A 144,179-nucleotide genomic window follows, 5' to 3' on the forward strand; every position below is an offset into this window, starting at 1 on the left:
TGTTTAACACAGGTTTCACAAAATATAACTGAATACAAAGAGACCAACTAGTGTTAATAATTCCCTTTGTTTTCTTTTTCAGCATTTTGCATACAAATGAAGAGGCTTCTTGGAAAACGAAGACAGGGTCTACGTTACTGAGCCTTATGATATGCTAATTTCCTTGGTTTTAAAGATGCTAAGGGAATCCTTTCAAGGTACTGATGCTAAGATATATCAAAAATAATAAGCTAAGACAATACTTAAACCCATATTTTACTAGCTTTATTCACCTTAATATTTTCAAAGTTAAATTTTAATTGAGAAGTTTCTATTGTGTTACTGGTTTGTTTTTTTTAAAATAACTACACTCTGACTTAAGTAGTCCTACAACAAATACAGGTCATTAACTGAGTTTCTGTATGACTGCATTAGGAAACAGGCAGTACTCTGTGTTACGACAAAACAGTTTATTTGTGATCAGTGTTTTATATTCTATACATCCTTCACAAATTTAATTTTACATAATCGGATACTTCATTTAAAACGTAAGGTTTAAGCTTCTAGTTCTTCCCTATAACAGAAGGCTGGTATAAGTTATTTGAAAATGAGGTAACATTTCACAGAACATTTTTTTTTCAAGTTTTAGAGAACTAAATTTGCATTTTGTTAAAATCAAAAAGTAGGAAAAGATGTTTCTTTACAAATGACTTTGCTCAAGTATGTGTTCAAAGAAAACAGGATAAAAAGGCTTTTTTTCTTCTAACATTCTGTACTGTACTGTGTTGTTCAATCAATAGGAATTAGCTTCTGCCATTTGCTAAAAGAATGAGTAGTGGGGAACAGGATATGTTGGGAATTTCATAACTGGTAACAGAACCATTCTCTTGGGTATACCTACAGAGAGAAGAAACGGAGAGGACTCCAAATAAGTTCAATGATCCAATAAAGTCAAGTAAAAGCTTACAGTAATGTTCTCATTAACCCTTTCCAGATGAGTCAGTCAATGAGTTTTGAGGACATTGAACCCCATAAGCAAGACATTTCAACATTTTGTAATGCTTTAAACAGGAGTTTTAATAGAACATATTAGATTTTATTATCGTTCTGATGTTTATTAATTTAGCATGAGCAATATGTTCCAGAAGTAGTCAGTACTATGTTACACTGAACCAGACTGGATTTGGAAAGTTAATTTACATTCTTGTGACGATAGTGGGGATAATCTATCTTGTTCAGTGTCCTGAAGTAATTCGACAGGCCAGCTACAACTGCAAAGATTTGAGACAGTAAATGCTGCTGTGCATAACCGGACGTTCTTTAATAAGTGGCACAGCACAGGTTTGACAAACCTCCCTTTGTATCTGTCCAACCCAGGCACTGATAACTCAATCAAGTTCTATATCCATTTAGACTTTCTGCATTTATTCATATTGTACTGAAGTGGCAAATCTGGAAAGATTAATATCTGCCTAATCTCAGAATTATTATAGCGTTCTTGTGGCCTCACAAACTTCTGCATACTTAAATACTTTTTTTAAATGGTTCCTATTTAAATTCTAATATTTAACCTACATATCCATTTAGAAATCACAAAGCAGCAACAGCAGGTATTCCAGAGCACCAGATGATCAGAGTGAAACTTCCCAACATGCAACAGCTTACAAAGGCAAAGAGACATATTTACCTTACAGCCAGAAAAGCATTATTTCAGTACTTTGCATCACAATAAGACATTAAAACAGAAAAACTCTTTATGCGAAAAATGGGGGCAGCAGATTTCACAAGACTTTGAAGTCAGCGATATGCCACACGTAAATATCTAAGCGATTACAATTCAGGCTCCAACACAGATGTCATTTGAAGATGGAGGGGAAGGAAAAAACAAACCAAGAGGAAAAAAGGATTGTAGGTAAAACTCCCAGCCCCGCTGAAGTCAATGAGAGTTTTACCACTTACTTCACTGGGGCCAGGACTTCACCCCATAATCTTATACATAACCTATCCGCCAATGAGAGATGCCGATAGTCAAGTATCAGCCATCTTAGACCATCCCAGGGTCATATTCAATACCCACTTCTTAATGTTTCATACAAAGTTGAAAGGTGCAAAAGGGATTGTTAAAAAAAAGCCACTGATGAAACAGGTCCTAAACTAAATATGTTAATTTCCTGCTGGGTGAGCGGGTAGAGGTTCCCTTTGTTATTAGTAACAGTGCAAGAAAGATAATCAAGAATACAGAATATGCTTTATGGGAAATGCTAGTATCACCTGCTGCACTGTGAAAACAGATGGCCAATTCGTATCTTTCTACGAAGGTAATAAAAGCTGCTTTAAATCAGAGGAAATTCCTTATCTGAGTAAAGGCACCTCACTGGCCAAGTCCCTTGCCCTGCTCCACAGAAGGAAGCACAGAATAGCAGCAGCTAGTCCTGCGTGGCAGATACTCCTAGACACCACCCATACTAGAGCCGGAGCATTGTCATCATCAGGGCACAGCAGAGGAGGCTATAGCTGTATTTATAGCGTGCATCATGGAATGGCAACAGTTCCTTCCCAAGGTGTAGAAATCAAGTGACCCAGTTCCACAATATTTCCCTGGTCAGATAAGGTTTCTACACCTGTCGTGTTATCAGGTGGAGTTACTGTTAGCCACCAATTTCATTCAGATTCGATATGGAAGCAAGCATTAGGAAAATAACGCAGCACAGGAATGGTTGGTTCAGTGAGGATTAGGTTTCCCCTTTGAAAAATAAAAAAAGGCTGCTGGAGCTTACTCAGGTGGTTTTGCCATTTGAGAGCTACAGAATTTTACCAAGGTATAGAAGACGGGTTCTGTACATACAGAAGATCAGAACTGGTTCTGAGAGACAGCGCCTTGCTTTACTCTCGCGTGTCGGAACATATCACTGACTCCAAACTGTTTTGCCCCCATTGCCACATAAACCTCATTCAAAGTAACCAAAAGGCCAGTTGGAGATAAATAGGCTTTATTCATCTAGTATTTAAAAAAGCTGGGGGGTGGGCAGGAGAAAGTACTCTAGAGCTATGAGAGAGGCCCTACGTTTATTTTAGTTCATATGAAATATATTGCACTGCCGTCTTAGATTTCACTGGGTTTCTTAGCAGAAAGGGGCAGTGCAAGTTATGGTGCCTTAGCAGGCTGGAAAAAAGAAAAGGAGTACTTGTGGCATCTTAGAGACTAACCAATTTATTAGAGCATAAGCTTTCGTGAGCTACAGCTCTCTAAGTAACCTACAGAAACTCAGTTGGCTTGACCCAAACAGCAGTATTTAGCCTGCAACTACATAAAATGTGTCTGGACTGGTTATGAGATGTCTGTGGCAGTGGGCATTTCAAACAACTGATTGCAATAAGAGGAAATGCCCACAAGTCTAACTTACGGACTATCATTTTACCAGTGTTTAGCCAAGGGGCATTAGAGTAATATTCAAGGATGTTAGATTTGGCCCTTAGGTATTCTTTGAATGGAGCACAAGTTGGCTGTAAAAAGTAGGAGAACTACTTTAAAATATTCAATTTCACTATGAAAGGGAACAGGCAGTTAGAACAAGCAGTCCTTCCACAATCAGGCAAAGCATAGGCAAAAAGCTACTCCAACCAAAACAAGAACCACAAGGTTATGGCATCAATTTAAAATGTCCTCATTGTCATATTTAAAGTGAGCTCTGATTTTCTTGGATCACACTTGCAAACTCTAGGGCAATCTCTATTTTTGGACTGCCATGATAGTTTCAATACTGTTTCTAGTGCAGTTAATTAATAGTTCATACATACCATAGGCTGGCGCAGCTGGGCTGTACCCATAAGGTGCCCCATAGCCTACAATACAAACAGAACAAGCATTTGGCTTTATTCCCCCCAACATATGAAGAATCATCAAAGGTCGCAAACTTAATACACGAGCCATACACAAAACAGAAAATCCATTCCCAGTTACGTTAAAATACTTAAGCCACATTTGGATGTAATCATTCCAGATTCTGGCTGCAAAAAAACAAACAAGCCATCTTCCGCGTTTTTTGGAAGCTTCAGCATAGAAGAGTGAAGCTCCACCTTTCTTTCTATTTTCCTTAATATTTTCTCTTGGTTGAAACTTTCCAGTCAATACGGTCGCACTGCAAGAGTTGGCAAGGCCCAGTTTACAGACTCTCTTAATAAAATACTGATATGACTTAATGCATAAAATAGTCATTGTCCTCAATCCCCCAGTTAGGAAAAGGGAAACCTGGAGGCCTGTGGTAAAGGTCCAAATCAGCAGCAGATATTTTTGGTGACTAAGAACACTGGCATTTGGTTTCCGCAGAGTCCAAACTTATTCCACAAAAGACATCTGAATGGCTGGATAGTAAGTAGGCACTGATGGCAGCTTAAAAAAATAAACCAAACCATCATGGGGATAGGAGGCATGCAAAGTTAGAGGATACATTCAGTTGCTGAATAAAAAGGAATGGTGACAGCATTGTTCTTGGTTATTACTGCTTGTTATTTCATTAAGACTTAGTACCATTCATGTCTGGTAAAGCTTTTTTTGAGGGAGGTTAGGTTGGGGTGGGGAAGGCTGAAGAGGAAAAAGGTACGTAGGCCAAGAGAAATAAATGCTTAACAAGTATGATGGCTGGGAAATTAAACCGATTTCTGGAAGAATTCCATGCTGGCAAGGACTGTGCCTCTAACAGGTTACAATGTCTCAAACGACTCCTCAGGCAGAAAAGCAGTTTCAGAAACAATGTTCAAGGCCATTAAAAATGAATTACTGGTTTTTAATATTTATGGTTACATCAATATACAGGAACAATGAAGGCACCACATTGCTGATGGTGCCGGGAGGTAAATATATCCAACTACAGGCTGCACTATTAACGTCTGGGAACTGATGAAGGGTGCAAATTAGAATCTATACTATATCCTAAAGAACCTTGAGCACTAACGATCAGGGGTTTACTCTTTGGAAGCTAAGTGAACGTTGGCCATGGAACTTTGGAGGCATAGAGACCAAAGAATAAAATAAAATACACAGAAAAATGGAGGCGATTCCCCCTCCCACCCCCAACTCCTGCACATTATCTTCTACACCAGTGTGGTTCAACCTCTTCAGATTGGCAACCCCTTATTCAAACTCAAATTTTCGTGATTCCACGCCATAAAATGAATAGACAATGATAACCCTACGTAATTGGTTTGTGTAGCAGAAGAGGTTCACAGAGAATACCTGACCTTGAAGGATAACAGTATGCAGGGAATGTGGGAGCAAGATTTTCTTTGTTTTAGATTGTAGTATGATTTTCAGTGCCTCACGACCACCTGCTCCCCGGGTGTTGACACCCATCAGGTGAGATACAGTGTTTTAGGTGAAGCGAAATATAGAGGAAACCCAGAAGTTGCTATGCACTTCATTGTCTCTGTAGCTACAGTTTTGTTTATTGGGGCTGCTAACCTGCCAATGGGAATCAACCCTAAAACAGCCTGACCAGCTATGTGAATTCTGCGTGAAGGGGCCCAAGTATAAATGGGAACCAAAAAGCCTTTTAATTTGGACCTGCAGTTTTGCTGCTCAAAGCAACGCAGCCAACATTACACAGCATCATCAGTCAGAATATGAATGTGAATTTCCTTCTTTCATTTCTCCCAACATGACAGCTGTTAATAGACATCTCTGCTCACAGCCCCAGATTGTGCAGGGTGCTCCCGAGAGCACAATGACTTCCAAATCTGCCAGCATAATCCCCACAGTTTGCGACTCTGGAACGCATTCCAGTACGGCAGCAAGTTCCATTCCAATAACCGTTCCCCAAGAGGGCTGAAGGGTCTCTCTTACTGTGACTCAGACTGCTCCTAGAGGAGATTCATCAGGTGGCAAAGCACTCCTCATGGGAAGCAACGCGCACAGGACAGTACTTTCATTTTGCATGCACAAACAATACCCCTCTGCTCTTATTAAGGATAATCCTGTAGCATTATCTAGAATGAGAAACCCTTGGTAAGGCCAATCGTAATACTAACAGGCATCTTCCAGGAGACTTTACAACCAGGCACAGAGTTGTGGGAATCATGCCATGGTGAGAGTTATGAGAAAGGCAGATATCAGAATTACAAAGCCCCAGGGAAAGAGCTGGATAGCGATGTGCTCATCTTCCATGCACAATAAACCGCAAGCGAGATACATTTCCAGCTTTACAGACTCTCTGACTTTTCCCTTTATTTAAACCCCTATGCATTTCCCCCTATGGCTCTTCTCAAATGCTACAAAACTAAACAGGTCACCAGCATGGATGAGTCTGACCCATAGAGAGGTGAACATCAGCAGCCAGAGTTCATCCACGGACAGTTGGGCTCGACAGACCCTTAGCTGTTAGTGCTATGACGTACCTGGTGTTATGTATCCAGTAGCAGCGGCTGCCCCAACAAATGCCCCTCGTGTTAAAGCGCCTCGACCTCTGCCTCGAGCAACCTGGACTGCTGCAGACACAGCTGTATTTACAACTCCTTTAGCCTGTGCGGAATAATAAAAATGGCATGATTCAGAACATGATACACAAGGCAATCCATGTTAAATCCAGCTAAATGATCTGTATGAATTACCTCTAATGCTATATTCAACCTGCCAGGCTTCTTAAAGGCAATACACACTCACTCATTCCATTCTGAAGCGTAGCTGTGCAGAGTTGGGGACTGTGGAACAGACCTATACGTGAGCTCACTAGTTCTCCATTTACAGAATCCCCTTCCCTGGACAGAATGAACGGAACATTGGCAGCTGTGCCAACGGGCATCTTTGTTTCATTCCAACGCCACAGTAATCAGCTCTCTTACTTAGCCGGAAAGCTCTTTGGGGCAGGGATGGGCTATCTTTTTCTCACATGTGCGATGTGACTCTGATAGGGCACCAATGTGCCCCTACACTCTGCTACTGATCTCCACCTCACTTGCCTATAGGGAGCTGCAGGGATGTGGGGTCCCTGCTGCAAAGCTGGATTTGTTACATCGTCAGAAATCCTGGACGCTTTTTGAGAGAGTGACGTGGCCCAGAGGAGAGGGGGAGGATATTGACCCTATTTCTTCCCACCTCTCCTCTCTGGCTTGCTCTGGCTTGCCTCCCCCACAAAGTGCTGAGCTAAGAGCTGGAGCAGTCAAGTTGGGGCGAGCCAGGCGGGGGGGAGCGGGAGGGAAGGAGGAGAGAGGGGAGAGAGAGAGAGAGAGGACAGAAGCATTGGCATTTTTATTGTAATATTTCCCTGTAACACATCAAAGGTGAAATCTCAGCCTTATTAACTTCAAGAGGACCAGGATTCTACCCCAAATGAAGCAAAAAAGCCTGGGTAAGATTTTTCAAAAATACCAACCTATCCTTATGCTCCTAAAGTCACGCTTAGGGCTTCTACACAACGTTTAGTTCACGGCAAGCAGGGCTGTAAATCTACCCTGCAACAGCTTGCCATGCACTAAGTGTCCGTGTGGACCCCCTGCTGATGCACATTAACAGCTAATACATGCTGATCTGGTCCCATTTCAAAAAGGACTAGGCTAACAATGTATGAGAGTTAGTCTGTGGCCAGCTAGTTCAGGGTAGATTCACACCTCAGCTTGCCACTAATTGTTTGTGTAGACGAGCCCTTAGGCATCATTAAACTGGGTTGCCAGATTTTCAGAAGTGTTGGCCACTCAGCTCCTGTAGGTTGGGTTGGCAACTGTCAGATGACTGGCACATTTCAAAATTTGGTCACTGATTTTGACTTTTAGGAATCTTGGCTGCTTACAGTTAGACTCGTTCGATAGGAATTAAACTTGAAACACAGAGTTACACTTCCTTTGGGCTAGTATGAGCAGTATCCATTCAATCTGATAGATCTTTTCCCATGTCCTCACATGGAGATAGATTTGCATAGAATCATAGGACTGGAAGTGACCTCGAGAGGTCATCTGCTCCAATACCCTGCACTCATCCCTGACAGGTGTTTGTCTAACCTGTTCTTACAAATCTCCAGTGATGGAGATTCCACAATCTCCCTCAACACTGGGATTAATTGCTTTACTACCCTGACAGGAAGTTTTTCCTAATGTCCAACCTAAACCGCCCTTGCTGCAATTGAAGCCCGTTGCTTCTTGTATCCTCACAGGTTAAGGAGAACAATTTTTCTCCACCCATCTTGTAACAACCTTTTATGTACTTAATGTAATGGGCCATTTTCATACCTGGCTATTAGGATCCTATCCTTTTTAAATGCTGAGTGTCTAGTGTTAAGAATACATCCTTCCTACTTAATTTTTATTTTCTGGCCCACTGTAAGATCTATTCCCCTCTTACATGTCTGAATAAATCCCTTGCCTTCTCTCTTTTCATTTTGTTATAATTATCTTATTCCTTAATTACCTTCTGGCTCCGGCTGCTTATCCTACTCAGTAAACGCCATTTCTTAATTTTTTCTTCTCAAAGTGCACAATAGCTACACTTGTGTAGACAGCTCTGTTGTTCTAACCCTAGACTGCGCTGGCCAAATCTCCTTTAGACACTCTGATTTTTCCTTCTTTTTAAATAAAGGGAGAGAGTCTACATGTGTGCATCAAACCGCATCGTTCCCCAAGCATACTCAGCAGCTGCAGGCTAACCGGCAACCGCATGTAGCGGATCAGAGAGCTTTAGAAGAGCAGTATTAACATGGCTTATTGCAAAGAAATAAGAGCAGAATATGACTAAAAATCAGAGTCATATTCTTAACTGCCATCTGTGTGTGGAATAACATTCTTCAGGAACTGGATTTTAAAATAATAATGGAAGCTGAAGAACTTCCATGATGCAGGAACTAGAGGTCTCAGTGCGCCCAGGAGAATTCTATAAACATAATTGTTAGGTACAGAACTTAACGAATACACGTGGCTGATAATTTCTCTGACTATATTTTATGCTGCAGCAGGATGGAACAAAATTCATTTTTGCAAAGACTGGAAAAGAAATCCTAATTCTAGTTAATCTGCACAATGCAGATCAAAGCTGTAACTGTTAGGACTTTTTCTGTGTGGGGCTCTCTGGAAGAAGTACACTGATAACAGAATGGACAGATCACTGTGGCTCTCAGTAACCTTTTTAATTATTTGAATTATCAGCATCTAATATAAAAAGAAGATTGAAGTGAAGTTTTTATAAAACAAATCCTCCTCATCCAGTGAAATGCTGCATTTGAAAAGGGATACCCCTCAAACAGTTTAGGCTCAAAATTCAACTTAGTCTAGAAGCTGGCGGTTGTGTCTATCACCAGGCTATAAACAAGATATTCTTTAAGTCTGCCTCTGTTACGATCAGAGACGTAGTGCAGCCTGGGCTATTGCACTGGACTTGAACTCAGGAGACCTGAGTTCTATAACCGACTCCAGCCCTGACCAACTGTGTGACCTTGGGCAAAGTCACTTCCCCTCTCTCTGTCTTCTTTATGTAAGACGGTAAGCACTTTGGGGCATAGACTGTTCTGTGTCTTTGTACAGCCCTAACACACCGAGGCCCTCACATCAGCTCAGGCCTCTCAGTCCAATTAACAAATTAACAACAACAGAGTAATAAAACCAAAAGACAATGCTTCCAATGGACCTGCTGAAAAACAGACTGAAGTCATGTGCCCCTCTGCAGCCACCATTATCTAATGCTACCCCAGGGCGGTGCTGACATAGGTAATGGTGCTAACTATACAAGGCAACTGGGGATTCTTACCTGAGGGAGAATCTTCTTTTTCTTATTGTTGGCTGCATTAGGCCCAGAAAAGAGTTTCTCAAGTGCTGCTAAAGCAGCGCTCGCTTTTGCCACCTTCTTATTTGGACCTGCGCCTCTGAACTTCTGCCCATCTACTTCTACCTAAAGCCAAGAGGTTAATTTAGAGCCAGTACTTTTCCTGGTGGGAACGACAACTCATATTTACAACCAGATCCCAGCTAGAATCATGAGTCATTTATAAAAAAAACTTCAACAACAAGTAAGTCCAGTTATGGGTGAAACTAACTTGTATTTCCTCCAGTGAGTTCAAAGCACTCCACAATCGAGAGCTAATTAAACCCAGTAGCTCCATGTGATAGGTAGTGACCACTTGAGCCACTAACCACTTCTGAAATACAGCTGATTAACAGGACAGAAGTTAGGAATCCCATATCAACTTGAAACTGAACGGGGAATTTAAAGAGGTAAAATACATTTACTTGGGATGGAATTTGGCAGGGATTAACTCGCTGGTATTTGGGAAGGTTGCCATGAAGTCTTTGGTGAGCAGGACCTTAGCTTTATATCTCACCCAAAATTATACTTTTAAATGATCCCCAAACCCCACAACATTTTTGGGGCACCTACAACCCTAATCAATCAGCTTTGCACCTCCATCATCTTCAAGAACCTGCATTATGGCTACCCTTTGGCTAAAGAGAGCTACCTTGTACTCTCTTTAGAGACCATCAATGCTGATTCTATGTCAGCCCAAGAACCTGCTGCTGCAGAGTAAAATGAGCCAGAGACTGAATGGGCTCTCTCTGTTACATCATTCCTAACTCCTGCTAGGCTGGCAACAAGAGGATCAAATCAGGGCACCCATACAGGGCTGCCAGGACCCATCCATGACACACAGTGGGTAGTGGTTTTCGTTACTCAGCTGCCCTCTCCCCATGGCAGGGCAGGGATGTGATGTGTTTAGGGGCTTTCATAACCAAATCCTCCTTGCTGAATTACCTAGGGCAAAGAGAACATTCCCCTGCCATCTCCACAGTCATCCTGGCACTGGGAGATACAGGAACCTGAAAAGGTTACCATCCCTCTTGTGGAAGAGAACGAACAGTAAGGCTCTGGAATAACATTAAGTGGCAAATGAAAGCTACCAAGAGGACTGAAGCACGGTCAGCAAAACCACCTGCAGATTTCCGAGCACTGCTTCACTCACCTCCATTACAAAGCGCTTATCATGGCTCCCACCTGTCTCAGAGATGAGCTCATACTTAAGACCTCTTCTTTTTTCATTTAGCTCCATCACTGGGTTTTTGCCACTTGCTGTGAGGATAGGGCCCTGAGTTCTTACCTACAGAGACAAGATATATTATAACCGTAACAACTCTGAATGGCAGACACACATCTACAGCATGTCTGCCTATAACAGCTGCCCACCTGGACAGTCTGGCTGCCCACCTGGAAAACGCCAGTATTAATCATCTTCCTTTTGTGTTTCTGCAACAGCCAGTTCTTCCTGATACATCCGCCTTAGCAGGCTCTCTAGGGACGGACCAGCAACAGAGACACAGCGTTGTCAGAGCTTCAGCACAACCTGCTGCACCAGAACAGCAGATATGAAGCCCCGCCCCCAAGGAAAGCGGAGGGATGAACCATTTAAAAAATAAAATAAAATAAAATACTGCCACCCGCTCATTTTCAAGCGCAGCAGGCAGCTAGCCAGGCAGTCGGTGTCTCCATGACCAATTGCGATTACCTTCACATCGCAGCACGGAGCGTCATGCTGCTGGCTGCCCCGGGAGCCTAGACTCAAAGGGCACCCAGGCTGAAGGACAGACCGTCAAGGTGTCAAGTTTCTTGAAAGCAACTCTCTGCTACTAAACAGAAGGGGACTGGCTTTCCCAGCTCCACACATCTCTACTGCCTCATCTAACCATCCCTTTGGCACTTCCAATCTCTGACTGGGGAAACCACAGAGTGTAGGTCACACATCACAGTAGATATAGCTGGTTTCAGAGTAACAGCCGTGTTAGTCTGTATTCGCAAAAAGAAAAGGAGGACTTGTTGCACCTTAGAGATTAATTGATTTATTTGAGCATGAGCTTTCGTGAGCTACAGCTCACTTCATCGGATGTAGATGTAGCTCACGAAAGCTTATGCTCAAATAAATCGGTTAGTCTCTAAGGTGCCTCAAGTCCTCCTTTTCTTTTAGTAGATATAGCTGTTATCTTGGGTTAGAAATACAGACACAAAGAGCCAGTACACCAGCATAGCAGACTGCATTATAGTCTGCTGTGCTGGAGGCACCAAAGCAGATACTGAAAAGTGAGAAGAACAAAGAAAATTAGAAGAGCCAGGCCAAGATTTTCAGAAGTGTCAAGTACCCAACTCGAGGCACCTGCCCTCTGAAAATAAGGTCCCTTTAAGGCATCTCAATTTAGGCACCCAAAATCCTGAGTCACTTTTGAAAACCTTAGCCCTTGCAAACATTTCTAACTTTTTACATGAAAAACAGTTACGATTTGCCTTTAGTTAAAAACCATCTAAATGATTCTAGTTCTTTTTAAAACAGGGTTAAAAAGGCTTATATGATTGTGATGCTGTATGGAATATGGGAGACATTTTATAATATTGTTGATACCAATATTATAAAAGTGCAATGAACCTTACTAGATATACCATGTAAGGTATCATCGGAAAAGTTATAATTCACTAGATACGGTAATCTTGTTTATATGTTTGTATTATCTTTGTGTTGTAAGTTATAGATATTTAGGGTATATCCGTATTTCCGAACTTGTGCTGTGCATCAGGGTGACATCCCCAGACAGATTGGCATCAACACTGCCCAGCCTGCTTGATGGCTCATCCAGGGACATCAACTATACACTGAACTCATTGAAAGGGTCAGGGCTACATCTTATGACTCAGCAAGGCATGCAGGGGCATGCCTATGGACAGAACTCTAAGGCACTCCAGGGGATGTGCTGGGCAGCTTGTGTTTGAAACAAAGGAAAGACAAGCCGCATGGCAAAAGACTATAAAAGGCAGCTGCATCTTCTCCATTTTTTCTTCATTCCTGCTTCTTACTTCTGGAGTAACTTTTCTACAAACTGAAGCTCTGAACAAAGGACTGAATGACCCATCCAAGCTGTGGATGTATTCCAGAGGGACTTTCAAGCCAGCAAACTCACCAACACTGCTAAGAACCTGATACAAAGACTTCAGAGTCCATGTATGTATGTAATTGTTTTATCATTTAACAACTCTTCTTGTCCTTTTTTCTTCATAGTAAACCTGTAGTTTTAGATGCCAAAGGATTGGCTGGCAGCATGGGATTTTGGGAAAGATCCAACCTAATACTGACCTGGGAATAAGAAAAGGAGGACTTGTGGCACCTTAGAGACTAACAAATTTATTTATATTTAATGCTCCAATAAATTTGTTAGTCTCTAAGGTGCCACAAGTCCTCCTTTTCTTTTTGCGGATACAGACTAACACGGCTGCTACTCTATGACCTGTCAATGTGGCTGGCCCTTTGGGGTCAGAAGAACATTTTGTATAGTGAGCAGAATTTTTAAAATAACTTCTCACCTTACTGCACCTAGGTGCTGATTGGGAGTCTGAAACTGGAATGCAATAAAGGGGCTGTGTGGTTTTTCCCCCCCCCCCCTTCTTCTTCTTGGTAACCAGGGTGGGGATCAGAAGCAGTTTGTGACTGGTTGGGGAGTAGAACTTCAGTGTTACCTACAGTCTTGGGAGTATCTGCTCTCCTTTTTGCAACCTGCCCTGACCTTGGCATTTCCAGTGAGGGCTACGCTAGGCACCTTGGCTCACAATGATTATTAAGGCTATGAGTTGGTCACAGAAGTCCGGGATTTTACATGTCCTCCAAGACTTCATCACCTGGGAGGGGCACCTCGGGCTTTTGCGATTTATTGTTTATTGCCCATGACCTGTCCGTGACTTTCACTAAAAATAACTGACAAAATCTCAGCCTTAGTGATTATACATAGTCTGGCTCTAAGTTTGAAGTCACATTATCTAAATTGGTTAAGTTATGAAGAAATCCACATTTCAATGTACTGAAAAGCATCTATAGAGCAGGCAGATTACTTAAATTTATATGTATAGCAAAAAAGCACTTACATTTGAAAGGAGCATTATATCTAAAAATAAGGCAAAATTCTATATCTATTTATCTGCACAACCTCCTGAGTGCATCACAAAGGTATCAGCTACAGCAATGAAAATTCAAATTAAAGCTCTCGCTTCCACGCTTAACACAAACACGCTTCTAGAATTCCTCGGGATGATTATGAAGAATGGTGGTACAAATGGAGATGGGGAGAATAGAGTCTAAGAGTATGTCTACACTGCAATAAAAGGCCCACGGCATGGCTGCGGCTGGCCAGGGACAGTGGACTTAGTTTACGGGGCTATAAAATTGCAGTGTAGACACTTGGGCCCGGGCTCATTGGGTCTCAGAGCGTGGGCTCCAGCCTGAGCCCAAATATCTACACTGAGGCCCAAGCCCCACAAGCCTGAGTCAACTGACCCGAGACTCTGCGCCCGTAGGTTTTTAATCGCAGTACAGACACACCCTAAGAGAGAACTCTGAATTGCTTGGTTTGTCAGCTCATGACAACTATGTAAATATTGGAAATGGTTTAAGAAAATATTTAATTAATAACATACTGCAGACCCCTTTCAACTGGACTCTTGGAAACATTCAGCATAGAGTGGTCAAGTTAAGGCATTTGGTCCTTCAGGGAATACTACATTTCCCACAAATTCAGTGGGAAAATAGAAGCACAATTTGCTCTTTAGAGTTCCTTAATTAAGCTACAAGTCCCAAAATTAAGCTAGCGTAACTTTAGACTGTAGCATTTTTCTAGTCAATTCATAAATACACATTTAAAGACATGATAATGCCTTTCACATTATTTAAATGCATCCCTATTCAGTTTGTTACTTTTCTGCACTTCTACCAATCTATAGGTACTTTTAATATAAAAACAGCTCCAAACAATGAATTATGTTATAAAATAGAAAAACATTACACTTGTTACTTATTTGTCTTACAAGTGTGCCAAGATTGAGGCCTCAGCGTCCTAGGTGCATAGTAAGACTGTCTTACCCTAAAGAGCTCACAGTCTAAATATGACGAGAGAGAGAGAGAGAGAGAGAAAGATCCTCACGTTATGGCTCAGGAACAGAGGCACAGAGAGATGGAAGGGATTTGCCCATGGTCTCACTGGCAGTCTGTGGCAGAGATGGGAATTGAAACCTGCTCTCTTGATTCCCAATCCAGTGCCTTAACTACACAAGACCATTGTCCTCATGGAAAGCGCTCTGTCACTGTGTTTTCCAGTGAATACCCACCTCCAAGGTAGAGGAGGTGTCAATTGTAGAATTTCCAGTATTATTGCTCGAGTTTGAAGAGACAGTCTCATTTTTGCCTTCGGTATCTGATTTTTCATCAGAGCTCATGCACTCAATATCTGCATCAAAGCCAGTTGGGTAGCCCATTGCTTGTAATACCTATACCAAACGACATTAAACAAGATGTAAAACCAGTTTGGGGTTTGGAAGTGAATGCAAGGCTGATTGATTATACAGCAGTAAAAAGGCCACATACACTTCACGAGGTAACTCACTTTGAAGTTCATTTTTCACCCAGTTAAAAACAGCAAAAATCAAGTACTAATGGGAAAATGGGCCCCACCCTTCCTAAGCTGCAAAATATAATGGAGAGTTTCCAGTGTCAAATGCACCAGCAGTTCATAAATACCATTTTCCAAACGGAGGTTCCCATGTATAATATGGGATTAAAATTCAACCTATAAAATACAGGATCTATATGCAAAGTAGTTTACTATTTACAACTCCAGTTAGACCACATCCACTATGTAATACTACTTGACAGCGTGACCAAGACATTCTGTTTTGCATCTTAAGTTCCTTTGAGCTCAGCATATACAAGTTTGCAGAGCAAGGACAAAGCGTCTCATAGGAACTGAGGCACCAGGCCATCTGCAATATAGGATGCTACACATGTAGCATCAAGCCCAGATGTTAACTGTTTTCAGTTTCCAAGGTGGCAACAAATGCAGGAGTTACCGTATGCCTGGGTTTTCCCAGACAGAACCTCTTTTTTTTGAGCCTGCTTTCTTCTCTGTCCAGGTAGGGTTTTCAAACAACAGGCAACATTTGCAGAGCAGACAAGCTGCAGCTCAGAAAGACTCCCGATGGGACCATTCCCCTGCAAGTCAGAGCTGCCAGATCCTGCTCACCCAGGCCCCAGCTCTCAGCCTTGGGGAAGTGATCCTGCAGGGAGGCGCTGACCGATGACTGTCGCAGCATCCTGGGCTGGTGCCCTGGGCACTGACTTACGGCTGGGCCCTGCTTTTGTGACAGGGAACGACGCTGCCCCCCACCTCCAGTGAGTACCCCCTGCCACAAGTACGCCCTCCAGCACCCCCAACTGTATTTCCCTCCCCCTGCAGTGTTCAGGTTTTTGGGAACCTGAAATATGGTAACCCTAAGCAAATGGTAACGTGCAGCCTAAAGATAAAAATCTTGGCTCGAACACAGCACGGCTGGAATCTAGGACTGAAAAGGCTTCCCATCTGCAGCTGGTCCAAGAACATCAGCTGACAAACATAACCAAAGATGCACCTCCCTCTCAGTGCTGTAGGGGTGGCCTGATCTGAGGTGTGCCTGGCAGTGAATCAGTAAAGGAGACCCAGGATAATGGAGATGTAAGGGAGTAATTGGCTATTTTATCTGGACAGGAACATGAAGTACTTCAAACCTCCTGGGCTGTCCCCAGGCTGCTTTCAAATCAGCCACTTTGTAGGAGAGAAGCACAGAACCTGATTTTGTCACAGCCAAACACTTTCCCCAAGGGGTCTCCAGAAGAGAGGGGGCACTCTCCCCCATCACGCACACTGATGCGGCAGGTCAGGCAGTTCTGTGACTGACTCCCTGGTCTGCCTATGCAGATGTGTTCAGTGGGCACAAAAATGTAGGTGTGAACGGACTCTGAGGCCAAGCTGAGGCCCCCTCTGAAAGTTTGGTCTCAAAAGCAAAGCTTGCAGACATGCCTACGGATGCCAAACACTGAACATGGAACTGGAAACAGCATAAATAAATATTCCCCTCCAATCAAAGGGCCCAGGCAGCTCCAGCCCCCTTTTCCCTGCCCCAAAGGTTGGTCGGGGCAAGTACCGCAGTCACAGACAGCTCCAATCCTCCCCGCCCCGTTCGGGGGTGCAACACCATCACTTGCCTGTCAAAGACAGCTACAGATTTAGAGCTTTAAGTATATAAACAGTGAACCCTAAAAATGGAAACATCCTAATTTAGCCCTACAATCTCTTGGTGTGTGAGCAAGCAGGGTGTGGGCTGCCAGGGAGCAGCAATGCTGGGCTCTGCAGGGCCGGCCTGCCAGCTAGTCCTCAGCTTGAAAGAGGGTGGTTCCAAAGCATAACTCACAGGGTGGGTGGGTAAATTTGGGGAAAATAGGGCTATGGGATGCTCCAGCCAGGAACCACAGAGGGGCCCTGCGGGAGGAGGGCAGAGATAAGATCCTGATTTTCAAGGCAGAATTCTTAATGGTATTAAGAAAAGAGAATAATTATTGGGGCAAAATGTAGGTGTAAGGACGATGGGATGGGAGGACACATACAAAGCCACATCTCCTGCAGAATGATACATTCTGTCAAATACTTTTGGGCGCTTTGAGCATGAAAGCAAAGGCACAATGGGATTTTCAAACTCCTAAATCAAAGGAAAACTGAAAGTTGCCAGATGAACCTTCTGAAAAGGAAGTTCACTCAAAATACATGAAAGGAAGCACAGATAATGACAGATGGGTTTGTTCTTGTAATTGCAGCTCTGCGCACTCAGATTCTCATTTTGTTTTTGCAGTTTGCAGACAACTTTTCCTCCCTCCTCAGCAATGCACACAGGGAATGTCTAGTACAGCAGACCCTAATCTATCTACGAATTTATATGGGGATGACTATGGTGGCCTTTTTTATTTACTAGACACCAACTCAAGTCTCACTGTTTTACCAACTCCAGCTTTCTCCCACGGAGCCTCTGGAAAGGGGAACAATGGGGTATGGCTCAGGCTGCCTCATACTGATAGACTATTGTGATTCACCACCCTCTATTTACTGTAGCACCTAAGATGTGCTAGGTGATTTCCAAACACTCAAGATGAGAAGGTCCCTGCTCCAAGGAGCTCACAACCCAAGGATAGGGACAGGCAGAGGTGAGGGGAATGGGAACAACGGAAGGATGAGCCATCATACTAGTAACTAGCAAGGGCAACCAAAAAAACCAAAACACAGAACCCACTCATACTCACTCACCGACCTCTAGAGGCTTGGACAGCTCAGTTCACTTTTCCCCTCTTACCTGTTCACCATGGGATCTGGACGTGCCAGAGCACTTTGAAAAGTCTCAAGATAGCAGGTTTGATCCACACTGCCTCTCCTTAGAGGGTTTGCCCATTGATAGTTCTGATCATATTCGTTCTGTGTTTTCCAGGATCTGGGGCTGGAATTATCAACTTAATTCATATTCAAGTCTCTGCCTTACCTTCACTGCCACATGGAGCTTAGCTGTTTTCTTAGAAGGTCCTGATGCTTCATAGGTCGTACCATCAACATCTACAGACATTGTGAAGACTGGGGCATGGACTGGACCCGACTGCGACAGAAGCTTATACTGAAGCCCTGGCCTGATTTGGTTCAGTCTCATCAGAGCGTTCATGAGATCGATTGCTTTACTGTCTAGGACTATTATGGGAGAGGGTGGGAAGGAAAAAAAAGATTAACAAAAGAAATGGAGAAGGGAAACATTTTGCATTTCTAAAGCACCATCCACCTGAGCAGTTAAGTGCGCTATATAAACATGAATGAATGAAGCCTCCAGCCATTCACTCCCCCAGTGGATCATGACCATTACTACTCAATCCCTTTAGACCATTCCCCTGCATGTTCTTCCTGGCTGCCACAACTTGATATGGAATTTCATAGGTCATACGATACTGTGAGTGCTACCTGCAGCCGGATTCCACATGAAACTAGGCACCAGGAGTAATTTGTTCACAATAATCCAGAAAAAACTCCTGGTTCGTATATACAATACAGGCGATCTGTCAATGGAATCAGCACCTATCTCCTGTCCCAAATGTGGGATGTGAACAATCAGTTCTACATATTTGAGGTCTTGGTCTGAGGCTGTTTGAGAGACAGCTGCCAGACATTACAAATAAAATACCCGAATTCTTTGGACAACCTAAGTTTTAATATCACCTGCTGGAGTAACCTCATCAGTGACGTGAGTCAGTCAGTCAGTCAAATGTGTGCAAAGAAATTGAAACCCAATTTGAAGCAGAGGAGTTTGAAGTTCTGAGCACAGTGGGATTGAGAACACACACTTCATTCCACAATTTCACATGCCGTTCCACACAAACACCAAGAAGTTTTTGTCTCAGCTCCTACTATAACCAACAATGGCTCCTTGAAGTCAGAACAGATAAAAGCTGCACTTACTTTTCCTCAAGTTGCGCTTCATCTTTTTATTTGGATCTTTATCATCCCCTAATCCATCTTCAAATGGCCTTTTCAGAGCAGAGGAGCCAGCACCTAAAAGACAGTTCTTCTTGTAATATGGATTTAATAGATAGCGGAAAACAAGGCAACAATCCCATAGCACCTGTCTGATTAGTCCCATTACTTTCTGCTTTGACGTTAACCTTATAATAAATACAGACCCTGACAGGTGATTGTTAAAGAATTTATATTTCTACATAGAAGAAAGCGTTAGCTTATAACTGGCGGCAGAAGGTCATGTGGGGAGTCTTTAAGTTTCCACTGTTGCCTGCAGAGGTCCACAGTACTGAACTTGGCAACATTAGCCAATCAAATCACATTCAAACCTCCACTTCCTTACCAGCTCAAATATCAATAGTAAGGCCTATAGATAGTGTTACATTTATTCTAATCATCATCGCAAATATCTGGAAATCTCTGCAAGAGATTTCTTAAGTCCAACAGTTGAAGTTTTATTTTAAAAGTCAACATTCTTTAGGGGAGCTGAAGTCAGAGATCCAGGAAAAGCAAAATCCAACACTGACTTTGTATTTCAGCAAACTTCAAAAGTTTCTGTAATTGGAGGCAGCTTTGGTTCAGTAAATAAATCTTAACGCTCAGTGCCAGAGAAATCACTGTCTCTTTAGTATTGTATTTCATTTACATTATTTTATATCTCAAATGTGCCTGCCCACCAGACTGTAGGGCTGCTAACATTTTAGATATCAACAGTAGCGGGACCAAAAAACAAACAAACAAAACAAACCTGTCTTCCTCATTCAATCTCATTGTGTTTTTAAAGATAAGCTACCTCCAGCTGAAATACACAACAGATCTATCAGAATACAGTATGTCAATACTTCTCCTGAGCTCAGCATCCATCAGATGGGGAAAAAAAGCATCTCTACCTCCATCATTTGCCATAATAGAAATAAAGTCCCTGTAATAGTGTCACTGGATCAATGTTCTCATTTTAAAAATAAATGGCTAGAACTGGCCTCACCATTATCAAGTGACACGAAACTATTATTTCTGTGACAATGCTTCAACTCCAAAGACATGAGCTCTCAATTATAAAATGGCCTGGATTGAGCAAATGGTCTAACAGAATGCATTAATCAGATCCAACTAAAGGAACTATGCTAACATAACCAGTGAAACTGAAATGCCAAAGAGAGTGGAAAAGGGGAATAATTTTTAAAAATGCTTTAGAATTAATCTTTCATGTGGACTTTAGCAACTTTATGACAGGGAGCAAGTCCTTTGGCTTGTTCCACTCACCTTGATCCGAACTGCCTGTTCTAAAGTCTCTGATATCTAAACCTCTACAGCAGTGTTCTTCAGTTAGCAGCATATTGGCCACATCTGGCCCACAAGTCGTTCTGGTTATCCTGCTCGTCGTCAGCTGTTCCATCCTGCTCCCTGCTAGGGGCTCCACTCTAAGGGCAGTCCCACTACCTGGCTCCTGGGCTCCAGCCCCTGGGCTCCCCTGCCAGGAGATCCCTTTCCCTCTCCGGCTACACAGCATCCTCCACACCAGCAGGTGCCAGCCCAGGGGAGAGGCAGGTCAGCATGGGGACACTGCAGCTAGGATCAGGTAGGGAGAACTGGAGCCAGGTAGTAGGCCATCCCTACAGCAGGGATCTGGGAGCAAGAGGCAGGGATGGGACAGGCTCGGGGGCGGGGTCACTCCTTGCTCCCCAGGTTTCTCCCAGCTCCCCCACAGCCCCCCCTTTTTCCCAGCTCCCTACACTCAAGTAGCATTAAGGAGGCTCCTGTCTTCGGCAGCTACTCCCTTCTCCCTACCCTGGGGGAAACACTACTCATTCAGAGACTCAGGATTTTTGGTGAGCTGAAATTTGGATGAACAGATTTTACTTGTAAAATGGCATGATTGTAAAGGGAAAATGAACTGCCCCTAATTGGACTAGCACCCTGTGTGCCATTCAAAAAAATCAGCCAACATGCCATCTTCAGCGCATGCACCACAGGCTGCTAACCCCTTCCAGCCAGGCAAAGAATTGGCATGCTTTCACTAGAGAGCAAACACTGGAAGAGCCCTCCGAGGTTTGAGCAATGCCTGATTTGGCCTCCCAGAAAACCGAATTGAACATCACTGCACCATTTTAATTCTGGTTAGAAAATATCCTTAACATTCATTTCAGGGTCTAAGAGTGGGTGAGACAGATGGAGCTACGAGGATTGCCTGATGTATTGTTTGGATATTTGGACCACCACTGGTTCAGACTATGGAAATCTACTTTTTTTTTTAAAAATAATATAGTTCAAGATAAAAACTGTAACAATACTGTGCTTAGAGATAGTTTTTTAGGACAATTTTATTTTACTTTACCATTTTCTCTAAGGAATTCTTTGCAGTGAATCTGAGCAAGGACACTGACCTAATATTGCTCATTTTGGCTTGTCTAAAGGTTCTTGCTCCCCTAGCATAAGAGACATGCATTATTTTCACTCCCCAGGCCGCAAGGAGGACATACATCAGAAGAAAACCACATGCTACACTGCAGCGGTTATATTTTCCATGTTCTTTTGTAAGTTCTATTATTTAGTGACTAAAGACCGCGGATAGATTTTCCTCTAATATTATAACCATTTTTTTTTTTAAAAAGAAAAGTTCTTTGACACACACAGCACATAACCCAGAATTTCACCAAGCTATGTTCCAAAGACTCAGTTTAGCACCCAGGTTACATCCGGTTTGTGTTTTTAACAACATTTCCCCAAGAGACAGTCTGGACTCACCTTCTTTGTCAGTAACTGACCAGGAATATTTCTGAAAGGATTTATTTGATGGGAGAGGGTCCATTTCAAGCACCTTATAGATCTGACCAAAGGCTGATAGCCTGAGCGCGTGCTAGGGAAAAGCAGAAACGAGACACATCACTGCAATGCTCTGCCCAGGTGTCTGAACTTCTGATTAAAACTCTAGACACAGGATCAACATCTCTCCTATGAGGAAGGACTCAAATCTCTATGGAAAGGGTTAATTAGAGAGAGATAATAGAAACAGCCACTTCTAGGATACACTGTATGAAATTCACCCCTGTTCAGAGCACCAGCACAGGACCTATGCGCCACAGGTACTTAAAGTGGGACCTACACGAAGCACAGGCTTTCAGCTGGCCTTCTCAAGGAGAAGATTTCATTCATAACAGAACTCCTATATTCTCAAAACCTTTATTTAATCCCTCCCGTGCAGGGCATGAGAACAGCTGCCATGATTCTACTGCAAGAAAGAAGCCATCCTGAGCAAAGGGGTAAACTGAATGCTGTAAATCAGACGTTCTTCAGCAGAAATGACACTTAGATTCCTGGAAGCAGAGGTTTTCTACCTGAGCACTGTGTGTAATGGCTTCTTTTTGCTGCACGGTCATATAGGACAAAGCATCTGTTGGCTCCCGCTCACAGGGATCATGCAGGCCAGGGCCACCTACAAGGGGGAAAACAGACAGTTCAGAACATGTCAGAAACACCAACCAAATGACTGCTGGAGTCAAATGGAAGTCACAAGAGCTAAATTCTACTCTCCGATGAGTGTGCAGAGCCCCCCCTCTACCTCAACGGGGACTGAAACAGCCTTAGAAACAAGCAAATCCTAAGGTTTTACCCCCTAAATGAGAAGGGCCGTTTAAATTGTTGTTGTCAACACTGCACACACAAGACAGAGGCACCAACGGCTAAGAATTTGGCAGTGGCGTTTTAAAACCTGGGAGAACTACTGATTTCAAAACACTCCTATACACTAGCTGAGCGTCTGGCCCATCGTCTTCTCTCTAACTCCCCAATAGTCACTCTAATGTCAACACTCCACCCCCAGCAGGCATTGTAACATCATTAGTGCCACAGCGTAGGAACGCCACAACTATTAAGAGGGACAATATATTTTTACGTTAATCATGGAGCTTCTCAATGTCTTGCAAACAATCCACATGCTAAGCCTCCTGCTTGCTGCTCCTGAGAATAGGCATTTTAGAACATGCAGGAATTGAAAACATGTACATTTCAAAACGGAGGCACGATCCATCTTTGGTGTGTCTGAATTTATTGTGGGCCCTTACCAGGAAGCAGAATTCCAGACGCCAAACACTCCATCACTCGTCTTAAGGCCTCCCCAGCGCCCAAGGGTCTATTACAAGTACCTATAGATTTTTCACATATAAGCTCTAGTGGCTAAAAGACATTAAATTAGAATTAGTACAGGTGCTGGAGCGTGGCGGCAGTTAAACACAAGACGTCATTTCAAATGGGGATGAGGCGCTGCTCCTAGTGACCCCAGGGCGTTTGTTCACCTGGGGATTTCTGCAGTGTGCAGCTTTTCCCAGCAGGAGGGTCCCACCAACTCCACTGCGTCAGCTTACACTGAGCTCACGTTTCCAAGGTTACACCTGCGCCAGCCATGGCAGCGAGAGGCTTTTAAAAGTGTCAGATTTCTATGGCAAGGGGTGGATTCCGCAGCACACACGAGGCCCTGCTGACCCCGTCCATCACCATGGTTTCCAGGCACCATACAGAGTTACTGAAATGGACACATGCTGCCCTCTCCCTCCTCAGCTCCACAGGCAATTTTTTAAACCAAAGATTGTTTTAATGGGTGTGACGAGGGAAAGGGAAGCAGGGAACTGAGATCCACATGCCCACTCTATAGCCCTCATAAGACGCCCTGGCCATTTACTGAAGGTCTGACTTTTCAAACCTAGTTGCTATCTGACTCTTGTTCCACACTTACCCATCCCTTTAGCGGTGCCCACGTGGGGACTCTGTTGCACAAATCACGGAGAATACGTAGAACAATTACACATGATTTTAGTCCATTTGCCCTGGCCTAAAACAAACAAAATGGTTCCAATACACCTGCTGAAATCCAGCCTTCAATTTTGCTTTTTAAAATGTACAGAGTCCTGGCATAGGTTCTTTAACATGATTACTAATTAGCACTTAATCGGTTTCATGCAAAACAAATGAAGTTACATAAAAGCAAAATACTGCGTTTTATAGGAAGGCAGGCTTAACAGTAAAAAAGAAGCATAACGTTAAAATTGCTTTTGTAGCCTCATGACAACTCTAGACCAGTTGGCTAGCTACCTAGTGTCGCCGCTTTTACAGAACAGCGCTCAGAATTCTAAATTCTAGAGGGGCTAGACAGAAATTAAAAAAGGCATTAAACTTAGAAGTGTCTCAAATTAACCCTCATAAGGCTACAACAACAACAAGATAAGAACAAATAGCCAACCTGAAACCATTTGGCGTGCCGCAGAGAGGCCAAGGCCTCCAGGCATTTCTGCCTGTCCAATAAGTCCGGAGGATCTTTCATCGCAACATTGTCTACTGGTAAAATGGGATAAAAAGAGACAGATACAATTTGACCAAGGGGTTTCTGTCACAGTACATAACGAGCGGCAGCATCTCAATGAGCTAATAAGACTCCCAGAAAAAAATTAATTTTTTTTAAGTGCACGGTGTTATTTAATTCAAACAAGCCATTAAAAAGGTAGTAACTGTGCACATGTGCAACAGAAGCAAAAGGCATTCACTTCTTATACAGAATCGATGGCCACTCTACAGACAATCTGGGATCTTATTAAAAATGTAGAACACATTTCAGGGCAGAAAATAGCTATGTAGCACTTTTCCTTCTTTCGTTCCTCCCTCCCGTTTGTGGTTTTATTCCAGGTGCATAAAATCAGCACAGAATTACTAACTGACAGCAACCTTCTCAACAAGGGGAAGATTTTCTTGAAGGAGAAAGTTTGCCTCAGAGGCAGGAAGCATTAAGGAATGATTTTGAGGTGCCTTCTGAAAATTTGAAGATACTTCCAGTTTATCTTTATCAAAGCCACAGCAATTAACAGTGGAGAAGTGTATTTCTCTTCAATATTAACCCAATATAAATGAATTGGAGAAAAAAAGAACTTGTGTTAATGTGCACTTTACATTTTGATACACAAGTTCTTGCACTCCAACTGTAGTGTTGTGTGTAACCAGGTAACAAATGAAAGCAGCAAAGAAGTTGTAAAACTTCTAGATCCTGTTAACAATTTCAAGATTTTTTCTTTCATAAAAATCTTCTCTTCCCAACAGCAACAGAAGTTGTCTAACTAAAGTAGGAGTTGACACACAAAAGACTGAAATCTTCTGTTAAGTTTTACACTCCCCCCACCTTTTTAAATCCAACATGCTACCAAGTGCTTCTAGCAATCACATCTAGTTCTATAAGAAATTATTTTTCTCGTTTTTTAAAGGAACAAATTATTAAAACCCTGATTCTGTAAACTCATAAACCCCATGCCTAACTTCATTCATGTGATTATACTACCTCATGAGTAGAATTACACACATCTAAGTATCTCTGCAGGATCAAGGGCTAACTTCCTTAGTCAATAGCATTTAGCTGACATATGAGCACATACTGGGAACTAAACCAACCCACAGTTCAAAATGACCCTTGAATAAATACATGCTGTTCTTAGGAATCTATTCTATTGCTTCTCTTGAAATTGGCAGTAATGTAGAAAAATACTGTTTTTCATAATTCATAACAGCTAATTCATGTGCATTTGTACAGAGATAGCCGTTTGGGGCTGACTGAAATACAGAACCCAAACCAGCTTGTAGATGCATGCCAGGTCAGTATCTCGCAAAACATTAAATTTTACTTAGGAGAAGCAGGGGAAAAATTTATACCACTGTATACACTGCATACCCACCCACACCCCTACAGCTAATATTCCAGCTGCCATTTGTTTTTACAGGTTACGCTGCATGGTATTACTATTTTAATATTAAAACGGCCTCATTTCCTATGCAGTTGGCTAGGGAGACTGCTCTAGCAAAGCTGTAGCCATTACATCATGATGGATAAAAGGTAATGAAAAACAAGAGTGTAAAGCTCAACAGAAACAGAGACATCTTGTTTGATAGCTTGTGGGTTTAGTTTGTATCTGTTGGCTCTGCTCCCAGCGAAGGACTGAAGTGCGATATGCTTATTTTCTGACCCTGATGAACTTCGCAGCAGATATTTGCATTGTTTCTTGTTACCCTCATCAACATAATCGCATTGCTAAGATTCATCTCCACTCCTGTCCTCCCAATCAGAGCTGCAAAGTCTTCTACGGGATTAGCAGGTATTTGTTTACAAGCACAAAAGGTCACTTTGCATCATGACTTTGGAATTTAAGACTTTTACTTTCAAATTTCCTCTGCATCTTCGTTTACAAGAAGAAAATTGTGTTTTATGGATATGAAAGTGCAACATTTGTTACAAATCTTTAAATGTTTCTGTAACAAAACCCCTTACTGTGGACAATATAAACATCTGCTTAAAGCTTAAAACAGCTACTGTCAATGAGTGATTAGAATCTTCTTTAAAAATTAGAAATGGCAAAGGTTGACTGACTGCAAAATGTGTTCAATTTTAGTAATTACGGTGAATTTGCAAGTCCATTAAGTCCTATTTCTAACTAAGATTGTACAACATTTTGCTAGAGTATGTTACAACTGTTGATGAAGCAAACTAAATTTTACCACTAACTTATAAACCAGAACATGGTGTATTGTCTATTACTGTACAGGTGACTAAACAGGCTTCAGTGTAACTCAGCATAAATACAACCAACAGCCTACTTTTGCAGTGGCATGCTGACGCTCATTAGAGATTATTTAAAGAGGCCAGAGTCACGGATGCCTTTGAAAATAGTGTATTCATTACATTAACCCTTGAGTTTCCAGGGCAGCTTTTGCAGAAGTTGCAGGCAGTCAACATTTGGTGCAAGATTCTGTTAAACAGAAAGATGGAGAGAACAGGCAGTGAAGAGGGGTGAGCAACTTGCAGCAGACTCCCTTTTGACATCCTCATTAGAATGGCATGTTTCTTCATGCTCTGCTAGTCAGGAAAGTGAGACCCAATCAAAGTTTTCAACATGTATGAGGAGCTTTCTTCTTTTCCTTTTTTAGTTCTAAAAAATGACACTCAGCACTGAGGAGTTTGTTAAAAAAAACAAACAAAACAGCCATTAATTCAGAGCCTGCAACACATACAGAACGAGTCCTTCGATAATCTCCCCTGCCAACATTGTTAGTGTATAGCTACCATGGCTACTTTCTGGAGAGGAGGCAAATCTGTGGCTTGCGCTGCAGGTCCTTCAAGGGCACTTGTGGACTCTCTGCCCACTGAGGTCCTGGGTGTCAGACTGATTATGAAGCAGTTGCTCAGTTACTGAACTCAGTTGTTTTCAGCACCATCTTATTTGGGTAGCTGAAGTTACTTCTTATTTTGAACGTACATGTTCAGTAACTGCAACTATTTGCAGAGTGGCACTGAGAAAGCCTAATTCACAGAGATCCTGTTCTTTGGTGGACACGAGTGATATTAAAAACTTGCCGAGGCCATAAATTTCATTCTGACGCAGAATGCACCAGATTCAAACGTTTGACCTCTCCATTAACAAGGAGAAAACAGAGCTTGTACAATGGCTCCAAGGGGATCGCTTGGAAGGAATACTGAAATGCACACGCACTGGTCTAGTATTTGCTTTTACTACCGAGCAGCAAAAACAAATATAACACCCACCAGATTTTAAGCATTAACACTTCTCCAAAAAAAAGAGGGGGGGAGACTAAAGAGAAACCCAGGAATGTTTGTTCTCTGCATTCTGACATCAGGGCATGAAGGTACACACGACATTCCTACAGAACAAATGGAAGCACTGATAAAGAATTCCATTGCACCTAATCTTGCTTATTTGGTTAGAGGATAGATTAGTGACTATAATCAAACCATACTGCTGGAAATCTTGGTCAGTTTCGCCCAGCCTCTTAGCATACTAGTAGTCTGCTGCCAACTAAGGAACAAAGAGAAAAGCAGCAGCCGGAATAGAATGGCTCATCTTACTAGCAAGATGAAAAGCAAATTATGAAGAACTTGAAAAGCTTTTCTATCAGAAAAAAGTAAATAAGAAAAGCGAGGAATAGTTTTTAAAATGGCATATGAAATACACCTGTATTTAGCTGGCTTTGTCCAGGAGCATCAAAAGAAGGGTTGCAATATTTTCCCTTTATATTAAATTTTTTTTCCTGAATAGCTTTTCTAAATATTTCTCCTTGATATTAGATTTGAAACTTTATTCACTTAGTAAATCAAAAATGGCTCAAAGTGACTAGAAGTGGTTGTAGATAGCTGAAAAATTTTCACTTTTCCCCCTCTAGCTGGTTACTTAATACAATAAGAAAAAATGATTAACTTATGAAGGGGAATATTACAAGTTTTCTTTGTTCAGATAAACTAGAGAGTGAACGTCACAGAAACTGAAGCCAACTACAAAAGAATCTGGGACTTCAGAACCAGGTGTGTTAACCACTCTATCATCATCAGTTTTATGGTAAGGGTGGATCTAACAACAGCTCTATCACAAATTTGCAGAGACTATCTTTATACTTAAAAGTTGAACTGCAAGGTTTTTGAACAAAATTTTGAAAAATATTTTAAGATCCTAAATCAGTAACAAAACGACAAATATAGTAAAACAAGAAAGCATGAAAATTCATGTCCTCATTCATCTGAGCAGACAAGTCCCAAATTAATGAAGTCCAGGTTTCTATTCCAGCAGATGAAGGCACCATCCTTTCCTGTAAGGGATCACACAGGAAGAAACATTTGTGCAAAAGTGCATGCACATAGTGATGTTAAAAATACCTTGCCATAAATTTTTGTGCTCGGTCTCACGAGCGTGTATCTGTTGCAATGGAAACAAACCTCAACTCAGCACTTGCCGGGAAGTTGAAGAAAAAGTGCAGCAGTCTGCAAATATCTGGCTTTTGTTTTAAAGAAAAACAATTGTGTTTCTGCACAAGAGCCCCATTAGTGATTTGGGAATTCTGGGACATTTTTATTAATGAATCTTTGCTATTCATTTCTACTGCAAGATTCTTGCACTTCCAACTGCTGTCTAAGTTCTGTATTTCACTTGAAAATCAATCCTTCCTGCCCTCTCCCCACAAAATGAAGAGAAACTGACCAACATTTCTCAGTGTATTGGTATTTCATGTGGGAAGGGAAATAAGCAAAGGGACTTGTGGCAAGTCTAGAAATGGGAAAAGAGCAATAGGGAGTTCCCTAGCCCACATGGGCCCAGCTGCCTCAGGTGTCATGACAGAGAGTGGCCAGTTGGTCAAAGGTCTGACATCATCCAGTGGAAAGTTCTAAGCACAGGTTTGGGAAGCGGAAGCAGAAATTATTGACAAGAAGATTACAATAAAATAAAACACGGCTACATTCGCTCTGTGTTACTCTTGGTTTCTTTCCAGTCTCGTAGATGTTAAGAGTCAACGCTTCTTAAGAGTTTCTTGTGGCCAAGTTGCAAGTCCCCAGCAGAGAGGGAAGAATGGATGGGGAGGAATTAGGATGCATAATTTTCCAAATATATTTTTACATTCAGGACAGTAGGTACAACATTAACTTCAGAAGTGAAGTGCAGTATTTTAGCTTTAACTTCAACTGTATCCTAGTTAAGAAGTTCTTACCTTAAAGACAGAAATACACATACACAACAATAATTAGCAAAATCTGTGTGCCAGGAAGAGACACAGCTTTGTAGGAACTGCATTTTAAGAGAGCAGTTTTTATACAATAGGAATAATTTTATGAACCAGTCCAATTTGACTGATTTAATTTAAAAACAGGACTGTGCAGGCACTGCTTAATTATTAACTAATAACTAGTTCTGCTTTCTTTCAGATAAGATCTAATTGGTGTCTGAGTCAAGGCTATAATAATGCTGTCTGTGCACAGCAAATGGAATTTTACATACATTTATGTGAAAATTAAATGGTTGCTGACTGTTTAAAGAATAATCATTGTAACCTATCAAGGTGAGCCACGCTAATGATGACACACAGTATACAATAAAAATGAGACCTCACTCCCTAACGAACCCTATGCTACACGGTCAGAAAGCATTTAGGAGAAAACTCTGAGGGAAGCAGAAAAACGACTCTCTCTATATACCTCCGTCCTTCTTCTCCGTTTCCTCACGAATGAGAGGGGATGTAAGTATCACCTTCAGTGTTAGGGTGGGCTCCTTTGTGTGACGAATAATAATAGCTGCCTCGTTCACACACTGCTCCACCTGGTACTTCTCTTCTGTAAGTTTCTGAAAGGCATCAAGAAACACTTTCAAAAATCCCCACTCAACCATGGTAAAGGAAGCACCTCCTAAAGAAAGATTTGCCCCTTGCAGATGACCCCTGAACTTGCAATGCTGTAATACACAGGCTCTGCCAGGCACTGTCCCTCCACCCTCAGCTAAGAGTTGATGAAGTCGTAAATAATTTTTAAAAACGCAAACAGCTGTTCACCAGAAAAATGCTAAATGGTGGCCGCATAAATGCACTACAGTGTCCCACTCACTGTGCAGACAATGATCAGTCGTCTTTTGAAGCTGCCAAAGGGTGAATTACTTGCCAGCAATTGTAGCTCTTACAGTATCTAACTCTCAGCAGTGCTGCCTCTAAATGCAACCCCCCTGGCAGTCTCCCACCATCCTGACAATTAGCAGCGGATGCAAGCGAATAAATGGCTCCAATCCTACCAGCCAATCTGCCTGGACAAGACCTCGGCACCTACATGGAGCCGCACTGGCTTCAACGGGACTCTGTAGGAGATGGGGTCCATCCACATGGACCAGTTTAGAGAACTGGAACCACTGAGAGCATGTAAGAGTTACCCTTTCTAATCACCACGTCTTTACAAATGGGGAGATAAATCTAGGGCACTTACTTCCTCCAGAAAAAACACTGTTACAGGCAGGCAACATAACCTCTCCACTACCCCACATGTCCCCACCAGGCCCCAGCTCCGGAGATGGCTGTGTCTGCAGAGTAGGCCTCCATATAACCTGAACACTTGTGTGCAAACAAATGAACAATGGAAAGCATAGCTCCCAAGAATGGTAGAAACGTGTACGCTGTATGTGGAAATAAACATGAGACAAGAAAGCAAACCAGAAAGGAGGGAGAATGAGTTTCATCACCTACTTTAGAAAGAGCTACTTGCGACAGGTATTTGTTGGGGCACAGTCTCTAGGCAATAGCGCCCTGCCATGGGCTTCAGGCCGGACTAATTATTCAGGCCCAGGGATATGTCAAAGGAAGCTATAGCCCTGGGTTCCCTTAAAAAGAGGTGGTACTGGCTGCAGCTGTTCACAGGATGCTTTTTTACACACCAAAACAAAAAGGTACAAATTAATACTAACTACACATCAAGGATTCATTGTGATCCGGGACCACTGACCGCTCAGAATGGCCTCTTGTTAAGGGTATGATTCAGGATCCCGTGACTTTACCGGAGCTCCATGACTTCTTCGGTTTCAGCTGTCAGCAGCTGAAGCTGCGGCTAGAGCCAGAGCTGTGCACCCCTTCCCTGCAGCAGGAACTGAAGCCAGGGGTGTGCGTTCCCCACCCCCATGACTGTGGCCGGGGCACTGCGTTCCTCCCTCTGCCACCCCTGTGCCTGCAGCTGGAACGGGAGCTGTGCGTTCCCCCACCCCCCAACTGCCTCGGTAGCTGTGGCTGGGGTCAGAGTCAGGACCATGTGCCTGCCCCTGGCGGTGGTGGGGCTCCAGCTGTCATTCCTTCTCCACCAGCCCCTGCACCACCCAGTTATTTTTAGTCAAGTCACAGACAGATTACAGGCTCCCGTGAATTTCTGTTTATTGCCCACGACCCGTTGATGACTTTTACCAAAAATAACCATGACAAACTCTGAACCTTACCTATTGTCACTTAAGAATCACAGGGGAGTTTAGACTGAAACAGAGCTGAGGGACAAAGCTTCTGTAACGGGGAAGTTCAACACACTGGAAACACACAGGGCAGAGTGAGCCAGACTGACATGCTCAGGAGAAGGGAGATCTAAGATCCCATTTAGTTTCTGTGTTACGAGTGAGAGCAGGGAAGAGTACAGATGGGTGAATTCTCCAATAGGAAGGTTAGCTGGAGGGCGTAGCAGGACTGATGTCAAGAACAAGGACTAGGGAAGAGCGCTTTGAGGATAGCCTTTCTATCCATCTGGTTAAGGTATCGCAGGCTCTAGCCGCTGTCCTAGATTCTAAGTACAGTCTTTGCTCTCTGCACCTTTACCGCTTGTATTTTTCTTGGTATCAAATTAATTTCAGCTTTTACCCAGTGCAGCTTTTAGCTGAATATGTCTTGCAATACTATCAATCAGAGCTGGAGGACTTACCCAAAATTAACTTACCTGAACTTGGATTGGGAGATTGTCTTTGACTGTATATAACAAGGTCTTTGTGGGTTTTTCTTTGCACATGAGAACCAGCTCCAAATCCATGTCATCCTTTATCAGCAAGCCCTTTGCAACCAAACCAATTCTCATCACACCACATAAGGTCCGACCACCTTGCTTCCTGGAAATGACACATGTCTGAAAAATTACAGTGATATTTTCATGCCTAACCCACCACCACCCCCTACTGTAGCCAGGGAACAGAGACTGATGGAAACAATTCCAGCATTTCTGCAATGCATCAGTGACAGGATCATGAAAAGCACTGACAGCTTTTCTGCAAGTAGCCAACAGGAAAATGATGGAAACTAATGTGAACATGAATGAAACGCTTCTGTAGTCACCAAATTGTGAATCAAAGGTTTGGATTAAGTTATGAAGCTCCAAGCAGTTCACTCCCTAACTGCAGGAGAAGGAGAGTGCACACGAGCCTGGTGTCAAGTTTTCAGAAGCCTAAGACCCATTTTCAAAAGTGACTTGGACTCTTACAAGCCTAAGCCCCATTGTCTTTCAATGAGACTTATGCTCCTGAGGGCCCCAGCACGCCCGACAGCGGGGGCCTATACCTCCTTTTACGTGTATTTTTTGAAGCTTGTAACTTCAAAATATTGTGCAAACCATTTTTGTGAATCCTGCAAACACTAGATACTTTAGGAAGGCTCCCCATTTCAAGCAATCTTCCCTGTAGGAGCCCTTCAAAATTTTCACCACCGAAAGCTAGAAGAATCAGAGGTTGGGGAATCAGACTTAAATGTTCTCCTGGTTTTCTCTGGAGACTCAAGAGCCACAGTAAGTGTCATAGGTTTCAAAGCAAGATAAACGACACTTCAGCTTTGAGTGCTGACAACAGACAAAAACGTAACAAGCAATTGAGCAGCCCAAGAGTGCACAAACCAGCAGGAATCCACGGGAAACAGAAGAGGAACACTCACACATCTACTGACATTCACAGGCAGGCACTCCTCAGAGATGCCTCTTGGATGCTGCAGCACTAGCTAGTGGCATATCACTGTGCTGCATACCCCATGGAAAGGGTTGTAAGCATTGGAGTGGTGAAAACAGCCCCAGTTACAGAGGCAGCTGTGCAGTTAGAACTGACAGGATCTGATCAGACATGCTCTGAGATCCACGATCAGATAATGCACCCTGAGCCTCTCTCACATGTTTACCTTCACCTACATGGGCACAACTGGATATACTTAAAAGGGGTGGACAAAGACTGTCTCCTATTACCTAAACAGAGCAGAGACACACAGAGAGGGAAGGGAGGAGGCTGAGAGGAAAGTGACACTCTCAAGGTCACACCAGATGGTCGGTGGCAGAGCTGGGGACAGAGCTCAGGTCTCCTGACTCCCACTGCAGTGTCCCAGTCATTAGCCCATGCCACCATTCACATTCAGCAGTGAATCTGGCAGAGAAGCATACCGTATATACTCGTTCATAAACTGAATATTTTTGATAAAAAAGTGACGCATCAAAGAACGGGAGTCGGCTTATGAATGGGTCTACACCAAAATTTGATGATTTTAAACTCTATGAAATCATTGAATTGAATATCTAATACATTGTTGTTTTGTTTACCTGGAGTGTCTGCAGGCAGGGAGCCCCTCAGCTCCCATTGGCCGCGGTTTGCCGTTCCCAGCCAATGGAAGCTGCAGGAAGTGGCGCCACTTCCCGCAGCTTCCATTGGCTGGGAACGGCAAACCGCAGCCAATGGGAGCTGAGGGGCTCCATGCCTGTGAACATTCCAGGTAAACAAAACGTCCTGACCTGCCAGCAGCTTACCCTGATGGGCCGGGAGCCAAAATTTGCAAACCCCTAAAATATAGGATCGGCTTATGCAAGGGTCATACAGTTTTTACTATTTTTACCTATCCATCTAGGGGGATCGGCTTATAAACGAACGAGCTAATGAACGAGTACATACGGTAATTCTTTTTAAAATGGTTTGTGAATGGCCAACATACTATTTTGCAGAGCGTGATGGGGTTAGCTTTAATGGTTTCTTTTATTCTTGTCAACCTGAATGGGAATTTCTAAAATAATCCACCACATACTAAAAAAAAGTATTTCCACTGATGAGTTTCAAAGTTCACAGAAACATTTTTATGACTGCTAGACTTTGTTTGTTTTCACAAAGCCTAAACTGACCGGACAGCATTCATTTAATACGAGATGACAGGGCAAACACCTGCCTTTGTCTCTGGAGTGGGAGGAACTGTTTGGTAATGTTTTGCCCAGCATGGTGAAGATGCAAACTTCACTGTAAATGTTTACAATGAATAATAATCAGGTTCCTTGTTTTCATGTAAACTTTTCCCGCTGCAATCTGCTAAATTTTGCCAAGACGTCCCAGAGGCAGCATTATGTCACAGTTTGTTAAACCCCGACTAAAGGGTGGGTTTCAGAGCTACCCCTGGATTCTTGTGCCCAGACTAGTGGAAAAGAGACCTGCTACAGCTGTGATTTCTTTCTGTAAAGGAAAGGCATTCAGGCAAGCCCAATGGTCCTGACATTCCCACATTTCCCCCCACACAGTGCTAGTGTTGGCAGCCAGCTAGTCACCATGTCAGTTTCACTGGGGGCAGGCGGTATGAAGGAGAAATGACACCAGTCATAGCTAGAAGGGGAGATTCACGCAGCTAGCAGCCTGGATTATTCTTTGCCCTAGTTTCCATCACAGTTTTGTCCTGCTTTGCTGCTTGTAAGAATCCTTCCAATCACCACGTTCCCTCCTCTGCAGGAGCAGGGATGGATGTAAATTCTCCATTACTTTCTGGCCAGCAGGCAACACTCACTGATCTGTCCAAACGGCTGGCTTTGATACAAAGTTCTACAGAAAGTGATCTCGACTTTTTGATTTATAAAAACCAGCTGGAGAGAGGGGGAAGGAAGAGAAATAGCCCAAACCCCTCCATGTCTCTGCTTTGACACTTGACACCTGCTATTCTCCAGCCAGCTGACTTTTTGTCAGAACATCTGTAGACAGGAGATTTATTAGAGAGAGGACCTGGGCACTTACAAAAACGCACTCTAAATTTAGAACTCAGCAAGATCATAAAACATCCTGCACACAAAATCATGAAATTGAAGTCAGGCTGTTTGATTATGCCAACAGCACTTAATACAAGCCAAGACTTTCATCAAAGCCATTTAAAAAAAAAAATTCTGCACTTATTTTATCCATGGCAGAAAGAAAAGTAAAATGCTGCCAGTAACACTTGGAAATTACTGACACAATGTGCACTGCATCCCACCTAAAGAGTCAGAGAAGTCAAGAAAGTCCACCGCTCAGCAGAAACCTGACATTATTTATCTTCCACACAAGATGACACAGCTTAACTGCCCATCTCCAGGGAAGTAGCCTATCAATCTGCTGCTATTATTCCCTGGAGTCCACACAATCCTACGCCCTTAAACCAATTTATCAGTTAATTTATGTAAAAAAAGTCATGAAATTTAAATATTTTGCCATTTCTATTCTCTGCATACATTTTGCACCAAAAAGTGACAAGTACAAGAATGTTGAGAAGATCAGAAATGGATCTGAGAAATATGTATTAGTCAAAAAAGGGTGCTCAGAAAACAGGCAACTAAATTGCAGGCCCACTTGTGGAGAGTTTGCTTTGCCCAGAACATTATGCGCTGACCTGGACACTGGTGAATGCATCTCAGTTAGCTCACTGTAGTCTATTCATATGGTGCCCCTGTTAGCAGGGCTTCTCTTTAAAACTTCACTCTGAGTAAGCAGATTTCTTCCCAGAGACCCGAAGCCCTTTAAATGTGCATAGGACAGAATCAAGCAAATCCAGACAAAGGAGAAACTTTTGACTAGTAATGTTGGTGCAGGAGGGACTTTCTACCATTTCACCATATTTGTTGGGATTTTTAAGCAGATTGTGGGAGCTCTCGCATACAGAGCTTTCCTCAACTAATATGGACCATTTCTTGTTTCTAAACTGGAGCATGTCCAGCTAGTAGGGAAAACTGAGCTTTGTTTCCCAGTTCTCTCACTCTTACACTGACACTTAAATTGAGACCTGGAAATACTAAAGACTAAGTTACTGTTACCAGCATGATAGGGAATGGTCAGATTTAGGATTTGCCAATGCACATCAGGGTTTATTATGGCAATTTTTATGACAGACTGATAATCACTGCTTCCTTCACATTGAACCGGTAAATGAAATCTTCAGCCCAGATAAACAAATACAGCAGCACTTAAGGATACGGTCTTGCTGACTCAGAGCCAAATGTCTGCCACCTTCACCTCATAGTACCTTACTCCAGAATTAGTCCTCCTGGATTTCAATGAGCTTACTGACAGAGTAAAGTGATATTCACCACAAGGGCAGGTAGCAGAATTTGGCCATCAAAATATATTATCTAGTGTGGTGTACTAGCACTTGACCCTGTGGGCACTACCCAATATACCTTTCCACACCAATCTTAAAACCAGATCAGAACTCACAGCGCAAAACTCACCCAGTAGCAACCCACATTAATAATCCACCACTTGTAGCAAGGAAAGTTAGAGAAAAAATCCAGGAACTGGCTCTCAGACCATCTTATGTTAATGATCTAATCAGATTTTGTCTCAAGAAGGTTGTTATACTGGAGGAAGTATGGTTTGATGAGAGCGCAGGACTGGAAGTCAGGTCCTGTGGGTTCTGCCACTGATTTGCTATGTGGCTTTGGATAAATCAACCTCTCTGTGCCTCAGTTCCCTCATCTCTAAACTGGCCATAATACATACCTGGCTCAGGGTGTGAAGCTCAGTTATCTGTATGGCTCTAGAGAGCCAAGAATGCCTGAGTTAGAGATCTTTAACCATAAAAACCTGAAAAGGGGCCAGTTGTTCCAGTTGTTTCCTAAATTGCTGGAGTTAAACTAGAAGAGGAAAATCTGGCACCATGTCAGGGAATAGAGAGATGTGCAGTGACAGATGTTTGATGCAGTACAGAATGACACAATGTACCGTAATGGCTCCTTTGGAGCAGTTAGCCTGTTGAATAAACAATACACATTTATAAATCCATTGTTGCCTATTAAACTGAAACAGCTCCGACGCCACTTGGTTATGGTTTTGGATTTAGATTTGTGAGTTATAGGGAGATGCGTTTGTTTCTTAAATTTGTTAACTGCAAGTTTCAAACATTTTGTCTTAAAAGCGAGAACAGCCCCTGACCAGGTTCCTATTCATTACTCATTCCCTGCACTCACGCAGCGTGCTCGTATCTCAGAAGGAGTCCAGACACATCTACTTCCTGCTATGAACATTCATAACCAGCAAAGCCAAAGAACACTGTGGCCCTTATTTAGCAGGAGAGAAATCCATTCATAGTAGTACAGAGGCTCATTATGAGGCTTAACTAACTCACTTGGCATTACTTTCTGCAGCTTCCTCTTTTGCTTCCCCATCTCCCTCGATTTTCACAGACTTGTTCAATTCATCCATCCAATCGGAGACATGTTTAAGGGCACATTCAACTGTCGATACCATGTTCTGGACAGCTTCAAGTTCCTCTGGAGATGGATAAATGGTTGAATGTTTCACCATAACATGGCGGTCATCATTAGCAAAAGATCGGATAGATCTCTGTCACAGAGGTGGGAAAGAGTAGGGAAAAAAAGAACAGTTACTGGCTTATCAAGAGAAGGGCGTTATTTGAAAGGGAATCCTCCCCAATATAGACGGGGGAGTATTTTAGGATAACAAAGGTCTAGAATCACGGCAGAACGTATATCTCTTCTCTGCCTGAAGTAGAGAGACCCAGCCAATTAAATGTGAAGCACTGAAAAAAGCCAACCCGGAATAAACTGGTAGCAAAGTGCAACAGCACGTTGTGCCTGTGACTTGGCCATCAGGAATGTAGGTTGTAATGTTCTCTGTACCAACTCCCAAACTAGGGGCAGAAAAACTCGGGTCCAGAGCTAGAAAAATGCAAGGAGGAGAAATTTCTCGTCTCCTTTACTCCACAACTAGCCTTTTCACTCTCTTCTGCTATTCCCCATATTGTTTATCAGGTTCACCCAATAGCAGCTGTAAGCTCCTAAGGACAGGGACAATGCAGTCTCTTATCTGCATGAGAATACCAGTCAAGCACTGCCCTAGCTAATCCTACCTGCAATGGTTAATAAAGGTATTTTTGGGTGCTTGCCTTGCATAACTTTGCCAAGAAAGTTTCACTTTGGGGAAAAAAGCCATGGTTCTGATGAAGCATAAAGAGCCAGGGAGGCCTAGTGGGCAGGGGGATGAATGAGGCGGCAGGAAACCTGGGTTCTGTTCCTGTCTCTGCCACTGACCTGCTGTGTAACCTTGGGAAAGTCACTTTCCGCCTATGCCTGGTTCCTCCTCCCTCTTTTTGTCTAAGCTTTTCTAGGCAGGGACTGTGCCCATGTCTATGTCCATGCAGCACCTTGGACAGACAGGCCCTGAGCTTGGTTGGGGTCTCTAGTCCCCACTGAAATACAAACAGTAAATAGTAACTATGAAGGAAAGGGGCTCCTGGCTCTTCAATAAATTCACAGTGCATTCTGGAATACTCTGTCCCTTTGTTCAGACCCTCAGCAGCTGAGTGGCTCCAAGGGGTCAGCTGATCTGGTTCCAAAGAGGAAATTCAAGGGCTCCATGCACATCAAGGAAGTCATCTTGTTTTGGGGCAGGTAATCTGGAAAGAGGTGTCCTGGGGAGGAGGCTGAGAGAAGCTGCACTTTATACAGGGCTTTGACAATCTGGGAGAACAACTCTGCCTGGCAAGACATGCCAAGAGCTGCAGCTTTCCCCTTGTGCTCGGCTGGTACAGAGGCAGCCCACCAGCCTCTCACTTTATGCGTTTAGTGCTGCCAAGCCGGAGATATTGCATCTGGGTCTGCAGCAACTACAGATCACAAGGAAAATCCTGACCAACAGGAAGGAATTCGCAAAGAGCATGAAAAATGGCTAGAAAGGAGGCTGGAAGGGAAGGGTTAAGCTTGTGGGGAAAGATTAAAATCATCAAATAGAAAAAACAAGGGGTTAAAGGATCCCAAATAAAGAAGGGCTTGTAAGGAGGGCTCATGGAGTTCCATGATGGGGATAGGTAGCACAGAGACTTGTGACCTGATTGGAGATGTCTGGTTGCCATGCCATCCAGGCGAGACAAGTTAGTGAGCCAGCATGGGCAGCCACTCGTCTACCAGATGTTTCCCCTTCAGCCACATGTAACCCTGGTGCTCAAAGACCAATCTGATGCAGTGTCAGGGAACTCTTTACTCCATTCCCTACAAACGGGAGAGAATCAAAAATATTCCCAGTATGTGGATCACAGGGTTTTCCCCTGCCGCTGGGCAGACTGGTGCACTCTTGCTAATCATTTACTTCCATAAACTGCATTTATCCTGCAGTGATGGGGAATCTTTCCCCCTCCTTCACAGCTTGTAACCATGCCTGAGCTCAGAGACAGCACGGCCTGTAATGGATCCAAGCAGTCTCATTGCTGAATCTGCATTTAGTTCTCCTATCCCACAGGCAATGTACATGTTCAGGGAGAAGTGCATTGGTTCACAGGTAAGGAGTGCTCCCCCTACGCCCTGCCCAGTACTGTCACACTAGAATTCCATTCCCGAAGGTCCCTGCTGTCGTTCACCTCAGATACAAAACACAAAGATACAGGTAAAGGGTGCTGCAGCTCAGCAGTCAATCAGTGAGATAGATTTGTTAATTCACGTCCACCCAAAGAATGTCCCCTTCTCCCCAAATCTCCCTTCTTGTGAACACAGATTATAGAAAATACTCCAGCAGCGGCAAACTGATAAGCCTGTAACTTGTGTATTAGAAACACATGGTTACCTCACTAACAGGCAATGGCAAAATAAGTACTAAGCAAGAGAATCTGGGTCAAGAATTCATTGGATCCAGCAAGCTTCCCATTTAAAGTCCAATCTGTGCCCTGTGTTCCCTGATGTCCCCTTCCCCCCATAGCATTCTTCTCACCACAGAGAGTGAAATCTTAATTTGTGTTTGGCTGGGTTATCGTTTAATGGATTTCATTAGCAATCGTCTACTCAAATCTGAATACAGTACTTTACTGTAAATATAATGCTGTGCCTAGTCACTCCTCCGTCTCGCAGCAACAACATATAGAGGACTTACAAAAAAAAAATCAATAGGCTCAAATTACTCCTAACAGCTGGCTCTCAAGAATTAGTTAATTGGGCGGGTTTTTCCCCCTTCCTTGAATGCATTTTAGAAAAACTAACCATTCCAAGCCCTTCACATTTGCACAGCTTTGCAAATTCAATGCATCTCTGACTCTTGCGATTTGTAACAGATACAAGCAGGCAGATTGGAAGTGACTCCTCAGTTAGTCATCAAATATGCCCGGATGGGTACTGGTTACATATGCATCATATCTATGCTATTAATAGGTGAGCACAGAGCTCTGGCTTTTAATTTTTAACATTAAAATATAGAGAGCACCAACATCTGATCTTGTGGGGAAGGGGTGGGTGGGGAGTGTCAGTGTTTGTTATGCAATCCACAGTTCAAGGTCACACACACTCACTGCAAGAGCTTGCTAATGCCAGTTTTATTAGAAAAGGTTATTTATGAGCATCCCCTTCATTTGTGTTTAATAATGCATGTCCTGCAGGCTCACAAGGCTTCATTCTCCGGTTAGAAAAAGCCCCTCAATAAATCAAAGCTCATTTGCTTTGCTTAAACCATGTGGAGACATCTTTAATGCAGTCGAGTCAGAAAATCCTTCCACTCTTGTTTTAACAGATTCCACAACGGGCTAGGGGTGGATAATAATTTTAAAGCAGCCATATTAATGAAGACAGTTACCTACCATGGTTTGCTAGAGTCTCAGCTCCGCTCCCCCTCCCCCTTCTCCTTTTCCCTCCTCCTCGGTATCTTTGCTAGGCACTGTTTTTGCCTGACAGAACCTCCTCATAAGCCTCTCAATCCCCTGCCAGCTCAAGAGTTCATACAGGCGAGATGCTCCAGGAGTCGCTTTCTGCAATACAACACCTGCAAAGAGAAAGAGAGAGAGAGAAACAACTTGAAGAGAGAAGAAACCACATGCTAATTCTGATTGCTTTTCAAAGCAGCACATTAAACCAAGCCACTGATTAAAGCAGCAGGCTTCAAAAGAAGGGGGGGGGGGAAATCATCAATGCCGAACAAAAAGCAGATGTCTCTATAGAAAGTAATTTTTTTTTTTAAACATGCCCACATACATGTTACCGCTTTCCTGTGCCATCCTCATCCGGGATCATCAGCCGAGAAGCAACTGGCATTCAAAAGCTCTGATACCCGGGAGTTCAGAATTCCAGGGTATTTAGTACAGTTGATATGAAGCCAGCCACAAAACTGGTGTGCCACTTTTATCCATATATCATATTCTTGGGCACTGAATTTCTTTTCATTTATTATTTGTACTTCATTGGTGCCCCAAGACCCCGATCAGGATGATGGCCCCAAGTGTGCCAGGTGCTGTACAAATATAGTAAGAAAGAGTCCCTGCCACAAACAGCTACAGGTTGAGGTTTTCAAAGCAGGGCAGGGGATTTAGTCCAAATCGAATGGAAGATGAAATTCACAGGAGAATGCACGGCTGGGTCACCTGGCGCCACTCTGAAAACTTCACCCATGACCTCTGAGCCCCCAGCTGACACTGTGCATCTCTGTGCTGCTTTCCACAGCACCAGACAGGCAAGCGAACCCATGGACAGCAAGCCCTGGCAGAACTGGGGAATACCAGGCATTTCTCCTCTGAACCATGTTACAACAGAACAGTTATCCCTCTCTGCACCTGAAAAAAGCCTTCGCTTGTGTCTGCTATTTGTAGTGGAATGTGGTATTTCATGTCAGGGAAGACCAAAAGACAGGGAGTTTCTCTCTTTGGCGGGGGTGGGGTTGGGTGGTGGTATAAATGGAGAAATCAGTCTCCAAAAGTGCAGGGTTAGGAGCTGACAAGAAACAGCAGCCGGCTCAGAGAAGGGAAACACACAACAATCCAAGCTGGGCTCTGTTCTAGGCTATTTACATTTCCTGAAAACCCACTATACTACCCCAGCACCTAGCGTACTGGTGTCCCACTCACACACTTGAAGGCTAGGGCCTGTACACCCTCATTTTCTGTTCTGTGCATACTGGCAAAGCTAAAAAGAAAAACATTGAAATAAAAGCACAAAGCTCCTTCCCCTATCCCAGAGCAACAGGCACCATTACTGGGGGGCACCACGATGCAACTGCAAATAGGTGCCTGGCGAGAACAGGAGGACATAGTGATGGGGCGAGTACCATGTGACAAAGGAGAGGAAATGAGCTCAGTGAGCACTATGGAACCCCCGTCCTTGCAAAGAACTCCCGTTTCCCTCTCATTCCATATACCACCATGTGAACTTTTCAGACACATTTGCAGTGGGTTGAAAGCCAGTTGGTAAAATCCTGCTGGCTGACATGTGCTCTCTTTTTCTTGTATCTTTCAATCCTGCACATCAAACAATATGTTGCATATTGTCTATGGCACAATCCTGACATTGTTAAAGGTCAAAACCTGCTTTTTCCAACGGCATAGGGACTAGAGAAGTGACTTGAAAGCAAACTTTAACTACAGAGGTGTGACAAAATTATCAAAATGTTGCGTCCCGTACAGATTTGCACACATCTAGAAAGGGAGCAATACATTCCACTTCACTGTGCCCCTATCTGAGAACTGAAGCAGATTTACAGGACTAAATTGCTTTGGGAGCAATTTGTTGTCTATAAAGAGGTCTCTGCGAACTCCAGACTAATGTACTTGGGATACAGTACAGTATACCAACCAACCAACCTGCCAGTGAAAGGGTCTGGGACAGGGGCCCCCCTTATGGTTAAATATGGGGATGGGTTGAAGGAGAATATAAATAATGAAGGGGTCAGATGTGGTTACAGTAAATGCTTTTTGGGGGCAAGAAGGGTTGGACGGGACAAGTTCATAGGGAGAGAGATGGATTGAGATGGGCTTTCAGGGCCCTTTCTTGGCAGAGGCTCAACAGGGACAGAGCTTGGACAATAAACATAGGTATATTTGCCTTTAGAACCAAATTAGAGTGTCCTAGTTCCATGGCAGGGCCAACAGGGAGCACCAAATAACCAGGCTAAGACTCCCTCTCCACCAATGCAGCGCCCCCATAGCACACATTCAAGACCTGCTCAGCTCTTCAGCCTCAGAAAGTTCCAATCCTGCCCTCCCACTGCAGGCTGAAATGCCAAAGTTGCCATTAAAATACCAACTGGAACTGGGGTCCAAACCCTGGGGCAGCTTTTGAAGTCTCAGACTTACTTTGCACAGACCCAATCCTTGCAAATGCTCCCATACGCAGATAACTACTCGCTTGTGTAGCCCCACTGATGTCAATGATCACCTCACATGAGTAGAGTTATACACATTTAACAGGTTTCAGAGTAACAGCCATGTTAGTCTGTATTTGCAAAAAGAAAAGGAGTACTTGTGGCACCTTAGAGACTAACCAATTTATTTGAGCATGAGCTTTCGTGAGCTACAGCTCACTTCATTTAAGTGATTGCAGATTGGGACCCAAGGCAGCAAGCTCCCAGGCCTCACAAATGCCCTTGGACTTCCAGGCATTCGTACACCCCCCTCCCCGCGGTGAACAGCTACTGAGGCCCCAGGACACTGTCCCAGGTATGGAAACAGAGCCCATTGCAGCCGGGATTCTTGTTACTTTCTGAAAACGCCAAATTGTCCCTTGGTTACCAGGAAACATGTGAGTGCCACACCCTCCACCCAACATTTTCAGCTGCACAGGGGTGTCAGTCAGGGCCCAGTCTTCGGTTTTCCGCCACTTCTCAGCATGGCAACAGTGCATCAAACATTCCTCACCAGAGCAGCCGACGGGCTTAAAAACGCAGGAAGGCCTATTTCTGGATTTAGCGAATGTGTCCATCACCACAGACTTTAGACACCAAGCTACGCTCCAGCCTGGACTCCCTTCCAGGACTGCTATAAGCTGCAGGTTATAGGTGACAACACAATGAAAACAGATGGATGGAAATGGCTGACTGAGCAAATTCTGAAGCTTCACTAAATTGCTGGGCAGACAGTACTGTCTAGAGACCAAGCCTGCAATCCACCTCTTGAGCTCCGAGAACAAATGTACATCAGTGTGCAATTCCGCATGCACTGAGCTCTTTTCTGTATACTCTGAAAACCTGAAATAGCTTCAAAGCAAACGTTTACAGCGTGACTGGGGCTATTTTCTCTCTGCTGCACAGTGGACATGTTACGCAGCATCAACACCTTTCAATGCTATCCTTGAGAGGGGTAGAACAATGCAGCTTTTCAGAGAGGCTCCTAGTTGTATTAACAAGCAAAACAAGTTGGGCAAGAGTCACCATTAATCCAGTTCTACCTGCCCTTTTCCCCAAAAGTGAGCGATTGAGGTCTGGGGAAATGGCTGCACTGTGCTCCGATTAGGGAGGGAGTTACAGATGACAGCATCTTCATCAATATTATTCAGGAGGAAGAAGAAGAAAAATCACCACACACAATTCTAGCTGGAGCTGTCCTACAGTGTTCTTTCAAATTATTAATTGCCCAACAATACTCCTCAGAAGTGTCTGCACAAAGGAAAACTTGATGCAGTTCAGGCCCCAGGAGAGAATGTTTAATAAAACCACTAAACAGAACGGAGCCCGCTTTCTAAAAATTCAGATGCTACTTTAAGAACAAGGTACAGAGTGGAAAATAAACAGAAGCCAAGATTAGAGCAGCCCCAGCCATCTGGATTGAGCACTGTGCTTGTTACCAGGCCCATCAGAAGGGATAAAAACGGACTGCAATCCTTCTAATCCAGCAGCTTTGTTCTGCCATTAACTCACCACAGAGCATCTATGCTAGAACCAGCCCCTACCTGAGACAGCTCCATCCGGATGGTTGGCGTGCCTACGGGGTGGCCTAGGCCCTAGAGGACATGATGGTAAAAGCTGCTTGTTCCTGGGCTACACCACAGCTAGTGCCACCGCAGCTTGCAATGAATTTTCCAGGAAAAGCCTCTAGGGTAAACAAAGCCATGAGTGACCTCAGGAAAGTCACTTACCGTCTCTGTGCCTCACTCCCCACCTGTAAAATGGGCATAATACTTTCGCACCTCACCAGGGCCAGGAGAGGAGGATTGATGTGAGTTTTTAAATCCTCAGACAGAAGGCACTAGAGCAATGTGAAGTGTTATTACACACCAGCACTAAACGAGGTAACTCACGGTCTCTCTAAACTGTCTCCACAGCAGGTCTGGGAACAACCAGAACACTGATGTTTAAAAACACACAGTTTCTCAACAGAAGTAAAACACAACAGGAAATGGGCTCTTGAGACTCATCTTAATCCTAATGTAACCAATTTAGGAGTGGCTGCAGCATGCCTGGGCCTCCACGCCCAGTAGGATGGCCACAGAGGACCCAGAAACGTTTCCATTAAACACCCCAGCCTTCACAAGGAACTTTTGGCATGGGCATGAGATGAAGAGTTTGATATGTGGCCTTAATAATGGGGTTTATTCCTGCAGCTGTCAGTTGTGCCTCCTGGACTTAAAGATGCTCATTTAAATAGTTTTGGACATACTAACGTGCAGCCCTTTAGCTGTCTTTAGTTACTTCTGATTAGCAAGGTGGCAGGCAGGAGCAACAGGTCTGTGAACTCCACATGGCCTGAAACTAACAAGGCAGCTGAGACTCCATTTTACCCTTAGAAAAGGGCATCTTGGATACCTGTCACCAACCCAGCAGCCCAAAGCTGCGCTTTGCACAGAGAAATGCTGCTGGAATAACTGGGGAATGGAAACAGGGTCACAGTACATTGAACTCTTTAGTTATCTAAATGCCCACTTCTCTGCTGCTTGGGCATCTGGCCAGGCTGTCGGAAGAGTCCAGGGTCCATGACGACTACTTCAATGCTACAGCAAGACTCAACAAGCCAGCAATGCTTTTCTGGGGCACTAAAGCACCCTCTGCCCTTCTAATCTTTCCTTCGCTCCAGCATCAGCAGCTGAGGCACTTTAGCGTAAACAGCAGGTTGAAGGGCAACACAAATAATCCTGAGACTATCCGAGTTGACCTCAACAGTGTTGAGAGATAACTAATGCTGAGGAGAGCAGGAAGGGAGGTTCCCAAAGTAGGTTGGGGTTTGCAGGTAGGATCAGACCCAGCAGCAAAAATGCTGCAGTTTATGCAGCATACAAGGAAAAAAAAAAAGTTACGTTCAGTGAAATTAAGGGGGAGGATTAATATCAAAGTAAGAGTCCTGGAGCTTTAATTGTGAGTTAGTTTTAATTTCTGCTCTGCATGCAAAAGGCAGGTAATTTTTCATCACGACACACAACGCTGCTTGGACAAGGAAAGGAGTATAATTCTGCAGTATAATTTTATTTCTGGCTTTCTGCCAAGAGTCTTTCTGGCAGCATCTACCACAGTGGGAAACTGTGTATCTGGGTCAGGAAAGACAAGTTGCTTTTCAGAACAGCTCAATACATTTGGCAGAACTGCTGATATTATAATTGAACTCTTTCAGCAACTCTTTTTATGATGCATCAAGACACCAATCAAAACAAGATCCGCAGCACTGATTAGTGTCAAAATAACTGACTGAGAAACAGCAAAATAGTTTCTCCTGGTTTTAAAAGCATCAACATGCTGAGGGGAACAACAACAATTCAGGAGGTTTCACCATGGGAAAATCTTCTAACTCATTCTGACCCTTGTCTTCTGTGGATGTTTAAGATTTTAAGTCCTAATTCCTAAAAGAATGGCACAGAAACTCTGGTTTCTCCTTTCTACAACAGCATGCAAAAGCAGAAATACCTCCTACCCTGGGTATGTCTACACTGCATTAAAACCCTGTGGCTGGCTCATGCCCACTGACTCAGGATTGTGCTAAAGGGCTGTTTTATTGCAGTGTGGACATTCAGGCTTGGGCTGGAGTCTGGGCTATAGCACCTTGCGAGGTGGGAGGGTCCCAGATCTGGGAATGGGTGACAGCGGATGGATCACTTGATGATTACCTGCTCTGTTCATTCCCTCTGAAGCACCTGGCATTGGCCACTGTCAGAAGACAGGATACTGGGCTAGACGGACTTTTGGACGGACCCAGCTCCTTAGCCAGACCCCCATGAGCCTGAGTCTGCTGGCACGGGCCAGCTGTGGGTTTTTAGTTACAATGTAGACATACCCTCGGACACATGAGCATCCTGAAAGGGAACGCAATCGTAGCACTGGGATATACCACTGACTGGTAAAGCTCTTGCTGCTACCAATAATATGCCTGGAGTCAACTAAGTTAGTAAAGTCATGCAAGTTTATTTTCCAGGGATGCAATTGTCTCAGAAAAACCTGTGTTAACCCGGAGAAGCCTGGAATTTTCCGTCCAAGGGAACGCGTGCAGAACAGTGCTAGAGTTACGGCTAGGCAGGTACTTCCATTCCAAGTTCTTAAATTTAATAAAAAAAAAACCACACAAAAAAACTCTTTGAGTCTCACATTTCTCCTGCTCGCCTCCCGCCCAAAGGAGATTTTTTGGGGGGAAAGTAGTTAAATTCCATTTCTCTCTCGCCCCCTAGCCCCCAGCCCCATTTGTGTGAGCAGATTCTGATGAACAAAAAATTGCTTCTTTCTAATCTCCAAATCCCCAGTGCAGAATTGTGCCTTGTATCTGCACGAAGAAAATCTAAAGTTGGAGACTTTAGACGCTTCACAGAACATGCTCAGTACACAAGTTCCAAATAACTTTTTAACATATGAAAGTGCAGGTCATACCCAGTACTGAACGATGCACAGTGAATCAGCTGCATTTACACCAATGGTTATATGTTCAAACACAAAAGCAGTGCATTTAATTGACTCTCTGGATCTCTCCTTTCCCTTCTCATGACGAGGAACACTGCCTCAACGCTCACAAAATTTCATGTATCACTTTTTATTTTAAAACAATTTTACAGTTCAGATTTTAACATAAATGTGAGGAAATTCAAAGTTAAGGTTTGCATCTCAGCCACTGGTTAGCTACTTTGCATCTATAACCCAACTGAGGGATGAGTCGGCCCCAATTTGACAAGACAGGTTCTCTCAATAATCAGGGACATACAGATAAGCCAAATCCACCATACAAACAAGTGTACATTATACCAATGGGAAAAGCATTATAGATTTTAACAGGGCTGAAATAAACAGATTTCTATAGAAATGTAATAGGATTTCTACAGAAATTACTCTAAAGTCCATCAGAATTTAACAAGGGCAATATCCTTCCTGTAGGTTTCTAAGCATCCTAAAGAATTTTATGGAAGAAAAGTGCCTATCAAATCTGTAGGAGACCTTTAAAAACAAATGTATGAGAAAGTAATCTTTCTACAGACTCTGTTAGGCACTTACCTGGCCCGTTACCACAGTATCCAAGTGCCTCAGTCTAATGTATTTATCCTCAATAACACGCAAGTGAATTAGGGCTGTGCTATTATCCCCACTGTGCTGGTAGGAAACTGAGACGGAGAGACTAAGTGACTTGCCCAAGGTCATACAGGGAGGCTGTGGTAGAGCAGGGAATAGAAAATTGAGTCCCAGGCTAACACCTGAAGCCACTGGATCATCCTTCCCCTATGTGACTTTCCCATAAAAGGAGAAGCAAGAGCTAAATCAGGATTAAGGTACCCAGCCTCCAGGCAAGACCAACAGTTCGCCTGTATACTAGCAAATAACGCTTTTCTCTTCCAAAGTTACAATTAAACAGAGGTAAATTTCACAGTGTACACTGCAGTAAATACTCCTCACTGTTATGTAAGGGACCAAAGGTTGACTGTTACCAAGCCACCTGGGTGTTCCAGCCAGCACGAAAGACTCCTAGAGAAGCAGCGGATGCTGCCAAGGCAATGATTCCATTCTCCCTCTACAGCCCGGACACCGGCATCACTGCCTTTTATTGCCCATTCCTGATGCATAAAGCGGTTGAGGCTCACCACCTTTCCTGCAGGGCAACAAAGCGTAACGACATTCTGATACGGATGGGGCAGGAGAAAGCGAAGATGAAAATGAAGACAATGTGGAAATACAGGAGCTGTCACTGCTGCTCTGTGGCAACAATATACATACACACAGAAACATGTTTTCACCTCATACCTCCCCTTCCAACCATGGCAGACTGGCTATTTGCAGGGATAACCTGAATATCTAGAGTTAGAACAGTAGATACTAAACCTTTTTTTGGAAGAGAGATAAATCCTCCTCCTTTGGGATTTAACCCGATCTCTATTATGGGTTAGGAGATTTCCCGAATGGTAGACTATGCCCACTAAGGGGTTTCTTGCACTTTCATCTGAAGTATCTAGTCCTCACCACTGTCAGGCTACTGGACTAGATGGACTCTAGGTCTGATCCACTCTGCCCTATGTTCTTACTAAAGCTGGTTGAAAAACTGGAAAATGTTCAGGGCAGAGCTTTTAGTTGAAAATCTAATTATTTTTCACAGAAAACTCAAGATTCAGGAGTTTTCAGCCAGCTCTAGCTCCTGTGGATCTCAAAGTACTTTACAAATAACTATTTAGGCTTCCTCAATGCCTCCAGCATTAGGCTCCTTTAAGGAGGTATCCAGACTCACTAATCACTTTTGAAAATCAAAACCATGATTTCTGTGCCTCATTTTGTAAACTGGGATATTTGAGGCACAGAAGTCAGGGTCATGATTTTCAAGAAGTGACTAATGAACCTGGGTACCCCTTTTTGGGCTCCCTCTTGGCTCATCTTTAAGGAGCCTGATTTTCAGTGGTTGGGTATTTAGCACTTTTTGAAAATCAGGGCTCTTTAGGGAGACTCAAGCTGTGCCCTGAAAAACTGGAATACCCAAAAAATCACTGGGTGGTTTTGAAAAATCTTTGCCTATCTCAAATCCCCAATACTGTGATTTGGCCACACAACCATCAGCCCTTACAGCCTGAACTTCAACCAGTTGCAATTTGCATCATCTGAGAGATCAAAGCTGAAGAAACGTAAGTTTATTATAAATACCAGCAGAAATGTAATTACCAGAACACTATGATACCTATTATGGAAAACCTTACACCTGCCACAAACACTGCAATTCAAGAGGACTCAGGTTACAATAAACTACTCAGAGTATGTGATTGATTACATTACTAGCTTTATCAAAATCTTAGCTTCCTCCTGCCCCCAAAACCAGAAAGTTTAACAGACTAGTGCCTGTGGTCTTCAGAACAATAAATAGAACAGTCCCAGCTCAGTTTTAAAGGCATTCCAAATACCAGTATTAGCTAGATTCTTAGACCCATCACCATAGTATCTCAGCACCCACACTACATGCAACCCAACACATCAATGACAACTAACACCGAGACTCGCCGTGAAACCGCCATGAAAATCCGTTCAGGTCTAAGGGTGAATGCCTGGGCTTGAGACTGAAGACAGACCAGGCAGGGTGATCGAATTCAAAACTGGCTCCTAAGTGACAAGTGGATAAATAAAAAGAGCTCAGTGAGCAATGCAGCCTGCTTCAAGTCTTTACGGGCCCATGAAAGAGAACTCTCTGTAGGGCTCAACACAACAGAAAGCAGAACATGTAAGTGACGTAAAACACTTTTGGGCAGGGGCTTGTCTTATTATGGTCTCTAAGGCACACATTAGGCACTACATAAATAATTAAACCATGATTTGAGGACTTCAATAGCTCAGACATAGGTGAGAGGTTTATTGCAGGAGTGGGTGGGTGAGATTCTGTGGCCTGCATTGTGCAGGAGGTCAGACTAGATGATCATAATGGTCCCTTCTGACCTTAATGTCTATGAGCCTATGATATTATTCACTTAAGGTTTAAGTAGAAAACTCATGATCAAACTATGAATATATTCACCAAGAATTTAAAAGCAATTTCTAGCTTCCAACATCCTGAAATGTGAGTTCCTGCTCTTCTATACAACGTGTACTAAGAAAACCTGGAGTCATTTCAGAACACACATCTGTCTGTGGCCCCAGGAAGTGAAGTATTAATTATGAAACCACTAACATCCAAAATGAACTGTTCTGAGATCCACAGGCTTGTTAGACTGCAGGAGATTGTTCACTGAAAACATTGTATTATACCTCAACCGCTTTGGAAATAGAGCTGTAATAACTGATGGTGCTACAGGAGCTAACCCTGCTTTTATTTATAGTTTTCACACTTCTCATCAACCCATCAGCCAAAATTTTATAAGGCAGCAACATGAAAATACAGCAGAAAGAAGTTGGCAAAAATCCAATTTTTTCAATTTAATTCCAAAACTCTTCTTGGATTACTAGGCATGTGGCTTTTCCAGTCACATGCAAAATTTCAAAGACAATTTTTTCTTTATTATTGTACATTAGGAATAAATCTGTATTTGCAACTAAATCCAAAGGTACCAATATGCTCCAAGCTAAATCAGAATATGGGCATCTAGTCCAACTCCCTGCTTGGTCCTGCTTTGAGCAGGGGGTTGGACTAGATGACCTCCTGAGGTCCCTTCCAACCCTGATATTCTATGATTCTATGATCTCAGAAAGAATAAAATAAATTATATATAGCTTCTAAATTTGCTCAACAATCAAAAACTGCTCAATGTCTAATGGGAGAGAGTATGTGTGTGAGAAGATTAAACCTTTACAAAGGGAGGGCATGCCAGGTGCTTCTAACATCAAATCTATTTTAACACCATCCCCACCACCCTGAATACCTAAAAAAATTAGCCCACAGACAAAGTGGCTACCAAAATTCAGCTCTTAGTTTGCAGGCTCTTCAGATAACAATTAATATGTGGAATTCATTGCCACACTCAATCACTGAGGCCAAGTACATAGTAGGATTACACTTTTATATGACTATTGAGACCATCCACACTTCTATTAGACAGGATTTATTTGTATAAGGGATACAATTCCTCATGCTTTAGGGGCATAAGCCAACTTGTAACTGTCAGTGGTTGGGGGAAGTTCCCCAACGGTCAGGTTATTTCATCAAGATCCACTGCAGGATTCTCTTGCCCCTTCCTCCAAAGCATCGAGTATTGGCCCTGACAGAGACTAGAAAGACCAGTGGTGCGACCTGAGTACGGCAATTCCGATGTAATAAAAACCCAGCTGATCCAAGCTATTTACAGCTAGTCATATGTTTAGCACAAAATGGAATGCAACTGTCCTTTCATTAACAAGGCTGCAAACCCGCTGAATAGCTTCTGCACCAGCCTCACATCCAGACATAACACAGAAAGGTGGGCTGCACTCACTTGGATGCAGCAGCTCTAAGGATGGGTAGGTGTTAACCAAACTGAGGCCAAATATCCGAGAAGAGGGGTGGGGAGTGAGCAGGAAGTAGAAGAGAAAACGCCAGACAAATCAGAGATGTTTTTTTTTTATTTAAGAGACCAGGCCTGCCCCAAATGCGACTGAAGTCAATAGATTCCCACTGATTCCAATGGGCTTGGGATCAGGCCCCCTTTGCTTTGGGCACTCTGCTGAACTTACGTCTATTACGACCCTGAGGCATAATGCAGTTGTGTTTTATTCACCAAATTCCTGAAATTTATTTAGTTAAACATGTCATGCACTCTTCCTATTACATGAATTCCTAAAACACACCGGTCAAGTGGTTCAGCATCAAAATAAAACTGTTTAATTAACTTTACCAGTTGTCCCATCCTCTAGGTCTCACTTTAATCATTTCAACTGATCTACTGCATTTAAAATAAATGTAGATTAAACCTTTCAGTTGTAGAGCAAGACATAAAATTGCCCTAAAAGAAAAAAAAAACACCAATCCTCCAGAGGATGGGAAAGACTGCCCAACTGCACCATAAAAATAAACTGGGTCTGTACACAAAATCCAATAGCTTCAAGTTATGGCCCCCTGAAAAGCAGAGGAAGGGAAGGATATTTAACTGAAGTGCTCACAAGCTGAACTGATTACGACCCGACCCAGCACCGACTGCTCCAGCCAGTAATACTAAGGGCACCAGACGTCAATGAGATGCAGCAGGAAAGCAGCAAACAGCACACACGGGGCATATTGCTGTGCTCTTCATGGCTCGTGCTAGCACGCCCTCTGCTATGAATAATAAAATGTAAAGACTCTGATTAAGCCACAGATTTGGGATCTCAGTTCTTCTGTGCTGCTCCCAAATAAAGAAAAGTTAAACCTTCCTTTCAGTTACCAATGTACATTTGCATATGTGAAAAACTTTGCATTACAAGACCATGGTTTATTATTTTTTCAAGCCATCACTTCATCTTGGAAACAGAAATCTAAGCAGCTGTTTCCCCTCTAAATTACCTTCCTGCTGGCCCTGCAGACAATATTTGAAGTTGGCATTTTTAATATTGCAAATCCACACTGGTTACTTTGCACATCTTTGCCTTTCATGTGGTTTAAACTTTAATGAACCTTCACTTAAATGCATTTTCTGGCATGTCGGTCTCTCTGCCTCAATGGTTTTGTGCATTTTTTAAACAAAGGGATAAGATTAAAAGGGAAGCTAAGAACTCTGTGGCCATTTGTCAAAGAACCTGAAGCAGGCCACTAGATTCTGCGAAAACTGTATAGAGTCCTACTATAGACTTCATTCATAGTTAGTACACATCTGCCACTGGACCCACTTGTGTTCTATTCCACTAGGGCTACTGCATGCAAGTAGAGGCAGCTGCTTCCGTCCTGTTTAATTAGTGATTTTATCAAAGAACATCTTGCTAAGAACACTAGGATATTAAAAGCTTGTTCAAGCCTTGTGCAGCCTTCCGGTTGCGAACATGGAGCACGAACAATCTTGCAGATCCTCTTATTGTAAGCCCTCAGTCCTGTAGGTAGTGTTGGTTCTAAGACTGGCAAAAGTAACATGTGTACCATAAATTCCTCATGTTTTTGGCTTTGGGCAAACAAGGCTTTATGCTTCAGGTTAACAAAGGGGCCTGTTAAAATGGAGGGATGAATCATGCAACTGTTCACATGACTGTCATCTGCGTGGCCATGAAGGAGACCAGGGTTAGACACTCTCACCGTTAACTAAAGCATAGATACTGGATTCAAATGCAACTTACAAAAGGCACAGAAGAGATAAATGCAGACTCTATATACCAGGATAGGAACGTTTTACACACAAACATGTTCCCTAATTATTTTCATTGCTGTGGGTGATGTGGAAAAGAGTGTGGGGGATACCAAGCACATTCACGACATTACTAAACTGAGAGAGAACAAAAGGAGGGTAGGGTTGCTGGTTGTCTAGTTTTCAACCAGGAAGTCTGGTCACAAAGGGGACCTGGCAATGTCTGGTTACATGTACTGACTGGACACCAAAAGGCCGATTGGGGAGGGGGAGAAAGGATCACCAACCTGTGTCAGCCCCTGCTCAGTCAGGTCCCCCTCCTACCCGCACCTCATGGGCAGGCAGGCAGCAGGCTCTGCGTTAGGCTGCAGCTCCCGACCTAGCTGCGGGGGTAGGTGGAGAGGATCATGCGATGAGGAAAGGGGAGGTGGAAGAGCAGTGAGTGACGGGGTGGGGGGGGAGGGCAGGGGAGGGGAAGGAATTTTCAGAAATTAGAAAGTTGCCAACTCCAGATGAAAGAAAAGTACGAAGGGAGTTCAGAGAGGTTAGAAATAAGAAAACATTTGTTCATCACAGGAAAATGCTCTGATACATCTGGGGAAATAATCTGAGACGGTACCTAAATGAGGAAGAAATCCAGAAAGCAATAATGCCCAGAAAAGATCTCGTAGAGGACAGTGGACCAACTGGAGATGGCAGCTGCATGTGGCGGTTGCAGCAAAGGCCTGGGACTCAGAAGGACTAGGTTCTATTTCCAGCTGTATGTGTAATCTTGGACAAGTTAATTAATGTCTCCATTTCCCTATTTATAAAATGGCAATAATATTTGCCCACCTGTACATACAAAGCTTCAAGATACTCAAATGAAAGTTGCTATGTGAGTGCAAATATTGTGAGTTTGCAGTGAGACATGGTTAAAAAAAAAAAGCCACTTCTGGTTTTGAGTCTGTGTACAGTCCAAAACATCCCATCCCATCGCAAGGAGAGACTAGTACCCTCCTAAGCACCATATACGAGCTAGGTATTATTATTATTATAGCAGAATTATATGTCTGTCTGCCTAAATATTAGAAAAAGACCAACAAGCTGAAGGGAGTTCAGTGAAGAGGAGAAATGCAAATTTTCAAATGACCTAGATGGATGCTTTGAGGGAAAATTGTAAAAGCTCAGGGTAAGAGTTTGGCAATAACGGTTAAGCGGATCAAAGGAACAGGAGAACAACAGCCCAGGGACTTGAAGTGAAGATGAAGGAAGGAGAGGAATCGAGGGTGGCCCAAAGAATTAAGGACACAAATAATCTGGCACACCTCAGGGAAGACTTCGGCTGTGGAACAACGTCCCAGAGGCAGAGGCCCCAACGCTTGGGATATTTAAAATGAGACCAGACTCCGTATGATAGAATGTACTGTAGGGCATTATGCTGAACCGGCTCCTGGGGTGGAAAGCAGGGGACTGGGATGGATTAGCTGAATTTGAGGAATAACAGGCATTAGGGATAGAAAATCCAGGATGGGGACCTAGGGGAAAGGGGGATTAAGTGCCCCCCCAAACATATATTAATTTATTCTGAAGTTGCTACTGCCTGAAAGCCTCTGAGCACACCTGTAAGCTCCTGTGTGTCTTGCTAGCAAGCTAGGTGGGTAGCACGGTGAACTTCTCTAGTTTAGACAAAGCCTCTATGGCTATTTCCCCATTTGGAAGAAAGAAACCATAATGCTAATGGGGGTCAGCTGAATGCGTTCAAAGTGCGTTTGACAATGTAAAGTGCTGCATGATGTGATGTTATTTAGCCTGCTCCAGTTTACAACCAAGCAGTGCTATTAATCCCCTACATATCATTAATTCAGTTAAGTGAGAGAAAAACCTTTTGACTAAAATCTCCTTTACAGCCTTGTCGCAAGGGATTCCCTATGAAACACAGACTGTGTTCTTAGCACAGACTGCGATTGTTAACATAGCTAGAGATAACCTGGGATAGGTGCTTTTTAATATATTTAATTCTGATTTGTATAAATAAGCATGTGTAGAATTGCAGCACGGACAAGAGCAGCAGAAGTGAACTATTACTGCCCTTTGCCCCCAGTCGCACTTCGTAAGGGGAAGAGAGACTGCCATCCACGCTCCAGGCAGGCTGGGTCTATGCAGGAACAGGGAGGATTCTGTGAGGGGGTCTTCACCACCGTCAACAGAAGGTGAGCCATTCAATCCGGTGATGGGTTTACGGATCTCCCCAACTCTAACGGCTGCTACTCACTCTGCAGGAGGCTGCCTGCAAGCTCAGGCAGATGGCACAGCATTGGTTAGGCTCACATCACACTTCTGCACCCAAGAGGGAGAGAAATGCAGTTTAATGATGAACACTCGGGTGCACATCACCTCATGACTCCAGGAGTTGGGCCCTCAGCAAGGACCTCTGCCTTGATCCACCCCTGCGGCTAGTGCAGCCACCGCGTTCAGCACTGGTCTCTTTGGCCTCTCTAATGAGGCTGCCACCACCACAGCAAGCTGCTTAAAAATAAAGGACCCAGAAGAATAAATCAATGGCATAACCAGCCAGCAGGACTATAAGCAACCTGAGATCCCATGTGTGTGTGGGGCACCACCTCCTCACCCTGTCTGTTGTTGGCTGGGTTACAGCAGAGCCTGGGTAAGCCCTTTGCTGTGAAGTATTTCAGGTGCTTTTTTAAACACTGAGAAAATTAGTAACTAAGGCTGTGATTTTCAAAGCTACTTAGGGAACCTGGATGCCCAGTTCCCATTCATTTGTGCCCAAATCCCTAAAGCAGTTTGGGAAATCTCAGTCTAAACCCTTTGCAGCCACACTTACATTAGCTGTGGCAGACAATCTAGGGAGAATGTTTGGTTTTGTGGCTCATTGCACAACCCATCAAGAAGGCAAGGAGTGGATTCTGAGAGCGTGCCATCCAGACTCGGATCCCACAGGGGAGGAATCTCGACAGAGAGATCTGATCAGATGGGCAAACTAGATAAACCACCTGTAATTATAACCATTAAATACAATCCATTTTTGCTATCCCCTAACAGCTTCAATATGTACTTTAACCTTTTCCTGCATTGAAGATTAGTGGCTCTCAACCTTTCCAGACAACTATACCCTTTCAGGTGTTTGATTTGACTTGTGTGCCCCAAGTTTCACTTCACTTAAAAATTACTTGCTTACAAAATCAGACATAGAAATGCAAAAGACTCACAGCACACTATTACTGACAAATTGCTGACTTTCTCATTTTACCATATAATTATAAAATAAATCTATTGGCATATAAATATTTTACTTACATTTCAGTGTATGGGATATAGAGCAGTGTAAACAAGTCATTGTCTATATGAAATTTTAGTTTGTACCGACTTCACTAATGTTTTTTATGTAGTCTGTTGTAAAACTAGGCAAATATCTAGATGAGTTGATGTACTCCCTGGAAAACCTCTGAGTACCCCCAGGGGTTCATGTACCCCTGGTTGAGAATCACTATTGAAGACTCTCTCTCGGATACTCGGTCAAGAAATTAAACTTCAGCTCAGTGGAAAATCTGAATCTTTGCATCAGCAGGTTCTGGAATCAGTGCTACAGAGGCATGCGTCTCAGTCTTGTATTGGATAGTAAAGCGCCATGGAAGAAGTTCTATCTAGTGTGTAACCGTCAGAGGAGAGTGTTGAAATTCCATTTGCTCGGATGAAATATATTCCCAGGCAGCTTGAATGCAAGTTGAAACATGCTGATTATGCACCAGCTTTCAGAATCAGACCCTTATTATTGTTTTTCCCTTCCTTCTGCTGCATTGTTCAAGTTGTCTGGATGCATCTGTACAACTCTGACATTTAGGGAGAGCCTGGAGTAATTTAGTGTCAAAGTCAGTCTCTCTCCACTGCACTGGAGCATAAAGATATTATATTACCCCTCTGCACGATTACTAAATTATTGCTAAAGACAAATGGCACTGATGGGAATTTGCTTTGTGATCTTCACCACTTAGCAGTGCCTGACACCAGACTCTGAAGAACAGATTAACTGAGTCCATGCTATTCCAGAACTAAATAGACCAAGAATTGCTGCAAAAAGGCAGGCAGGATTTTCAGAAGAGACTAGCAATTTTGGGTGCCCAAGACCTCAAAGCAGCAATTTTCACACATCCTCAAAGTCAGAATCCCTTTTTAGGTGGCAAGTCAGGCATCCAAAATCATGCTCACTTTTGAAAGGCCTGGCCAGTGTTCTTCCAAGAAACCCCTATTCCTCCTCCCCCCCCCCAAAAAAAAAGCTATGAAGCCACACTTTCTGGACCCCTTTTTAACTCACAAAGAGTACTGAGTATTGTTAGTCTCTAAGGTGCCATAAGTATTCCTTTTCTTTTTTTAAAGAGTATTGAGGGACTCTTCCTACAAATACATCTATAGACAAGGACATGTGCCAACCCTGGAAATAGGAATTTGCATAGCCTGAATCTGACAGGCCGCTGTTCGAAATAACATCACTCACATCACTGCAATATTTCCAAAGAGAGCTCTTTATGGCCATCCAGCAGGGATAAGTCTACTTCTAATATGGCTGAGATTGATATTCCACTGCAATTAGAACCGTCCTCTAAAACTTAGGGAGAAAGCCACGCTGGCTAAAGCACCAATCAATGAAGACACGCTGATACGCGCAGCCCATTTCATTTGTCAAAACACTTACAAGAGGCAGCTGCCCAAGGAAGCAACATGCTAGGATCCTCCCAACTTTAAACCATCCATTAGAAGGGTCAGTCCACTAAATGAGTGTCAATGCATAAGTAACTGCAACTATGGAATAGTGGGGCACTGCATTCTCCTCTTTCAAAATGATCTTCCATTCTTCTCCCATGTGTTACTGCATTCTCTAGCCTTTATTTTCCATCTCTTTACATAAACTGTGTTTCCATTCCTTTCCCAAGCCCTCCCAAATCCAACCCTCTTCTTTACTTCATTTCTTGCCACTACCAATCTCCTGCCTTGTCTTATTTTTGAGACTCCTTCCCAGCACATTTAGAGCTCAGCACCTTGTCAGATAACACTGTAGCTGAAGTATCTGAAACGGAACACTACACACTGCTTAAGCTACTATCTCAGGCCTGCGGCAGAAGAGGAAAACCTCCTGTATTTCCACAGTGCTGCAGCTGGTACCTGACCGTCTCACGAGAACAAAGGAGGAGAATGTTGCCTGTTGGCAAATGCATGTTGTTACCCAAGATCATTGCTCAGATATCGACAGTAAACAGCAAGGCTGTCGATGAACTACCAGCAGCTTTGAGTGGTTCTAACTCCCTACACTGTGGAGCACCTTCTCAACTTGCTGATGGCCCTCAAAAGACACAGCATTAAGTCACGGGGAGAATAAGTTTTCCAATTAGAAGTACACCTGTAGTGTAATTAACACACCTCTTCTAATAGGCTGACACAAAGTTGGTTCTAATAAACCATTCCAGAAAAAAGAAGGGGGAAAAAAAGCGGGGTGTTAATTAACGTACCAAACTGTTTCTAAAAATACAGCATCTTCCAATACCACAGGGCTCCTCGCCAGTTAGTCTGTGACAATAGCTGGGACATTCAAGATTGTATTATAGGAACAGCAGAATTCCGAGGCTAGGCCAGCCCAGGAGTTGATCTAGTCCAGCATACTGCCTCTGCCCAGATGCTTCAGTGGAAGTGGCCCCCCTCCCTCCCGGATTAAGTTCTGTTCTCAGTAGACTATTGTGTTACACACACGTGAGCTAATCCAACAAAAAGGTTTTGATTTAATTTACTTGCATATTTTCATATGAAGAGCAGCAATGATGTCCTCTGTGAAAGTGAAAAGCTACAGCGGGCCAGCACTGCAGAACACAGCTGAAGAAAGATCAGTCAAACTACATTAGCCACTAAACATTTGTCAGGGGTGTCTTCAGCACTTGTGATTAAGAAATCACGTTAAAGTGTGGTTATGGTCAGATGTTTACAAGCTCCAGTAAAAGAGGGCCTGCCCTCCCAGTTCTCTGAATGCCCTGGACAATATGTTAAAAACATATTAAATTGACAAAGGAAAACCAACATCTTCTTACCTCAACAGATCTAACCCGGATGTGCTGACGCACACCTGCAGTGATCAAAACTGAGCCATTACCTCTCTATCCCAGCAGAGCTATGGGAAAAGGAGCCAAACTGTTAACCAAGTTCCTTTTGCAGGATCTATTACTGATGGTGATTCTTGGCTTTTAGACCAGAGGCTGAGGTTGCAAGGCAGAGAGAATGTTGTTATAGTTGGAAATTGAGCCAATTCTATGAGGAACTTCTTGGGAGAAGAAAATGAACCCAACAAAGCTATTTTTACAGAGTATGAAAGCAGCTGAGAAAAAAAAAATCTTGCTGTATATTTTTATTTTTATTTTTTTTCTCTACTTTGTTGTCCTTGCCCATAGATGCAACACAATTTTGCTTTTTTTTCCTGTCTTTTCATTCATGCTTTTACGGAGGTTAGCAAGATTATGCCCAACTCTGGGAACACAGGTGTATGCTACAAAGCTGTTATACATTGCACCAGATCCGAGGAACAAGTGTTGTTTACACATGCAAAGTGCACTAACAGTATTGTTAAAAAGAATTCTCAGCAACAAATTAAAAGGACACCATCAATTCACAAGGAAAATCTCAATTTTTTTTTTTAACCAACTATTGTTACACATAAAATCTGAGATTATTCTTCAAAATTGGGTTAAAAAAAATCTCAAAATCAGTGTACTCTGGACACTTGACAATACTTAGTGTCTAATCGGCTGGACCATTTGCCCTGGTAACACAGGGTTCGCCTACAGCAACACAGGACAGCTAAACTTTTTTTAAAACAAATTGGAAGATGTGATTGTAAAGCCTCAAAACAGTACCAGGATGACTCAGAGGGCAGGTGCAACACCTGAAACCACTAACTTTTCTCTTTTTTAAAAAAATAAAAAGCTTTTTTTGTGGTTGATGGCATGCTTTTGCGTTAGGGGGTTGGAAACAGGATATGGAATATTTTACCTCTCCATCAGAAACTTCAGTCAACCCCAGTTGGGGACTTAAAGTTGGTGCCATCTGTTCAGCAGCCTATATGAGCCAATGCCCAGGTCACAAAACCATCCCCAAAACTGGCAAGCTAAGTAGAGGGGGCAAAAACTGAACAGGACATGGACATTGAACAACTCCCCCACCCCTAGAAGTGGTCTACCCAGAGTACACCTACACAGAGGACACACATTCTTTACGGGCTAAGCTGTCCCTCATTGTGTGGTAAGATGTCATTTGCCAATGCTATCAGTCTAGCCCCTTCCATCAACACTAAAATAAGAACAACAACTAAAATAGAAACTCGTGTGTTAGTGAGCAGCAATGCATCTGCAGAGATTTAGAAAACACGAACACATTCCAGGAACAACATTTGCTATTGTTTCTTGTCTCCCCCTGAGACGGACACTGCAGATTGCCTTGTGCTCTGAAAGGACGTCAGCTTTCACTGTACTCTAGCTTTTCTAGAGACCTTCCTTCTCATCTGTACAGCACTACGGCAAGTCAGGATTGGGCCTTCCCACAGTGGCATCTGTCAAGCCCTGCACTTCAAACTGCATATCTAAAAATAGGCAGCAGGACATTCAATACCCAACTAAACACTATTTTTCTTTAAAGTTATATCTCCATAGATTTGCATTCAGAGTATACACTAAAGGAAATGAAAGAGCGATTGTAAACGTTTTACAATTTTTTAATTATTTCCTTAAAAACGTAAGTCAATGAACAGTTTTTAGTTTGAAGCTTTCCCCTGAAGCATCTGCAACCCAAACAGGGCAGCACTGGTATTAGTGTTTAAAAATCACTGACTAATTTCGCTTCATTGAGTGAACTGCAAAAAAGGAAAGGAACACCATGAACAGGTGAGTGGATTTGATTTTTAATATGCTGTTCCATTGATCCATGTAATTAATTTCTTTTAACCAAGGTAAAGAATTAGGCTTTTTTAATCTGGCATTGCCCCTTTAAACAGTAAATAAAAATATTTAACAATTATCATCAGAGTATGATCTTGAATCTGGGGCATTATTTTCTCTAAAGCAAAAAAATCCATTTGGGATATACTGACCTGGATCCAGACAGAGACGTTCTCAGATAAGTCCCTGAAAGCAGAGGATTTGCAGGATACCAGAAGCTTTCACATTCCAACACACCCAAGACTACCAGTGAATTCAAAATAATGCTTTTTACAGGCACTCAGATGTTACTGTTTACATTTTCTAAAGGCTGCAAATTAGAAGATGCAGGGTTGTGACCCCGCTATAACGTCTGCTGTAATTCTAGCCATATCATGTCCTTTTAGCCTACCAAATGACTAAGACCATGCCATTAACATATGGCTTAAGGCAAATGCAACAATTCCAGGTAACTGTGTGTTGAGAACTAAGTTTAAACACTCACTGGGTTTCCTCTTCTTGGAATCTCTCCACCAGAACATAAGGTAAGTGGGGGAATAGAAATCTGGGGAGCTTTATGGGGAGGGAAAAGGTGCATCCTTCATTGTCTCCATAAAAAGAGCTGCACATCTCTCCTGCCAGCACTCACTGCAGAGCTATATTAATCCACAAAAGCCTGGTTAATTTCTGAGAGTAGTTGTGGGGGAGTTTCTAACTCTAGGGAAGGAGACGAATGTAAAACCACAAGGACGGGGTCAGAGATTCAAGAAAAACTTGCCTAGCAGAGTAGGCAGGTGACACAAAAAGATTCCATCTGTGGAAGGAATTAGCATTCCTCCCAGCCTTCCCAGAGCTGCCTCTGTAGCCTAACAGTCTAGAGTAGAATAATATTTTTAACACCAATGAACAATAAATTGAATGAAACATCCCACAGAACAACGGAGGTTACACAGTGATGAGAGCAGCTGGGAAACTACTTCTCCATCTGCTGGTAAGCAGATAGCATTACCCAGTGCTCTATAGCCATACAGCGGGAGAATGTCTTTTCCAGGTTGAATGGTGGAGGGAGGGGCAGGAGGAACCCAACATCCACTGCCTGTGAAATCACTTACATTTTGAGTGTAACTTGAAGCATTTACTAGCCTTCACTAGTGGGCAAGAAATGTACAGCTCAGCTCTGATATTTTATTCCAAGCATACATGTGGTTGATTGAATGTTGCTTTACATATGTACAGGTTCTGCAGATTCTGCATAGTATCCAAAATAATGCATGCAACCATGGTGTCACACCACCACAAATACACTCTTTTGTGGAGAAGGCAGTATGTTTTGAAGTAGCACTGCTTCAGAATTAAATCTTTTACTAAGAGGGGAGGCAACCCATTTTAGAGAGTCAGGTGACCTGGTAACTTCCCCTGCCCTGATAATTCCCGTCAACATGCATCAGACGATCTCAGAGCACTTTACAAACATTAAGCCTCAACCCCCTGAGATTAGTCTAATCCCTCCTTTACATACAGGAAAAAACAGAGTTAAGTAACTTGCCCAAGGTTGCACTGAGAGTCAGAGGTAAAACTGGGAACAAAGCCAATTACTCCTTAGTACTAATCCCACACTCTAAACTCTGGAGCATGATCCCGCCCAACTTTTCAGCACATTAACTAGGCTTTTCTAGTTCACTCTGGAACAGACTCTACTTAAAAAAAAAAGCATATAAAAGACAACTTTTTTTTCCCCATTGACTCTCACTCTCGTAAAAGCACTAGCCACAGGGCTGACCCATCACCTCTAACATATAATCAAGACAGCCACACAAACTCTCATAATGAACCAATGCTCAGCGTTAGCTGTAGGCTTACAGGAGTCAAAGTAGCAGCCCAAGAACTGGACTCCGTTTAGCCGAGTTCTGGTTGTGAATCCTATTTTCAGACCTCAAAAGGGAATGGTCATGACAATTTTGAGTATCAGGTACAGGTTGAAACATGGATTCAGGAGCTTTCCGTTAAGCTCCCGTGTTTGAAAGCCCTGTCCCAAGACACGACGTATTACACACCTCACTGTTAACAGGCTGTACCGTGCTCCAGGTTTGAGCTCAGGAAATACAGGACCCAGAACAGCTAGAATGCGGCAGAAAAACAGGAGTAAAGCCTTTGCAAAACCGGGATACAGAGAGAGCAGGATGATGCCACGTGATCTCCACTCTCCCCAGGGCAAAATACTCATGCACCTGTACTGCGCATCTCAGTCAGGAGTCCAGGGTTTCAGATGCTCTTCCTGTTTTGAGGAAGTGCTTTTCAAATAAAACAGCAAAATATCTTTGCGAGTCTATGTCCATAACAAGCAACGTGGGAAACAAGCATCACAAACAAACAGAATTCCTAATGATTTAAGGATCATGTCCTCTCTTATTCCCAGGATTCAAGTTCAAGATTCTGGGTTTCTCCTAACATAGCTGCTGACTCCTCGAACACTCGATGTAGAGGGAGGCATCCTGCCCCAATTCTGACATTTACAGTTTGTAACCTTTCAGGTTTTTTTTTTTTTTCAAACGTGTAATTAAGGCCGCACATTTAAAGCCTGACCCAGCAAACCCTTTTATGACAGCTAGGGGATCATTGTCATCAGTGGTAAGCACTACAGCAGTACTCTGTTCTCGCAATCAGGTCCTTTTGCTGCGAGCAATTTAAGGCTTTGACAGGTTTGTATATTTTAGAAACATTGCAGTTCACTTTTAATACTTTGTCCCTTTGACCACCACCATTCAGAGCCCCTGGACTCCTTTCCCCGTGTCGTAGGGGAACAGCTGTTATTGCTTGTGCTGTAATTTGCCAGTTTTGTTTTGGCGAAGTGCATACAAAGTCGAGGCGTCGTAAGGAGACTGCTTTTCAACAGATGGAAGCTTTCAGCCATTGCATCTTTTTCCAGAACAGCTCAGCAAAGCAGTACTAGCTTTGTTTCTGAACGACATTCAGACACCTAATCAGACAGGTAAGATCTTCGTTATTTGAAAAGCTTCTAAATGATATAATGGTTTCAATCCTCATTTTTTCCACGTGTAAGACTTATTTATAATACCTTTTCCATAAAGCTATAAAGACTTCCATCTAAAGCAAAGGCCAATACGAGTGTGACACTAATATAAAAGTATAAACCCAAAACTTCTATCTTAGAATTGCTATAGTGAGGGATGGCACCCAGATGATGTCTATTTTGTTTTAAAGACATCATATTACCCTAAATTAATACATTTTTAAGGTCTGAAGGGATGTTATGACCATCAAGTCTGACCTCCTGCATAAGACAGGCTATAAAATGTCACACAATAATGCCTGAAGTCCCCTCAGCCACCTCAAAGAAACTAGGAATGACCATTTAAGCAGGATCTACAAAGTTTTATCCTCTGCTATGGCAGACAGTGAATGCTGTTGGGAAGTTCCAAACCACAAGCCACAGACAGAAGCATACAATCTCGCAAATAAAACAAAAGCCCTGATTACACAGCCGCTGCATACCCAGGGTTTTCAGAGGCAGCTGACCCTGTCCGGGGAAAGGGAGCACCTCGGGTATCCAACAATCCCTTACAGACAAGTAAGAAGCCATACTGACAGTTTGTAGGGTGTGAGGATGCTGCTGGCAATATAGAAGCCTTGGGAGTTACAGGGTGCGAAGTCACCAATGGCTGGAGAACCCTCAAGACTCAACCAAATGCCAACAGTCGCTGTGCAACCAGATGCAGCAAAGCCAGCAGAGTTCCCCTGGTAACCTTCTCTATTTCTAGATGGAGTAAATACAATTCATTAAACCCACCAGCATTACAGGATGACAGACTATGCCAAGGCCATGTGCAAGGACTCCTGGAAAGTTATGACTTTACAGCACTGCAAGGACTATTATGGGTCCTGCATTTCCATGTGCTCTAAGCAGCACAAAGCCAGAGTAGAAGCAGCTACAGCAAAAGCGCATTGGAGTTCTACACCATGGGTTTAGAGAGACAGGGCCTACCCCAAAGAATGCAATCAAATGTTTAGTTTAATCTCAGCCCATTAAAATCTGATTTGCAAAGATACATTTTCCAGAATACAACAGAGCCTCTGCGGTATCTGCCAAACTTCTTAGAGAGGAAAACTGCTAAAAACTGAAAGAGCAATTACATGAGCTGCACTTGTTAAACTGTCTAGGTTTTAACAGGTGTTAAATCTGACCAATAACAAAGAAGAAAAGGAGGCGGCTCGCACTCACACAGGTTTGATCAACGGGAGACCTGACCTTGCTGGTAAAAGCTAAAGTGAGTTCATGCTACTAACAATGGGGACAAAATATCCCTTCACCAACGTGCTTGCAAGGGAAAAAAGGTTGAGTAGTCAGAAACTGCATTTTCTATTCTATTCCAGCTTGTATTTAATGCCCACTACCATGGTATCCAAACAGCTGCGTCCCTTCCCTTCTGAGCCACAGTTCAAAATTCTGCATATGACAAAAGAGCCATTTGGAAGTCACCCAAAGTAGGGAGGTTCCAGAAAAAAAGGATACTATGGTTATCTAAGAGTCAATTCAAAGTTTAACCAAAATGCTTTAGAGGAAAGATAGATCAAGTATTTCTCAAAGTGAGTTGTATTCAGACATGATACAGGGGGGAGGGATATCTCCATGGTTTGAGCATTAGCCTTGAGCATTCAGAGATCTGGGGCAAAAAAAAATTGGGGACTGGTCCTGCTTTGAGCAGGGGGTTGGACTAGATGATCTTCTGAGGTCCCTTCCAACCCTGAGATTCAATGATTCTATGATGAGCTGAATTAAAAGACAGCAACGTTCACCCTGAAATAGCACAGAACTAGTTGGATGCATTTAGACTCTTCCCACAGGAGACCCAACTTAGGTGAAATCCCGAGTGAACGAATTTGACTCTCAGACCAGTCTCTAGTAGACATTTGTTCTTATCACAGAAAGCACAGTTTGACAATTATTAATGAACATTTCTAGGGCAGCCTCTGTTTAGAAACGAAATGGCAGGGTTATTTGCTGTGGATCATACAGGGAGGCGCTCACCATGTACCTTAAAACTATGCTTGGTTCTATCTAATAAGGATTTATCTAATTGGTGGTTATTTTTCTTAGACCGGCTCAACTTAAAGCACTGAAAATTAAGCATGTAAGATACAAACCTAGAAGAGTAACAGTAGTTACCTGTCTGCCTCTAGAGCAGCAAAGCAATAAGGTCATTTTAAAATATATTTAATTGTTGTTCAAACTCAGAAAACTGCAGTTACAGAGCTACAAAACCACCAACTGTTCAATGGAAAATTGTAGCTGACTGCCAGAAGAAACAACTTTTTTTTCCAACCATACACTGCATACGCCTCAGTGGTGCAGGCAAAGAAATGTATAGCCTGGATACCCCCCAGTCAGAAGTGAGAGAGATGCAAGTCTCTGCCTAAGCGAGGTGATGGCTGAGGAGCAGTAGGAGCCAAAAGCGGGTGCCCTTGAGGGACCATGGAGGACTGCAGGTGCAGTTGCTCGTAACTGTGACAGGCAGCCCTTTACAGAACAAGCACCATCATTGTGGTTAGGGCTAGGAGCTTGTCATGATAAATGACAAGAGTCCACAGTCTGATTCGAGAGACAAGACAATATTTACTAAATTTATTGTACAAAACAAGATGCCAGAAGTCAGAGCAGACATTATTTTAATCCAACTAGCCTCTCTTTTTGCAATAAAACTGCTTAAAGCCATTTAATATTTAATACCATCAAGCCATTCAAAACCAATTTCCATGTCTTCTGGTGTGATCCTGCAGGAGCACAGGAAGATGTGCAGAAAAGAGCCATTGCTGCGTCCTCTTCAGTAAGCGCAAACAGAGCAGTGCAGCACAGATGCCTGCTAAACCGGTTCGCCAGCTCCAGAACTCCACTCCCACCCCAAGTGTCACAGTCCCCATGATCCTCATTCCCCGCTGAAAGCGTGAAATCACGAGCATTAACTTTATGAGCATCCCTCTAGAGGGTGTGACTTTTTCCTGACAGCTCCCAATGTTCTCAGCAAAATTAGTTCAGCTGCTACCATCACATGTACCTAGCAACACCCAAGAAGCCCAGTGTCAGAACTTACGGAGCTCAAAGACAATTTAATCTCTAACTCCCATGACAAAAGTATAGCCCTAGTCACAGAAGGGTTTGTATTTGCTTACTTCTTTTTCTAATGGGAAAGATGTTTTCCATTCAAACGCAGCCATTACCAAATAGCCACAGCTGTCCCACCACCACATTCTGGGTTCCTTCCATAAGCCTTCGTCACAATGTTGAGAAGGTGAGCCCAGGCTCAAAGCTTTAGAGTAGCGATCAACGCACTGTAACTGAAGGGAAGTAAAGATAGAGACAGCAAGGGTTCACATGCTGAGAGAGGCATAGTACACTGCTTCGGGGTGTGGTCCCACCAGTTTCATTTCTGTTTGTTCCTTATTTTAAGAAACCAAAACGAGCACAGGTGCATTCACAACAGTCGACATTATGTGCACAAATAAAGCATTACAGAACGGGACAGCTCACTAGCTCCACCAGTTTATATCAAGGGACTCAAACTAGCGCCCAGGCTCTCTGGCACAACCCAATGCAACCAGACAACCCTGGCAGCATCCCCAGATGGCCAGCAGGCTTGGGTTCCACTGTCCCAGTAAGAGAGAAGCTCATTATTGGGAACCTGTGGCACCTGTCCCAACTGTGACTCTGGGACAGGACAAGGGGAACCCAGATCTCACTAAGGCAGGGTTTCTCAACCCGTGGGTCAGGACCCAAAATTGGGTTGCCAAATTGTCAGAGGGTCGCACATCAGCTCCTATCCCACAGGGCTGGCTGGGCTCGCCTCCCTGCTCCCACAGGGCTGGGTTCCCAGCACCACTCAGGTTTAGCTCGACCGTCATTACGACAGGAGTCCAGATAGACCAAATTTTCAGTGAGTGGCACTGTAACCCAAGGAGCCAAGTCACAACTCCACCCACACAAATCTGGTCCTGTCAGGGAGGTGGGGCCAGATCTGAGTGGCACTGAACCCTGGAGTGGAGAGCAAAGCCCAGCCAGCCCCCACAGCACAGGAGGTGCAGAAGCTGCCACCATGGGGTGAATGCCAGGCAGCACCCCGGGCGGGAAGGAGAGGGCAGGATCCAACTGAAACCACCCCAAGGCCTCTACCCCTAAACTATTTACTGCGTCATGACAGGCCATAAACATTTACAAATGCGTCCTGAGCCCAACAAGGTTGAGAACCACTGCTCTCAAGTACCCAAGACTCGAACTCCACAGGGCTTTAAAGATCAAAGCCAGCATGCTGAACTGCAGCTGCATAGGCACCGGAGGGCTGGCGAGATACGGTCCCTGGAATAAAGCACTGCTACGTAAGGAGACACCCACATTCTGTAATACTCAGTGTTTACATAGCCTCACGTGGCCTAGCTCGCTGGGGATAGGCCATGAATGACAGGGAAGATCATGCTTCTCAATGGAAACGCTCCTGACTACAGCTGGTAGGTGACCATCTAAAGGCAGATGGGGACCCCAATCTGCACCTTTTACTAAGGTGTGGTGAATAGACTATTTGGAGGGCAGCTATAGATTCTACCATCTCTTCCCATTGTCCCACTCCCTCTGCCCCAATTACACCCTCTCTCTCCCCCCAGTTACCAACCAGCTGCTTGCACTACCCTGGTTTTGTGGCATTCAGCCCCTATGGTCAATTTAATTCTGAGACTGTCAACATGGGAGCCAGGTAGTGGCAGCGGCAGTGTCCGAAGTGGACACCTGTCTACCCCACACCGGACGGTGACCCAACCACTTCAGACAGGCGGCTGCAAGGCCAACAGACGCCATAAATCCAAGTGTCTTACAGCCCGTCTAGGATGGGCACAGAACTCCAGCTCCTTCGCCTTGCTGGTTCAGAGAAGCCTCTGTGACCAGTTCCTTCATTTCTTTGCAAAAAGAAAAGGAGTACTTGTGGCACCTTAGAGACTAACCAATTTATTAGAGCATAAGCTTTCGTGAGCTACAGCTCACTTCATCAGATGCATATCGCAGTTTCCACGATATGCATCTGATGAAGTGAGCTGTAGCTCACGAAAGCTTATGCTCTAATAAATTGGTTAGTCTCTAAGGTGCCACAAGTACTCCTTTTCTTTTTGCGAATACAGACTAACACGGCTGTTACTCTGAAACCTTTCATTTCTTTGGTTTTTAAAAGCAAGGAGGGGAAGCAGAGGAAGAGGGAGACACATACACATTCAGGTGGTGAGATAAATTCTTTAAGGAAGGGATTGTCCTTTTGTTCTGTTTTTGTACAGCAGCTAGCGCAATGGGGTTCTGGTCTATGACTAGGGCTCGGAGGCACTACTGCAACACAAATAAGGGAAGAAGATTTAAGGAACATTACGCACACACACACAAACTTGTTACGTCCCCCTGCTGCACACTGCCTATTTAGGCTATAAACCCTTAGAGGCAGGGATGCCTTTGTCATCATGCATCTGTGCAATGACCGGCACAATGCAACTTTGTTCTAGGTGAGACCTGCAGGAGCCACTGTAATACAAAGAATGACTAATTTCCTCCCGCCGTCCCAATAAGCCAAATTGCCTAGTTTTTCCAGGCTGCTCCCTATGCACAGAAGGCCCCCCTTACCCCAGCTCTCTAAGCCACCATCTCCCCTCCTGTGATGCCCCCAAGAAAAGAAGACAGATAAATACATATTTAACATAATGTTATGCCTTCCACTGGGCTTCCTAGCACATCCCTTCTTCTCCAGGCCTGGCTCTTAGACTATGTGCTCTGGAGGGCAGGAACATCTCATTTTGTCTCTTGTACAGACCAAAGCACACGTACTCAGTGCTCAAAGAGCCGTTAGCACTTTCCACTCCCCCACTGCTACCCCTTTCACCCTTGTGCCTGTCAGCCTAGCTACCCCATCTTTCTGCCTTTGTGCTACAGCAGGTACTTGCAAGCCGTGTTCCGGTGCTGCCGTGCTCACCTGCTGCAGTGACACACTGACAAGGAAAATCCTTGACAGTTTCATGCTGCTGCAGATGCAAAGCAATGCAGTGCACCCCAGAGAGCCATACCACCAACGCTGCTGGAGTTTTTCCTGCTCTATCTCCCATTCCCCGTGCAGCAGTGAGGAAAAGTGGGCTCCTACAATCCCATGGTGAATTTAGAAAGGTCATAATTGTGGGAAAGATACTGAGCAAAGTGACCTTAATTGCTCCTGCTATTCTCTTCTATGTAAACGTTTAAGTGAAGTCAATGTAGGCTTTTTGTACCATAAAAGCCCCCAGATTTCTGATCTGTCTCGAGATTCAAAACTGACAAGGAAACTCATGGTTTTTATTTTTTTGGCATGTTCTCCAATTACTATTCCAATCTCCTAACACAAAGGCATCTCGCCTTAACCTAGGAGTTATTCCAAACATTCTTAACACAACAGGAGCAAAATGGAAACAGAAAAGGAAAAGAGAGAACACACCAAATCCCAGAGCGCCTATCCACTCAGTCTAAAATTCAATCAGTTATGTATGCTATGCACAATACTCGCTACTGTACTTCGCAATAGACTGTGTGGAGGGCGGGGGTGAAGATGAAAAACCCTTTGAGCTAAAGTGCACCTGCTAAACTAGCAATCATGCTAACTACTGTATTTGAAATCACTGGTGTTCAATTCAGATACAGAGGAACTCAATCTTCCAGCCTGAGAACCATGCTCTAATGTGGGTGTAATATATTTAGGATCAATCATTATATTTAAAAATAAAAGTAAGGAGCTAGTTGATCGCTACCATCAAATGGACCAATGTTACCACAATGGTTAGAGCGACTGTTCTGTGAAAAGGGACCAATAACAGCACCATGGAGTTCCAGTTCCATTTTTTCCTTGGCAAATACAGCCAGGAGGAACCAGCCAGAGACCCCAGCTGTCAGGAGCAGCAGAGTCAAGAGAGGGACCTCTGGACATTCAGAAAACTTTCTACAGTTTTGAGTGAACTCTCTCTGCCCTATGCTGATTGGCTGTTTGCTCAAACTCTCCCATCCCTCCTCTCCCTCAGACTCACTCCCCATCTGTCTCTCGTCTCCTACCCTGCCCCTTCAGCCCCTTCCCCTTAGCTGATCCCCCTTCCTAACTAGCCCCAAGAAAAAATAATGTCCTGGAACTAACCTGATGTTTGCTTTCATCACACTTTTCACACTACTAGTGTTATCCACCTTCCCCTACCCTGTGTCTGTTTTGTCTATTTAAATTGTAAGCTCTTTGGGGCAGGGCTTATCTGTTAGTCTGTGCAAAGCATCTGCAGTTGTCATTTCAAGGCACGTTCGACAAAGCAGCTCTCCGCAGAAAAAGCTGTCGTACAACTTGACTGTTCAGCAAGCAACATATAAATGAATAATTGCCAACTCACTAGGAGTTGTCAGCTCTTTTGTGTTGTTGCATGAAGGCCTCACAATCTGCAAAAAGTCAGCCAGGTAGATGCTCCTGCTAACTGCATGAGGTCTCATTGCATGTGCCATGTGTGTTCCTCCCACAGGTACCTTCACCGAACCACTGACTGAAATACATGTCAAAGCCACTGAAACCACTGAATAGGCAAGCTTGAAGTCTCTTTCTAACTTTTATAGCAGAGGATTCAAGACCACCAAGATCTTTATGTTTTGCCTCCAGACTGGTGCAAAAGTTCTATGGATGTTCGCAGAGGATGACAGATCTAAAATGCTGTTGAGGAGGAAGCAGAATTCTGTACTGTGCTATCATATGGTCCCCGCTGCAGCCTCTCACTGGAGGTAGAATGCTGTTACGACACTGCAGATGATGCTAGCGTCAGACTCCTAAAAAGCTGATTCTCTGAAGCATCTCAACGGGGACTGAGATGCAAGCACATTACAGCACAACTGCACTGAAGCAGGAGATGAATTCATAATGTGGAGCCAGTATAACATTAACACCGATTCCATATTAAGTATTCTAAGTTACTGCACATGTACAATGTTTGAACCAGACAGTTCAAATTGCAACACAGAGCATTTCCCCTTTTAGGAATCTACTCTAGTAGTGCACAGTAAATAGTTATGGTCCTATTGGTGGTTTGTAATAAGCCCCATTTGTGAGAGGGTTTTGTTACTCTGCTGTCTTCATTTGTTTCATGCTGAAACTTGGCATGAAGTACAGATTCCAGGCCTGCAGTAAAAAGTTAAATAAAATCAGTTTGCTTGTTTTTTGAGACAGGGAAAAAGTGAAGTCCCAGTTTCAAGTTCTTCAATGTTCTTAAAAAGGAAAAAAAAGTGCTAGCAAAATATATCCCCATGGACAGTGACCTTTGGGAAAGTTCTAAATTGCAGAGCAATCCTAGAGTTCCAGTGGCATACTATCAAGCACATATAAACTACAATGTAAATCACAATCTGACAGCAAAGCTATCAGAGATCAAGTGATCAGAGCTGCACTTTGTAAACTGTTTTGTTTAAAACCAGATCTGTATATTGCTTCCTTTTATTTGCTTGGTACTAAAGACCATATCTGTAAAGGCAGAGTTCGGTTAAGACTTCATTTGCTTATGATGCTTATTCTCCACCGCACAGCGTAATCCCCTGGAATGTAAAGATTGGTTAATAGAGGGAAATGACTGAGCTCCCAAAGAGGTGAAGGAACAGGCTGCAGGAACCAAACCAACATAAAAAGTGACAATTCTATATCCATGCAAGTATGATTGATAATAAAGAACAAATGGAGAGGAAGGGGAGCCATAAACAGCATATCACTTTATTTTTCTGGCTGTCGTCATCATCAACTCATGATCTGCCTCAGCTGCCCATCTTAAAACAGATACAATGATACTTGCTCTTTACAAATTGCTTTGAGATCTACAAATAGAAGTACCAAGTACAATTATTATCAGTAATTTCAGATAAAATGGGTATGTAAGGAAAAAAGTGCTACAGTGAAACAATCACTGCAAGCAAAGTTATTCCTGTGCAGGGAGTTTTTCAAAGTGTTCAAGGAGGTGACAAAAGCTCTAGCAGGAATAAAGAGTCTAATGCCACATTCAGATGTTGCAACATATTTTCGCTGCTGCCAATATGAAGTGGTATCAGATGTATTCATAGAGCAACGAAGAGCAGCACCAAGTTTTTCCACAATTCGATTTTATCTAAAAAAATCAACTCAATTTAAAATATCCCAGCTACAGGAGGATTCTAACTTGCCTTCGGGTGGGAGTTACGATTCTTTCCTTATACTGATTTAGGCAACCATGTTTCCTTCTCAGCATCCCACCTATCTGCTGAAGATGAGGTGGTGCATGTAGATGTGGATTCAAAGCAAACCGAGCTACTTTATAAGACCATGTTATTGGCAACAACCAACCTGATCCTGACCCCCAAAAGTAAAGATGCTAGCTGCTTTGCCTTTTTCTTGTATTTAGAGCAGTGGTTCTCAATCTGCAACCCAATCAGCACAGAGCTGTGGCCCACGTAACATCCTCAGGGCCACACAGGTAATACTGGATGCAGCCCACAATGGTAAATAGGTTGAGAACCACTGATTTGGAGTCAGAGTTTGAGGCCAGAAGGGACCACCAGGTCATCCAGTCTGACCTGTATCACTGGCCTTTAAACACCACACAGCACCTGCACACCAAGCCCAACAACCCAAATTAGACCAAGTATTAAAGCCCTCAGGAGTATAAACCATTGTATTTATTTGGTTTACTGTCTTTTCTAGGGTGCTCATCACCTTACTTATCCACACACAATTCTTGCTAATTTTAGCCTAATACCCGTGTGATGTAGGAAAATATTCCATCGCCTTTCATTTTACAGAGCAAAATGAAGCTTGGAGACATTAAGTCATGTAGCAAGTCAGAGGTAGAGCCTGGAACCCAGGTCTCCCTATCCCTCGTCCTATAGCTTAACCACAAGAGCATTTCCATAGGAGTAAGACAGTTGTGTAAAAGGCTTCTTTCCTTTTAAACCAGATCAGGGTCTCCTTTGTCACCTTAACCGGGAGATGGGGTCACCTACAGAGTGTTTGTCTTTATTTCTGACTTTAAGATAAATGTCCATGACCTAGCTTGGATGTCACAAACTACTGCTACCTAGACTAGTAAGTAATGATGACTATCAAGTTGCACCACACCTATACACAGAGACACACCTGAGCCACTTTAAAGCCATTAGCTGAACCATTTGGCTAACTCTGAGAAACAAGCTAAGTCACTATCTGATCAGACACCTGGACAGACCAACTGAGAAGCCAAAAAACTCCCACCCTATTTGTGAAATTCAATTTTCCACACTTCTAATCAGGAGATCACATAGGAGCTGCTTATTCAGGTTCTTATAGCTGCATTAAAAAGTACAAGCCAACTGAAAGATGTATGCTGCTGAAGAAAAGCATCCTGCATCAAAGTTGGATTTTCATGTGCATGTGTGTGTTTTTGTTTTTCATTCTGTTGATTAAGAACCGCTATTAGGGAAAGGAAGAGGAAAGCAGACACAAAACGTAAACTCAGATTCACTAAATCTGTCTCTTCACAAAAATGGCTTCAGCAAAATTTTAAGATTATAATGCCAAAATAGCCAGGGATGTACCTTCCTGTTTGAGATCCACTCTTTTCCTTGTCATCTTGCTGCATCTGCAAACCACAGAGGCATTTGAGCTGTAGCTTCTTCAATTTAAGGAAGAGGAGCTGCTGGCACGACTCACTTTATGATGGACCTGAACTTTGGTGTTTAAAACGACCCCATGGTCCAATATTGACATTTGGGTCACAGTACACCCAGTTTCTGGCAAAGTAAGGGTTAACTGACACTAGGATTTATGGCTGTGGTGGCTTTTCTTCCTATACCTCCTAGTTTGGGGGAGGGGCAGCTGCTACATCATTTGCATTCCTATAATTGTATTTCTAATTTACCGTAAAGTCACAAAACTCTGGACACAAACATATCTGATGCTTTGATCTAACACCTAAATACATAAAACTCTATAGTTGCCACCTAGGCAACTTCCTACCTTCCGTTCATACAATCCAAAACCCTGGAAATGCACTTATTGATGGTGTTCAAAAGCCAGCGTGGCTCCAGGCTGCACAACCACCACAGAATTTGCTACACAATTAGCTATGTTGCACAGCCAAAGGAAAAGCAAGATTCCCTAACACAAAGGAAACATCAGTTCAGCAACAGGTGTCGGCATCTGCAACTGGTAACAAGTAATGATATATGTTCCTCTGGACAACTGGCCTTCCCAACCTTCTTTACACTCAGTAAATAAAGTAGGATGGCCATCTCCACACCAGAATCAGCATCTAGTACACAACTATGAGAACATTATGTAGCTTCTTCACAACAGAGCCAAGAAAACTAGCTGTGCAGGATCTCTTTCATACTTCTCCCCACTCCCCTTCACCAGCTTGCTGGAATGAAGTTGGAGAAGCACTACATTCCATTCCCCACCGCTGCCAGTGCCACATTGAGGCCCCGGTAATTAGCTACCTGTTAATCAGGGTTATTTAAATTTGAGTCCAACGGTCAACTAAATGACAACATGGACTATTTGGCACTTTGAGATCACCTGATGAAAAGAGCTATACAAGAGCCAGGTATTCTTATTAGTTTTTAAGTTGACGCACAAACATCCAAAGCCCAATTCTGCTCTGTGTCTGCATAAGTGAGGGTAACTTGGGTAAGGGTTACAGAGTTGGCTCTATATCCTAGCTTCACATACTACAGTGTAATAAAAAACGAGGTTCACTCCTAATACAGGAAACTGCCAAATAACAGGACTTCAAAGACTTCTACAGTTACATTTTCACATGCTTTATTTTCTTTTTTAATAGAAACAAACATGCCCTTCCCTCTGCCCACTCATTCGTGTTGTCTTGGATACCTTTTTTTCATCCATCCAGACACCACCCGCTAGTCCAAGTGATACCGTTAGTACATCTGTCCACTGTTTTGGTAAATGGGCAAAGAAAAGATCATTTGCATCAAGTTTAAATGCTGCTTCCTTTGTGTGCAAAGTCATCCGCAATGTTAGTATATTCACGTACTTCAACAATGTGCAGCTGAATGCAACATCTTGGCCCACGCTATCTTACTGGGTTTTGTACTCTTTGTGTCTTTCTACATAAGAAACCATGTAAGATCTTTCGCTTGGATGTCAAGTTTACTGAAAGTGTTAAATGAATTACACAGGCAACAATGATTTGACTGCTTTAAGATTAAGAAAACCACACCACGCGAGGTCCTGTAGCCAGCAATAAAAATTCCGCAGGTGCAGAACTTCCACACCACCCTGTCGACCTAGAAACACCTAGGGATTTATTACAACCTACTTCAGAATTCTCTCACTTTTCAAGTGGAAATGGCCCATGAGGTGTTACAGAATTCTAGTGGCTCTGATTTTATTATTGGTGTAATCAACTGTACAGCTTGGAAATTAACTACATGAGCAATGCCTCTGCAAGTGATGCTGTATCTATGCCTCAAGTAAGGCTAAAGTTACAGCAAGGCTCAACAGTCAGATCACTGGTGGACACCCAAGTTTACCAGATGAAATAAAGAACGGAAATTGTTCCCAGTGAATGTCCTAGGCCGCCCCCCCAATCACAGGAATTAGAGAATTAAAGACCATCTCCGATCAACTTGTCCATCCCTCTTGCCTTTGCATTATGCTGTCAGTTTCTCAGTATATGAGTTCACTTTCTGTTATGTCAAATTAGGTTAAGTTAAAATAATTATTTCATTCCTTTCACTGTTAACCGCTTCAGGAAGTTTAACAATCTAAATGCCAATTATTTTCTAAGATTTTTTTCAAACCCACTTAATATTTCAGTAAAAACCTATTTCAAATAAATGCAAAACAAAAACTTGCAACCACAATATTAAATTTACAGTAATACCCAGGGATGCCCCAGTTTTGTTTGATTTTTTAAGCATATAATTTAAAGTAGTTTTTTCCCCTATGTAGATGATGCATGAAGGAGAAAGTCACTGTTAGAAAAGCTTAGAACTACGGGCATACAAACCTCAAACCAGACAAATTAGAGTCTAGTAAAACAGCATATAATTTACATTTTGTTATGTCAATCACAAGCAGCATCTTGAGGCTCTTTACGACTAGTACACCAAACCACAACATAAAAAATGTTTTAAATCATCCCCTACAGAGAGAATAGCTAACTGTCAACTATTCAAGGGATTTCCCTAAATGAACAAGCAACTAGATTCTTAGAATTAACTCTCTTCAATATCAGTGTTTTGAACACACATTTACTACCTATTTCCTCAATCAATTACAGAAACTATACCATAAAAACGGACTTTACACAGCTACAGAAAGTCAAACTGGAAGATTAACACACAGATTGTAATAATCTATGATCTTTATTACCTTGAGCAATCAATCAGCAGATGACCAAGTGGCCCAGTAGTCTGGCAGCCCAGCACTGGCATATGGGACAGCTATGGGATCAGTCTCAGAATTCCTTGCTCTCTGGCTAGAAGAACCAGAGGCTGAGAGAGTCAGAGAAGACGCTCACAAGGGACAAACGGAATAGCCTGTACCATGTGCGCGCACATACACACAACTTTTCCTTAGATCTCTTAACTAAGTACTAAGGCTGGCGGTAGTAGCACTGATGGTCTAGGCAGGGTAAATCAACAGCATCAGACCTACATTTCCATTTCCACTCCCACCACTGATGGGAGATTAAAAGAAAACTCAGCATAGATGCACTACAAAGCAAAAAAGTAAACACAAGGCAGTAGAGTTGGATGGAACAGGGTCTAGCCCCCTTTTGTTCCAGGATGATTGGTAGAGCCCTGAAACCTGCAGATAGCCAAAAATATCTACACCCGCAGTTGCCAATATCCACGGGTCATTTTTGCGGATTGCAGATCGGCTGTGGATACAAATGTTGTATCTGTGCAGGGGTCTAATGATTGGGAGTCAGAGGACAAAGAATGCAACATTAAGATAGGTCAGCTACAAAATAAAGTCAGGAAATGCAAAGGTCAAGGAATATACAGCTATGTTAACTTGACCAGGTTGCACATATGTAGTAATTCCTGTGCCAGCTTTTGAGATTGGTGGTGATGGGAGGAGGGTGTTGTTTGTGGTGGATTTGTATTGTTTTGGTTAAAGGGACATCAATTTGCCAGTTTAAAAAGAAAGTTAAAAGTAGTTTCAGTTATTACACCTGCCCAAGTCCCTCTCCTCCTTCCCCTGATGCCTTTTGTAGGTTTATACCATATTTTCCTACTTTTATCAGTGTTTTTCTGTCCCCAGTGCTCAGTAAGAGACTCAGACAAACAAGAAATTGCCTATACAAAGTGCCAACAAATGCACAGGTCAAACTGAAATAATATCTCTCTCTAGTCTTGCAGTTAATATTAAGTGCTCTTTGTAAGAGAAGTAAAAATTTCAAGACAGTTTAGAGCCATTCATTTAACCCACTTCATCCATGAGTGACCCTACTTTCTCTCATTTTCAGGTTAAGGCACTGGGTGGTTTGTTGATTTGGGGGAGGCAGGTGAGAAAGGGGAGGCAGAGAGACGATTGTGCTGCATCTACACAAACTGTCCCAGAAGCAGCATAAAACACACCACCACCCACCACCACCACCATATTCACCCTGTCTGTTGTGGTCTGACCATGGGCCGAAGCTGGGCCCATGGTCAGACCACAACAGGCAGGGAGAATATCTACTAGTGAAGAAATGGCTTTGCTAAACCCTGCTAAACGTCTTAACAGATGCCTTGTTGAGCATGCTCACAAGTGACTTTTCACTTGCTTATAACTTGTTAACCAACCAGAGCATTGCCCCTCCTCCAGTCATGAACGTGCTCTTTAAAGAGCTCTATTTACATGCCAAGTCTCAAAGTTCAGCTGCTACCAAAGCAACATGGAAAAATTTGTGGTTTTATTTTATTATTATTCTGCAGTGAGGTTTTCAGACTTGCACAGCACAACGTGGCTGATCAAGCTTCCTTCAAACTTCCAAAAAGGATTCCCCTTTCAGCCGAGAGCAAGCGTTCAAAATCTCAGTCCTGCAGGACACCTCCGCAGAATTTTAGGAATGAGGGGTTTTGAACCTTAACAGTTTAGCAGCCTTAATTGGCTCAAGGTCTGCTTTGCCTAGAATTTACTTTCAAACCCCTGTGTGTGACCAGGACTCCCTCTTTCAAATGGGTCCTCAAAGCTCAACCTCTTAATTGACGCTCACACCCACCTGAGCCACACCAGTGAAACTGCTGTTCCCTGCCCTTTATTTAAAAACGGCATTCCAAGATAGAGTTTTCCTTTAGGTCTCCCAGTAATTATGTACGGGATTTCTATTGTGCATTTAGACAATATGCTCCCTGTGGTTTTCTTGTACAGTGACAATCACATTGCCAGTAATTTTAATAATAATAATAATTTCAGTACCTCCAAGTAGATGCATGTACAGCAGTATATACAAAAGCAATTCCTTTACAAAAAAAAAAAGGGGGGGGGGGATTAGTAATGGAAACAAAAACAATTATACCAAGGATGCTAAGACAGCACCACACACTATGCTAAGAGCGGCAAGATTGTTAGGAACGGACAACTGAACACACCAAAATCTTACCAGTGCCAATCACAAATGATACCATCTCTCTCCCATGCCCATCACACCAGAATGGAGTAAAAGCAACAGACTGGAAAGTTCCAGACAGAAATAGTGATGACGTTGCCAAGAACTTTCAGAGGTGAGTCCAACTTCCTAAAAACCACCAAGAAGCCAGTGGAAGCTAGAAACGGCCCAGACGGGCTGTCATGTATTTCCTATTTCTCCGTACTGGCAACCAGCCACAAGGTCCCATCACTTACAGTAAGTCTTTGACTGCACACGCAAGACTTGGAGCCTTTTCAATGCTTGAAAAGGCCCTTTGCTTTTCAGAGATCGGCTTGTAGCATCACCCACACAAGGTGTTATTGTAATGCCCGTAAAAGATCTATGTAGAGACACTAACACTTCCCCCTCCACCCCACAAAAAAGCAATGCCAAGTTTTTAAGGCTCTTCTTCCCAAGACACACAACTAGCCAGCTCTTCACATCCTTCTTCCACTCTCTTCTCAATAGACACTGGGCCTCATGCCTCCACCATCACTTCCTTTGGGTCCCTCTTAAAGTGTCACCACTGTTACCTCAAAAAAATCACTTCACTAACAATCATTTCTTTACCAATGTTACAAGGACCTTACATTATTCAGTACTTTTTACAAATGCTACGTGGGTCACTATTTATGTTCTGCTTATTATTTGCATTTCTCTCAGTTTGGACAATGAATTAAAAAAAATCAACTAAATCAGTCTCACTTTCACTCTTTAATTGTGCAAGATTGGGGCTCCAGACAAATATACATTCTGATCAATGCTGGATCATAGCTGTTTTCACTGGAATTATTTTTTAATTGTGCAAACATTTTTATTGGCTTGGGGATTTAAAATAGCTTGTTTTAAAAAAATGTAAATGATGAGTCAAATTTAAGCTAAAAGTGTTGCTTCAAATATATACTTCTTCCAAGAGACCAAGAAACCCCGGTCTCTATCCCAGTACTAAATTACAGACAATTTAAGTAAATATGGAACTAACCAGACATGTATGAAACTTCATGTAGATTTTTCTTACATGATATCCTGCAGCTTTACATGGTCTATTTAGATTACAAGCTCTTTGGAGTAACGCCGTTTTTTCTTAATGTCCATAGCACACTTTCAGTGCTATGTATATAAATAATCAGATATGCGAGTGGATAACATAATTTCTGTTTTTATTGAAAACTAAGTTTTGCTCTAGTCATCATCCCTCCACTGATTCCCCAGCTATCTTTCACTGCGGTTCCCCCATCGCCACCGAAATCAGTGGGTTAATGATTAATACCCAGTACAGACCAAATCCAGAAAGAAAAAAATAGAAAGAAAGACACAGCTCTCTCAATTAGAAGAGATGCAAAACTGTCACAGGAATCAAAGATACCTAGACACAGCACAGAATATTCACAAGTCACCGGGAAGCATGACCATTTCATTTTTTAAATGAAGGTAGGCTAGTAGACAATACAATGCACCACACCAACTAAGCAGTAGCAAAATTCTGACCACAAGCCCTTAATTCTGTCAACCAAGAACATATGTAAGGATATAAGAAAACGGCCACTGGGTCAAACCAAAGGTCCATCTAGCCCAGTTTCCTGTCTTCTGACAATAGCCAATGCCAAATACCCCAGAGGGAATAAACAGAACAAGTAATTTCATGACAATTTCTCCCTGTTTTAAAGCACCACACTTCCACATAAAGGAGTTCCCTCCTCTCTCTGGGCTGAAAGGTCCTTTTATTATTCTCTACAGAGGTAATATTGCAGCTAAACAAATTCACCTCCATGCCCAACAGACCAATCCAAGTGACACTGGGCACAAACTAAGGACAATGCTTTCATAATGGCTGAACCACTAGCTAACATTCCTGCCCAGGCCAGGTGCACACCTGCTCCCAAGTACGCACCCATCCCATGCACAAAACAGGGCAGGAGGATTTAGCGCAAAAACAGCTTCCTGTGCCTAAGACGCTACCTGCACTAGGACCCCTAAGGGACAGGGTTCTCACAACCAGCCCTGCAAAGTCAGATGCACAATCCCTCCCCCCCCCCACAAATTCCCAAATGACACCACAAAAAAAACTGAAAAAACAGATTAGAAAGAAGAAAAGGAGTACTTGGGGCACCTTAGAGACTAACCAATTTATTTGAGCATGAGCTTTCGTGAGCTACAGCTTCGCCAATCATGAGCTGCCCCAGCAGCGCCAACCCCCCATTCACTGTCTGCATCAGCAGCCTCCCTGGCGCCCCCAGTGGCTGTCCCCACACAAGAACATCCCCTTGTTCATAGTCCCCAAAAGGACCCGTGTATGCATGCACACTGTGCCTCAAAGAGCAGTCCCCCAATCCGTGCACCGCCCCCGATTCTCACACTCCCAGCTCCCCAACCTCCATCCCTGTCTCCAGCTTCTCCACACCCACTGCACACAGCATCCAGCAGCCCTGGCTGTGGAACCCCACAGCTGTCCATGCACCCAGCCCGCCTGCAGCCCCCCCAGGCAGCCCCCATGTATCATGCCCCTATCTTCCCCCACCCCCTCCCGCTGAGCCCCATCCCACCTACCGGTGCACCCTGCCTGCAGGACCCAAAAAGCACCCCGCCCCCCACGGGCCTCCCCCTGCTCCCCATGCACCCCGCCCCCCATTGCCCCACACACGCCTCCCCTACTCCCCCATTGCCGCACACGCGCCCCCCTGCTCCTCGCCCCCCATTGCCCCCCATGCACCTCCCCCTGCTCCCCATTGCCCCCCACGTGCCCCCTGCTCCCCATACACCCCACCCCACGCGCCTCCCCCTGCTCCCCATTGCCGCACACGCGCCCCCCTGCTCCCCGCCCCCCATTGCCCCCCACGCACCTCCCCCTGCTCTCCATTGCCCCCCATGCGCCCCCCAGCTCCCCGTCCACCCCGCCCCCCATTGCCCCCCACGCGCCTCCCCCACCCCCCATTGCCCCCCCCGCGCCCCCCTGCTCCCCATTGCCCCCCCCGCGCCCCCCTGTTCCCCGTGCAGCCCGCCCCCCTCGCGCCCCCTGCTCCCCGTGCACCCCGCCCCCCACGCGCCCCCCCCCGCTGCCCGTGCACCCCGCCCCCCACGCGCCCCCCCCTGCTGCCCGTGCCCCGTCCCATCCCCCATCTGTGCACCTCCCCCCCCCAGTGCCGTGTCCTGCCCTTGCCCGCAGCGCCCGGCGCAGTGGGAGGGGCGGCGTCCGGTCCCCGCCCCCCGGGGGTGTCTCCGAGGGAGGCCCCCGGCCCCGACGGCCCCTTACCCCACTCTCCGCCGCCGCCAGTGCAGCCCCGGTCCCCGTCCCGGCTCCGTCCCCTCGCCCAGCGCCTCCGGCTCCGCAGCAGCGAGCGGGGCTCCGGCACGTGACAACGCCCCGCGCCCCCATAGGCTGGAGCTGCCGGGCAACGCGAGCCCGCCCCCTCCCTGCACCTGAGCGAGCGCCTTACGCTAACCACGTAGGGATGCCGGCCCTCACGACGCAAACGGCCGGCTCGCCGGTAGGCAAATGCCCCCCTGCAAAATTGACGTAAAGTCCTCTCGCTTCGAGAAGCCGGCCCCTTACCTGAGACCATCGCTCCTTGCGTGAGCGGCGTAACCTCGCCGGCCTCCCGTCCCTTCGCGTTTACGGAGATTCCGTAAGTCTGGTGGTTAGGGAAGGCCGAGGCCGCACCTGAGACAGTTCCGTACGTAAATCCCGTAACTCTTCAAAGAGGTCAGTGTCTCTTACGGACTTTCCGTAACGCTCCCGGCACTGGGGCTGCACCTGAGGGTGCTTTTCTTAGGCAAGCGCGGTAGCCGCCACTAGCGTAGGTAATGCTGTGATGCTTGCGCAACTTTCGTAGTAGAGTTGGTGGAGTCCCCTCTGCCCTTCCCTTGGGGGTGGGGCGGGAGTGAGGGGCTGAGGTGAGGGGCAGGTGGGAGCAGGGGTTCTTCGTCCCCACCTCGGACCTAGGGAGCTGTTCCCATTCCCCCCCCCCCCCCGAGGCATTATCCTCACCAAGTGAGCAAAAACCATGAGCCTGGCCTTAAAAATGTACAACATTCAACAAGAAGAACCTCTAGCTGTTGGGTTATTCTCATTTGCTTTCCATTTCCTGAGCAGGTAAGGGTCATGTTTTCCAGCTTTTCCCCACAAACACAAGGGTTAATGACTTTTTGGCTTCCCTAATTAAAGCTGAGATTCACCCATAATCACTTACTGCTGGAGCTGCAACTTTAAGAAAAAAAAAAACAAACCCAAATCAATAGACGCCTGGTAAGCACCGGAACCTAACCAATAGGTTTATTCAAGTCAACCTCTAGCTTTCCTGCAATAGTTCTTCCTAACCCAGGTCATCTGTCCATTCTAGAACTTCAGGTACAGAATGAACACTTGAGAGTTACCATGATCACTTCAGATGTAGAGCATCTCAATCAAATACACTGATGTGTCCTTAAAGCTCTGCAAAAACTGTGAGTGTGGGGTATTTTGGGTGCCTGTTTGATGGAAACCTTAGGTTTTGCTTCAGTGGAATTACCACAGGTTTACCCCTAAAACATGAGGCAACCCTAGCCAATATTTTCAAATGAGTGCCTAAAGTTAAGATCATAAAGCCGTAATTAGGTACCTAAGTAAGATTTTTCTGAAGAGGTAGGAACATCAGTCAGTGGAAATTGGCAGCACCAACTTTCAGGTGCTTATGTGTCTACACACCCAATTTTCAAGACGTTAGCCCATGGTAGTAAACTATACAATATCACTTTTTTCCCTGAAGGATCCTAAGTTCCCTTTTAAAAACAAATTTTATACCTATGGTAAAAATTAAAGGGGTCCACTTCTGGGATGGAAGGCATGAATAGCCAATCTGCACAGCATACCGCACCACATGGGCTGAGGAAATATTTGACTGAGAAGGACAATGGGATCACGAGATCTTCAGTGCCCAGGTAGAGCAGTTCCTAATGTCCCAACTTGTAGCAAGTGGCAAGGAACTCAGTTTGTTTCCTTGAAGAATAAATGGCTGAGCTGTACCTGAGCTTTCTTGGTTTCTAGATATTTTACACCAAGCGTGGAGCCCTTGGGCCCTAACCCTGAAAATATTACAGGTATGCTTAATTTCATGCACTATAAATAGTCCCATTGAGGTCAGTGGAAATAGTTACAGTGTGTAAAGTTAACCATGGAGTGGGATCTAAGCCATCACCCGAGCTTTACAGTTATACCTTTATAAGTCACCTCATGTTTCTGCCATGTAAACAGGGGACAACATTAGAATGTTTGTGGCTTAGAAGAGAAGTAATCACAAGAAATCTCTACCATTGCTTTAAAGTCTGGGGTGAAGATTTTCAAAGCAATGAAAAATGTCTGGCTAAAACCCCTGTATTGCTTTAAAAAATTCAGCCTCTGCCTTTTCTAATTCTGTTTCGAGAAGGGACAAGAAAATGGTTGCTAGAAAATCAAGGACTGGTCCAAAGACTTGATGTGAAGAAGTGGTAGTTTTATTTGAAATTGATGATTGCAGATGAAGATGCAGCAGAAACTGAGACCAGGGAAAGGATATTGGAGGAGATAATGGAATGGAAGGGACAGCAAAAAGAGGGTGGAGTGACTGCACAGAGGAGCAAAACATGTAGCAAAGAAAGAAAAATCTGCAGGAGACAGTCAATGTGTTTTAGAAAGTGGAGCTTTTGCAGAGGTCGGAAAAAGAGATTTTCAGTTAGGGTCTGAATTATATGTTTTATGAAATCTCACATTTTTCTGTTGAGTTGCTCTCCCTTGGGCTAGTGCTTTGCCAAGGGCAAAAGCATTGAGGAGAGGAGATTGATGGATTATTTTAGAATACAGGAGATTGCAAGGGCTTTGGTACTGCAGTACAAGGTTATAAATTTAACAAGGGAAAGAGCATCTGAGTTTTGAAAGAAGCTATTTAACATCTTTCTTTAGGGATCTGTGGGGGAAAGGAAGAAAGTTGCGTTTACAGGTGCAAAGACATTCCAGTGGTGAGGATCTGAGTTACACTACAAGGAGTATTGGCATTAATGAAAGGTTATCATCTTGATACAGGTTGAAAGGTATAAGCTTAACTCTTTTATTGGGGTAGTGTATTGGCATAATAGAGATTTTCTTGTAGATGGGTGGCTATAGTGGAAGCCATATGCATGCATCTCCTCGCAGAATTTATCCCAAAAGTATCATATAGGGCCTGAACCTGCATTCCTTGTGCACTCAAAAATCAGGGATTTCAGTGGGAATTTTGGGTGCCCAATAATAATACTTCTATAATGCTTTCTATGTTCAAAGCACTGTACAGACAATTAATCCTCCCAACACACTGGTGAGGTAAGTATTATTATCCCCATTGGACAGATGGTGAAACTGAGACAGAAAGATGATATGACTTGCCCAAGGCCATATCCAAAATAAGTAGCATAGCTAAGGATAGGCTCTTAACTCTGTGCTCATAACACCAGACCTCACTGTATACAAGGATGGGATATGGGTAATATAGACAGAATAAGAACTGTGATATCCTTGGAGTAACTGAAACTTCACTAAATAAAGATTGAAATGTGCCTGTGGCACGAACACAACCAAATCTGAAGGGTAGGTATTACCTTTGAAGAAATAAGAGTATATGAATTTAATTTTGAACTTGGATTTGAATTGAAAAGGATAATGGGACTTCCAAAATAGATATGTTTGTGGAAATGTAAACATTCTAACTGAAGGGAGGGGGGGAATCCAATTAACTTTTTCTGAGTATGCTGTTGTGCCTTGTTATGTCTTTTTCTATCTCTTGGATTGTCAGATCCTCAAGGAAGGGACTATCTGTTTTTTAGATTATTACTTAGGTTTTGTACCGCAACAAGTACATTGGAATCTAACCAATTATAACTAAGAATAACACACAAATCTAAGATGCTAATGCAGGGAGAGAGGATCAAAGAAATAGTCTCAGGAGATTTTGGATGCTTACCACAGATGTATTCTGAACAAGCGTATGTGTCTGTCTGAAGTTACAGCAACACAGATTTCACTACATGGTTTTTAGGAGTAACCAAGCTCAAAGAATATTGTAGAAGTCCTAGGAAATGAGGCAGATATCGTAAACAAAAACAACATTAATGAACACACCTAGTGACCATATCCTTGGAACGTGTTTGTTATCCTTGGAACATTTTTAAATGTAGTGTTTAAGAAGTGATAATTAATAAACACACACACACACGTACGTTAACATTAAATGGAAATTTAAATAAGTTGATTGGAACCAACTGCTACCTGGGTGTGTGCAGAGGGGAATAGGAGAGACTTAATACCAAAAAGGAGAGTAAGAGACAGAAGAGTTAAAAGTGTAAATGTGTGACATTTTTTTAAATGTAAACCTCAGAAATACAGATGGATGATTTTTATTAGGAATTGATCAAATAATAATAGTTCCTGTATAGTGCTATACAGAATCCAACTGCTGTACAAACATTAACTAATGCTTGTGATACTTCTGTAAGGCAGATAAATATTATCCCCATTTTATAGCTGTAGAAATAGACACAAAGTAGGGTTCCAGAGTGAGTCTTGAGATTAGAACTCAGGAGTTCCTGGCTCCCAGCTTTGTGCTCAGATAATGCTGCTTCAAATAGAAGAGGACTGATAAAAGTTTAACAAAATGCATATTAGTGCAAAAACCACAAACCCTTAACAATGCAAAAATCTGAATAACTTTGTGTTTCTGTTCTTTATCACTTAAGAAAACGGAGAACTAGACATGATGTCTAGTAGACATTCTAATTTACTTGGAAGTCTCGAACTTTTATTTCCTAAGCTCACTAGCATAACAAAATGCATCAAACTATGCCCAAATCTTACTCATGTGAGTTGTCCCATTGAAAGCAGTGGACCTGATTTTGAACTTGTTGAATTCAATGGGACTACTTGCATGAGTAAGGAAATCAGCAGAGTTCAGCCTTGTGAGTTGGTTTGATTAGCCTAATGCAGAAGAAATTATTCCATACACTGTATATCTGATGCAGAAATTCAACATCCAATAATAAGTAAAAGATAGAGACAGGGCGGCAGCTGGTGTATATGACCAATTTATTAAACCATTTTCATGAGGGCAGGAAATAACGAAAAGGCAGAGGATAGAAAAGGGGCTTTATAGTTGCTCCTTGTCACTGATTTTATGTTTGGAGGCAATGAACCAGACAGTGAAATCTGCAGTGAGGTAGCCCCAAGGGTGAGCATAAAGTGGAAGATATAACAACAGCTACAAATACTGTAGTGAAGACTAAATGGCTATTAGCTATAATAAAGGGGGTGGGGGAAACACTAAGTGAGCAAGTATGATGTGTAATCCATCACATTTTAAGGGCTTGTTGGTGTTTATCTACAATGAGAAGATTCAAACAGAGTTTAGGAGAAGAGCCATTTTTAATATATTCTTCTTTATAAAAAAAGGAAACTCTATTTATGAGACTGATCTGTTGTCCAGTGACCCAGTTCTTTACAGATTCCAAGTTCTGCCTTCAGACTCTTGTACGCAGTTCCCACTAAAACTAACAGGATATGTATTGTATCTGAGGGCAGAGTTTGGTCCACATATAGAGTTAAAATGCTGAAATCGGGCCTTTTCAGGAAGATTATAAAGCCTGTGCCTAACTTTAAGCACGTGAGTAGTCCAGTAGATCTCACAAGGACCAGGAAATAACAGAATAACAGAGGAAGGGAAAAAGGGCTTTGTTACATGCCATCTTGCTAAATTCAGGCCCCCGCTTTAGGAAAATACTCGAGCATCTGCCTAACTTTAAGCATATGAATAGTCCCATTTAAATTTATGGAATATCAGTGGGACTATTCATATGCTTAAAGTTAGGCAGATGCTTAATACCTTCCTGAACTGGAACCTGGAATTAGATGGTAAGCCAAGTGCTCATATGCAAATGCAAAGATCTTGGAAGGAAATCTCAGTAAGGCATGACAAATCTACCTGTCTTTAATGACACAATCAGCAAAAAGTTGGTTGCAATAACAACACACTAGAAAATGTTTTCTGAGGCAACTTTTCCAACTTCTAACTCTTTTACGTTATAGAAAAGGAGAACAAAATAAGTTTGGAGAAAGAAGTCACTAAGAAACCAAAGGGGAGGAAGAAAACAAATGTGGACTGAAAAAGAATGTAGGAAGTATGTGAGTCAGATGTCACCTGGCTTTATATAGAAAAGCCCCATAGAGAGCAGAAGGTGAAAAGTCACTAACTACAAGATTTGAAATAAAGGATTATAATATAAGCAGTCACAAAGAGCAGGAGAATAAGTGAAGGGTGGATGAAAGGTGCATTCAGGAACAGAGAATATTAAAAAAAAAAAAATCCAGATGAACGGTCACCCCACAGAGTAGTAGAAACCAAAGGGACTGAAAATACAATTGCAAAACTATGCTTAAAAACAAAAAGAAGAAGAAGAAAAGGGGAAAAAAGTAAAAATATAAAGGAAACATTTTATCATTGGGGTGAGTGGGGAAGAGGAAGCAGTGAGGATTTAGCAAATAAAGCTGGATTGAACTTTCTCTTCATCTCAGTAGCTCTGTTCTCTCTAGAGGGCATAGAAAGAGGAGTCACAAACCATAGGAAATGCAGAAGAGATGGATGAGTTTAAAATATCCACTACTTATGTTTACAACATTGCCCTACTAGAGCAGTGCTTGTGCATCATAGAAGTCACTGTCTATAACTCCTTTTACAGTCATACTGTTTCGTTGGGGCACATTTTCCAGTGGTTGTTCCTGAGAAATGAGAGAACCTTTCTATTAACAAATCTCAATTAGTTGACAAACTCACAAGTGCCACTAATTCTGGGGAATCTATTCCCATACACTTATGTTTTCCACAAAGACTGTCATGCTGGATGAAATGTCCTGTGAATGGATACTTCTCAAAGTCTGAAGTGCACTGCTTTTGACCATTTAGACTATTGCTGTCTTATTATCACTTTTTTAAAGATGGACAAATGAAGGCCTGGTCTACCCCTTAAATTTAGGTGGAGGTAGTAAAAATCCACATTGGGGGTTAGGTTGGCATATCTACATTGCTAAGGGTATGGATTTTTCACACCCCTGAGAGAGACAACTCCATCAATCTAAATTTTTTTTCTGGCATGTTGTGATCAGCTGAAGTGCTCTTGCACAAGTCCCTAGTTTTGAGTGCTCATAGCAGGGTGTTTTCAACACGGAGAAGCTATAAAACTGGAATTCAGTTTCCCAGTTCCTTAACCAGTCTGAACTTCAGGGCTTGGTACTTAACACACTGGTTCACTCAGGATTTTTGCTTGAGTGGGTGATTGGCAGGTTAGTTTGTTTATAGTTTATTATTTATATAACACCTAAAAGTGTACAACCCTGGGTGCTCTAGAGAATAAGTGCAAAGACAACCTGTTGAAGTTATAAGCCCTTCTCCTTTCCATCCCCAAAAAGCAACCTGGATTTAGCATGGAAAGTCTAAGACACCCTAGCTACATCAGTGCTGTCAGGCTTGTCTTTGTTATAACCTAGTTTCATACCACTCTGCCACCTTTTTGTCACTATCAAAAATAAATGTGGTGTGCTCAGCAAGTAGGGGAGAAATGTTGTGCTGAATATTTGAATCAGATGCCCGATTTTTTTTCAGGCCTGTGTATCTTAAGGATTCTTCTTCTCCTCTCCTATTTGTGGAACTAGATTTTTAAAAATATGGATATCCTGTTGTGTGCCATGCTTGTTCATAGAAGGGCAGAGTCATGACTCTGGAGTACATACACTGCTGTAAAAAATAATTGCAGAGGACTCTGCTAATGGAGGTACCGTGTATTATTCACCGTCATTCCCTCAGAGGCTGATGATACTGATTCTGGATAGTACTCTTCAGTCTCTCCTAGCCCAAGTAAACAGATACTATTAATGAAAAGCCCAGAGTTCACTTACAAGATAGTAGCAAACATTACCCATGTCCTTTTAGTGGACATGCCAAGCCATCTCTCTGCATACCACCTTTGTAAGTCCCCATCCACATCTGTCAAGGTGCTCTTACAAATCTGCATAGTAACATGAAACAAGGAAGGGTTTCCACAGCTGAAAGAGTTGAAAACCAAAGACACTGTCAAACTATTAACCTTCAGTGATAATCCAGTTGAAATTAATAGTAAGGACAGGGTGCTGATGGACCACCTGGGATCTCCAAATCCTTAACTTCCCTAAGTTTTAATTTGGAAAAACAGGGCCCTGATGTACCAGCAGGCCTTTATTGTTCCTCTCTTCTTGTTGAGGGAAGCTTCTGGAGTTTTCTCTTCACCTATGGCACCCTAGCAGGACTTGGGAAGTTAATGTTGGGAGTTGTAGGGCAGCTCTACTACTCAGCCTGTCTGTGCAGGGAAAGCAATAGCAAGAAGATTCTGCATTGGCGTGTGGATCTGGTGAGCCTGAGGCTGCAGGTTCCTCCACAGTGTTTTGTAGGTACTTGCTTTAGGCAGTCAGGATTCCCATCATTGAGTAATGGTATTAAGCTTCTCATGACTGACCCTTTGTCCACAACTCCCTTTTACCCATTTGAATACTTTTTTAAACAGGGCAGGGAAGAATATGTACTGTATTGCTCTACTGTAAATGTCCAGAAAAGGGCTGGACTGTATGGAGAAGCATTTGGATTGTTTATGAGCAATGTCTTGAGCCTCTGTAAGTGTATTAAATTGTAATGCACAATTTTAAGTAAATGGTTTGATTGTTTTAATCATGGGAACCCTGAATAATTTACATTTGTGGTCAGCAGTCAACCACTTTATCTCGACAGTGGTGTAAATCAACATGGTCAGTGTTTACTGAACTAACAAGAGAAGAGAGATAATGAATTAACCCCGAAATCTGGCCATCCTTTGTATCATGTGGACAGGACACAACATATGTAAATATGAGGAGGCTTGTGCATATGGCAAGTAGGCAAATACTTTTGGGAATATTTATGTCCTTATTAAAGGACTGATTGTATAGTCAAGGGGTTATTTTTCTGAGGCGGGATGCAAGTAGGGCAGAGAAGGAAAGAGTGGAGGATTGGGGGGGTGGGAGGGGAGGGGAGTCATGAGGGTCCCACAGTGAAGTGGTCCACTAGTCTTTCTCCTCTGCTTTGAAGGTTGGGGTTGAAACGCTGTCATCATTCCAAAGGGAAAACAACTTGGGTGGTCTCTTTATTGCTAACCTATGGCATAACTTGATAGGTCTGGGCCTCTTTTGAAAAGAGGCCCTGGAATAGAAGGGGTTTTCCAGGTCAAGGCTGAAAGCAAAATATCCCCTATAACATGAGCCTCTGTACTGCACCCATATTTTTCTAAATGATTTGGCTCATCTTTAATGTTTATGCTGCTTTCTAAAATAAACCCAGCTTCCTTCCCTGCGGGTGTTGAATTTAACATCAACAATTAGTGGGCTTTTTAATCTCTAAATGTTAATTTCTCTGTTTTCAATCTGTTTCTGGTATAAAAAGTTTTTCTTTTCACTGATTTTTTTTCATTATTTTTTAAGCCTCATGGTCCTTTCCTCCATCCTATGTCCATTTCATTTTGTATGGGGTTGCTCGTTTTTTGATAGAAGCAAGAGGTAAGTGTTAATCAGTGACCCTGAAACCTGTAATCCTAGCTAAGGGTTGAGTGGGTTTGTTGGCATTATAATCATTGTAGAGAAGTCCTTACTCCCAGATCTGTTTTCATCAGTGGAAGTAGAGAGATGTCAGGGGACTCATTTGAAAAAAAAAACAAAACCACCTTTGAACCTTGCAGGATTGGTCCCTACATTTTTAACTGTTTTTATGGTCTATTCAGATTTTGAAGGCAAACATACATATTAAACCTCAAAGTTCTAAACAGAAATAGAAATTCTCATGCAATTTTGCTGTGTATGCATATTTTATGCATATTTTGCCATGTGTATAATATAATGTGTGTGTACATAGAAATGCCTTGCTCTGATTGCTTTTTCCTACATGCTTTTGAGGCTGCTAGAATCTCCTTTCCTCATTAGTTGTGCAGGAGGTTTTTATTAACCAGTTAAATAATTCCTATTCAACTGCATTGTTATCCTCTCTTGCTTGTATGATTATCATAGCTGCCTCTCAGCAGTTCTGCCTCCTGTGCCCTCTGGTATCTCTTGATGTGCAGCTTTAACTTAACAAATAAATGTAAAAAGCATATTAAATACGGATGATGAGAGAGGTATGATTTTTTATTTATCCTACTTACTATTTGGTGACTTAAATGTTTTCAGCTCCTCTAATTACTTATTTAAGACCTATTGATTTCTCAGGGTTCTGCTGGGAGGCCTTGTGGAATTCTCTGTCACACAAATAGCATTATAGCTGCCTGCAAATTAAAGTGAGCAGACAGAATGCTGTAGCATTACAATAACCAGGCAGAGGGCTTATTTTAACCCAAGTTTCCTGTGAAATATTTATGTACTGATTTAAATACTAAAGAGCTGGTATCCACACAGCAGTGAAAATACAACTATATCTCATCCAGCTGCTGCATCTTAGACCTGGAACTTCCCTAGCTAATTCCCCTGCCCTAAGATGTTCTACAGGCATTCATCTTGGTGGCCTAGAGGGTTAGTGTCCTGTACAAAGGACTGAGGTTTGAGTCCTAGTGCTAGTCTCTTGCTCCCCAGATTTGAGTGCTGATTACCTTGAACAAGATGTGACTAAAGTTAAATATGTTCAAAAGTGTTTGTAGAATTTGGGGCTTAAGTAGTGAATGTCTTAGAAGTGGGGCAAAGGTGCTTCCCACTCTTCCGGGATAACTGTACACATTCTGGCTATCAAATTTTGATGTGAAAGTAAGTCATAATGTCTGGAGCTGTTTTGCTGACCCTTGAGCTGTATACTGGACAGAGGTGCTAATACAAATGCTCTTTATAATTTTTCTAGGGCATCACTCAACATCTATGCATATCACTTCTCTAAGGGTACATCTACAGTGCAGCTGATTGTCCATCGGAGCTGAAAATTACACACAGACACACTAGCTTTGATCAAGCTAGTGTGCTAAAAAGTAGCCACGGCAGCAGAGGTGGTGGCATCCCCACACAAGTACTTACCTAGGGTCTCAGACAGGATTGTATGTGAGTGGCTAGCCTGTGCTTCGGCAGCTACGTTGCTATTTTTAGTAAACTAGCTCGATCAAAACTAGTATTTGTACAGCTATTTAAGCTTGAAATTACACCTCCAGGTGCAGTGTGGATGCGTCCCAAGAGAAGACCATTTGAGTTTTGACATGGGGGAATCTATGTAAAGAATTCCTGTGTGGGCCTGGACAAGTGTCAGTGAAATGCTTCTTAGAGCAGCCTTACTCAGGTGGAGTATTAAAGTATTTCCACAGACCTGCAGAGGAGCCACGGCCTATTATCTAAATCTTTTCTGCGGACAAGAGGTGAGTTGTTGATGGGCCTTTTCCAGAGAACAACGCAAGGGGCAAAAGGATGAGGGTATATGAGCCTATGTGCTAGCTGAACAACACTTAGTGGAGGCTTCTGGTGCTCTTACCTTGGAGATTTGGAGTGCAGGCCTCAGGTTCAGCTTTGACCAAGCTGAACAGGGAGACAGATGGACTTCAGGCCTCTACTAGGTTCTTTATTATTCCAGCCACCACTTGCAGGTCAAAATCATCCATATCACAGAGTTTGAGAGAAGCAGTTAGCCCTAATAATTCAATACAATGAGGACTTGTCTCTCCAAAAGCATATATAGAAGAGTGAGTCAGATGTGTCACTAGGCTTCCAGAAAGCTGGGGGGCTGCCTTCCCTCCCCTGCTTGACTGTTTGGAAGTTTTATTCCCCCCCACCCTTTACTTCTACTATGTAACTCTATTTTTGTGTGTGTGAAAGGTACTAAACAGAGAACTCCAGGTAAAAGTGGGCCCTAATAAGGTCGATAGATGGAGTGCTCTGAATTTTGTTAGTTCTGCTTCCTTAAATGAAGTCTACAGTAGAATCTTAAGTCTTCCACACAGAGGCGAAGATGAAAATAGCTGTGTATGTGAAGGGTCTGTTTTCGATGCATCAGTAGGAGTTATGTGTAATATGGGGAAAAATAGATCACGTCTTCTGAGGAAGTTTCAGGGAAGCCACGTATTAGTATATGTGGTGATTGGAACAGACAACTGGATGCCTAGATTACAGGATTCCAGTCTCAACTCTATTATTTATTTTTGGTGACTGACCTTGGTTAAGTCACCAGACTCTTCTGTTTCTCACTTCACCCTGTCTATAAATGGGGGATAATACTACAAATCTCACGGAGAGTTTGTGAGACTTGCTTAATTAACGTTAGTAAAATCTCTTTGGCTAATGGCTGCTAAAACAGTCCAAATTATCACTGGGAAGGAGCAATAGTCTGTTTCTGTAGCTTCGAGATTTCAGTGCTGTTGGAGCAAACCATCATCAAACCTGGTTTTGTTTGTTTGTTTGTTTGTTTTTGATTTGGTTGGTTGGTTTGTTTAAGATCAGCCTTCCCTTTTAATTCATTTTCCCTTTCAGGCAAGAATGTTTGCTTAGAGTGTGTTGGAAATGCTTAGTGTTTTGATAGCACCCGTGTGGGACTGATGAGGTGTTTCATCCTTCTTTTTCTAAGAAAAATCCAGGAAATTTCTTCTAAAATTCCACAGAGGTTCCTTTTCATCTCTGATCTCACATTTAACCTTAACTTGAATAATTCCCCCCATCAGTATAATAAACAATGATATGTGATTGGTATAGAGCAAGCAATATTTTCAAAGGATAATTTCCTATTGAGAATTTTTTTTGTGGGGAAAGCTGATTAGGGGTGTCACAATTGGTATGGCGGGGTGTGTTCATAGCAGGAAATACTCATGGGGAGTTGGGGTTTTATGTTGTGCAAAATTAAATGGTTTGTAAACAACTGTAAAATTTCAGTTGGGGAAGGGGGAAAGCAAAAGATTTTTCTCTTGTTTTATTTCAGCTCTGCTGCATTTCTGCATCTTGCAGTCAGTAGCCAACCTGCAAATCAGCACTCCCACAGGATAACAATCTTCCAGGCTTATGTTGCTTGTATCCTGAAGCACAGCTGCTCTTCCCTTGGGATGCGCAGAATGCAGTCAACACTACTTCTTTATTCTGCAATCACTAATTGATGTGTGGCTTGGTAACTTCCAGCAAGGTCACAGAACTGGCAGCTCCCAAAGCAAAGTGTCCTACTGAAAATTTAAAGGGAAACAGCAGGGTTATTTAAAAATGATGTCATGCTAGAAAGAATTTTCTCCTTTAGGAAAAAAAATCAATCAGTATGTTAACTATAAGGGCTTACTTTTTACTGATGCAATAATCCAAGATTTGGAAACAGCACTGATGTTAGTGAGAATGCAAAAGCTTGCTCATCTGTCAGTCTTCTCCGCTGGGTTTCTGTGTAATAACCTATTGTACAGAAATGCTGCATTCTCTCTCCATGTGATGCTGCTTCTCTTGTCTTCCATTCTAACAGGGCCTCAGCACTTTAATTATAGTTCAAATCTTTTAAAGGTGAAAGATTTTTTTTTAAGCAAGTGTAATTTGACCTTTTCAAGATTTCTTTCTTTACAGATTACTTGTTCCCATGCTGGCACTGAAAGGCACTCATGGTGTGTCTTTGTAAGAGGGCTGCAAAACAGACATTTTGACTTCTGAGAGCTGACATTCTGATTAATCAGGCACTTGATTATCTGAAAGATGATGGAAATTCATAAAAACTAAACTGTCATTTACCAAACGCCACAATCTGTGTTACAAGAAATATTGCAAATATGTCACTTGTTAAACACTACGCAAAAAGTGCTCACTGCCTTTGATAAAATGGCTTCTGTTATAATAATGCTACCTTTTAACACTGAATGCTGGCGGCAGCACCCAGAGGGTATTATTACAATGAGACTGTCCTGTTTTCCAGCTCCAGACCATGTTATCCCAGTGTCAGAGTTCTGTAGTTGTAGTTTGAGCCATTTTAGGAATATTTACTTTTTAAAGAAAACTGGGTGTAAATTATTTCCAGCCTGGAGGATGAAGGGATGGCTTAGCAGTCCTAACCTCCAGGTTTGAAATATGTTTGTAAGCCTAGGTTCAAATCACCTCATCCCTTCTGAGTTAGACAAGTTAAGTATCATGCCATTTAAGGGGAGATTTTCATAGGCACAAGGGCAGTTAGGTGCCCAACTCCCCTTTGTGCCTTTGAAAATATCCCCTTTAATGTTTGGGGAGTTTTCAGCTGAAACCTTAAAAAAACAAGGTCTTCTCTGTTCTGCTGGGCTTTACAGATTCAAATAGGACTCCCCCTGCCAGAAACAGAGGATGGAAACCTTCAAGGGATATGGAGAAGGAGGGGCAGCCTACTGCTGTATGGTTGGGAGGCGAAGGAGATCTGATCTTCAGCTGTTTAGTGGAAACTGTTCTTTCTAAGGATTTTCAAATGTGGAGGGCTGAATGTCTTTCTAAGGGTTGTCTTCAGCATTGTTCTTTCAGGATAAGAGCAATGAGTTAGAGGATGTTGCTGTAGTATCAAAACTATTCCACTAAATGCAAGAACAACTAAAAGGTGCCTTCCCTCTAAAGTGGAGTGGAGCAGGATGCTGGCTTAAATTTTTTTTTAAGAAGAAAAAGCTGTACCTTCAGATTTCATATGGGAGCTGCCTCCACTTTTTCCAAGGAGAATGCATTGCATTTAACTCTTAGAGCCCTGAGATCTGGTGCATGCCTTCTTGGCACTGAGGCATAGATGAATATATTCACCGTGTGATGCAATCCCACCGTAATGCCCAGTTTGACATCCTCTGCCTTTTCCCTCTGTTTAATCCTCCTGATATCCTCTCTATGTGCCCCCCACGTGCTTACAAATGTTAACTTACTTATGAATACCCCCCAATAAACTGTGACACGTGACCCACCCTGACTTTTGTCACGGATGCTGGCCCTTTACTGCGATGCTGAACCCTTTTGTAGCTCACCAGCCCACCATCCTGATCCCTCTCTGAGCTGCTAAATCTTCACCTCCAAAGCACTGTGTTTTTTCTCCTGTAAGTCCCCACCAGTTAAGAAAGGCAAATCCTGTGGTCTTGTCGCACTTGATCACATGCTGTTGGTGCCTTCTGCTATTCTCTACCTCCTCACAGGTACCTAGTCCTGAGCACACTCGTACAATGCATCACTTTCCCCATTGCTCCAATTCCTAATTTTCCTAGCACAGGAAATTCCAAGTGTCCTGAAATTAGGTCTCATTTTGAGGGTTAAAGAACTTGAATGCTTTCCAAAGGTCTGGAATTCAAGCCTTTTGCTTTTCAGGGAAGTCTCTTATCCTCAGCTCTTCAAAACACCTACATACTGAGACTGTAACCTAAGCTAGATCTGCATTTTTCTTTGTTGGCAAACTGGCAGACTTGAAATCTCTGGCAGCAGTTGCCTCCGGTGTTATGTACTGAACCAGATTTGGTTAGATGAGTTCTAGGATCCAGGTGGGTATTGCTGACAATAAAATCCAAGCCCCAAACGGAATCTTCTGTAGTGGAGGCTACTAGTTTCCTCTGTGATCCGTTGGTAAACGGTACAAACCCAGTATCAGTGGACATGGATTGCTGTGGAGAACTGGACAGTGTTCAAGCAGAAAAAGACCTCTCTCAGGAAGAGACTGAATTTTGGACATCATTTGTACTATGAATGTCATAGCTAAGATTCAATGTGTGCAGTTGGTGACCTCCTTTATTGCTTCCTGTGTGTGCGTGTCATGGTTATGGGGGGTGCTACACTTTTGACCTCTTTTAGTCCCTCTCAAGTATGCCCCTCTGGTGACAGGTTTTGCTATCTTCATCCCTCTCTGGGTTGAACCATATGATCCTAGACACCCTTCATGTTTACCACCCATGAAAAAAATGACAGGCCCAACTGTATTCAGCACCTGCCAGACGTTTCTCTCTGGGAGCCTATGACCAACAACTGATTAAATATACTCAAAACACCTTCATCAAAACAAGTATCATTTATTCATCTAAAGGCACATAGCATTCAGAGGAGCAAGTTAAAACAAACAATGCCTTCGTGCCTGAACGTTATCCTTTCTTTGCAAGTTTTGGTAAATTCCACTCAGCTCAGACACTCTTCCAGAATTCTCTGTCTCTCCCGCAGCATCTCCCCCAAGCAGCTGCTGCCCACCTGCTCACCTTACTCTCGAGTCTGGGGGTTTTTAAAAGAGGGCCAGGAAAAACAAGTGAGATTTTATAGACAAAATGGCAATAGATGCACAGATCATCACAGCACAAAATGACACGAAGACACTGTATAACATCATTATACAGGAAGAAGAACAAACAGAGGGCTGACCAGTACAAGATAATGAGGGTAATGTAACAATGAAGTCATCAGAACAATTAAATATATGGAGGGAGTACTTTAGTTAACTACTGAATGGAAAACCATTGCCCCAACACAGAGGAAGGAGAAGATCTGGACCTCAAACTAAGACCTATCACTAGAGTAGAAGTAGAGAGGCCAGTAAAAATAAGTTAAAAAGTGGAAAGACACCAAGTCCGGACAACATTCCAAAGGATATTCTTAAGGCAGACTTGAACACAAGTAGACATTTTGAAAGGCCTCTCACAAAAACTGTGTGTGGGGGGGGAAATACCAAACAAGTGGTCATATATTGTAGCTGTCAAAGATACGAGATCTCAGTCAGTGCAAATAGAGAAGGGGCATTCAATTGCTTTCTATCCCAAATAAAATACTTAGAGTATGATCCTAGACAGACTAAAGAAAGCAGTAGATTCAAGGCTATTGCAAGGACAGCCAGGGTTCAGACAAGAGAAATAATGCACAGATAAAATAGTAACCCTATGGATCATCATAGATTGAATGGCAGTGCCCACTTTACATGAATTTCACAGATTTCCAAAAAGCCTCTGACACAGTGGACAGAACAGTCTTATGGAAGTTGATATGCCACTATGGAATCCCCTAGAAATTCGTGAATATTGTTTAGTGCTTCTCTGGAAATATGACATGCCAAGCAACACATAATGGCAAACCAACTAAGTCATTTGAGGTAACTGCTGGTGTCAGACAAGGATGACTTGTATCACCCATGACCTTCCTACTGATAATGGATTGGGTAATGAGAGAGACCAGAGAACAACAAAGGAATATATAATGGACTCTTATGCAGAAGTCGTATGCAGAAGAGGTCAACACTTCACATATCTTAGCAACATCATAAGCCAAACAGGTGAAACAAACAAAGACATTAAAGCCAGAATAGCAAAAACTAGACAGGCCTTTGCAACCCTAAAGCCAGTGTGGAGAAACAGAAGCCTTGCCTTCAGAACTAAACTTTGAATATTTAACACCATTGTAAAGACTGTCTTACTACATGGTCCTGAAGCATGGAGACTTGTCCAGATTGTACTATCTGAACTCCAAGTTTTTTGTAGATAGTTGCCATAGGCAAATCCTCAATGTCAAATGGCCAGAAAAAATCACAAATGAAGAGCTTTGGAGGAGGCCAAACAGAAACTGGTAGGACAGGAAATTATGGAACAAAAATGGAGATGGCTAGGACACCCATGGAATACAGAACCAAACATCGTAACAAGACAAGTGTTGGACTGAGATCCCCAGGATAAGAGGCAATGGGGTACACCAAGGGTAATTTGGAAACACACAACAGAAATGGAACTGAGAGGTAAGATTGTAGCTAAGAGACTGCCAAAAATGGAAGGCAGTGGTGAAAGGCCCTGTGTTCTGTATGAAAAAAAAGAAGCATAAATAAGTAAGTTAGTTCTTTTGAATTTGGGCTGCAGCCTGGAAAAAAATAAATGTGTTTGTGTGGATGTAGCCAGATAGGTGGGCATCTCCCAAGTAATAGCTCCCCTATTGTTCCCATAAGGCCCCTTGGTACTTCCCATGGAGACATCCTATCTCTGCCAATGTTTAGTTTCTTGTTAGTTTTTTTTTTTCCTAACGGCCTCCTTTGATTTAACTCTGTGTAGTCAGACAGCTATCAGGCAGGTAAACTGAGGTACATACATGAAAAAAAAATTAGCTAGAAAGGTTGTGGAATCTCCAACACTGGAGCTTTTTAAGAACAGGTTAGACAAATACCTGTCAGGGATGGTATAGATAATACTTAATTCTGTCTCAGTGCAGGAGACTGGAGTAGATGGCCTATCAAGGTCCCTTCTAGTACTACATTTCTCTGATAATTCATATGAAATAATACAGATATCTCTCTCATTCTCCACAGTGATATTTAGAATTAACTAAGAGTGAGATACCACAACAGTCCTCCAGCTCTTGCAATTATTTTAGGCATAAAAAGGCTCAACTGCTCAGGATGAGTCTCAGACAGGCAGAGCTATATTCTCTACCTTTTGAAAGTAGCTTGAATGCTAGTGGAATTGCAGCACTTTGTTGCCTGGAGAAGATCAACTTCTAAACTATTTTCAGTAGGGAAATGTTTTGGTGATATTTTAGAGAGATTAAATATTTCTGTGTATGTTAATAAACTACATGGTACTGGTAAAATATTTTAATCAAGGAATGGAGAGAAAAGATGATAATTCCAAAATGTTATGTTTCATTGTGTTTTATCAAGGTGGGTGAGGTAATATATTTTATTGGACCAACTTCTGTTGGTGAAAGTAACAAGCTTTCATGGTACACAGAGCTCGTCTTTGGGTCTGTTTTCATTAGTGTAATTTGAAGGTGCCTTCTGACTGACATGCTTTGAGATGGTTTTTGTCCTGTAAAGCTACGTTAATGTATTTATCCTTGTGTTTCTAATAAAATTTTCTTCTGTAATTCTCATCAGGAGAAAAACTATGCCCATCATTAGCCCTGAAGTGATAACACTTTGAAATATGTAATTGTATGAAAGTCTTGGGTGTATTAGTCAATTACGGAATGGCTGTGAGCCACCAATGTAATGCAGTTGTGAAAATGGCAAATGTGATCTTAGGATGTATCAGGTAGGGTATTTCCGGTATAGATAGAGAAGTATTAATGCCATTGTAAAAGGCACTGGTAAGACCTCTTCGGGAATACTGTGTTCAGTTCTGATCACGCATGTTCAAGAAAGATGAATAAAAACTGGAACAGGTTCAGAGAAGGGTTATTAGAATGATATGGGAAATGGAGAGCGTGTTGTGCAAGAGGAGACTAAAAGAGCTTGGCTTGTTTAGCTTAGCAAAATGAAGTCTGAAGGGGAATCTTCTCTCTATAAATACCTCGTGGAGGGAGGGTAAACAGGGAGGGAGAAGAGCTATTTAAGCTAAAGGACAGTGTTGGCAGAAGAACAGGTGGGTATAAATTGATCATGAATAAATTTAGGCTGGAAACTAGAAGAAGATTTCTAACCCTCAGAGGAGTGAGGTTCTCAAACAGCCTTTCAATAGGATTAGTAGAGATAAGCAAAGTAACTATTTTCAACATGATTTAAACTGGCAAGCACGAAAACTTGATTTTCACAATAAATTTCAATCTTGTTTTGCATTTGTACTTTTTAGTTGTTTTTTTTTAAAGAAAGGTTGATTCTCATTGGTTGGTAACCACTAAAACAGGATGATTTGCAACTAAATATAGCCTGTGCATTAAATTTAGTGTTACTTTTTGCTAACCAGGAGCAATACATGTTTATTTAAGCTGTTTATAGCTTCTCCTGCTTCTAGCCTTTGTTCTGTCTGTATGTCTAAGCTAAGGAATTTTAACATACATTACTTTTTTATGTTAGAAAATGGTGAATGACTCATTGCTCATTTATTAAATAATTAACTTCTTATTCATGATTTGTGTCAAACTGCATTTGGTTGGAAATAGGAGTTAAATTAAAAATGCATAAAAACGGCATTTTAAAATTTGTTGTTAGTTAAATATAACTACCTTAAATGTGCTGGACAATAAAGTTTAGCAAAGTAGTTTTAAATACAAAAAATAATTTGTCTGTTAAACAAAGGAAGTTTATCTGTACTTTGTGAATTGAACTGATTGTTTCTGGTCACCATGTCCTTCAGATTTTACAACTAGTAGAGCTCATCCTTTCACCGTTAATTTTTATTCATTGATTAGAAAAGGAAAACAAGCTTTTCTGTGTTTTAACTCCCAGTTTTTCTCAACTTTGAATGAACTAGTCACTAAACTGAACTAGTCAAATGAACCAGATGAAGAAAATATTCTCTCTGCATCTGCAGAAGAGGCTAATGCTGACAAAAGCTAGTTTATCACTTCAACAAACTCTGTTCTAGGTGCTTAGCCAGTGACTTCCACTAATTCAGTGGTATGACTTTCTTCAAAACTTTGGCACCAAACATATACTGCTTGAGTATTTTTTTAAACATAAGTGATTTTACTAGATTATAGTCAATTTAGGTGGTCTTATAGGTTGTCATAATTTCAGATGTAATTTTAAATACATTTATTTTTGCAAATAAAAATGTATTTAAGTTTAAAAAAAATGTCTGCATTTTAAAGAAAATCATCAACTTTTATCCACCCTGACTAGTTTTAAGAAGGAGCTTGATAAGTTTACAAATGGGATTAGTTGATAATTGCCTGCAATAACAGGAGACTGGACTTGATAACCCAGGCATCCTTCCAGTCCTATGTTCCATATTGGAAGCTAACTCCTCTGCTGACCCATCTTGGTCTATTTCTGTGCACCCCCCTCAGATATCAGGCCTCTAGCCATTACATGTCTCGGGAGAATTCACATCTCAACCTGTGTTTCAGGCTGTTTGCAGACTCAGAGAGACAACACTGCATCAGTTTACATTCAGGTCAGATTTGAAAAATTTATTTTTGAAACCATGAGGGATAGCAAATTTATTTTTAAATGAAAGCTAGATTCTGCAGAATCTGAATACCGCATGGGGACCAAATATATTTAGTGGGCCAAGGATTTGACAACACTTCTCAAAGAGATTTGTATTAATAGAAGTAACTGGAAACTGGGGCCAGGTCTACATTATAAACTCTGCATCTGTGTAACTACATCGCTCAGGTTTGTGAAGAATCCACACCCCTGAATGATGCAGTTATACTGACCTAACTCCTGGTGTAGTCAGCAATATGTCAACGAAAGGGCTTCTCCTGTTGACATACCTACTGCCTCTTGTGGAGGTGGTTTAACTATGCTAATGAGGGAAGTTCTCTTGTTGGCGTAGTTGCATCTTCAGATAACGACCCTGCGTTGCATACGAGAAACGGAGGATTTTCTGGACAAAAGTCAGGATATGCTTCTATGGGCACAAAGCTCTAAAGATTTAGAGCAGGTTGCACAGCGGAGCCAAGAGGCCAGTGAAGAAGCTTGGCAACATGTGACCTCCAGAAGAAGAAGGGGGAATGTCTGGGTTCCAGCAACGCGGACACAGGTAACTAACCGCTTTCATGTTCTCTCCACAGGTACCATTGCGGAGAGTGGACCAGATGATATGTCTGGGGGGAGAAAGCAGAAGGAGACTCCACTGGTTGGAAGGCATGAGATGCACTGTCCTGAGATGGGGGGTTCCACGACCACCACTCCCAAGAGAAGGAGGCGGGTGGTGGTGGTCGGGGACTCCCTCCTCCGGGGGACTGAGTCATCTATCTGCCGCCCTGACCAGGAAAACCGAGAAGTCTGCTGCTTGCTGGGGGCTAAGATTCGCGATGTGACGGAGAGACTGCCGAGACTCATCAAGCCCTTGGATCGCTACCCCTTCCTGCTTCTCCACGTGGGCACCAATGATACTGCCAAGAATGACCTTGAGCGGATCACTGCAGACTACGTGGCTCTGGGAAGAAGGATAAAGGAGTTTGAGGTGCAAGTGGTGTTCTCGTCCATCCTCCCCGTGGAAGGAAAAGGCCTGGGTAGGGACTGTCGAATCGTGGAAGTCAACGAATGGCTACGCAGGTGGTGTCGGAGAGAAGGCTTTTGATTCTTTGACCATGGGATGGTGTTCCATGAAGGAGGAGTGCTGGGCAGAGACGGGCTCCACCTTACGAAGAGAGGGAAGAGCATCTTTGCAAGCAGGCTGGCTAACCTAGTGAGGAGGGCTTTAAACTAGGTTCACCGGGGGAAGGAGACCAAAGCCCTGAGGTAAGTGGGAAAGCGGGATACCGGGAGGAAGCACAGGCAGGAATGTCTGCGAGGGGTGGGCTCCTGCCTCCTACTGAGAATGAGGGGCGATCAGCAGGTTATCTCAAGTGCTTATATACGACTGCACAAAGCCTTGGAAACAAGCAGGGAGAACTGGAGGTCCTGGTGATGTCAAGGAATTATGACGTGTTTGGAATAACAGAGACTTGGTGGGATAACTCACATGACTGGAGTACTGTCATGGATGGTTCTAAACTGTTCAGGAAGGACAGGCAGGGCAGAAAAGGTGGGGGAGTAGCACTGTATGTAAGGGAGCAGTATGACTGCTCAGAGCTCCGGTACGAAACTGCAGAAAAACCTGAGTGTCTCTGGATTAAGTTTAGAAGTGTGAGCAACAAGAGTGATGTAGTGGTGGGAGTCTGCTATAGACCACCGGACCAGGGGGATGAGGTGGATGAGGCTTTCTTCCGGGAGCTCGCAGAAGCTACTAGATCACACGCCCTGGTTCTCATGGGTGACTTTAATTTTCCTGATATCTGCTGGGAGAGCAATACAGCAGTGCATTGACAATCCAGGAAGGTTTTGGAAAGCGTAGGGGACAATTTCCTCGTGCAAGTGCTAGAGGAGCCAATGGGGGGGAGCTTTTCTTGACCTGCTGCTCACAAACTGGGAAGAATTAGAAGGGGAAGCAAAAGTGGATGGGAATCTGGGAGGCAGTGACTATGAGTTGGTTGAGTTCAGGATCCTGACACAGGGAAGAAAGGTAAGCAGCAGGATACGAAAAAAGCAGACTTCGACTCCCTCAGGGAACGGATGGGTAGGATCCCCTGGGGGACTAACATGAAGGGGAAAAGAGTCCAGGAGAGCTGGCTGTATTTCAAGGAATCCCTGTTGAGGTTACAGGGACAAACCATCCCGATGTGTAGAAAGAATAGTAAATATGGCAGGCGACCAGCTTGGCTTAACGGTGAAATCCTAGCAGATCTTAAACATAAAAAAGAAGCTTACAAGAAGTGGAAGGTTGGACGTATGACCAGGGAAGAGTATAAAAATATTGTTCGGGCATGTAGGAATGAAATCAGGAGGGCCAAATCGCACCTGGAGCTGCAGCTAGCAAGAGATGTCAAGAGTAGCAAGAAGGGTTTCTTCAGGTATGTTGGCAACAAGAAGAAAGCCAAGGAAAGTGTGGGCCCCTTAATGAATGAGGGAGGCAACCTAGTGACAGAGGATGTGGAAAAAGCTAATGTACTCAATGCTTTTTTTGCCTCTGTTTTCACTAACAAGGTCAGCTCCCAGACTGCTGTGCTGGGCATCACAACATGGGGAACAGATGGCCAGCCCTCTGTGGAGAAAGAGGTGGTTAGAGACTATTTAGAAAAGCTGGACATGCACAAGTCCATGGGGCCGGACGAGTTGCATCTGAGGGTGCTAAAGGAATTGGCGGCTGTGATTGCAGAGCCATTGGCCATTATCTTTGAAAACTCGTGGCGAACGGGGGAAGTCCCAGATGACTGGAAAAAGGCTAATGTAGTGCCAATCTTTAAAAAAGGGAAGGAGGAGGATCCTGGGAACTACAGGCCAGTCAGCCTCACCTCAGTCCCCAGAAAAATCATGGAGCAGGTCCTCAAAGAATCAATCCTGAAGCACTTACATGAGAGGAAAGTGATCAGAAACAGTCAGCATGGATTCACCAAGGGAAGGTCATGCCTGACTAATCTAATTGCCTTCTATGATGAGATTACTGGTTCTGTGGATGAAGGGAAAGCAGTGGATGTATTGTTTCTTGATTTTAGCAAAACTTTTGACACGGTCTCCCACAGTATTCTTGTCAGCAAGTTAAAGTAGTATGGGCTGGATGAATGCACTATAAGGTGGGTAGAAAGTTGGCTAGATTGTCGGGCTCAACGGGTAGTGATCAATGGCTCCATGTCTAGTTGGCAGCCGGTGTCAAGTGGAGTGCCCCAGGGGTCGGTCCTGGGGCCGGTTTTGTTCAATATCTTCATAAATGATCTGGAGGATGGTGTGGATTGCACTCTCAGAAAATTTGCAGATGATGCTAAACTGGGAGGAGTGGTAGATACGCTGGAGGGCAGGGATAGGATACAGAGGGATCTAGACAAATTGGAGGATTGGGCCAAAAGAAATCTGATGAGGTTCAATAAGGATAAGTGCAGGGTCCTGCACTTAGGACGGAAGAACCCAATGCACAGCTACAGACTAGGGACCGAATGGCTAGGCAGCAGTTCTGCGGAAAAGGACCTAGGGGTGACAGTGGACGAGAAGCTGGATATGAGTCAGCAGTGTGCCCTTGTTGCCAAGAAGGCCAATGGCATTTTGGGATGTATAAGTAGGGGCATAGCGAGCAGATCGAGGGACGTGATCGTCCCCCTCTATTCGACATTGGTGAGGCCTCATCTGGTCTGATTAGGGGTCTGGAACACATGACTTATGAGGAGAGGCTGAGGGAACTGGGATTGTTTAGTCTGCAGAAGAGAAGAATGAGGGGGGATTTGATAGCTGCTTTCAACTACCTGAGAGGCGGTTCCAGAGAGGATGGTTCTAGACTATTCTCGGTGGTAGAAGAGGACAGGACAAGGAGTAATGGTCTCAAGTTGCAGTGGGGGAGGTTTAGGTTGGATATTAGGAAAAACTTTTTCACTAGGAGGGTGGTGAAACACTGGAATGCGTTACCTAGGGAGGTGGTAGAATCTCCTTCCTTAGAAGTTTTTAAGGTCAGGCTTGACAAAGCCCTGGCTGGGATGATTTAATTGGGGATTGGTCCTGCTTTGAGCCGGGGGTTGGACTAGGTCCCTTCCAACCCTGATATTCTATGATTCACTGAAGCGCTACTGCATTTTAAGTGTAGCTCTGCCCTGAGAAGCCAAAGATTACGATTACACACTCATGTTGAGGTATCAGAAGGCAGGTCTGTTCTGATCACTAATTCCAGGCATGACACAAGGCTCAGCTGAGACTCAGTGCAGCTGATTTCTGATCCAAGGAGGGCTGGAAGAGGAGATGCAATCCATACTTGGACTGCTGTTGGGACTTTTTTGATGATATGCTCATGGTGCCTCAGCTTGTGGGGTGGTTCTGTTGTTAGGAAAAGTTGCTCTTTAAACAAGTGCCTCCTGTGTCTGAAAGGAGGTTTTTAGTAGGTAAGTATTGACAGACTTCTTAAGAATAATGTAGACATTTCAATGAACATGAATCTTTCACTAAAGCAATTTATAAAGGTTTACAAGGCTGTGGGGAGGCAAAAATGCTCTTGACTATAAATACAAAGGCCCAGGGGATCTCAGAACCATGTTAATAAAACCCATGTTATCCCTTTGGCCAGACAAGATGGGGAGGTCTCCTTTGCATCTCCCTTTTTATTGGATAGATTTAAAAATCTCAAAGGAAAAATCCAACAGCTCTATTCTCTCACACTTGGTTTTGGTGTGGGTCGGTCCTGACGGGGGGCCTAGTCTGAGGCCAAAGACATTTGCATATGCTGTGTTCTTTTTTGTTTTTGTAAGAGGAAAAGCAATGGCAAGATTTCCTGTGTTCATTTCTGAGCCAGCTTTCTGTTTCGCATGTGTTCCCCTTTGCTGTGGATTTGGTGCAGGAACACACTGGAATTAGAAATTTTAAGTGTAAACTACAAGTAAGTAACTCATGCATTTCAATTTATCAGACAAATTTTGCTTCATCATTGACAAGTGGTCTGGGTGCAGACCAGAGTGTATTTGTTTTTGGATTTTTTTTTTTTTTAATTTTTCTGTTTTTGAAATTACTCACTCTGTAATTTCTGTGAATAATTCTTGGCCTTTAACTTCTTTGAGAGCAGTTCATTGTGAAATTTCAGTATTCAAGATTTGAGCTGTTTTGAATTGACATACAAGTCACTTGGTATGTTTTTATCCCCTGGGTGTGTGAGCATAACTTTCAGAATCAAATTTCTGTTACAACGGTTTGTGAATGTGAAATTTTGCTTCATGTAAGTATTTGCTTAAAATATACTGCTTCTGTGAACATACCTACCAGGAAACTTGATTATTAGAATATTTATGGAATATTACTACAGAGAGGGCATGAACACCGAGCAAATTTGTTTAAGAATTAGGTTGAATATTTGTGGGAACCTTTTTGCTATATTTGTCCAGCTCTACAAAGGAAGGAAGGTGTTCATATTAATTCTTCTAATTGCCTTTCAGACAAGGAACTAACAGTACTTAATGTCAATTACTTTAATCTTACCAAGTCCACTGTGAGATAGTTACCCATTTATAAAGTGTAAAAGTAATCTGTGACCCAAACTGGCACAGTGGCACAGCTGGGAATGAATTCCAGTTGCCCTGACTTCCAGTGGTCTGTACTTGTCGTTTGATTCAGTGCCTCATCAATGCAAAGGGATCCACTTTTAGACCAAGGTCCCTGAGGTTCTGTTAAAGTCAGATGTACCCCTTATTATCTCTTGTCACCTGAAACATCAGTATACAGTTATAATTTTAGAAATAAGATGCAAATATACTCACTGTTTGAATCTGGGCTAAATTTTGATTTAAGTTGCACTGTTGCCCTGCTCCTCTGAGGTCAATGGAGTGGCCTTAGAGTTGTAGCTGAGAGCAACATTTGGACCTCTATGTTTAAATTACATCTGAAAACACAACTGCTGAAGCATTTTCCTGGCAGCAACACAATCCCAAGCCCTTTGTGACTTTACAAAAAGATTTTTGGAAGGAGTCGGACAAGTATTTGGAGGGAACCAAAAGTTTAATATGCGGGGGGCTGGGCCAATCTGGGTTTCATGTTCCTCTTCAGATGTTCTTAGGCTTCTGCCAGCATCTAACACTGGAACCATCACATATCCACATTGCTTAGCTGCTTGCTCTGACAATTTGGGAGGAAGAAAATTCTTGGAGAAGTAATACCATAAGAGGATTTGTACTGTTAAGTAGTTGGGGGCAGCGGGGAGAGAAGAGGAAGGAGGGAACGGCAGAGTTCCATGATGAAAAGTAATCTGTTCATTTCTCTCACATCACCGCCTCTGCAGAGTGCTGAAACCAGTTTAATGCAATGTATATTAGACTGTAATTTAATCTCCATATAGACTAGTAGAATAGCCAAAGGAAATCAAGTGGTCATTTGGACTCTAAGAGCTCATGGGCATAAAGCTATAAAGCAGAAAGGATATCTGTGAGTGAGATATGTGGGATCCTATATTGAATCTGTTTCTGTGTATCTTTATACTTACAGAATACCCATGAGGATCTTAACTAAATTCACAAATATTAATTAATCCTGACAATACCTCTGTGAGGGAGGTCCTGTCCCTATTTTACAGCTGAGTAAACTGAGGTATAGGGAGGCTTATTGATTTATGTAGGGCGGCTCAATGGGAGTTTGGCAGAGCTAGGAACGGAACCCAGCAGTCCTGATTCTAATCAATTGGACTAGCCCATAGATAACACTTGCTCAAAACATTTAGAAGCCTCATAGTCCATTGAAGTCCATGAAAATTCAGTACATGGAAGGGCTTATCAGATGATATGCTGAATACTGAAGAATAAAATAATTAACTAAAACATATCATAAAATGTAAATTGCACCATAACATTTATCATTCTTCAGAATGATAAAAAGTAGTCTATTTAACATCACTTGTGTGAGTGTTTCATTGAGTGCCTTCTCTTCATGCACTTCTCCAGGAGTTTAGCTTGGGTACAGAAAGCAGGGTATGGCCTGATGTTAATAATTTAACTGTGCGGAAGTTTTTTTTTGCATATGATATGTGATAATGGATGTCTGGTTTCAATCCGCTTACTGTCCATTACACTGGTGAAACCTCCCTCCACTCACTTGTGCTCAGGTGCTTCCGACTTGCATCAGTACCTGGTGGTGCTGTCATGCTAAGTCTGCTCTTGCCCTTCTGTTTTGTTCCTCGTTATGTTTATAGAAAGCGTTTGCACTGTTTCAATCACTTATGCCTGAATGTTGTTTCCATTTTTTTCCTCACTTGTGCTGTAGCTTGTACAACTTCTGAACAAAGTGGAGCTGCTCTTCTTGCTGTTCTTACTGAAAATTGGTGGGATGAACCCTTTATGTTCACAAAAAGAAAAGGAGCACTTGTGGCACCTTAGAGAGACTAAACAATTTATTTGAGCATAAGCTTAAGCTCATGAAAGCTTATGCTCAAATTAATTGTTTAGTCTCTAAGGTGCCACAAGTACTCCTTTTCTTTTTGCGAATACAGACTAACATGGCTGCTACTCTGAAACCTTTATGTTCAATATGCCTGAAAATGAGTTCACCAAGGAAAAAGATGTAGTGCTTTGTTCTCAGGGCCCAGGACTCCGTTTGCGTACATAGAGCTTGTTAAGGTTAGACATCTGAGCCTGCAGAGAACCTGAAGAAGTGGAAACTTTCAGCTCACAACCATTTATTTATAGCTGTATTTTCTCACACGATTGCTGTTTTGTATAAATGTACACAGTACCCTGAGGGTTTCAGAAGTGACAGAACAGGAAGTCGCCAAGATCAGGGGTTGCAAGTCAGTGAAGAACAAAGCCACAGTAACCTATAGTAAATAAATAAAGTACAAAACTGGTAAAAGTCTGGTCCCCACAGCTAGGTAGAGTTTGCAGTGTGTTCCAGACTCTACAGTTTTCTTCACTGATGCAGATTTACCCAGCAACTAAGCATGAGATGAGTTCTGACGGCTCCTTGGGATTGCTTTGTAAGTCATTACACACATTCTTTAGGTGTGACTTACAGCACATTGGGCTATTTTGGTAAAATCTTTCCTCCTACAAATTCTAGAACATATTAAATTCCTGTGATGATGATGATTGGATACAAAAAAATGTTGCCTGCAGTCACATGCTCACCTGTGGTACATATATACAGCCCCCAGGTGATTTTTCCCCCCTTCTTCTCCAAGTTCCCGTGTCATGCATTCTGTGCTTTACTAGAGAGGAGAGATTAAAATGATGGATAAACATCACAGCATGGGAATTCACTATGTTTGGCCAGTAATTAGCTCCTGGGAAATGAGTTACATTACTAATCACCACTTTTATTTCTTGGCATTACAGCCTTGAAGCCTTAAACGAGATTTAATAAATGAAGTTAAACCACTAAAGCAACATACCCCAATAAATGCTCAATCTGCAATTAAACCTCTAGGCAGCAAATTTGCTGGACTGTCTCCCAGCATCATTACCCTGGAGATTCACATGAATTCATCCTGTCAGGCTCAGCAGAGGTACCAAGAGGGGAAAGATTTAAGAGTAGCAGCCGCGTTAGTCTGTATCCGCAAAAAGAAAAGGAGTACTTGTGGCACCTTAGAGACTAACCAATTTATTTGAGCATAAACTTTCGTGAGCTACAGCTCACTTCATCGGATGCATTCCGATGCCACAAGTACTCCTTTTCTTCAAGAGGGGGAAGTTAACTCACATTGCTGTGCTTCAGTTTCCCCTGATCAGAGATGTCAGTGCTTGCTCCTTTACACCTGAGATAGTGGAAGTTCAGTTGCACAATCACAAATTGCATTGCCTGGGTTTCCCATCATGGCCAGCAGGGAGAGGATTTTAGTTCATTCCTTGAGTTCTTGATTCCACAGACCCTTCAGATAGACACTCCAGAGGACTTTATATAGAGAGAGCCTATGGGCTTCTAGGAAAGGCAACGTTAATGAAGAAAGGGCCAAAGAAGCTAAATTGTTGGGTTTTTTTAAGTGTCTGTTTTCCCATGTGTACAGCTGAGGATTCTAGGAGCAGCAAAATGTCACCAGCAATGGCTGATTCCTCCTCCATGAACTTCAGACACCACTTTATCCTTTAGTGACACCATCTTCATGTTTGAGGCTGAAGGTGATTGTGCCTTTGCTGGCACAATGGGCCCTATAGCAGTGGTTCTCCACCTTTCCAGAGTATTGTACCCCTTTTAGGAGTCTGTCTTGCATATCCTAAGTTTCACCTCACTTAAAAACTACTTGCTTATAAAATCAGGCCTGCAAAATTGCCACCTTTAAATCTGTTACTGAGTTATTTGTAGCAGAAAAGCTTCAAAAACAGACTCCAACGAGAAACTGCTGAGCTTGAATTAATCTGCAAACTAGATACCATTAACCTGGGTTTGAATAGAGACTGGGAGTGGCTGGGTCATTACACATGTTGAATCTATTTCCCCATGTTAAGTATCCTTACACCTTCTTGTCAGCTGTCCAAAAGGGCCATCTTGATTATCACTACAAAAGCTTTTTCTCCTGCTGATAATAGCTCATCTTAATTACTTAGCCTCTTACTCCACCTTTTCATGTTCTCTGTATGTGTGTATGTATATATATATCTTCTTACTATGTGTTCCATTCTATGCATCCGATGAAGTGGGCTGTAGCCCACGAAAGCTTATGCTCAGATAAATTTGTTAGTCTCTAAGGTGCCACAAGTCCTCCTGTTCTTTTTGTGGATACAGACTAACACAGCTGCTACTCTGAAACAAATACAAAAGTGTCACAGCACACTGTTAAAGACAAATTGTTTACTTTCTGATTTTTGCCATATAATTATAAAATGAATCATTATACTTACATTTCAATATATAGTATATAGAGGAGTATAAACAAGTCATTGTGTGAAATTTTAGTTTGTACTGACTTCACTAATGCTTTTTATGTAGCCTGTTGTAAAACCGGGTAAATATCTAGATGAGTTGATGTAACCCCTGGAAGATATCTGAGTACACCTGGGGTACACGTACCCCTGGTTGAGAACCATTGCCTAGAGTATGGATACCTGTCTTTCTCCGTACCTAAAAACTACTCCCCCTGAAAATTTTGTTGGGGGATAAGTATTTAGAACGGCCATTCTTGTCCCCATGTATCAAAGGTGCTTAAACACCACAGTGATGGGAGCCTTTGAAATATGTAATAGATCATTTCTTTCCTGCCAAATTCCCTCCTTGAATTCATTCTTCTCACCTAATATTGCTTCAAGGCAGGGATTTTAGATTGCATTTCAGAATGGTTTTACTGTCATCCTACATGTATTTGCAGGAGCCTCTGTAAATATAAAGATTATAAATTAAAGATGTAGGATTTTTAAGAGTGAAATCACTTCTTGACCAGACCTTAGGCCCACTAGCCAAGCAAAAGAGAGGGCTGCAGTTTCCTCCAAACTGACAGGGCATTTCAGAACCAACATTCATAGGATGCAATTCTAGACCCATTAAGGTTTCAGTAAAATACAGGAGCAAAAGGGCTCTCTTGCAATGTGGAAGGGGCTGGGCAAAGTGCAGGCAAAGTTGCCATGGAATCTACGTGCCTAGGTCATTTGCAGAAGTGAATGGAGATTTCATCAAAGGCTATAAATACTCTTGCTTCATGGCAACTTTGCTTCTCCACTCTAACAGCTGTGACTTGAGCTTGAAAAATATTAACATGATGGCAGAAAAAGCAACGTTCAAGTGTCAGAGTTGTAAATTAATGGAATTTTGGTAGATGGTAATTTCAGTCTCTGGAATAATTACAATTGAGGATTTGTAAAGTTCCATAAAGTGTTCCGGAATTAGTGGAAGTCTCAAGCACACACGTGTCTACACATTTATACATGTATATCCCGGGAGTGTGTGGGGAGGGATGTGTGTGTAACTTCCACTAGTTCCAATTAATTTTATACCACTTTATGGAACTTTACAAATCCTCACTAGGAATAATACTTATTCCATATATATACTCTCTTTCTCTCGATTCCTGGTTAACGGACTATGTCAGGAAGAGGCTCAAAATATTAGGATAAATGGACTTCTGTAAAGAGAGCACTGTTGTGTGATGAAACAAAACGGGCATGTAGTGAGCCAACATGGGTAACCTGGAGGATTGGAAAGATGAAGTTCAGTTAATTGAAGTTTATGGGAAGATCTGTGCTAAGATCTTTCCCTATGTTGGTTTTACTAGATTAAGATTTTTCCTGACTCAATAAAACACTAACTGTAATTGTTGGAAATTTTCATTATTCAGATGGTTAAAATGCTTGATTCTGAAGTTAGATACCTATTGTTTATGTACTGTGCCCTGAATTTCAGCTTCTGCAGCATGGCCAAAATTTCTTGTCTGAAACTTCAACTGAAGAAAGATGTCTGCACTATAAATAGCCTTTCTCCAAATACTACTTCATTAATTTCTGACTAATTTGAAGCATTCTCTCCATCTATAAGCAATGCATCAGTGCTCTTCCCCAAGTTCTTGATGCAGTTTGCTCAGGTTGGCCTCATGGATTCAAAGAGCTTAATGGAGTGAACAGAAAGCTGCTATATCAACTCCTCAAGGGAACAGGAAAGGGATCCCGGTGCCCAGGATTTTGCATAAACTGAGTTCATTAAATTTACCCAGATCAGTTGGTAGAAATCCTGAAGATATGGAAATTTTTTCAGTTCCTGTACATTTATTTAAAGCTAAATTTTCTCTCAAGCAATGGCCTCTTTAGATTCTTTACATCTCCTTTAAAGGTTTTGAAAAAGGATTGAAACAAGAAAAGGTGCTAAACTCACAGGAGACAGAGACAGAAGGGGACAAATTTTATCCTTGGGTATGTGTGAGTGGCTACCATTGAATTAAATAAGAAATCCTTGTTTGTATCCTGGGGAATGATTTCGTAATTAGGGAGGTTTTACCCTTGGCCAGACCCTGCAGTCTTTGTTCACTCCTTTCTTGGGCAAAGGTGTTTGAAGTTAGTTAGGATTCTGTCTGCAACAAGACAGCAGGATTAGACTATAGGGGTACAGCTATTGCAGTACCTCTGAGGAATGCAGTCTGATGCTTCTCAGGGAAGATTGGGGTGATCTGAAATGCATTAGACCTTGGTGAAATAGACATGCCAGAGCTTCAGTGAGTAGAACATTGTTTATTTACATTCAGTGGGCCAAATCCTATTATCCTTATTCGGTTTATACTTGCACACATTGAAGTGGATGGTACTTTGACTGACCCTGTAGAGATCTCATGATTTGGCCCGCTGTCTATAGACTGGGGTCCTAAAAACAATATGTAATCTGTGATTGCAGTGAGACTATTCCTCGTGGACTGTGAGCTGAAGCAATTTGTTTTTAGTAGTTCAAAGGTTCTTACTGTGCTGTTACCATTGAAAAGGCACCCAGGGGTGTTTGATGATTTAACCCCTGTATGAGACAGCTTATTCCAGAGAAAAACCGAATGTGTTAAATTGTCATGAACCTCAGCGAAATGAATTGATTTCATACTATTTATTTCGCTAGATGTGGAAGTGAGTAATTGAATAAATGTTTAAGTTTGAATCTTTAATTTGACTATAAATATGTATGGTAATTAACAAGGAGGAAGGAGATGTTCTTGAGAGTCACCTTGAGAAGAGAAGAACCATGAAATGTAATTACGATATCTAACCTCTGCCACCAAGTGGCAGTTTGATATCATTACCTATCAGCATGGTCACAGCCTGAGGAAGTCTGGCAGCCGAGACACAGCATTAACCAGGAGACACACTGCCATGGTTCAGGGAAATAAGATCGCTTCTCCCAGGCAGGGACAAATGCAGTAGAATGCTCTTTGGGAAGTGGGTTTTCAAAAGTTTCTTCAGCACAAAACAATTTAGCCAAAGCACATACACAGTTTCAGGAGAAAATTTTCTGCTTCTAGCTTTGTTTTTAAAATCATTCTCCTAAAACTCTGCCTGATGAGTGGACTTGGCAGTGTCCGCCGGTGGGGGCAAAGGGGTCCTGATAACGTTTGAGTGCTCAGACGCATGAGGGATTGGCCAAAGCAAAAGATCTATTCTAGGAAAATTAACCTCCCCTCTTCTGCCCAAAACTCTTGGGTAAACAAGCATAAGAAACTAGGGAGAGAAAGGGGTGAGGGAGGAAGATGGGCTGAGGTGAAGGAGTTGGGAGAAAGGGAAAACCCCAAGAGCCTCTTTTACACTGCCCTTGCCTATGGCTCTGCTATTGATAGGAAGGGTGGAAGCTGGTATATAGACCACTTGCAAGTATTTTTACCAACATGTCTGTAATAAGGGCATGATGCACAGGAATGCTGGTATTTATTTCCTTGTGGCAGACAGTCAGAGCAAGATGAGGTGACATGGTGGTTTAAAAAAACCCAAAAAACTTATGCCTCCTCTACATTTGCACTCCTACCATTGGGGTAGAGAAATATGAGAGGGAGGGTTCTTTTTGATAAATAAGGATTATTTATTTCCGTCTTTCACAAAAGTGGTGGGGGTGTAAGTATTGAATTATAATTGCAAAAGTAATAACAAAAGTCCTATTTAGATTTAATGTAACTGAGCCAGTCCCTGGAGCTTGCCATACAATGACATATTCTCATTGATGTAAAAGGGTATGACCTGCATCCTGTATTTAAGTGCCCAATACTATGAGTTGCGAGGCAGGCTGGTCCAGTGATTAGATCCCTAGTTGGGGAGATACGGATTCAATTCCCAGCTTTGTGGCCTGGGACTCAGCCAACCCCACAGGGCTGTTGGAATAAGTATGTGAAAATGATGAGAACAAGAACCTATGCTCTGTTTGGGATCTTGGGAGGCAATGGCTTTTCTGCTGAACTGGAGTGAACTTGTTGTAGGAGCATGTCCATATCTTACACTGAGTCAAGAAACATTAATGCATAGTGCTCTTCCCTCCCTCCCGAGTTCCCATACACCCTGCGTCCCATATATAATGCAGCAGCAAAACATAATTAAAGGACTATAAAGCCACACTTACTTTCATATATTTAAATCATTTGGCAGACAGGAGGAGAGCATTCCTCTTGGCCTAGGCCTTTGCATTTCCTACCATGTGTTAAAGAGGTGGAAACACTAGGTTTGATCTCTCAGGAGGCAGCTGGGAACCAGAACTGAAATATACATGGTTCATAATCAATAATCAGGATCGATTTTTACTAGAACAACATTTCTAGTTTTACACACACACACACACACAATTGTATTGGCTAGAGTGTGTCATGGACTGGGGTGTGGGTGGTCATGCCTTCTGGTCAGAGTTAGGGGGTCAGGAATCAGGAGTAAGAGCCATGATCAGGAACCAAGTAGGGTCGGAGCAGGGCAGGAACAGGTTTAGGAACAAGGCAGGGACAGAAGTGATCACAGCTGCAGGCATAAGCATTGAGCACCTAGTGACCTGCTGCTGGGGTTAAGGGCACACCTGCTGGTTCCCCTCAGCCAATTAAGTAGGCTGGTCAATCAGGCAGTTCTGCTGTAGCTTACCTGTGTTCATTAGTTTTGTCCCTGACACCACGATATTCTCATGATTTATGCAGCTTTTCATAATTCGTTTTGAATTTTGTTATTAAATGGTTCATGGTCTACAAGTCATTCATGCAGGCAGTTTTTAAAAGGGGGTAGACTGGTTACATACATGTGGTTATTGTTTTTGTTTTCTGATTGATTGCTGAACAAGCATCATTCAACAGCCTTGCGATTGTGATTTTTACAGTCAAATGTACACCTCGAAATCCACCTATCCAAGCATAAAACTGACTTTTTATGAGTTTTTATGAAGACAAAAAGGTGAATATGGTTAAGCTGAAATTGGCTTTTTATTCAAATAATCTTGGATCTTCTCCACTATTCACTCAATTCTAATGCAGCATATTTAACACTTAAGTGGTAGCGGGAGATTAATTATCTAATTTAAGATGCCATTACTTGGTATTGATCCAGTAAACACCAGTTATTACTAAGTAAGTAAATAATCCTAGCTCTTTCACTGACTCCTTCTGTGGCCTTTGGCAAGACCCTTGACGTTTGCCTCATTTCCCCCACCTGTGAAATAGGCATAACACTGACTTTGCTCCCTCCCATATTTTTATTAATGGGCTTGATCCTTGATCCTGAGAAGTATTGGGGGCCTGCATGTCCCACTGCACTGAATGGCAGATGTAAGTATTCAGCGCCTCACGCGTTCAGAGATATTGTTATTCAGGTTGCTTTTCAGTAGCTTGTTATTTGGCAACAATTTTTACAAGCTCTGTTTAAAACAAAAAGCCAAGCCAGTCCAGCTTCTGTGAGATGTGTGCCCATAGTGCTGGGCCGCAGTGCCTGACTGTCTATTAGTCTTGCTGTGTGATGCTGCGGAAACTGCACAGAGACATACGTTTTTAAATTTTTCATTAGCCTTCCTCCTCACATCAGAGACTCGCTGTGACCCACTCAGCTCCAAAACAGAAACAGAGCTGTAATGTTCCTCTTTGTTGTGGAAGTTCTACCAAATACGTTACTGTTCTTTTTGGGTCTGGACTTCAATTATATTGGGATTTGTAGACTAGGGAGGATATTGGATGGGGTATCTTCTAGAAGGGTTTCACCATCCAGCTTTGTTGTTGTTGTAGTAATATGTCTGTAATATATATATAATATTTTCTCTCTCTCTCTCACGCCCGCACGCGCACACAATATGTGTGTATATTAAATCAGTGCCTGTGGGGGTCCCGAATGAGGGCAGGGCTCTGTTGCATTAGTGCTTTAACAAACCAAGAATAAGGGATGGACCCTGCCCCAAAAAGCTTACAATCTAAATAGACCAGACAGACTAAGAGGTGGGAGGAAAGGCTAGAACATAAGCAGTGAACAATATGAACGTTGGCAAATGTTGTGTTAGTGCCATGGTTGTGGGGGTTTTTTCTGGGGAAGGAGAAGCGGGTTGTTGCAAGGGATTAGTAAAACAGAAAGAGAGAGGGGGACACTGAAGTAAAGAGGCAAAGGGATAGAGGAGACGGGAGAAGAGGAAGGGAAAGGAAAGGTAGCAGGGAGGGCAGATGGAGTGAGGCTGAGGTGAAGTGACTATGAAGTTGGGGCAGGAGGAGGCTGGAGCAAATAGCCAGTCAGCAGAGGGGAGAGACTATTGTGACACACTGTATCTCAAAACATTTATAATCACTTACAGTCTATCTTTCTGTAGTGAATAAGTTTATGTTAATGTTTTGTCTTTATCAGTGAGTTTGCCTAAAGTGCTTGGGGAATCTGTTCAGATTACAAAGCCTGGGACATGTCTACTACCCTTTGAAGGAGTGGCGAACTAACTAATGAGCTTACACTGCTCAAGACTGTCTTGATCAGTGTAAGATAGCACATTTCTGGGGTGCAAGGCTTGGGGGATTTGCTGGTGTCTCCCTGTGTATAGTTCATGAGTAGCTGTGAGAGCCTGCATTTAACTTTGGGTGTGCCTTCACATGCTAATGGCTGTGTGAGAGCCGTCCAATGAAAAACTGAGAAACAAAATCTGTGAATGTTGTCATGAGTGTACAAAGATTCCTGCTGCAGCTTCTGCTGTGTCTGCTCCTGTTGACTGAGTGCCTGGCTCCTCCCTGGAGTTTTTATTCCCCAAATCCAGATGGTTGAAGGGAAAACGAGGGGCTACATCTAGGAGCCCTGCCACTGTATGATGGGGAGCACTGAGCATGATGCTGTGAGTTTGGTTCACTGGGGCACAGAATCTTCCATCTCTGATGCCTGGATAAGTGTGTGAGGAGACTAAGGCCACATCTACACTAAAAAGTTAGGTTGACCCAGCTACGTGACACAGGGATGTAAAAAATCCACACACTTGAGAGATGTAGTTAGGTCAACCTAACCCCTGGTGTAGGGCCACCTCGACTGAAGCATTCTTCCATCAGCCTAGCTAATGGCTCTCAGAGATTTGGATTAACTTCAGCAATGAGAGAACCTCTCCCATCACTGCAGTGACTGTCTACTCTGAACCTACTTTATGAGAGAAGAATTAAGGAGATTGGCTTGTTTAGCCTAACACATGAAGACTGAGTGGCGGGGGAGAGGATATGATTGCTCTCTCTAAATACATCAGGGGGATAAATACCAAGGAGGGAATGGGGTTATTTAAGTTAAGGGCCAAGATTGGCACAAGAACAAATACACATAAACAGGCCATCAATAAGTTTAGGCTTGAAATTAAAATCAAAGGAGTGAAGTTCTGGAACAGCCTTCCAAGGGGAGTAGTAGAGGCACAGACACTAACTTGTTATAAGACTGAGCTTGATACGTTTATGGAGGGTGTGGTCTGATGAGATTGTCCACCGTGGCATATAGTCCATCCACACCTGGCTATTAGCAAATATCTCTAACAGCTAGTGATGGGATACTACATGGGAAGAGCTCTGAGTTACTACAGAGAACTGGGTTCTGGGTCATTTGTGTTTTCTTTGTTCCTGTTGATTTTCCATCTGTGGGAATGTCCTTGAATCGTGCCCTTGTGTGTGAGAGGGCCAGAGCTTGCTCTCTTCAGTGGGGTTTGTTAAGGTTGTGGTCAGAGCCATTTTGAATTTCCTTTTTCCTCCTGGCTTGGGAGTTTCTATGGGATTTTGTGTTCACACTACCTATCCCTCCTTTTTGCAAGGCAGCTGCCATGATGATTAAGGCTGCGAGTCTGTCAAAGAAGTCATGGATTCCATGACCTCCGTTTCTTTTGCAGCAGCCGGTGCTGGCTTAGGGGCTGCCCGAGTCTGGCAGCTCCTAGGCCAGCAGCAGCAATTTGTGTGTGTGGGAGGGGGTTCAGGGCTGGGGCAGGGGGTTGGAGGGTTCAGAGGGGCACTTACCTCAGGGAAGGGGGGCTCACCGGCTCCCACTGGCATGGCCTTGCAGCTCCTCCTAGGTGGAGGGGCCAGGAGGTTCTGCACGCTGCCCGCACCCGCAGGCCCCATCCCTACAGCTCTCATTGGCTGCAGTTCCTGGACAATCGGAGCTGCACAGCTGGTGCTTGTGGCAGGAACTGCGTGTATAGCCCCCTGGCCCCTCCGCTGCCTGGGAGCTGCAGGGACATGTGGAGCCATGTAGGGAGCCCCAGCCAACCCTTCCCCCCAGCACCAGCGGGGGTCCTGGGCTGTGTGCTGTGGCACAATCCCTCCCCCCTTCCCTGCAGCACCAACGGGGTCCTGGGCCACCTCCCACAGCACCTGCGGTGCCCCTGGACCGCCCCTGCCCAGAGCACCCGCGGCCCCCCGCCCAAGTTTTAGTTAAGGGTATATAGTAAAAGTCATGGAGAGGTCACGGGCCATGAATTTTTGTTTACTGCCCGTGACCGGTCCATGACTTTTACTAAAAATACTGGTGACTAAAACATAGCCTTAATGCTGATCATTATTCTGTTGGATCTGTGCCGTCTTTGACCAGTTTCCTCAATATGAGTGGCCTGTTGTCTCCACCCTCCTGGGGCATAGAGCAGTTAGAACTGTCTGTATATTGTGGGGGGATATAGCTTTGCCCAGAAGGACATGCAAATTCTGTCCTGTGTTGCAGAAGTTTGAATTCCAAGTTCTTCTGGTTTCCTTTGGCCGGTTTTGCCTCTGCCTGGTATATATGAAATGTGCTTCTATTTATCCTAAATGGAAGGTAAATGCATGCACTGGACTCAGAAATATATTTATTCCATGTCCTTTTTTTTTTTTTTTTAATATAAACAGACTTTCTCCTTGTGTAGAATCTGTACTCTCTCTGTTCCCAGCAAGCTTCCTGCTTCATTTCAGCAGCCACCCAGATAACTCAGATTCTTGCATTCTGGCCGGTTACCTTTCAAGCATAAAGCAACTCTAAGTCAAAGGACATTGTCAAAGCAATCTGCACTTTTCATTGTGAAATGTCAAAGCACTCTACCCAATTTCCCCTTTTATCTGTTTGCAATGTCCACAATATTTTAAATGTGGCTGTTTTAAAGAAGAAAAAGCCTTAGGCATGTTTTAAGAAAAATGCATTATGTCCCAAAAATCACAAGCAATTGTACAGTAGCAAAGCATCCAGCTTATCTCACTTCTCATGAACAACCCTTCAGTAACAAATGAGTGTGCATAACACCAGCGTTCTGTACAACTCTGGAAAAAAAATTAGCTTACACATAAGATGAAAGTGGAAAATCTGGTAAGGAGACATCTCAGAGTCCAGCTTCATGGCCTCCATTATTCATCTGCTCTGCTCTGGATCTATTAACAATGGGGCAGCTAATAGCAATATTTGACTACTTCACCTTATATCTGTTGCTTGAAGTGGTCGCAGTCAGAAGCACTTCTTTCAGAGAAGGCATCTCTCAAGTGTCCTAGGACTTCATGTTGTGAGGACCAGAAGCCTTAAGTTTTGCATCTTAAATTAGATCCAGGGTAAAACTCCAGGAAAGACACTTTTAAAAACTGAGAAGTATTTAATCTTGAACTGTTTGTGGATACAGAAGGGTTAGGAAGCATTTGCTGTAGAATTAATGAACAGAGATGAACAATGAGGGAGAAATGGGAAACCGCCTCTTCATTAAGAAGACTGTTAAAGTGTCTCCTGCACTGTACAAATATCCCCGTCATGAGGAAGAATTGTCAAACCGCTTAATTAATCCGTTACAGTGCCGGGAGCTAGAGTAACAGACATTCTCCTTCTGTCACTTCGGTTAGACACTTTGGAGTTTGTTTTCTAAAAGTCCGCTTCTCCAGTTAGGGCATTTGTTTAAAACTAAAATGAGCAGGTTCCTTTCTCACTCTTGTCAATTTTTCTTCTGCATCTAAAACAATTAATATAGGTGAGCTAATGGGAGAAGAGGGTGCCCCATTACAATGTGTTTTCCATATGAATATTCCCAGGTATTGCTGTGTAAGCTCCATTGCAGTGAAATCAGGATTTCAATCATCATACATTAATTTTGATAATGGATTTAGGTAATGATTCTAGCCAGTATTTCCAAAGTGCCACACTGGGAACTGCTGGGGAGCAGAGTTGAAATGGAGGACAGATTAAGAGGAAAATAAGTTGTTTGATTTGGGGAGATACTGTTAAGAACATCAAAAAGCCCAGGTGATATTCTCTAGGGAAGCCATCTGAGTGCTTTAGAATGTCTCTCTGTGCTTAAATTTGAAATTGCTTCATGCATTTTTCTGTCTCTAACCCTTGCTATCTCTTCCTTGGTAAAGTGTTTAATAGAATTAGGACAGGACCAAAATAGAAATCGCTATCTGGACATGCTGTCTGTGATCAATGGGTTATAAAATGTAGTGGAAGTTTATTAACCTTTTAAGGGTGAGATGAGTTTCACTTCACAGAAGCGACGGCAGTTTCCAACAGACATGTGATCCCTCCTTTTTTCCTTTCAGAAGCCCTTTGCAGTTCTCCGGTTTCTTACCATGTTTATTAGGCTTCAGTTTCTTCCTGAGTACAGAATTTGCTTTCCAAACAGATCCTATGAATGAGGCAAGATTGCAAAGTTAGCAGGAGAAGTGCTGAATATCCAAGGAAGAAAAGAGCCCCGTTATTGCCTAATCAGGCAGTGGCTTTTGTGTCTTGTCTTCCGGGATTCCCAAATTGTGGTATGTGAGCTTGATGTTGCATCCATTCACTTCAGAACAAATTTTTAATAAAGTGGCATTTGAACCAGTAAGGTCTGGGAACTGTTGGATGGATCCCCTTCCTGACTCCCTTGAAACAGTGAGCAGTCAGCATATTGTGCAGGTGATTTGGTAGTGGCATGTACATACAGAGAAAGCTGATGCATCTATGCACACAGGAAACCTGACTCTGATTTTTGTAGCCATGGGACATTTTGGCATAATAGCTGAGATAAGAGTCTTTAGGAGGGATTTGTGTGGGAACAGATTAGTGCACCGATGAAGCAGGAAGGGTAGGGCCTTTCATGCATAGAGGACAGATTGGGGGGGAAAAAGGCATATGGATGGGAGTGGAAGAGACAATAAATGGGCCATCAAGGAGAGTATTCCTCTTGGAGCAGAGGGGATGCATGATAAATGCGAAATCAGAGATATAGACAGGAATGAAATTAGGTAGGGTCTTAAAGGTGAGGGCAAAAACTCGTCATATTGTTCAGAGATCATCTCTGGGACCCAGTCCTTTTATTTCTGTGGTGCAAGGTGATTGGATATAGATAAAGTGAATGGAGAGGCTAAGGCTAGTGCTGGTGGAATGGTGGGGATCAGAAACTCTCCCAAATCAGGTGCTGGGTGAAGAGACATGATCAAAAGCCCAAAGGAGCCTGGGATTTCACAGATAGATAATCTACCAGTAGTTTGGGATTCCCAAGTCTTTTACTTTTTTTGACTGGTGGACTAAGGGAGTATAGGGTGTTGGGGAGGCCTGTCTCTGGAGAATTTGAAAAAGGGAGGGAAGTGCTAAAAGAAATCTGTCCATCAAAACTTTAGGAAACAGTTAAACGCAGTGCTGGATGGTGTGGAAAATGCTGATCTTCTCACTCTGAGTGTCTGGTGTTTAGTAACTGTGGAAAAAATGCAAATGATGGTGAGCATGGAATAAAACCAATACCTGAAATGCACATTAAACATGGAATTGAAGATTTAAGGCCTCCCAGTAACACAACAGTTGGTTCAGATTGGCTGAGCTGCTGTGTACAGTATATCTAGCAAAGGACATCCTGGCACCAGGACTGGAATGCAGAGTACAGAGACACCCTTTTATATATAAATAAGGTTGTTTGTGTAAAACTGGTACAGCTGGAAGCGCTCTCATTCCCTCATCCAGCAACTCTTTTTTTTTTTCTCAAAATCCACCTTCCCTAACATCCTGTCACAGCATTTCTGGCACTTTCAAGGTTGGGTTGCTCTGCTAAACACTGCAAAAGAATTTTGTGATGGGAGTAAGTTTGCACTCTCACTCTTATTGTACAGATGGTGATTACTAAGCTTCAGAAGCCTCCTATCTGGTGTGACAGTACTTAATGCCTTCCATTTATGGGATACCTTCTGTTTAAACCTTCTAGCTTGGGAGGTAGGGGGAAAGGGAGTGTGTGTGTGTGTGTGTTTTAAGCTTCTTTTAATGTGATTTTTAGCAGCTGGAAACAAGGAGAAGACCCAGCACCATGTGACCAGTTAGCTCTCAAGTGCTCCGCTAACCACAGTTTGGAAACCACTTATCGGTAAAACGCCATGCATAACTGTCTAAGTTATGCCATGCCTGAGTAGGACACTGGGTCATTTGGTCCAATATCCAGCCTCCTGCTGCACAGGATCAAATCAATGGCCCATCTAATTCAGTATCCTGCCTTGTTGTGGATCATTTGTCCATCCAATGTGGGACCCTATACCTCACGACGCCAAGCAATCTACCTGTTCAGTGTCCCTCTCCTTCTAGTGGCCAGCACTAGCTGAAATCATTCTTCTCCTGACAGATCATTACAGTGAACAATTTCACTGCATGAAGTTTGCCAGCAGTGGGATTGTCACTTTATTTTTTCTCCTTCACACTTTGCTTCTCACATCTCAGGCTCCTCACTGTACTGTGCTCTTGTCGTTGCTGCAAGAAAAGAAAATGAAACTGCATCTTTCCATCTACTGGTCAGAGAATTGGTAAAAACAAAAAAAGTGCATCATCCATTGTTTAATTGACTGAAAATGGCTTATTAATAACCCCATACCCTTGGCTTATAGCATGAATCCCCTCACTATGGCATGTGCCTCTCCATTTGATGGAATGTGAAGGGATCAAACTCCTGAGCATTTGTTTACCTTCTCTATGGTCCAAAGCCCCTGGTAGCCAATTTGGGAGTCTTTCCATTGACTTCAGTGGGCTTTAGATGATGCCCTAAATGTTCTCCTGACTGCGGCATACTCTTACAAATTAGTGATCTTTGCTGCTTGCACAGTTGGTTGCTTCACAGAGGTGTAACAGTCTTGGCTTCCATTGGTATCCAGGGAGATTACCTCTTATTATTTTCTCTCACTTTGATTCATCCTGCCCCCCAGACCAGTATATCTCCACCTAGCCAAGCTGCAGAATACCCTCATGGATAGTTTTCCAACCACTCTTGTTAACTAGGATATGCAGCAACTCACTTCCCCATGCACAAACTTTCTTGCTGCTGAGGGCTTTGGTCCCAATTTGGATGTGAGCACCTGTGCAGATCCCAGGAACCTCTGACTGTACATGGGATGTAGCTGACCTTTAGGTGTTGAGCATACTAGTTATGTGAGCTGATGCCCTGGCCTGGCCTCCTGGTGTGTGTATATAACTATACTCTGCGCTTCTTTGTTTAACTAGAAGGGGAAAATGCCATTTGTCACCGTTCTTTGCATGCAGCATTTTTCCACCATCTGCTTATAGCAAAGTAACCATTTATAATTTTCTGCCAAATCTTACATGTTCCAGCTGTGGCTCTATTTCTCCTCACGCTCTGTGGGCTTAGCAGCAGAGTTGGCCCTGCATTTGTTTTGCCATTTAAAATTTTTGAAATAATGGTTTTGATTTGAAATTTTTCATTTATTCTCAGCTTTCAAAATAAATGTTCACAAAGTAATTGTTTTGGTCACCTTTAATGAGTTCAGCTTTATGGAAATGGCGCTCATACTGTGTTCTATCCCAAAATACTGATAGATGTTGGTGCTTGACCAACCAATGTTGTATTAAGTCACAAACCTACTTTTGCCTGGTTAGCGCCTCCTCCATCTCCAACCCTATATATTCTTTCTTCACTTGTACCTGTTTAGTGCTGGAGACCAAAAGGTGCTTCACCACTAAGACATAATCAAGCTCCGAGACCACCCAGGAATGCTACATACACTCCCTATGTGCGGGACCCTGCAGGGACCTGCCCAGTCCATAGTGGAAATTAGAGAGGCCTCTTGACTGCTCTGACTCATGCTCTGCTTCTCATGGTCCCCTATGAGCCCTGGGAAGAACAGATATAATGCAGAGTATTCTAGCCACGCCCCTTGTAGTGGGGGCTGGCAGCAGGGCTGGTGCACGTGGGGATGGAGGAGGAGTCAGGGCCCTGCATACGGGGCCAGCTCTACAGTTTTTGCTGTTCCAAGCAGTGAAAAAAACTGCCGCCACAGCTGGCAAAGGGGAGAAGCTGCCTCTGATTTGCCGCTGCGGTGGGCGGAACAGAGAAGCTGCCGCTGAATTGCTGCCATGGTCGGAGGAACTGCCGCCCCTTTCTAACTGCCACCCCAAGCACCTGCTTGGAACGCTAGTGCCTGGAGCCGGCCCTGCCTGCATAGAAGGGATTCTCAGAGAGCTATTTCTGCCTACTTTAAAGCTTCTTTATGCTGCCAAAGTGGCAGAGAGGAGCCTGGCCATAACTGACTATGAGGGCCTTAGTGTTCTGCAGACCACAGTTTGAGAGTGACTTGGGCAATCATTAGGAATTGAATAATAAATAAAAAGCACAGTGACTAGTTTTTCCTATTCTTTGAAGGTACAGAACGTGCTTGAATGTAGAATGGTATTTTGGATTTTATTACCCTTTTTTAAAAAAAAAAAGGAAAAACACCCATCCTAAAACCACAAAATACATCTGCACATGGTCCCTGCTGAAAGTGCAGCTGCACTATCTATCATAATGGTTCTGATGACTGAGAGCTGCCAATACAGAGCCAGCTGACTGAGACAAAAGTCACAGAGAATTTCTGCTCCTTCCCTTCCTCCACAAGCAGCAATTAGTGGAGTGGTGCTATTCAGGCACCAATGGAACCACTGCCTAATTCTCAGGTACCAGGATGAATTCATTGACAGCTCTGGTTTGAATGAGTAAATGGATTTCTTTTCCGATATGCTGTGCAGTCACATTTCTTCATGAATTGCTGCTTGTGTTTATGGCATGACAAGATATTGGATAACCCAATAAAAGCCAGGAAGGAGGAAAACTTCCCATTATTCTGTCTGGGAAACCAAATGATAAAGATCTCTGTGAGCTGGCAAGAAATGTCCAAACCACCAAATGCTTCCCCAGGCTTCAGGCCCCAGCACAATTAGGGAACAGCTGGGCTGTAAAAGGCTGCTGGGTAGTCTCATGCAAATATGCAGATTAAGAATCTTTCCCCTCTCCTTGCTCTTAAATGTTTATTTTTACTTGTTTTGTGCAAATTCCTTGTGTGTGAAAAGTGCCAGATGCTGGAGATGGTGAGACTAAAGAGTCTGGAGGCAAAGTCCTCTTCTTATCCACAGATCTATGCTAACCTGCCCCTGGTCTCAACTTGAGAGGGACAGATCTGAGGGGTGCAACACTGATGGTGAATTTTGCCTGTGTATTAGCAGTGAAACGGTTAAGTGGGCCTAATGTTCTGTCTGTTGCAAGAGTGCCAGGTATTTTTAACACCATGAGCTGGGTTGTGGAACCTTTAGTCACCCTGGTGTGCGCTTGCTCTCATTTGATGCCAGTGAGGCTGCCCACACAAATGCTTACCAAGGTGGGCAAGTTTTCCATCACGGGACTACTGTAAGTTCTCTCCAGTATAAATAAAGATTTTATAACGTGGTCCCATTTCTGTCGCCATCTATAGAGTGTGGCCTGAATCCCTACCACCTCCTTCCTTTTCTGCACAGATGTCAGCAAAGGATCTGTGAGAATGCTCTGCTATGGTGTTCTTGATCCCCTAACTCCCCTCCTCCTTTCTCTTCTCTGAACAAATTCAAAATCTTTAAATTTAATGCTGCTGCCTGTGGAGCTCCCAGTCCTGCTTTTTACCTGTTTGTTTATATTTTTAAGCCCTTTGCTCTAGGAATGATGTCTCTCTGTATTTCCTCTGCAGCATGCCTCCCTGTTCTTAATTGACCTTTAGCAGGATGTACGTTAAATGCAATCTTTGCAACTTTTTCGGAAGATGTTTCTGCAGCCCGTTCCCTCATCATGAATGGCTCCCAATTTCCTTCAGGTGCCCTACTGTCTCCAGTAGTCTTTCACAGAACCCATAGTCAGACATGTTGCTGTTTCTTCCTCTAATACAGTATTCCATTCTGTTCCCACCACTTTGACTGAAGTATCCTGCTCATGGAATGACTCTGTTACTGCCACGAGTGGATCCTGCTTTCCTTCTATGGCGTCATTTGAATGCAACTGGAGCTGACCATGCAAAATGTCAGTAAATGAAGCAAAATATTTCTGGTTTTCATTATGAGCCCCAAACCAGTTCCAGCTTTGCAAGCTTGACAACAGGCTATGGATGAATTTGGGGCTGATTCATAGCATTAGGTGAAAACCTTGAGAAACTTGGTGCTATTGTTTGAGTTTTATTTTGAATTTTTTGACTTGTTTGAACTGGAAACTCAAAGGGCATGAAAGATTCTGACTTGAGATGCTGCTTCCAAAATTACCACAGCTGCCATTTTCTTTCCCTACAAGAAGTCTTAGGGCCAGATCCTCAGTGGGTGTAAAGAAACATAGCTCTATTGACTTCAGCGGAGATGTGCTGATTTATACCAGCTGAGGATCTGTCTCTTCACTTTTAAAATGCTGTTTGCCCATTTTGATGTATATTGATTTGTTTACATGGACAAAAGGGTCACTGTAACTTGCTTGAAGAATCTCTGTTAACCTCTGTGCAGAGAGCTCCATCCCAGATGCCTGCAAACAGATACGCATGCTCTTGTAAGCCTCAAATAACGATGCTATTGTTAGGAGGTTGCAATCTGGGGAAATAGCAAGGCCGCCAGGATAGCCAGACCCTGAGTGTGGTTCTACTATAGGCATGTTATCTGGAGAGCTGTCACGTCAGCGGCTTCTTGTGTCTGACTCAAAGCAGATTCTAAGCATTTATTTCTGTAGAAAGCTACAGGTGAAGACAGGCTATTTACAAGAGACGCTAGCATATCTTGGGCATGGCAACAAGTTGTAAAAGGAAAACAATTTAATATTTTCCACTGGTTTTATTTTTCTTCAGGTGGAGGGATATTTCTTGTTGATATCCTGAATATTTGTGAAAGTGACAGAAAACTGAACTGGGCTGGGAAATTCATTACAGCTATATCTCCTGAATCTCTTGATCACAGCTCTTTTTGGAGTGGCCATCAGAAGTGCACTTGAGGGAGTGTAAAGAGGAAACCTCTAAGGGAGGAAGTGCAGACAGATATTTAGGGGTCTGGTCTTACGAGGTGCTGAACAGCTTTCACTGAGTTCAGTGAGCGATGAGGCTGCTGCGTGCTCAAAGTTTCCTCATTGACTTCAGAAGGAGCAGAATGAGTCCCTGTGTGAGGACACAGCAAAAGAGCAAATCTTGTGGATGTTAAATCCAGGGAATGTTTACTGAAGGTGCATTACTTCAAGATCTGTTCCACCCTTCATCCATGTGCATGTAACCCTTCTGCCAGGCCAAGTTGATAGCAGCAAGGGCCGGGTTCAATACACAGGGGTTCCCTCTCATTAAAGCAAATGCAAAACTGGCTCGAGCCCCCACCCAGTGACCTGGGAAAATCTTACACACCCCCTGGGCGCCTCAAGGAGGCAATACTTCCCCTCTCGCAAGCACAGAGTCTTGGTGTAGTAGAGAATCTTTAATAACATGAGGCAAACAACATCAGCATTAAATTGGGGAAACACCACAACTAGTGTTCATTAACCAAACCATGAACACTGACCCACCCCAGAAAATTTGGGCCACATCCTTTCCCTCAGGCTCTTGAGTCCCAGAACCCAAACGTGTCTTGAGTCCAGCAATCCACTAATCGCCCAAAGTCCAAAAAAAGTCCAGCCCCGGAGTTCAAAAGTTCACCTGCAGAGTGTTACTCCCCAATCTGGCTAAAATGTGCCTGGGTGTGGGGGAAAGAGGTAAGGGGCACCTTACGTGTCCTGAAGCTGACTGCCCCACAGGGCTCTGCTCCGCTCCACCACGACCAGCTCCGCTCTGCACAGCTCACCGTCTCACGACCGGCTCCGCTCAGCTCGCCGTCTCACGAACACACCGCTGTCTCACGACCGGCTCCAGACAGCTCGCCGTCTCACGAACACACCGCTGTCTCACGACCGGCTCCGCTCAGCTCGCCGTCTCACGAACACACCGCTGTCTCACGACCGGCTCCGCTCAGCTCGCCGTCTCACAAACACACTGCTGTCTCACGACCGGCTCCGCTCAGCTCGCCGTCTCACGAACACACTGCTGTCTCACGACCGGCTCCACTGCACACTAGAACTTCCGGCTCCCCCCTACTTGACACAGTGCTCAGTGATTTCAGCTCTCAGTGATTTCAGCTCATAGTAGTGGGAGCCTTAGTGCTGGTGCACTATAAGGCTGAAGTGAATTCAGCACAATACCTGTAACAAAACTCTTAATAGACCCAAAATTAGCTCTGACATTCCACAGTGGAGAGAGACAGAGGTGCAATTGGTGCTTCAGGCCCTCACAAAAGGGGCCTACACCACCAGGCACTAATACCTGTCTCAAGTCTCTCTCCATTCACAGAGTTTTGGAACCCATGTCCCTTGCCTAGTGAGTGCTACTCAGTTGATGGTGAGTCCTCCATCATAACAAAAAGGCCAAGTACAGTTCCAAGCACAGTTCCCATAATCAGGGTACTAACAATTTATTCTTCCCGCCCCAATAACAGAGACACTGGGGATCCCACAGCAGCCAAAGTGACGATTTGGGCAGTTATGGCCTCATTCTAGGCAGGGTGGGTGTGCCTATGCAAATGAGATCAGCCCCTGAAGTTCTTTTCCACAACTTGCCACACCTCACCACCAGATGTCAGGGTGGAGCCCACCCTGTCTCTGCTTACATCCTCCCCCCAGCCGAGAATTTGGCGTCCCGACAAATCATACTCCCTTTATACCAACTCATTGATTTCCTCCAAAAGGCCTCAGAAAGCCCACTTTGGCTTCCACAATCCTGTGTGCTAAATGTATTGGCTCCTCACTAGTCACCCCAGGTGCATCATAAGTTAACCGTTTTACTGGTCTTATCACCCTGTCTCGTCTATTGAGAATCTCTGTTGCTGAGGTAAGGGGAACGTCCTCTTGATTGATGGATGGAGAGGCTTCCTTTGAGGGTCTCTTGGCTACTGGCGTAGGCCCCTGCACTCCTAGTTCTAACGCGGGAGGGTCCAAGGTGCCCAGGACATCCTCTACCTGAGTGTCTCCACTGGCCAATAACCTGTGTGTGTCATCACACGGGGGTCTCATCAGCGGCACAGGGGTGTCAGAAAGGGGCCTAAATAATTCCGCCATAGGGTTTAGGGTGGAAAAGGGAGAACTCTCATTCGGTTCAGCTGGTCGAGACTGAAATCTTGTCTCCATCCCAGGATACACCAGGGTTGTGTCTTCCTCCTCAGACTCACTCTCAGATGTGCAGAATAGGGGTAAGTTAGCTGCAGGAGGCTCACTGTCTGTGTTGGATGGCAGCTTTGGTCTAGCACTTCTGTTCTGCCCGGCTGCCCTGTCATGGCCCATCTCATAAGGGGTGCTTACCAATTCCCCCACAGGGAGCAAAAGGTTTCTATGCACCGTCTTTGTTTGCCCTGGACTGTCTTCAGGTTTGATCTTGTAGACCGGCAGATCTCCCAGCTTTTCCATCACCAGGTAAGGTATTGCCTTCCATCTGTCAGCTATCTTGTGTTTGCCAGCGATACCCAAATTTCGCAGCAGGACTCTGTCCCCCGGCTGGAGCTCCTGCGAACGCACTCTAGCATCATATCGATGTTTGTTGCGGTCTGCGTTCTTCTGAGCCGCAGCGGTAGCCAAGCGATAAGCATCCTGCAGCCTCTCTCTTAGTCGGGATACGTATTGCTGATGAGTTTCATAGCTATCTCCATCCTCTGATACACCAAAGCACAAGTCTATGGGTAATCTTGGTTCTCGCCCAAACATCAAAAGATATGGGGTGACTCCCGTAGCATCGTTCTTTGTGGCATTGTAGGCATGCACCAGAAATGCGACATGCTGGCTCCAGGTTGCCTTCTGCTCTGGTCGCAAAGTTCCCAACATATCTAATAGGGTTCGGTTGAACCTCTCTGGCTGGGGATCACCTTGGGGGTGATAAGGCGTTGTCCTAGACTTTTTAATTCCTGCTATCTTCAGCACCTCCTTCAGAAGGTGACTCTCAAAATCCCGCCCCTGATCAGAGTGTATCCGAGCTGGGAATCCATAGACTGAGAAATATTTGTCCCACAATACTCGAGCGACGGTGGTGGCCCTCTGATCACGTGTGGGATATGCCTGTGCATACCGTGTAAAATGGTCAGTCACTACTAGAATGTTCCCAACATTCCTCTTGTCTACCTCTACAGACAAGAAATCAATGCATACCAACTCCAAAGGTTTGTTGCTGGTGATGTTCTTCAGATATGCAGCCCTCGTGGGCAGGGTTTTCCTTTGAACACATCGAGCACAAGTCTCACATTTCCTGCGAACATCTTCAGCCATTCGGGGCCAATAGAACCTACTACGAATAAGTTCCAGAGTCCTCTCCATCCCTAAATGCCCAAAGTCATCATGCAGGGCCCTCATGGCCAGGGCTCTGTACCTTTTTGGCAGTACTAGTTGTGCTCGTTGCTTTTGTAAAGAGTCGGTGGTCATTCGGTGTAGCACTCCCTGAATCAGTTTTAATTTGGTCCATTCTCTCAATAGTAGTTTACCCTCCGGGTTAGGTGGGACAACTGCAGCTGGGCTTCGCCCCTCCCTTTTGGCAAGTAGTGTATCACGAATGTCAATATCTTGCCGCTGGGCTTCTTGCCAGTCAGCCGCATTGAGCATGGGCAAAGGAGATTGGTCCAATGCAATATAGTTCACTGAGGCAGAAGGCATGCATTCAGGGGGCAGGCCCAAAGCTTCTGCAATACATCCCTGAAGGCTCTCACAGGCCTCTGGCTCTCGACGACTCACACTGCAAATAGCTCTCACTCCATCTGTAGGTATCACAGCAACTTCTGGAGCCTGCGGACGCCTGGACAATGCATCTGCATCTACATTGCTTCTCCCTGATCGGTACTGAATGCTAAACTCATAGCTAGCCAAGGCGGCCACCCATCTCTGCCCTGTAGCATCCAGCTTAGCACTTGTTAACACATAGGTCAGTGGATTGTTGTCTGTCCACACCTGGAACTGAGCACCATACAAGTAGTCTCGAAATTTCTCAGTGATGGCCCATTTCAAGGCCAAGTTGATAGCAGCAAGGGCCGGGTTCAATACACAGGGGTTCCCTCTCATTAAAGCAAATGCAAAACTGGCTCGAGCCCCCACCCAGTGACCTGGGAAAATCTTACACACCCCCTGGGCGCCTCAAGGAGGCAATACTTCCCCTCTCGCAAGCACAGAGTCTTGGTGTAGTAGAGAATCTTTAATAACATGAGGCAAACAACATCAGCATTAAATTGGGGAAACACCACAACTAGTGTTCATTAACCAAACCATGAACACTGACCCACCCCAGAAAATTTGGGCCACATCCTTTCCCTCAGGCTCTTGAGTCCCAGAACCCAAACGTGTCTTGAGTCCAGCAATCCACTAATCGCCCAAAGTCCAAAAAAAGTCCAGCCCCGGAGTTCAAAAGTTCACCTGCAGAGTGTTACTCCCCAATCTGGCTAAAATGTGCCTGGGTGTGGGGGAAAGAGGTAAGGGGCACCTTACGTGTCCTGAAGCTGACTGCCCCACAGGGCTCTGCTCCGCTCCACCACGACCAGCTCCGCTCTGCACAGCTCACCGTCTCACGACCGGCTCCGCTCAGCTCGCCGTCTCACGAACACACCGCTGTCTCACGACCGGCTCCAGACAGCTCGCCGTCTCACGAACACACCGCTGTCTCACGACCGGCTCCGCTCAGCTCGCCGTCTCACGAACACACCGCTGTCTCACGACCGGCTCCGCTCAGCTCGCCGTCTCACAAACACACTGCTGTCTCACGACCGGCTCCGCTCAGCTCGCCGTCTCACGAACACACTGCTGTCTCACGACCGGCTCCACTGCACACTAGAACTTCCGGCTCCCCCCTACTTGACACAGTGCTCAGTGATTTCAGCTCTCAGTGATTTCAGCTCATAGTAGTGGGAGCCTTAGTGCTGGTGCACTATAAGGCTGAAGTGAATTCAGCACAATACCTGTAACAAAACTCTTAATAGACCCAAAATTAGCTCTGACATTCCACAGTGGAGAGAGACAGAGGTGCAATTGGTGCTTCAGGCCCTCACAAAAGGGGCCTACACCACCAGGCACTAATACCTGTCTCAAGTCTCTCTCCATTCACAGAGTTTTGGAACCCATGTCCCTTGCCTAGTGAGTGCTACTCAGTTGATGGTGAGTCCTCCATCATAACAAAAAGGCCAAGTACAGTTCCAAGCACAGTTCCCATAATCAGGGTACTAACAATTTATTCTTCCCGCCCCAATAACAGAGACACTGGGGATCCCACAGCAGCCAAAGTGACGATTTGGGCAGTTATGGCCTCATTCTAGGCAGGGTGGGTGTGCCTATGCAAATGAGATCAGCCCCTGAAGTTCTTTTCCACAACTTGCCACACCTCACCACCAGATGTCAGGGTGGAGCCCACCCTGTCTCTGCTTACATGCAGAAGCAGAGAACAGACCCCCAAATGTCTTGGCTTGCAGGGAGTGGGAGCTTCTCTTGTTTTCATAGCTCTCATTTCTTATTCTTTGTGGGTTTCTATTTCAGCTTGTACAATGTCTTGCCTAGGATGCATTCAGCATTATTTTCTGGACATCAGCATTATTCACTGAGGGTTCTGTACCCTGTGTTAGTGCTGTAGTGGGTTGCAGGTTGGGGGCATTTGGGACAGATTCAAGATTTCTTTTTATTTTTTGATGCAAGGTATTGTAGCTATAACCCTGCTGCCTATGGCACAGCTTCCAATCCCACAGGTTAGCCACGACACGTGCAGCAGGTGTGCCCAGAGAGACTCCTGATCCATGACAAGATGTGACAACTCTTCTATCTGTGTGACCCTCTAAAGTAGCATAATTAGGAGAGTGATATGGAAACTGTAAAGTCCAGAGCTGGCTCAATAATACCAGTAACAACCATGGTAATAAATACTGATAAAGGGGGAATGTTGGTTGGAGCAGGGGAATAAAAACACCCTGAGTTTCATTCACAGCTTGTTGCAGGAGTGTGGTCTTGCGATTAGACTTGGGACTCAGGACACCTGGGTTTTGTTCTCAGCTCTGCCACTGATTTGCTTGAAATCCTACTGAATCAGTCAAGGACAAAATATGAAATTTACCAGACTTTTCAGGATTCTGAAATCGTCTTGATCTTTGCATCCATGAGAATGAACTTTAGAGAGATCTTTCTGCTAGTCTTTTAGGAAAGCCTGGAGGAGCTAAGTTATAGCTTGTAAAGAAGTAATAACACCCCTGAGCAACCTGGTAACTTGGAGCCTTGTTTTCCTTGAGTCTGATCCTGCAAGGTGCTAAGCCTCTCCTGTGAGGTGCTGAATGCCCTCCATGTCTGTTGAAAACAATTGAGCAGTGGGTGTTTAGCATTGCATGTTTTGGCCCCCTCGTACAGAGTGGTGGTTAGCATTTTACCTTTAACATAGTGTATAGTTCTGAGCAAACCAGATACCAAAGCAAAGGAAACAAATGTGTTTCCCAGCTGCATGGGGTTTGCAGCCCTTGTTCAACAGAAACCTTCAAATGTCTCATGCTTTAAAGGGAAACTGTAGGTTAGCAGAGTAACAGCCGTGTTAGTCTGTATTCGCAAAAAGAAAAGGAGTACTTGTGGCACCTTAGAGACTAACCAATTTATTAGAGCATAAGCTTTCGTGAGCTACAGCTCACTTCATCAGATGCATATCGTGGAAACTGCAGCAGACTTTATATATACACAGAGAATATGAAACAATACCTCCTCCCACCCCACTGTCCTGCTGGTAATAGCTTATCTAAAGTGATCATCAGGTGGGCCATTTCCAGCACAAATCCAGGTTTTCTCACCCTCCACCCCCCCACACAAATTCACTCTCCTGCTGGTGATAGCCCATCCTTAGAGACTAACCAATTTATTAGAGCATAAGCATAAGCTGGCTATCACCAGCAGGAGAGTGAATTTGTGTGGGGGGGTGGAGGGTGAGAAAACCTGGATTTGTGCTGGAAATGGCCCACCTGATGATCACTTTAGATAAGCTATTACCAGCAGGACAGTGGGGTGGGAGGAGGTATTGTTTCATATTCTCTGTGTATATATAAAGTCTGCTGCAGTTTCCACGATATGCATCTGATGAAGTGAGCTGTAGCTCACGAAAGCTTATGCTCTAATAAATTGGTTAGTCTCTAAGGTGCCACAAGTACTCCTTTTCTTTTTGTAGGTTAGCAATGAGTTTTATTTTTTCTTTTGTTTAAAAGCCCTGACCTGCATTATTAATATCAGCTGAGGGGATTAAAGTAGAAAGATTCCCCATTTGAATTTAGTTTGAAAAGAGTTTGCAGTCCCTTTGCACCGTTGGTGCTAACTGTATACTCTTTGCGTTTCACTCTGCTAGGATAGTGAACACATATTAGTCAATTTTCCTGTTTTGGTCCACAGTAGAACTTCAGAGTTACGAATTGACCAGTCAACCACACACCTCATTTGGAACCGAAAGTATGCAATCAGGCAGCAGGAGAGACACAAAAAAACCAAACCAAAACAAAAAAGCAAATGCAGTACAGTACTGTGTTAAAGGTAAATGACTAAAAAAATAAAGGGAAAGTTTAAATAAAGATGAGACAAGGTAAGGAAACTATTTCTGTGCTTGTTTCATTTAAATTAAGATAGTTAAAAGCAAAATTTTTCTTCTGCATGGTAAAGTTTCAAAGCTGTATTCATCAATGTTCAGTTGTAAATGTTTGAAAGAACCATAGCTGTAGCTCACGAAAGCTTATGCTCAAATAAATTGGTTAGTCTCTAAGGTGCCACAAGTACTCCTTTTCTTTTTGCGGATACAGACTAACACGGCTGTTACTCTGAAACCTGCCATTTTATTCAGAGTTATGAACATTGCAGGGTTATGAACAACCTTCATTCCCCAGGAGTTCATAACTCTGGGGTCTACTGCAGTATGACTCCTTAGTTTTCTTGCAATGACCAGGCACAAACACCCCAAGGGAAAGTTTTAAATCCAGACAAACTCTCTCTTAATGAGTTTTGTAAAACCATTCTCTCCACTGCCGAAGACTTCAAGTTCAGGTATTGTACCTGAGAATGTCCCTTTAAAATAAAGGTGCATTTATCTTTCCCATGTTTCCTTTATTTTCTGGACTCCTGTTTCAATGGTTTACAGCATTTTAGACATATATGAATCCCAGCAACTAGATATACTCTCGGTCAAATAGATTTTCTCTTTTCCGAGAAGGTTTCCCTGGTCTCTAGAGCAATCAGTTGTTCTCACTGTGCACTTCTTGGGGATCGATATGACTTTGATACTTGGAAGCATTAGCGTTCTGTGGCTGTGCAAGTGGTATGAGATCAGCCTATTAACATCTGTTCAAAATTCCCAACATCCCGCCACTATTAATACATAACTGTTTTGTCCTTGCTGGGTTCTGTGGATCTGGCACCTGACACCTGGCTGACACTATGGATTCCACATCTCTCTCGTTCGTTTGTACAATAACTTCTCTCCTTGAGCTGACAGTGTAATCACTGAATAGGACTAATGGCTCCACGGAAACAACTCCTTCATGGTGTGCTACCTCCAGCTTTCTTTCTCTGTGTGTCTGAGGAGGAGAGAGGTACAGGAGCTTTTTTTCAGCCCATGAAGCTGCATTTTAGCTAAGCAGGGATGAATGAATTGGACCTGGCAGCATTGGGTTTTGCTGCAGTGGCAGCTGTCTGATGTGCATTCTTGTCCAAATATCAGTGTGCCCCAAAGAAAATTTTGTTCTGGACCCTGAATAGTTGGAACCCTGTTCTGGCCTGACACTGGGACTCCACAAGGGTGTGCTAATGACTGATGCATTCTTTGTATTGTAATGCTTTAGAGAGAGATCACTGCTCTGCTCTCTGCTAAATGGAATATCCGACGTTTGTGTCAGTGATTAATTGTCTCACACTGTTAGCTAGTTACATAGGGGACAATTGGCTTTAATACTCCTTGCAGAGGATAGAACATCCTGGGGCTTCTATGCTTGGTGAGTTGCATTTTGGGAACTAGCCTGACTCTGCTCATGGGAAGGAGAGAGTTGTCTGTGGATTCCTCATGTAGGAAAGCGATACATTTCTTATTCCTCAGCCTTCCTTAGAGGCTCCATTAGTTATACGGGATTTAGGCAGGTTCCCATTAATCCCTTGTGAGCAATTTACTCTACTAGGCCTGAGTGGAAAGGACTGTGAGAAAATTGTTCCATTCTGGCACAGGCCATAATAATAGACATGCAGGGGGAAAATATACATATGATTCATTATGAGATGTATGCAGAGCTAGTGTTTTTGGCATTAAAGTTAATTGTTTTCTCCAAATGAAGTTTACTCCTGAGTAAACAAATCAATATCCATCAGTAACTTTTAACTCCAGTGCCTGATGAATACCCAGCTTCTCATGCTGCCATATATATACCCATTTAACATTCAGACCACGTTAATCCCCCTATCTTTTAAATTTAGTTTTGCAATTATTTTTACTAATTGATTTTAATTCCTTCTCTTCCTACTTGAACCCTGGAAGGAGATGAGCCTCTGAGATCTAGAATTTTTCTTTTGGACAGTTCTCTCGCCCCTCATCTTTGTAATGTTCTGTGGCCGCATGCACCTGTGAATGTGCATTGGGAATAGAATTTACAGCAGTTAGCAGTTCAGGAGGAAGCTTATGTTTTTTAATCCAAACTGCTCAATTAACCCTTAAACACTTGAAACAAATCTGATCTACGTTCCCATTAGCAGTGCACAGATGCATGTGCACATACCCTTTCTGCATACCTCTGTCTCCTATGAAAAGCACCTTTCACAGTGTATTCTGCACGTGACCATTTCTTATTGTCTTGCTGGAGCAGGGATTGGGACTGTGACACTGTTTAAATGAGAATTATGGTAGATCTTGTGTTCCCATGTGTTTCTAGTACTGATTCCTCCATAACTAGGGACAATGCACTTTATAACACAGCCATCTAATAAGAATCATTCTCTGTTAAAGTAAGAGAAAGAAGGGTTTGCAAGTGGCTATAGTTACAATGATTAAGCATTGTGTTGCCTGAACTCCTTATTCTGCATGACAGATTGAAACAGACTGTGCTAAAATGAGAACAGTTAGGCTGGAGGGAGGTTACTAGCAGAGTTCCTCAAGGATCATTTTTGGGACCAATCTTATTTAATTTTATTAATGACCTTGGCACAAAAAATAGGGGTCTGCTAATGAAATTTGCTGATGACACAAAGTTAGAGGCATTGTTAATACAGAGGGGACCGGAATATTAGACAGGAATAATTGGATGACTTTGAGCACTGGAGTAGTAGAAATTGGATGAAATTTAGGGACTGATAAAAATTTCTGCTACTATCTGGGGCTCATCATTTGGAAATGAGAAGGAGAAATAAAGGAGAAATACTGGGTGTGTTAGTCAATTGCAGGATGACTATGTGCCATCAATGGTATACAGTTCTGAAAAAGGCAGATGCAATCCTAGGATGTGTCAGGCATGATGTTCCCAGTAAGGATAGGGAAGTATTAATGCCACTGTACAAGACACTGGTAAGATCTTATCTGGAATACTGTGTACAATTCTGGTCACCTATGTTCAAGAAAGATCAATTCAAATTGGAAAGGTGCAAAGAAGGGCTGCTAGAATGATCAAGGGAATGGAGAGCCTATTTTACCAGGTTTCAGTTTCCACGGTATGCATCCGATGAAGTGAGCTGTAGCTCACGAAAGCTCATGCTCAAATAAATTGGTTAGTCTCTAAGGTGCCACAAGTACTCCTTTTATTTTACCAGGGGAGATTTGTTTAACCTAGCAAAATAGAGGCTGAGAGGAGATACGATTGCTCTCTATAAATACAGGGGGGGTGAGGGGTAAACACAAGGGAGGGAGAAGAGCTGTTGAAGCTAAAGGACAATATTGGCAAATGGGTACCCTGAATAAATTTAGGTTGGAAATGAGAAGGTTTCTAACCATCAGAGAAGTGAGGTTCTGGAACAGCTTCCCATTGGGAGTTGTGGGGGCAAGCAAGCTAATGAGTTTTAAAATGGAGCTTGGTAAATTTATGAATGGGATTATATGATGAGGTTGCCTGTGATAACAGGAGATAAGACCTAATGAGCTAGGAGATCTCTTCTAGTCCTATGTCCCTATGAAATAAGACCCTGACCTAGCAGCAATGCAGATGTAATAGTTGCATAGGGCGGAAGACTTGCTGCGGTCTGTAACACAGTCAGTTGCAGATAGATTGGGAGACAGCAGAGATGGGTACTTCCCTGCTCTGCCACTGACTTGCTGTGCAACCTTGAGCAATCACATCATCTTCCTGTGCCTCAGTTTCTCCATCTGCCAAATGGGGATAATGCTGCTTTCTCACTTTTACAAAGTTCTTGGAGAGCTACAGACTGTGCAATGGAAACGCAGAATGTCGTGACTGCCTGACCCATTGCCAGTTACCAAAGTTTACAAATTAGTGAACAAGAAAACAAATATAATTTTAAAAAATTACCATACTACTTCACAAAATGCATTTTGTTAACTTATTCTGATAAAATGTAGTTTCAATGTTAACTATGATTATGCAGCACAATGTCCTGGTTAAAGTGTTGGTACAAGTAACTAAGTCTTAGTGATATTAGACTTCCTTATGTGGCTCTATTCAATTATTTATGCTTATTAATTATCTGGCACTAACAAGGCTAGGCTTTTTCCAAATGGGAAAGAAGAAACAGCCCCTGCTCCTATAGTGCTTACAATCTAATGCCACAGTCCTGCAGCTGGAATCCAGCAGACAGATCCTTGGGCCTGCACAAAGGTCAGCATGGAGGAATGGAAATGTTTGCAAGATTGAAGCCTAAAAGACATACAAGGGGTACAGCACAAGGTGGTAATTAGCCATGTTTAGTGTAATGCTCAGGTAACTAATGTATGGCACTGTTTTTTTGAGAGCATTATTAGGTTTGTGT

General features: G+C 43.2%; 1 protein-coding gene across 4 annotated transcripts; it reads right to left on the reverse strand.

Moving 5' to 3' along the window:
- Positions 1–485: 485 nt before the first annotated feature.
- On the reverse strand, positions 486–84,686 carry STRBP (spermatid perinuclear RNA binding protein). Of its 4 annotated transcripts, none has more exons than XM_084650301.1 (18): positions 84,578–84,686; positions 41,449–41,630; positions 37,999–38,143; positions 32,573–32,738; positions 30,323–30,467; positions 24,554–24,648; positions 24,050–24,145; positions 23,382–23,493; positions 22,656–22,753; positions 22,066–22,177; positions 19,264–19,356; positions 18,305–18,504; positions 15,077–15,235; positions 10,908–11,042; positions 9,701–9,841; positions 6,370–6,493; positions 3,778–3,822; positions 486–876 (listed from the first exon to the last, which is right to left on the reverse strand). In XM_084650301.1, exons 3-18 carry the CDS (start codon positions 38,118–38,120, stop codon positions 800–802), a joined length of 1,920 nt encoding a protein of 639 aa, XP_084506427.1. In that variant the 5' UTR covers positions 38,121–38,143; positions 41,449–41,630; positions 84,578–84,686; the 3' UTR covers positions 486–799. The 4 variants fall into 4 exon arrangements, with proteins under 4 accessions (XP_084506427.1, XP_084506424.1, XP_084506425.1 ...); XM_084650298.1 differs by having other exon boundaries at positions 37,999–38,216; XM_084650299.1 differs by lacking the exon at positions 84,578–84,686 and adding an exon at positions 62,838–62,948 and having other exon boundaries at positions 37,999–38,216.
- Between the last annotated feature and the right edge of the window lie 59,493 nt (positions 84,687–144,179).

This window comes from Lepidochelys olivacea (genome assembly GCF_965140295.1).
Source record: "Lepidochelys olivacea isolate rLepOli2 genome assembly, chromosome: 16".
Classification (NCBI taxonomy): domain Eukaryota; kingdom Metazoa; phylum Chordata; order Testudines; family Cheloniidae; genus Lepidochelys; species Lepidochelys olivacea.

Coding starts and splice junctions, on each gene's coding strand:
- STRBP (XM_084650298.1), bottom strand. Junction 22,754..23,381: donor GTCTGGAATTCTGCTTCCTG/GTAAGGGCCCAC, acceptor TCCCCCTTGTAG/GTGGCCCTGGCCTGCATGAT. Junction 18,505..19,263: donor GAAGCGCAACTTGAGGAAAA/GTAAGTGCAGCT, acceptor CTCCCATAATAG/TCCTAGACAGTAAAGCAATC.